General features: G+C 39.5%; 2 protein-coding genes across 6 annotated transcripts; one reads left to right on the top strand and one right to left on the bottom strand.

Annotated features, from left to right (window-relative positions):
• The first annotated feature begins 8,264 nt into the window (after positions 1-8,264).
• NNT (nicotinamide nucleotide transhydrogenase) lies at positions 8,265-103,553 on the top strand. 5 transcript variants are annotated; one of them, XM_019464306.2, is made up of 22 exons: positions 8,265-8,392; positions 14,005-14,208; positions 19,027-19,256; positions 21,558-21,775; positions 26,160-26,247; positions 32,704-32,792; positions 38,203-38,390; positions 56,941-57,074; positions 57,277-57,468; positions 58,118-58,271; positions 61,323-61,484; positions 62,736-62,846; positions 63,851-63,996; positions 65,256-65,451; positions 67,774-68,007; positions 69,161-69,321; positions 71,331-71,510; positions 79,333-79,492; positions 80,614-80,695; positions 98,781-98,899; positions 100,145-100,260; positions 101,951-103,553. In XM_019464306.2, the coding sequence occupies exons 2-22, from the start codon at positions 14,052-14,054 to the stop codon at positions 102,098-102,100; spliced, it is 3,267 nt and encodes a 1,088-aa protein (XP_019319851.1). In that variant the 5' UTR covers positions 8,265-8,392; positions 14,005-14,051; the 3' UTR covers positions 102,101-103,553. The 5 variants fall into 5 exon arrangements, with proteins under 5 accessions (XP_019319851.1, XP_019319853.1, XP_019319852.1 ...); XM_019464308.2 differs by lacking the exon at positions 8,265-8,392 and adding an exon at positions 8,509-8,533; XM_019464307.2 differs by lacking the exon at positions 8,265-8,392 and adding an exon at positions 8,544-8,647.
• Positions 55,177-55,804, bottom strand: LOC109275882 (ubiquitin-conjugating enzyme E2 N-like). The gene has a single exon (XM_019464311.2). It carries the CDS (start codon positions 55,749-55,751, stop codon positions 55,335-55,337), a length of 417 nt encoding a protein of 138 aa, XP_019319856.1. The 5' UTR covers positions 55,752-55,804; the 3' UTR covers positions 55,177-55,334.
• Positions 103,554-144,179: the final 40,626 nt, after the last annotated feature.

Raw genomic sequence — 144,179 nt, forward strand, 5'->3', positions numbered from 1 at the left:
ACAGAGAGAAAGCATATGAGTTGGGGAGAGGGGCAGAGGGAGAGACAGAGAATCTCAGGCAGGCTCCACACTGAGTGTGGAACTCAACGCAGGGCTCAATCCCATGACCCTGGGATCACGACATGAGCCGAAGTCAAGAGTCAAATGCCCAACCGACTGAGTCATCCAGGTGACTCTCTCTCTCTCTCTTTTAAAGTTTATTTAAGTAATCTCCGTCCCCAACATGGGGGTTGAACTCACGACCCCGAGATCAAGAGTCACATGCTCCTCCAACTGAGCCAACCAGGCACCCCTACCCATTTTCTATTTGGATTTTTAAAAACTGTTGAGTTTTGAGAGTTCCTTATACATCCTAAATATATGCCCTTTGTAGATAGGAGTTTTGCAAATATTTTCTCCCATTATGTAGCTCTTCTTTTTATTCTGTTAATCAGGTCTTTCACAGTGTCAAAGATTTTTATTTTTTTTTTAAATATTCATGTATTTTTGAGAGAGAGAGAGAGAGAGAGCGAGCATGTGCGCATATGGGTGAGTGGCAGAGAGAATCCCAAGCAGGCTCCGCACCCCCAGTGCCACCAGCGCAGAGCCTGATCTGGGGCTGGAACCCACAAACTGTGAGATCACGACCTGAGCTGAAACCAAGAGTCAGATGCCTTGGTTGAATGAACAAACACGAGTTCATTCCTTGGTGAGTCAGAAATTGCACCAGGTTGAGTTGTTGCCCAAAGAAACTTTCATCTGTAACAAATAAGGAGATCATCGGGAATGGTTTCCAAAGCTGTGAATACCCAAGAGAGGGTGAATGGGTTCTTTTTGTTTAGGGTTAGGATGAATATTTAGATAAGGAAGCTTCGTCATCCTACATAGAGGAGGGCATAAGGTCATGCATGTGCCTTAAGGAAACATACATATGTTGCATGTGAGGCTCCTCCTTAGGTAGAGACTTTAATGCTATGAAGTAAAGATAATTGTAGGTCATTCTAGAGGTCGCTCCATGGTCCATCTGCACAGGCACAAATCAGGTTTAGCTCAACTGGTCTTGGTGGTCTGGCCCAGCTGGGAGATTTTGCCCAGGCAGTTGCTATCATGGGAGGGTATGTGTGGGGGTGGGGTGGGGTGGGGGGGGATGGGGGGGTGGTTTCTGGTTTCATTTGCCTGAGTCTAGAGGAAAGCCAGAAAGAAGAGCTTACAGGAAAATGTAAGACAGAAGTTAGTAGATACAAGCAGGTGAGCAGTGAAGGCCCAGTTTTGGGGTCTAGCTGGGGACAATTTTACACTTAAGTCTGTATTCCATTCTGATCGAATGAATGTATAAACTGTGAGACTTAGATTTAGGCTAAGTGTTTGTTGCCTATGGATGTCCTGTTACTTCAACATCATTTCTTAAAAAGGCTATCTTTCCTCCGTTGAATTGCTCTTGCATTTTTGACAAAATTAAATTGGGCACACTTCTGAAAATCTTTATGCCAGACCCCGGGCTATCTTCTTTACACTAGTTTTTTCTCCTCTTTACAACAACCTGCAAAATAGTTATTTAGCATCTGTTCCATGCCAAGCACTGTGCTAGCTCAGAGAAAGAAGAGACAAACAAGTCTCCCTGGAATGCTTCACAGAGGAAGCGACAAGCCTGAGCACAAGTTTGCAAAGAATAGGGAGAACCGGAGAGCATTCCAGAGTGAAGAAAACGCATGCAAAATGGCTGGGGGGGTCGGGGGGGGGTGGTGTACAACAGCCTTGTACATTTAGGAAGCAGTAAGTATTTTGTTACAACTAAAAGGAGAGGAGCAAGAGGATTTTCTTACGTTGACTTTAAAATATCTGTGGCTAGGGGCGCCCGGGTGGCTCAGTCAATTGAGCGTCTGTCTTAGTCTCAGGGTCATGATCTCACGGTTCATGAGTTCAAGCCCTGCATTGGGAACAGAGCCTGCTTTGGATACTCTGTCCCTTTCTTTCTCTGCCTCTCCCTTGCTCTCTCTCTCAAAAATAAATAAACATTAAAAAAAAAATACCTGTGGATATCTCCTTGGAAATGACCCGAAGCAGTTGGCTGCATGAGTTTGGAGCTGAAAAGAGATTTGGGCTGGACATTAAGCTCAAAGTTGCCATAGCACAGTTGACATTCGACTGCCAGGAAGAAAGTATTCAAGTTAAAAGGAAAGAGAGCCAAGAGAACATTTGAAATGTTGGCACATTTAAGTGGCTAAAGAACTGAGAATGAATGGTACAGAAGTAGGAGGTCATAGGAGAGTGGTATATTGACAGCCAGCAAAGGTGAGAAATTCTGGTTTTAAATTTTTTTTTTTTAACGTTTATTTATTTTTGAGACAGAGACAGACAGAGCATGAACGGGGGAGGGTCAGAGAGAGCGGGAGACACAGAATCGGAAGCAGGCTCCAGGCTCTGAGCCATCAGCCCAGAGCCCGACACGGGGCTCGAACTCACGGACCGCGAGATCGTGACCTGAGCCGAAGTCGGCTGCTTAACCAACTGAGCCACCCAGGCGCCCCGAGAAATTCTGGTTTTTACAGGTAACATCTAGCATAAAAAAAAAAAAAAAATCTACAAAGAGACCATGTTTCACAAAGGTGTTAAAAAAGCTGTTTATTTGAACTAGAGTTTTCATCAAAATGCAATATTTTTTAAATTAAATATAAACAAGTTAACTGCTATTGTGGAGTTTTATAATCTAGTAGTTTGAGAGGACAATATATACTTATATGTATTTTAAAACTGAAGGAGGGGCACCTGGGTGGCTCAGTCAGTTAAATGTCTGAGTTGGGCTCAGGTCATGATCTCACGGTTTGTGAGTTTGAGCCCCGTGTCAGGCTCTGTGCTGACAGCTCAGAGCCTGGAGCCTGCTTTGGATTCTATGTCTTCCTCTCTCTCTATCCCTCCCTGACCAGTGGTCTGTCTCTCTCTATCTCTCAAAAATAAATAAATGTAAAAAAATTCTTTTTAAAAATTGAAGAAAAAATGTAGTTACATTGAATTTTCATTTAAGAAGGCAAAACATGGGGCACTTGGCTGGTTCAGTCAGAAGAGCATGTGACTCTTGATCTTGGGGTTGTGGGTTCAAGCCCCATGTTGGGTGTAGAGATTACCAAAAAATAAATAAATAAATTTTAAAAACTAAAAAAAAAAAAAAAAAAAAAAAAAAGCACATAGCAAGTATATGAGGAAATTCTTCTAATTATTAATACAGTACAACTTTCATTTGAATTTCCACCAAATAATTTGGATTTTCACTTTAAACTCAAGAACTGTTAAATCTATCTATGTTTAAAAAAAACAAAAAACAGGGGCTCCTGGGTGGCTCAGTCGGTTGAGCATCCGACTTTGCCTCAGGTCATGATCTCATGGTTTGTGTGTTGAGGTCTGTGCTGACAGCTCAGAGCCTGGAGCCTGCTTCGGATTCTGTGTCTCCCTCTCCCTGCCCCTCTCCCACTCATGCTGTATCTCTCTCTGTCTCAGAAATAAATAAACATTAAAAAAAATTAATAACGAAAACCAAAAAACAAAATATTACTCCTCTTTACATTGTAGCACCCTTAAAAACAGAATGCGGGGAGCCTGGGTGGCTCAGTCTGTTAAGCACCGACATCAGCTCAGGTCATGATCTTACAGTTCGTGGGTTCGCCCACGTCAGGCTCTGTGCTGACAGCTCAGAGCCTGGAGCCTGCTTCAGATTCTGTGTCTCCCTCTCTCTCTGCCCCTCCCCAACTTGTTCTCTCCCTCTCTCTCTCTCTCTCAAAAATAAATAAACATTGAAAAAATGTATTAAAAAAGACACAGAATGCCCCTTCAGTGGGTTGCATAGTGTCCCCCCACAACTTATCACCACCCTTATTTGGAAATACAGCTTTTGCAGACGTAATTAGTTAAGGCTCTTGAGATGGAATCATCTTGGATTTAGGGTGGACCTTAATTACATTTACTGGTGTCCTTTTTTTCTTTTTTTTCTTTTTTTTTTTTTGTAGGTGAGGGAAACACCCAAAGAAACTTGATTTGTTCTAATTTTTAATTTTTTTTCTTTTTTTTTTTTTAGAGAGAGAGAGAGCACGTGCCAGTGGGGGAGAGGAGCAGAAGGAGAGAAGCAGGCTCAACATGGGACTCAGTCCCATGACTCTGGGATCATGACCTGAGCCAAAATCATGAGTTGGATGCTCAACCAACTAAGCCACCCAGGCATAGCTGATTGGTGTCTGTAAGAGAAAGAACATGGAGATTTGGGCACAGAGAGACATGCAGAGAGGGTGGCAATGTAAAGAGGAGGCAGAGATTGGGAGTCATGTGTCATGTGTCTATAAGCCAAGGAGGACTGAAGGACTGCTGAAAATCAGAAGCTTTCTCCAGAAGATAGACACAGTTTCTGCCTCAGACCCTCTAGAGGAATCAACTCAGCTGACACCTTGATGTCAGACTTCTGGTCTCCAGAATTTTGAGATAATGCATGTCTGTTGCTTTAAGCCACTCAGTTTGTAGCAACTCGTTATAGCAGCCCTAAGATACTAATATAGCCCTATCTCTCACCATTTTCCTGGGCCCCCAAAGTTATCATTAGATAAATCATTTTTTATAAGATTTTATAAAAAAAAAGTTTATTTATTTTGAGAGAGAGAGAGAGAGAGAGCACATGCAAGCAAGCATGGGGAGGGGCAGAGAGAGAAGGAGAGAGAGAATCCCAAGCAGGCTCTGCACTGTCAGTCGGGAACTTATGAACCATGAGATTCTGACCTGAGCCAAAGTCAAGAGTCAGACACGTAACTGACTGAGCCACCCAGGCACCCCTAATTTCTTACATATTTTTAAAAAACATAGATTTTCATCATTGGCACTTACTATATGGGGAGAAGAATATCCACAAAGGTATGCTGAGTTAGTTCTAAACAATTCTAAATACAAACTGGTTTTACTTAAAGAAACTGCCAATTATTTAGCTTTGTCCTAGCTGTTTAAGGTCAGTTCTCCTTGATCTGTTTTCAATTAATGTGGAAGAGCATATGTTAATTTAATCAGTTGATGTTTGTTTCTTTTAATTTTTTTAAATGTTTTTATTTATTTTTGAGACAGAAAGAGACAGAGCATGAGCAGGGGAGGGGCAGAAAGAGGGGAGACACAGAATCTGAAGCAGGCTCCAGGCTCCGCGCTGTCAGCACAGAGACTGATGTGGGGCTCGAACTCACAAGCTGTAAGATCATGACCTGAGGCCAAGTTGGATGCTTAACCGACTGAGCCACCCAGGCGCCCCAATATTTGTTTCTTAAAATCAACATATCTTGATTGGTTTGCTGGGAGAAAAGGGCTGAGATTGGGGTTAGTGATGGTTTCCTTAAAATCAGTCAAGTGTCTGCATTATTCAAAATCCCTGAAGTCTAAGAATATGTTCTCTTTGGAGTTGTTCACTTTGCTAATATTTACTTGTAAAAGGGAAGCTTGAAACTATAAACTACTAATAACTGTTGAACATAATAATCACAATGAAAACACATTTAATTGATCCATTCTTTGGCCCGGTTTTAACTGGATGCAGGGTTTTGTTAACATGTCCTCTTTAGGATTCGGTTTTTGATCACAGATTTTCTCAGCCTCAGTCTACATTTTGATTTTTGACTATTGGGCACCTCTCTGGCTTGAGGCCTCAAAGCAGACCCTAATGGTGTGTTACACTCTTCTAAAGATGTAATCTTTTTTGATTTTGATAGATTAGGACTCTATCTATAGAGTCCCAGTAAATATTTACTAAAGATAGTATATACTATCTTTAAGCATTTGTGGGTACAACGTCTCCTAAATTTCAGGGGGTTTAAATTTGAATGTTCAAAATTGGATCCACCCAGGGAATCCTTGCTGGCTCAGTCAGTAGAGCATGCGACTCTTGGTCTCAGGATTGTGAGTTTGAGCCCCACGTTGGGTGTAGAGATTATGTAAAAATAAATCTTAAAAAAAAAATAAAATTGGATTGTCCAAGTTTAAGTTATTTATTTATTTATTTATTTATTTATTTATTTATTTATTTAGTGTGAGCAGGGGAGGGGCTGACGGAGAGGGAGAATCTTAAGCAGGCTCCCTGCCCAGCTTGGAGCCCCAACATAGGGGTTGATCTCAGGACCATGAGATCATGACCTGAGAGCCAAAATCAAGAGTTGGTGGCTTAATTGAGCCACCCAGGCACCCCTACATTAAGTATTTATTAAATATTTATCATTTAAGTTTTTATTAATTTAAATTAAGTGATTATTAAAGTATTAAAAGCATAGAACAATCTATAATGAAAATTTGCATATATGTGTATATATATACATATATATATGTATATATATACACATATATACTTTTCTGAATGAGGATTGGAGGTGGAGAAAGTCAAGGAGGAAGAAGCAGATATCGAAGTGGACAAAGCCCTTAAAACCTAACAGGGGATATAAAATCTTTGCAAAAATTTTATACAAGGCAGTTTCTAAGATTCAGAAGCAACTAACTTACAAACTTTTGGAACTTAATCCAATTTTCTTTGGGGACTCCTAGGAATATTTTGTAATTATTCTGTAGGAGATTGGGGCCTAGAACAGAACCTTCCAAATGACAAATGTTTTCGTCTGGAGCAATGGCACCCAAGTTTTGTTGGATAAATGAGAAGAATGAATTTTAAAAATTACCACATACTTACTATTTAATAGAAAAAGTGAGAAGTGGTATGTCCTCCTTGGATTTCTTCCAATGTGCTGTAATCATAAGAAGATGAAATTGATGTGCTATAATCATAAGAAGATGAAATTGAATAACACATTGAGCATTTATTTAAGCCAGGGTTTCCCAGTCTTAGCACTATTGATGTTTGGGGCCAGATAATTCTTTGTTGTAAGGGGCTGTCCTGTGTAATGAAGGGTGGTTAGCAGCATCCCTGGTCTCTACCCATTAGATGCCTCCCCTTTGCAGTTGTGACAATCAAAATGTCTCCAGACATGGTGGGATAAAATTGTACCCATCTGGGAACCACTGATTTTTAAGCCTTGAAAGAGAAAAGCAGCAAACCCCTGCCTCCAGTGCAAGCAAGGGAGAGGGAGTGAGGGATAGATGGAGCAAGAGACAATTCCAACCAGGTTTCACATTGTCAGCCTGGAGGCCAAGGCGGCTCCAACTCCCAAACCAAACTAGGAGATCATGACCTGAGCAGAAAACCAAGAGCAGGATTGGATTGAGCCACCAGGCACTCTGCCCTCAGGTTTTAAAGCAAGTGTTTTTTTTTTTTTCCCTCCAGTTTTAGTTTTTCCCCCCAGTTTTATTGAGATATAATTTTTTTTCTTTTTTCTTTTTTTTATGTTTATTTTATTTTTGAGACAGAGAGAGAGAGAGAGAGAGCAAGTGGTGGAGGGGCGGAGGGAGAGGGAGACACAGAATTCGAAGCAGGCTCCAGGCTCCGAGCTGTCAGCACGGAGCCTCACGTGGGGCTTGAACTCATGAACCATGAGATCATGACCTGAGCTGAAGTCGGACACTCAACTGACTGAGCCACCCGGGCGCCCCAAGATATAATTAACATACAGTACTGTATATATTTAAGGTGTATAGCATAATGATTTGACTTACATATATCGTGAAAGGGGCTTAGTTTTAATCCTTATCAGTTACTTCTGCCTCATTGAATCTACAGTATCTGGAACCTGTTTCTATGGTTGCATTTATCATAGTTCATTATAGTTTTTAAAACATGGGGCTTGTGTCGTTTCCTGTCTGTGAGCTCTTTCACGAGAGGGGCAGTGTTTTCCCTTGACATCCTCTGGATGTCAGTGAAAGTCCATTAGTTGAATGACCTTTTATGCTGGTTAAACACAAGAGATGTTCTTAAAGGAAGGGTTTCTCTGACATTTCTCTTTCTTTCTTTCTTTCTAAAGGAATATCTGTTTTGCCAATCTCAAATATTTCACTTAAAGTAAAATGCAGTGACCATGCTGACACTTAATGATGATTCAGCTTTGGGCAAGTGAACCATTTTATACTGTAAATCTTATTCTTCCCACTTTCAATCAGAAAACACCTGCAGGCTAACAGAACTATGCGCAAAGAACAAATAGGCTCATGTTTTGCTAAAATCAACCTAGGCCTTCTCAAGACACTTAAGGCCCACCAAAGACGCTCTCTAGCCGTTGGATATTAATACTACCAGCAGCACACGGCTTTCTCTGGGCCCATCGGGGGAAGACGAATACGTAGACGTGTGTTAATTTTCGGGCCTTGACTTCGTTTCCGAGGAATTTAACTCCACCTCTCCCGGCAAAAAGGAACAACAACGCCCTCATTCCCGCCCTTCACCACCCCTTGGCCTCCTCCCACTTTCCATTCGGTCCTCTTCTGTTACAGAAGTTCTGATTTTTCCTAGAGTGCTAGAGGAAAGGTACCAAAGTGGAATTATATTACCCTCTTACTTGCTCTGGTGGGACACTAGAGAGGAAATCACACTTGGGATTGTAACTGGCTCTCCAGGGGAGAGAGCAAATGTAGCCTTGAAAACTTCAGCGGCCGCGTTGGGCTCCAGGTTTGATTGACAAGGACGCGCCGAGGGAAGGCGCGGAGGCGGGGCAGGGGGCCTCGGGTCGAGCCTAAGACAAAGAGGTTTTGGTTGCCACCCAGGAGTGGAGGGCCCTTTGGGGTAACTAGCCTTGGCACGCTAAAAGGGCGTTTGGTGCGGTCGCTTTCTTGTCCGGAGGGAGGGCGGTAGGCTCTGGGGGCCCGGAGGGCAGAAGGGCCTGGTGGGGAGGGGGCTCCGGGCGGAGGAGGGGGCTTGGAGGTGGGGGTTGGGGGGCTGCGCCGCCGTCACGTGGCCTCCGCCGCCGCCGGGTTGGGGCTGTTCTTCCGGGTTGGAGGCGCAGCTCCTCGGGGCCCGAACCCAGGGCTGCCAGCGCGGCTTCCCTCGCGGCTCGCTGCCCGGCCGCCCTGCCTCCCAGCCAAGGTGAGCCGCGCGGCGCGGGCAGTCCGGGGCGCGTTTGGGGCACAGCTGGGGAGGGGGCGCGGGGCTGTTGGGGATGGTCCAGGCCCCCGCAGGGGAGGAGACCTGTCAGGGAGAAGGGGGCGGGGTCGGTAGGGACCTGGATGTGGGGTGCACCCGGGCGCCCGCAGGCCAGAGGCTGGGGTCCGGAAGGAGAACCGTGCCTTGAGGGCCCCATTCCTTGTCTTTTGCCGGGGCGACGTGGAAGGGAGCGGGCGGGTGGTTGGGAAACTGGGTCCTTGCAGAGGGCAGGGAACGAGGCGGCAGCTGTGTAGGTGCAGGTCTTGGAGCTTTGGGAGGACAGCGGGAGTCGTAAGGGGTCATTTCGACCGGCAAAATGGGAGGAGGGGGGAGGTCATAGAGGACTTTCCATAGAGGGTGCGCCCAGAGAGGTGGTAGCTGGACGCCCCGAAATTGTGCTTGAACCTTGAGGGAATTCAGGGTCAGCGATCGTTTGGAGACTTAGGAGGTGGCGAGCGAAAGTTGTGAGTGTGTATGTCTGTGAGGGTTGGTGGTCTGAGCAAACTTCATCCAGGCAGAGAGAGGGGCCCGGGCTGGCGACCGGGAGGAGACAGCAGTGGGGGCAGAGCTGATCTGAACCCCCGAGGAGGAATGACTGTAAAGCGACCGGGGCCAATAGGCTTCCAGGGAAGGTTATAAATAGCGGTCCCGCGCAGATGCCAGCCAAGCTGTAGTGTAGTTGCCCAAGGAGGGGCGGGACCGGTGGGTTTGGGCGAGGTCACGCTGCCTGCCAGTCTAAGCTTCTGTAGGGTATTGTGTCCTTGGTTGGTATGTTTCGCTTTAAAAACGTAACTTGTTTACGGTGGCAGGCGTCCTCTATTCGCCCTGTGGTGCAGGGCAGTCCTAAAGCGATCTCTTTATAAGGAGTCTTTTAGGACAGACTCTTCCCATGGTGTTTGCATGCTTTTATTAAAGCGCTTCCCTCTTTAAAAATGTTCATGTCTTCTGCCATTTTTTAAATGTTTATTTATTTATTTTGAGAGAGAGAGAGAGAGAGAGAGAGAGAGAATCCCAAACAGATCTCGTGCTGGGGCTCCAACTCATGACCTGAACGGAAACCAAGAGTCCCTCCCTTAGCCAACTGAGCCACCCGTGCGTCCCACTTCTGCCCATTTCTTAACTGGATTATTAACTATAGAGAACAAACTGAGGTTTGCTGGAGGGGGGATGGGTTAAATGGGTAATGGGGATTAAGGAGGGCACTTGTGGTGAGCACTGGGTGTTATATGTAAGTGATGAATCACTAAATTTTACTTCTGAAACTAATATTACACTATATGTTAACTAACGGGAATTTAAGTAAAAATCTGAAACTATAAAAAAATTAAAGAAGACAAAATATTCCCCTTTTCTCTGTTGCACACCTTTTATTTGCAAACCTGGCTTTAAAAATTTTTTTTATTAAATGGACAGTTTAGGACTACTTTTTTATCAGCAATGTGCTAAGCTGTTTACCTTTGCTGATGGAATCAATCTTCCACAAGGCTACACAGCATTTCGTTTTCGAAGGAAATTTCCTGAAACTCTGGAGAATGTGTTTTTGTAGATACGCAGGTTTCAGGTTACCTAGTCCTGGTTATTTATTCATTCAGTTAAAAAGTACTTGTTGTTTTCCTCCTTTGTGCAAAGCACCAGGCCAGAGGTAATACCAAAGTGAGTAGTAATAGCAATAGAGATATTGTGTCCTTTTACTCCTTACAACAACCCTATATAATACAGGTGCTATTATTTTAAAGATGAGAAAATCAGGTTCAGAGAAGGTAAGTGACTGACTTGCCAAGGACACAGCTAATAATTGCAGAATGAGGGCTTGCAACCCACAGTTCACCTTGTTAGCCTCTAGGCTGTCATCATTCTGACGTGCTTGCCCTCAAGAGTTTTAGTACCTATTAGGGGAGATAGTTGCCCAAATAACTTACATTACACTGCTGTATGAGTGGTATACTAAATTTTTTTTTCAGTTTTGAGTTGCAAAGCTTTCCCCCATTGCTTCAAAGCCATAGAAGCACATGAATAAAATAGCTTTAAAATAATGATAGGGGAAATTCAAATATTCTCTGAATATATTTCAGTGTCATTTCTATTTAATTTAGGCTTAGCCATAGGGACTGTTCTTGCCAATAAACTACTTTCTTAAACATTATTTGTTTATTTACTTTTTAATGTTTATTTATTTTTGAAGGAGAGAGAGACACACAGTGTGAGCAGGAGAGGGGCAAAGAAAGAGGGAAACAGAATCTGAAGCAGGCTCCAGGCTCTAAGCTGTCAGCGCAAAGCCTGACACCTGGCTTAAACTCATGAGCTGTGAGATCATGACCTGAGCCGAAGTCAGACACTTAACTGACTGAGCCACCCAGGTGCCTTTTTTAAATTTATTTTTAAGATAGAGTATGAGTGGGACAGGAGGGGGGGGGTGGACAGAGGATCTGAAGCATGCTCTGTGCTGATGGTAGAGAGCCCGATATGGGGTTTGAACTCAAGAAACGTGAGATCATGACCTAAGCTGAAGGCAGACACTTAACTGAGTCAATTGGTGCCTTACCAATAAAACTACTTTCTGTTCACTGTCTTACATGTTTATAACTTGAATAAATTGGAATTTTGGGGCGAAATTGGCCTGTGAAGTCCTCTGCCTTAATTGCCATCTGATGCCAGGGATCTATTCAACATCAAATTACCATTTTCCAAGTAGGCAGGGCTGTTTTTCCAGATGGCCTGAAACAGGACTTCTGCTTTAAAACATTGTAAAATCTTATCTATTCATAAATGTTTTAGAGCGTAATGGGGCCCGACAAACAAACTTTCTTGTGCTTTTATATATGAGCAGACTGAGGTGCAGAGAGATTCAGGTCAAACAGGGAGTGAGTGGCCAACTTAGACAATACACGGGCTCTATTATATCTAGCTTTGTTCTCTCCCTGATGAGGTCTGGGTAAACCTCATCAGCCCCATGAAAACAGTGGTTGTTGGGGAGCTGGGATGATCTAAGAAGAGAAACTAGAGTGAATGCGGAGGCGGAGATAAGACTAGGTCATTGGTAATGGTAGGACAAATCTCCCCCAAGGCAAGAACTACCTTTTATATATCTTTGTATCTCCCTTGGTTGTTGGCATAGATTCAGTGACTGTTTTGAATATGTGGCTGAATTTCGAACTTTTTGCTCTCTGTTTTCAGCCATGAACAACCCAGAAGTGACCCATGAATAAATGAGGAGCATATTTATGGGATTCAGGGGTGCTTGGGATTGAAATGAAATGACATATGTGGAAACACTGAAAATCTAAAAACCTGTTCAAGTGCAAAGCATTATTATACATTTTTGATTGCATGCCTGAACACATCTTGCATACTTCCTCTTCCTTAGCTTTTTTCATATTACTCTCTCTATCTCAAATGTGTTTTTTTTTTTCTTTTTCTGAGCTCTGTAGGAGGACATAATCTCCTTTGATCCCTCAAAGAACTTTGGACTTGCCTTACTCTGTAGTGTTATTACTTGTTGACTTTTCTTATCTCAGAGCGTGTGATCTGTTCCAGTTTGATTCCACAGATGCTTCTAATGACTGTGACTCTGAAACTCAGCCCTCTATGTGTGTTTGTTGAATTAAAGGTCATTTTAAGAATAAGCACCATCTGGATTAAGGATTTCCATCCCCCGTGTTGCTTTCTGGTATTTGTAAGAAGTTGCTTCAGGGAGTTGTGGCAGCAGTTCTGAGTGAACTAGACCCTTCTTCCTCTGGAGACTGGAAGAATGTTCATGGAACTGCTGGGATTGGGTGCTGGGCCCCCTGAGGGCCCACATGATGGGGCAGAGCCTAAACGTGTAGTTGGTGGAGTTAGCTGAATTTGACTGAGAGTTCCAAATCTTCTGCTTCCTGATTTTGAAGGAAAGAAAAGAAGGATGGGGGAACTCTGAGAATCAAGGGGATGGTGGGCCTTCCATGCCTTCCATGCACCCCTGGGGATCTGCCATGGAGAACAATGGAGGTTGCCACTGAAGCTTAGGTCAGTAACAGCAAAGGTCAGTGATCCTCCATCCAGCCCAGTTAGAGCTGGTGCAAAGTGGCCACTTGTGAGAACCACTGATGGAAGAGTTCCTAGTTACACCCATATCTACAAGCACAAACCTATGTGATATTGACATTCTTCTTTTTTAAAATTGGAGTCATATCCCACACATGCTTAATTTTCTTGAGATGAGCACTTGGCAGACACGAATCTCATGTTCACTCAGGCTCAATTCAGGGGGTCTTACAGGATAAGCATCTTGCTGCACTGAATAGGTTGCCAGTGTTTTCTGTACAACATTGGTAGCTAAACAAGTTGTTATTGTACTATACAGCATTATAGACAATTTAAGGGAAATCCAAGGGTGACTATGCAATTTTTGCTGTGCATGCAGACTTAGAAGATAACTTTCATGTAAGATGTGGTTGGACTCTATAGCAATTTTCTTTTTTAGCTTCCCTGCTACATTAAGGATCAATTAAGGTGACCAAGGCTTGGAATTGAATAGTGAGTTTTTAACCACAGTTTTAAGTGGGAGAATGGATTCCGAGTTTTAAATATATGAATTGGAAACAAACTTCTGAAGCATCTTCTCTAAGTAGAGGACTTGGCAAATAAAATTCACTGTAGATGCCCACATACAGCTGTTATATTCCAAGCTCTTTGAATTAGTATTTTTTTTTTTTTAATTTTTTTTTTAACGTTTGTTTTTTATTTTTGAGACAGAGAGAGACAGAGCATGAACGGGGGAGGGTCAGAGAGAGGGAGACACAGAATCTGAAACAGGCTCCAGGCTCCGAGCTGTCAGCACAGAGCCCGACGCGGGGCTTGAACTCACGGACCGCGAGATCATGACCCGAGCCGAAGTCGGCTGCTTAACCGACTGAGCCACCCAGGCGCCCCTGAATTAGTATTTTTTTAAAAAACTTTTTGATGCTCAAATGACAAAGTATGTTTTTCTTGGCATATAAATATTTTATTTTCTTTCTTCTTAGTGATTTACCCTCAAGGAAATTTGGGATTTAGGAAGTTGGGAGCTCATATGAACATGGCGAACCTACTGAAAACCGTGGTGACTGGCTGTTCGTGTCCTTTACGTAGCAATTTGGGGTCCTGTAAGATTATACCCAGGAAGAAGGATTTTTTACGAACATTTCATACTCATCAGGCACTGTGGTGTGAAGCCCCTGCCAAACCAGGTAAAGTCTCACTTCAGTGTATATAGATCAAACCTTCAAGTTGTAGGAGCTAACGGATCTCCTGATGATTGATAAAAGGAAAAGCGATGCAGTTTTATAGCCTGGTGTTGGTGAGTCATCATTTTTCGTTAAAACCCTAATGAGTGCTTTTAAAAATATTTTCCATGTATAGAAGTTTCTGACAGTGCTAATAGAGAAGAAAATAAAATAGAAGAAGAGAAATGATAAATCAGTTGAGTTGTATCCGGGAAACTATTGCTCATAGTAACCATTTGTCTTAGCAGCTCTTCCTTTTTCCTGGTCTTTTTTGACGAATTGTACTGTATATGGCTCATCTATGCTGAGGAACTAATAACTGAGTGTATCAATTAATTTGTAGTACTGCTTCTTGATTTACTGAATGACAGCTTCATCTCAGTTGCTCAGGTCAGAAACCCTGGAGTCATCTTGGTCTTCATAGTAGGTATGGGTTAGCTCTACCTTGTATCCAGGGTCCGTTCTCACCATCGCCACTGTTATCGTCCTGTTCCGAGCCACCATCATCTGTCCCCTGGACTGCTGTGCTAGTCTCCTAAGTGCTCTCTATGCTTTCTGCCTCTACCCCCACAACAGTCTGTTCTATACACAAAAGCATCATCTTTTTAAAATGAAAGATCATGGCACTCTTCTCAGAATTTGCCACCAGTGTCCTAGCTCATGCAGAGGAAGAGCTGAAGTCTTTGAGTAGCCTACAAGGTGTTCCCTGCTAGGGTCCCCACTCGCGTCTGTTCTTGTGCGCAGGTCAGAAGGAGAGGCTAAACAAGGGCTCCCTAAGCTGAGGGAGATCCCTTTATTATGCATTTTGTGCAAAGACCCTCATAGCACTCTGTACCTCATTGGCAAAAACTCAGACGGCTGCAATTATTTAGCTGTAAGGGAGACTTGGACACAAAAGAGGTCCTTTATTCCAGATGGGGACAAACTCAACTAAAATTGGCATTCTGTTATTCAGGTGGAAGACTAGGATAGATACCTGTCTTTGCCACATAGAATAATGCCCTTCTTTTTAATTTAAGTTTGCAGGACTCTGGGCAATCAGAATCCCTACACTGCTATGCTTTTTGAGTTCTTATGTTTGTCTTTAATAGATTTCACAGCCTCTTTTCTTCTCATGTGACAAGCGACTGTTGGCAGGGTACCTGTCCCTGAGAGCTCTCAACTTTATCTTCAGATTTATTTCTATTTATTTTTATTTTTTATTTTTTTATTTATATTTTTTATGTTTATTTAGTTTTTGAGAGAGAGAGAGAGACACACACAGAGAGACAGAGTGCAAGCGAGGGAAGGGCAAAGAGAGAGGGAGACACAGAATCCGAAGCAGGCTTCAGGCTCTGAGCTGTCAGCACAGAGCCTGATGCGGGACTTGAACTCAAGAACTGCGAGATCATGACCGGAGCCAAAGTTGGATCCTTAACCAACTGAGCCACCCAGGCATCCCTCTTCAGATTTTTATTTTAGGTGTTTTAGAAAGCCAGCTTATCCAAGCGTGATAAAATTGTGTCTAAGATAAAAGTAAGTAACTGCACTGAGGACATGAAAATTTCCCTTGTGAGTAAAGGCATGGACATCAAGATCTCTATATTGACTCTGCAGGAGACTTTTAATTTGTAGTTCTTGACTATTTCCCAGATAATTACTTTTTATCTCTAAAAGATAGGGATTCTATTTTAAAAAAATGCATAACCACAATTTCATTACTACATTGCAAAGCGTGAAAAGTAATTCCAGTCAGTATTCATTTTTTTTCAGTTTCTGTTTTTACAGTTGTCTTATCCAAATAATGATCCAAACAGGGTCCACATGTTGTATTTGCATACTGTATCTCTCAGGTCTTTTTTGATCTCTGTTCTCCTTTTTTTTTTTCTTTTTTCTTTTTTCTTTTTTCTTTTTTCTTTATTTCTTGAAGAATGTAGTTGTTGCCCTGCAGAATTTCTCACATTCTGGGTTTGGCTGAATGAATTCCCTTCATATTATTTAACTAGTTTCTCTGTTCCTTGTGTTTTCTGTACCATTTAGCTAGACCTAGAGGCAAACCTGGTTAGACTCAGGTTTGTTTTTGTTTGTTTCTGTTTTTGTTTTTTTTTTGACAAGAATACTTCATAGGTGGATGCTATGTACTATCTGTGGCGTTTTGTCAGGAAAATTAATCAGTGAGTTTAGATGTTGATATTCATCCATTATGGAGCTCCCATCAGTTTTTCACTCAAAGGCTATAACAGCCATTTAATGATCATCAACTGAATCCATGGTTTTATGGGGAGGGGGGTTGAAATGGTGGTACACTATCATTTTATCTTCATTTATTAGCTAGAATTTTTCTATAAAGAAAAACTTTCCCTCTGTTATTTAGTTACCCTGAGGTTGTAGTGGTAAGGTGGGATAAATGTTTGGTTCTGTTCCATTCTTTATAGTTTTGGTAATAATCTCTTGGTTTTCTTAAAGTATTAGTTTTCTATTCAGCTGTAACAAGGTAACACAACTTCATACATACACAAATTTATTATCTTACACTGCTGGAGGCCAAAGTCTAGAATGGCTCTCACTAGGTTCACATCAAGGTGTCGGTGGGGCTGTCTGTATTCCTTCTGGAGACTTTAAGGGTGGTCTGTTTCCTTCCCTTGTCCAGCTTTTGGAAACTGCTTATATTCTTTGGCTTGTGGCCCCTTCTTCCATCTTCAAAGCCAGCAGCATAGCATCTTCAGACTACTATTTGACTCTGGCTCTTCTGCCTTCTTCTCTCACACTTAAGGACCCTTGTGAGTACAGTCGGCCCACCCAGATAATCCAGGCTAATCCTTATTTCAAGGTCATTTGATTAGCAACTCTAATTCCATCTGCTACCTTAATTCTCCTTTGCTGTGTATCCTGACACATTCACAGGTTCTGAGGATTAGAAGTGTGTGGACACCTATGGGGTACCATTATTCTGCTTATCACACACCCGCTAAAGTTGGCCAATGAAGCTTTTAAAAAATATTTATTTTTTGAGTATCATAATGAACTCCTGCATTTTAACATCCTCGGATGTATTTTATTACATTGCAATTAATTATTCTTTTTCATGCTCAAATTGTTTCATATTTGGCCTTTCAAGTTGGCTCCCGAACCTGTTTGATGGGACTTCATTTGTCTTTGGTGGCTTCTTTGACTTACGGTATATAGGGCCTAGGTAATTTGACCTTGTCAGATAAGTGAACTCCAGATGTTTATGTGATTTAACTTTGCACATCAATCTGGAATATTTTCCAGCTTTCTATTATTTTCCTCCCTCTCCTTCAAACAGAGGTTAAGGTTCACCACATGTTTGCCTTTGGCTTACTTTTAGTTATTACTGCTAATGGAGTATGGGGTTTAAGACTCTGTTTGAATGCAGGTATTTTTAAGTTGACTTAATTTCTCTAAGGCCTCAATATTGTTACTCTGTAGAGATAATTTGTTTTTTTATTATGTATTTTCAGAGTTTAGGTTGCTAGAGTAGATTTCCTGAACTTTGGTACAACATACAGAAGCAGATTTTTTTTTAAAAGAAAAGTCTATTTGTGCCTGCACGTTGAATAAAACAACAAAAGCAACTTTAGCTAAAATTGTTCAGAGCCATATATAAATACTTTATTTTATACAGGCTCTTTTGGGTTACAAGGAACAGGATTGCATCAAGGTCCTATTTTGTGGTGAGGGTTTATTGGGTGTATTCTTGGGAAGTACAGAAGCCTGGGAAACCCCTCATCTACTTCTAGGAAAAGTGGAATGGTATTCTGGATTCCATAGCAATGGCTCATCTTCCCTCTTTGTATCGCCACTACTGATGTTTCTGCTACTGTTGCTGTAGACCTCCCTTTGTCTACCTTTAACCTCGTGGCTGCTTACAGATAGCTTTTGTACCCTTTACTCCCCCTGTCCTTTTCTGTGGGTCTCGCATTCAGACACTAAGAGTACCCGAATGGGTTGGGTCATCACTGGCCAACATAGAGTGTCCTTGGGCAGTTCCTATGTAAGTCATGTCAGGGACTCTCTGGCCTATAGACTATTATCTTTGACCCAGCTGTTGATCCTTGGTCTTATCCGCTGTGGCCAAGAACGTAGGGTCTCAGGATACAACACTTGGAAATCTGTGAGGAATTGCCTGTGGCCAAATTGCCAGGAAGGAAACTTTGAGTGTAGCCAACAATATGTCTAGTATAGGGTTGTTCTTCAAAACAGCTAATTAGTTCTGTCTTCCTTAAAGGTGAGGACAAGGAAACCATAAATCCCAGAGGATTAGTTTGAAGAGTGGAGTTAGCATTTTGATTGATCTCTCAACCCATTTTTTTCCTAAGAATAATCTAGTCATGTGCCTTGAAGAGAGCTATTTGGTTAAATGAAATATTTGGAATTTAAGAGAGTGGGCATAAATATTTCCCATTATTCAAAAAACTCAATTATGATTATGAATCAGGAACATTATTTTGAGCAGCAACTTGTATGTTCAGTATATTTTGAACAGACTGCCCATTTTCACTTTTTGAACTGTTATTAAAACATTGTTTTTATGTTTTTTACTGAATTAATTTTTCTTTTTCTTTCTTTTTCTCTCTCTCTTTCCCTCTCCCGTTCTTTTCTCCTTTTCTTTCTTCGTTTCTTTCTCTTTCTTTCTCTCTTTCTCCCTTTTTCTTTCTTTCTTTCTTTCTTTCTTTCTTTCTTTCTTTCTTTCTTTCCTTCTTTCCTTCCTTCCTTCCTTCCTTCCTTCCTTCCTTCCTTCCTTCCTTCCTTCCTTCCTTCTTTCTTCCCCTCACTTTGTAGGAATTCCATATAAGCAACTGACTGTTGGCGTCCCCAAGGAGATTTTCCAAAATGAGAAACGGGTGGCATTGTCTCCTGCTGGTGTTCAGGCCTTGGTCAAGCAGGGTTTTAGTGTTGTCGTGGAATCGGGTGCTGGCGAAGCTTCCAAGTTTTCTGATGATCACTACAGAGCAGCAGGTGCCCAGATCCAAGGGGCGAAGGAAGTGCTGGCTTCTGATTTGGTGGTCAAAGTAATTATTCCTTTCCACCCCTCATTTATAGCATGCTCGCTTTTTAAAAAGTGTTCATGGAAAAATCATATTGTTATAACTCTTCATATTTTCAAACACTGCCTTTTCTCAGAGAAATGGTTGCATGTTGTGAATATTCTTCATAGTCTGGTAGAACTTTTATCAGGCAGTGTGATCTCTGTTTAACCATGAGAGTAGAAAAAGTGATCTTCCTTTTTAGATTTTCATGTGGAAATGCCCTTCTTATTGGCTAGGGAGAATTTGCACTTCATGGTTCATACATATCCAGAATACCCACAGGTGAGTATTTAACTGCTACAAGATGGAAAAAGGGCATGGGACTCCTCCTAGGACTGAACGTACCCTGATCTTCTGATATGTAGAAGGAACAGTGATTTAACTGACCTCAGTGCTATTTCTAGAGAGGGCAGGGCTGCCTTGGAGAAAGCAGCACGGGGCTGAGTAGAGACAGCCTTACCTACTTTAATGAAAGGTCTTAATGTATAATAGAAATCTATGTGCTGAAGAGCTTCAGACATAAAATCTGAAGTAAAAAAAAATCATATGGAAAAAGGAAGGGACTATCACAAGTGTACCTTAGGTAATTATTAGGGAGCAGCATTAGCCTAAATCCTAAGCCTTCTGCAACCAAGACAAAGAGGGAGATAGGGATTGTAGTAGCATGATTATTAGGCAAAAAGAAGCTCCTCACTTGTTCAGGAAAGACCAGCTTTTTTTTGGTATGTGTGTTAATTTCTAAGGGGCATCAATCATGTAACTGTTTTTTTTGTTTGTTTGCTTTTTTTTTTTTTTTAACATAAATTCTACTGAATAACTTGGTAGAGTAGTGATCTTTGCAGAAGACAAAACAATTTTTTGGTGTGGAAATTAACAGTGAAATTTATGGTATGTGGGGAAGTTGCAATTCAGCCAAAACTTTTAAAGTGTTTAGGTGTACAGATACTTGGTGATATAACTTAGTATAGTAAAAGAGCTTAGGGCAAATAGAAAAATGAGTATGATCCATTCCAACATATGCTCTAGGGATCAAAACCTTTTGAGATACCCCACAATAAAGGGTTAGTAGGGTGTATATAAGTTGTGGAAGCACTTTGTGTTCCTTTAGATCCGCAGTGTGTATGAGCATGTTACAAGCACGGAGAAATCCTATGATATAGTAACTTAGATAACTTTATACTTGCATTAGTAAACTATTTTTGAGTCAAGCCTGTTAATATCCTGGGGAACTAGTGATCCAAAAAGCACTTTCAGGAAAACATTCTGTTGACTTAACTCACTCATATGCCAACAGTCTCAGCTGAGCATTTGATAAGGGCCAGTAGAATTAATTCAAAGTTGACCTCTAATTTTTATTAAATCTATATTTTAGATTCTCAATGAGGAAAAATAGACCTTGCCAGAGAGTCTTTTTAAGTTTATTTTAGAGAGAGAGAGAAGAGAGAGGGAGGGAGGGAGGGAATGAGTGGGGGAGGGGCAGAGAGAGAGAGAGAGGGAGACACAGAATCTGAAGCAGGCTCCAGGCTCTGAACTGTCAGCACAGAGCCTGATGTGGGGCTTGAACCCACAAATCGCAAGATCATGACCTGAGCTGAAGTCAGATGCTTAACCAACTGAGCCACCCAGGCGCCCCTAGAGAGTCTTAGAATCTAGAACCTTAATTAAAATCATATGTGTCACCAGATCAACAACTGAAATGGCAGTAACAAAGATGTTTCCTAGGTAAATGAGATGAAGTGCTATGAAATGAAAATATTTACCCAGTGTTTGTGTTTCTGTTTCCTTTAAAAATTTAAGTCCCTGAGCTATTGTTTTCTGGGCTTACTTGCCTAAAAGTGCTACTGCGAACTTAGAGCTAAGGACATGATACATGTTTTGAAGATCGATTTTAAACTTGGATATAAAACACACCTTAAAAGCCCACAAATGAATCTGCTTATCTGAATGTGTTTCTGCAGAAACTTAGGAAAAGCTGGTAATGGTAAAGCCATGTTATGAGCCTTACTTAAAAATAAAATTTTGGGGTGGGGGGGGAAACCTTCCAGAATGATAGCATGCTCTTTACTCAGATCAGTTCCTAGGTTGGTCATCAGTCAGAGGACAGATGGCAAAGATCTTGGTGCTCCTTACCTCGTTTAGGAATTTAGTCCAAAGTTTATTACTGAAAGATTACTTCTGGCCTATTATTTCAATCATGGCATGTCATTTAGGTTGTCCTGTTTACTTAAAAATATGATAAAGGTATTTACATTATTAATCAGTGACTTGACTTTTTTTCCTCAGGTGCGAGCTCCCATGGTTAATCCAACATTAGGTGTTCATGAGGCCGACCTTTTAAAGACATCGGGAACATTGATTAGCTTTATTTACCCAGCCCAAAATCCGGACTTGCTAAATAAACTTTCTAAAAGAAAAACTACAGTTTTGGCGATGGACCAGGTTCCAAGAGTCACGATTGCTCAGGGATATGACGCGCTAAGCTCCATGGCCAACATTGCTGGGTATGTTGATTCCTTTCCATTTTGGTTGAACAAAGCACAGTGCTACTCTAGAAACATGCTCATTGTGACTCTTCTCTCTTACAGTGCTTTTACTTGTAATAATTGTTGGGGATAAAAGCTTTTTGAGAGTGCCCTTATTTATTTATTTTTTTAATTAAAAAAAATTTTTTTTAATGATTATTTCTGAGAGAGAGAGAGAGAGAGATTGAGCACAAGTCGGGGAGGAGTAGAGAGAGAGGGGACACAGAATCCAAAGCAGGCTCCCGGCTCTGACCTGTCAGCACAGATCCTGATACAGGGCTTGAACTCACAAATGATGAGATCATGACCTGAGCTGAAGTTGGAGGCTTCACTGACTGAGCCACCCAGGTGCACCAAAAGTGCCCTTATTTTTTAAGGCTCAGTTTATTATTTCATAGTTAAAAGAAATGACTCTTCATATTCTACTCTTCATGGGTAGAAGTCTTCCACCAGAACAAATGATTGTGAAATTATTTGTATGAGGAATAGACTGTCTTGCATGTATGTGTGTATATGCGTGTATACACATGTATACATTAGGTAGAAATTGCTACTTTTTCTTAAAAAAATTTTTTTTAATGTTTATTTACTTTTGAGAGAGAGAGAGAGAGAGCACAAGTGGGGGAGGGACAGAGAGAGGGAGACACAGAATCCAAAGCAGGCTCTGGGCTCTGAGCTATCAGCACAGAGCCTGATGCGGGGCTTGAACCCACAAACCGTGAGATCATGACCTGAGCCAAAGTCGGATGCTTAACCGACTGAGCGACCCAGGCACCCTGCTACTTTTTTTCAGATTTTATTTGAGACAATTGACATATAGCATTGTGTAAATTTAAGGTATAAATATAATGATTTGATATATCAGTATATTGTGAAATGATTGCCACAGTAAGTTAGTTAACATAAATTGCTGTTTTTATAGGTCAAAAAAGGTCAGATATTGACAGTTTCATATTGTTCAACCTGACACATACATATTAGCATTTACCATTTTAATTATGTTTTGCTTAGGTAAATTCATAAAATATTTAGCAAATATGGAAAATGTCTGTATTTGGCAAAGTTCTACCTGGTGTCAAAACACGTATTAATAGGGGCACCTGGGTGGCTCAGTCGGCTAAGTGTCCAACTTCAGCTCAGGTCATGATCTCACTGTTCATGAATTTGAGCCCCACGTTGGGCTCTGTGCTGACAGCTCAGGGCCTGGAGCCTGCTTTGGATTCTGTGTCTCCCTCTCTCTGTGTACCCCCCTACCCCCACTTATACCCTGTCTCTCTCTCAAAAATAAATAAATGTTAAAAAAGTTTTAAAAAATTATTACCCCCCCCCCCCCCAACCCACATATTGATAACTGAGGGCTAACTACGTCCTCTTACCTTTGCCCGCCACTGCTGTGTTCCCACTTTACTGCCTGGAGAGCTGTGCGGAGAGGAGACTAAGGGCCCTCCTGCTCTGGGGAACAGGGCTCTGACTGAGCAATCACGCCTGCCCGGGGGGGATGGGGTGTATCGTGTTGCTGACTGCCTAGAGAGCGGAAAAAATCTGGAAATCGAAGATGCTTATGAAATCAACTCTTCAGGAGATAGTTGAATTAGATTTTAAGCATGCAAACTGCTGATAGTGACAGTTTGCTAATATGAATGAGGCACCAACAAATGAAAACGGTTAAAAAAAATCAAACAGCGCATGCAAGAGAGACTAATGTGAATAAAGCCTTTTATGGCCTGACACATGACCTGAAGGTTTTCTTAGGTTTTATAGCTTAGGTGTAGCATATCAGCTAGGCCAATAGATCAAATAGAGTCTACTTTGGGTTTCATTTTTGAAAGAAAAGCAGAAAACAAAAAGGACAAGCTAAAAACACATTTTGTTATCCTTACTATAATATAGCAAATGGTTGGTTTGAAGATATTTTTTGTGATATAAAGTATACACCAAAGGACAAAATAAATTTTTGCCATATTATTTTGTTTGTAGAAAAGTTACATTATGTATCATGGGACTTCAAAGATTTTCTTTTATTTTTTTAAAGTTTACTTATTTATTTTGAGAGAGTGCGTGAGTACAGGGTAGGGGCAGAGAGAATCCCCAGCAGGCTCTGCACCGTCAGCCAGGAGCCTGATGCGGGGCTCAAACTCACGAGCTGTGAGACCATGACCTGAGCCGAAACCAATAGTTGTATGCCTAACTGAATGAGCCACTCAAGTGCCCTGAGACTTAAATGTTTTCTATAGAAAACGTACAATGTGATCTTTGATTTTGTCTTGTGAAATGTAGAATATGAAAGGTTATCAAAGCCAGTGGTTCCAGCCCAGTGCTTTTTAGCCATAGAATCTTTTGGGCAAATGACATATTATGAGGCAATATAAACAAATGCAATAAGAGCAGAATGGCCTTAGTTGAACTGAGGGACGGAGGGGTGTCTAGAAACATGTTTGTTCTCTACCCCACCCATTATGGCCCCAGAGTTGGCTGGAATTTGAACCTTTGGGGATCCATGGGACACAGTTTGAAGAATCGCTATCTTACATCCTGAGCCGATATATGCAAAGGGCATAGTTTGAGGTGCATCTTCTAGGATACTTATCCACACAGTACGTGATAAATCATTATCTAAGTCACACACACAGCCATATTACGGTGAAGACACGCTCCTTCCAGTTCATTCATGTCCATTCTGAGCTTTTTTTGCTGTCATCAAAAAGAGGCAAACTGTTATCACTTTTCCCCACTATCAATGTTTTCTTGTACATTCCTGTGTAACTCATCTCATTTTTGTTATTTGTTTCAGAATAGCAGCTGAATCTTTTAAAACATTAATTCCAAAATTTCTTACAGTGGCCTTTGAATCTTTATCATGTTTGGTTTTTTGAAAGTTTCTGTCACTTGGATTCAGAAGTAAGACTAACAAGTAATGTGGTCTCTAAAATATTGCCTTTCTGCTATAATATGATTTAAAGTCGTAGTGGTTACCATTATATGCTTTTGCATCAATTATTATATCAATATTATTTTATAAAAAATATGGCCAGGAAAAAAATATGATCAGGGAAAGGTTTTATTGTCAGCAGGTAGATTTTAATAAATAGTTGCATCGTAATTTTAATTATAACGTGTTATAGTTAATGTGTAGAGGTGCCTTTTAAGGATAAAATGCTCTGAAAATGAAATTGGTATAATATGTTAACAGTATCCTCGTAAGAAAAGATGGTATAAGTGGTATATTTTACTTGTTTTTGCTGCACAGAATGTTTCTTTAGCCAAAAACACTAGTATTTACCAAACACTTATGATGGCAGGCTTTGTGCTAAGTGCTTTACCTGCATGGTCTCACTTAGTCCTCATAACAACACTGAGAGATGCTCTTTTTGTCCCCACTCTGTAGATGAGGAAACCAAGGATTAGGGACTTAGAGAAATTTACCCAAGGTCACAACGCCGGTTAGTGGTAGAACTGGGCCCTGCACAGAGGTCACTGTGTCTCAAAATTCCATACTTTCAAATCTTAGCAATCAAGGGAAGTTTTTTTGTTTTGTTTAATTTAATTTATTTATTTTGAGAGAGAGTGTGCACAAGTGGGGGAGGTGCAGAGAGACAGAATCTCAAGCAGGCTCTGCACCATCAGAGTGGGTCTCGAACTCATGAACCAAATGGTGACTCATAACCTGAGCTTAAGTTGGATGTTTAACCAACTGAGCCACCCAGCTGCCTCAGGGGAAGTTTTTTGTTTGTTTGTTTTTTGTTTTCTGTTTTTTTTTTTTGGTTTGGTTTGAGGTTAGAATTTTATTATGTACAAGCATATAGCTATATCTCGTTTCTTTTTCATTTTAAAGTTTTTCCCTATGACATAAATACTACATAATCATTAAAGAAAATTTGGACAATACAGTGAAGTAAAACAGAAAGTCTGAAGTGTCTGTAGTTTCAGCACTGGGAGAAAACCGTTGTTAGCATTTTTTTTGGTCTTTCCTTCATTTCTTTTTTTACACCAACTGATCTTCTGCAGTGTTCATTCTGAAAAGGCCAGGGAACATCGTGGGTAAGAGTGTGCTTGTGGAGGTAGGATGCCAGCCAGGGTTAGGCTTCTGGTTCTGCCATTTGCTAGCCGAGTGACAGCAAGTCTCTTCCACTCTCTGTGTGTCTGTTTACTCACCTATAAAATGAAGGTAAAAACTGTACCTGTCTGTAGGATTGTGGAGGAGGTTAAAGGAGTAGTTATACATGTAGCACTCAGCGGTTTTTGACACACAGTAGGTACAATTTAAATGTTAGTGATTATCTTTGACTATTAAAGCTTCATTGGTGGCTTACAATAATATATTAGTCTAATCTCTTTAATTTTATGGAAATATTTATTTTTTCAGCTACAAAGCTGTTGTACTAGCAGCAAATCATTTTGGACGGTTTTTTACTGGTCAGATCACAGCTGCTGGAAAAGTTCCTCCAGCTAAGGTAGGTAGAACTTTTAATGTTTCTTCAAATATGAGTTATTTATAATTTTTTTAATGTTTATTTATTATCAAGAGACAGACACAGAGCGTGAACAGGGGAGGGGCAGAGAGAGGGGGAGACACAGAATCTGAAGCAGGCTCCAGGCTCTGAGTTGGCAGCACAGGGCCCGACGTGGGGCTCGAACCCACGAACCGTGAGATCATGACCTGAGCCGAAGTCGGACACTCAACCGACTGAGCCACCTAGGAGCCCCCATAATATGAATTATTTAAAGGTAAGGGTATGTGTAGTACTAAAATACAGTTATTTTAAAAGTTTTGTCCTGTGTTAACTTCACAGTGTTAACCCTGTGTATATTTGGTACAAATATATGGTAGAGCCTCAAAGCTGTTTATGATTGCTTGACAAAAAAGAATTTTGACATTTCTAGAAGTTCTAGTTTTTTTTTTGTTTTTTTGTTTTTTTGTTTTTTTACTTACTAACTTGAATTCTTAAAGGGGTTTTAGATAACTTGTTCTGTGTATGTAGGGTGTTTATTACTGATGTTTGAAAAAGCTTCAAGATACCATTCAGTAGATTGTTGATTTCCCAATGTTGTGACACTTGGTTCATGGAAAAGATTGTCTTAGTTTTGTAGATTCTAGATTTCCCAATTGTGACATTTTGTTCATAGAAAAGATTGTTTTAGTTTTTTCACTGGGCAGAGAGAGAGAGGGAGAGAGAGAATCCCAAGCAGGCTCCCAGCTGATAGCGCAGAGCCTAACTTGGGGTTCCCTCCCACGAACCGTGAGATCACTATCTGAGCCAAGATCAAGAGTTGGACATTTAACCAACTGAGCCGCCCAAGCACCCCTTCACTTTTTTTCAAATATGGGTTAAGAGGACGGAAAAAGGGAGGTGGTGTATTTGGGTAATTGGCAAAGGGAATGGGTGTGGTTTCTTTAATGTAGATTGAAAGCAGAGAGGAGCAGTTGATGACAGGTTGGGATGGCTAGGTAAAAGAATAGATTATGTTATGACCCTTCAACATTACATATACTAATTGACCATATAAGCATGTTGTCTCGGTATAGAAAATAGGACTTTAAATGTTGTTCATCTATCTGAAGAGTATACTCTCTGCCTGTAGGCATAGGTTTACTCAGTGCTTCCTGCTCTTATGTACTTTGTTATATAAACCGAGAACTCACATGAAATAAATCTCCTAGAAAAAAATGAAAAAAAAAAAAAAAAAAAAGATACTGGCAGCTTTGAGAAATAAATTGCTTTAAGAACAGGCCAGGTAAAGAAAATGCAAGTGCTTCGAGTGGAGGCCAGAATACATAACAAGGAAGTTAGCAAACAACAACAGAGATGTGCTATGTGAAGTGACTATGTTTGTTTTTTTTTTTAAGTTTATTTATTTTATTTAAGTAATGTCTACACCCAAGTGGGGTTCAAACTCATAGCTCTGAGACCAAGAGTCACATGCTCTTCCAGCTGAGCCAGCCAGGTGCCCCTGAAGTGATGACGTTTTGACTCCTTTGTCAGGATCATGAGAATGGGTCTGGCACTTATGGTGGCCAGAAGTTGAATGCTGGTTTTATTTTATTTCATTATTTTTAAAGTTTATTTGAAAGAGAGATCGAGAGCACGTGCGAGTATGCTTGTGCAGGGGATGGGTAGGGGGAAGGGGGAGAATCCCAAGCACAGTGAGGAACTCGATGAGGGGCTGGAACTCACAAACTGTGAGATCATGACCTGAGCTGCAATCGAGTGGGACGCTTAACCAACTGAGGCACCCAGGTGTCCCTGAATGCTGTTTTCAAACTGGCCAAATGCTTTGATGCACAAATCTGCTACTCAGTTTTGGTTAGACTCTTTCTCAAACTATGTGGAAGCTGAGAGGAAAGCTGTGAATATATAAGAGATTAAAAAGTGAAACAAAAGACCAGAGGCTTAAAGGAAGGAGAATCAATCAGCCCTTAAGAGGTAGAAAAGTGACTGTCTTTCCTGCGAATTTAAATTGCAGCTTCAAGGACTTTGGTTACATGTCAGAAATAGTTACATATTGAAGAATTAGACATTAGGTGAGTTTATCAAGGTAGATTGAAGAATACTTTATTTGACTTTTCTTTAAACATGGAAGGTTCTTACTTGTCTACGGTGAGCTATCAGTTAGTTATTTGATGGCTTCCAATATGCCAGGCACTGCTCTAGGAGCTGGACTATGGGATGAATAAGGCAAAGGAGATCCCTGTCATATGAAACTTACACTCTAGTAGGGGCCACGGTGAGGTGATAAATACATAATCTAATCAATAGGTGAGATCATTTTAAATATAAAAGAAATGAACAGGATGATAGGATAGTGAGTCATGGGAGCAAGCTGCTTTTGCTAGGGTGATGGGAAGGCTTCCATTTGACATTAGAACCGAGGCCTAATGGATGGTGCGAAAGAAACCAGGTATTTAGGATATCAGAGGAGCAGCACGTAGGAAAAGGAGCTTCCAAAGGAGCAGCACGTATGAAGCCCTGGGATGGGAAAGAGCAGACTAAAGGCTGTTGGTCTGGAGTGTGGTGAGCGATTGGAGATGATGGTGGAAAGGTAGGTTGGGGCTGGATGACGTTGAGCTTCTCTTTACAGGTCTTGTTCACATTTTCTCACAGAGGAGGGAAGTGTCTGATTCAGGATTGTTTTGGAAAAACTCAGTTTTTTTTCAAATAGAACGCTTCACTTCTGACATTCTGGTCACCGAATATGTGGGGGTTTTCTCCACACAAAGCAATTCTGTGACACCAGCAGGGTGTGCTACAACTTAACTCTGTTCTAACACTGTCTACCTGGAGGTCGTGTTAGATCCCGCAGGTGAAGGGCTAGTCCCACGAGACTGCCTTCTCCCCGCTTCACGTGACATTCGCAAGCTCAGGTTGTTGCCTGTGCCTCTGACAGATTGACTATAAATCATTTGGAGGTTCCCACGACTCCCTCCTTAGGTTCGGTTAATTTGCTAGAACTCAGAGCTCAGGAAAATAGTTTCCTTACTGTTTACCAGTTTGTTATAGAAGGATATGATAAAGGATACAGGTGAACACCCATATGGAAGAAATGCATGAGGCAAGGGATGTGGGAAGGGGCATGGAGCCCTCCTTGGACACACTACTCTCCCTGCACCTCCGTGTGTTCACCACCCTGGAAGCTTTTAAACCCTGTACTTTGGGGATTTTTTATATGGAGGCTTCATCACGTGGGAACAATGGATGATTAACTCCTTTTCCAGCCCTTTCTCCTCTCTCTGGAGAATGGGAGGTGGAACTGAAAATTCTCAGCTGCTAACCATGGGCTTTCTGGTGGTCAGCTGTCATCCAGGAGCCAACCAGGAGTCAACTCATTAGAACAAAAGACACTGCTGTCACCCTCAAAATTCTAAGGGATTTAGGAACTCTGTCACTAACTGGGGTCAAAGACCAGATATTGGAACAAAAAATGTTCCTGATGCTCTTGGGTTTTAGGAGTTCTGTATCTTAATAGAATATATATATATATATATTCTATTATCTCACGAGGATTTAAAAAAGTCATCTGGAAGTTCCAAGGGCGAATGGATAGTAGGGGGAAGAGTGAAGGCAAGGCCTGCTCAGAATTGATTGCTGAAATAGTACCCTGGGAAGGTAGTGGCAGTAAAGATGTAGAGAAGGGGGTGGATTGGGAGATCTTTGGGGGTTAACTCCAAGAGTACTTGCTGAGGGATTGGAGGTAGAAATGTGCAAAGGGAGGGCACAAGATGGCCTCCCTGTTTTGGCTTGAATGGTTACGTTGCACAGTTAGTGCCCTTAACTGAGATGGGGAGGTCAGGCGGAAGAACAGGTTAACTGACTGGAAATTAAGAACATTCCTAAAGGTCATTCCTTTCCCATGGCCTTTCCCCTATTTTCTGAGTATATGTCTATGTTGTGCCAGTTAGCAGTCAGTGCTTTATATCCCATCATTTAATGTAACTGCCTTCTGGGAAGGTTTTTTAAGTGTGTTATTGCAGATACTAAGCAGCTTGCTCAAAGTTACCCAGAACTAGTTGGTAGCCGATTCGGGATTTCACTCCGATTCTTAACCTCTGTCTTTTCCTTCACCCCATCCTGGAGAGAAAGAGTAAATTCCTGTTGTCAGATCTACCTGGCTTTATTATTGTGCGATTCTGCCTTTTAAATTATGAGGTCTTTTGTTATTTCTGGATTCAGGGTAACTTGGTCTAGTCCTGTGATTTTTACTTATTTTATTTTTATTTCACATTTTCATTGTGTGGAGCAGGGTTGGTGCCTTGGAGCCCAGAGCCTGCTTGTTCTCTGTGCTCCTTCTTTGTCCCCTTCCCTGTAGCTTAACACCCTCCCCTGTGACCTTCACCATCTAGATCAATTCACATGATCTCGGAGACACTGCTTAGAGGTCACTGGAGTATGGTTTGACTAGCTTTTTTTTTTTTTTTTTTTTTTTTAAAGACATAAGTCTTTTTTTTTTTTTTTTTTTTTTTTGAGAGAGAGAGAGAGAGCATGCAAGTGAGAGCAGAGAGAGAGAGAGAATCCTGAAGTGGGGCCTCGAACTCATGAACTGTGAGACCATGTCCTGAGCTGAAGTCAGATGCTTAACTGACTGAGCTACCCAGGCACCCCTTGACTAGCCTTCTTCTTAAAGAGGTGGAAGGAGGGGCGCCTGGGTGGCTCAGTCGGTTAAGCGTCCGACTTCGGCTCAGGTCATGATCTCACGGTCTGTGAGTTTGAGCCCCGCGTCGGGCTCTGTGCTGACACCTCGGAGCCTGGAGCCTACTTCGGATTCTGTGTCTCCCTCTCTCTGACCCTCCGCTGTTCATTCTCTGATTCAAAAATAAATAAACATTAAAAAAAAATAATTAAAAAAAAAAGAGGTGGAAGGAGATGTGGGCATGATGGGTAGGTAGGAATTTATAAGCTTCACTGTTTTCTGTGGGTGGCTTTTTTCCTTTTCTTTCTTTTTTTAAATAGCAACAAGGAGTTGCCTCAATTGACTGGGAAGTATAATAGAACTTTTCTCTGAAAGGCCCATTCCAGACTGGAGAAAACATTGCTCTTATTGTGTTTCTTAGAAGGCCGGGAGACTCTTGTTTCTGAGAAATTCTTTGGTTTTCTTGGCTCTAACTGTTCAATGGTTAGGGAGATTAGTTATGTTGCTTTGGTCATTCAAATTGGTCCAAAATTAGATAGTTGGTCACCTGCTGTTCTTTCAGAAGCATTTGAACTCAAAATAGAAGGTAGACATTTTATCAAAGTTGTATCCATCTTTGAAACTTATTTTGATATTTTGTGAACATAGAGGAACCTTAAAATTTGTGAGGGGAGAGATAGCTAGAATGCTGTGCTAGGAGTTTATTTCAGTACAGGTAGCTTTTACACACTGAGAAAGACCTGTTAATCTATTTTTCTTTAACGGTTACCTTATTTCATTTTTTTTTTTTTTTAAATTTTAGAGAGGGAGAGAGCACATGTGTGAGCACAAAAAAGAGGGGCAGAGGGAGAGAGAGAATCTTAGGCTCCATGCTCAGTGTGGAGCCGGACATGGGGCTTGATCCCATGACCCTGGGATCATGACCTGAGCCAAAATCAAGAGTCTGATGCTTAACTGACTGAGCCACTCAGGCTCCTCAAGACCTGTTAATCTTTAACACATATAATCCCCATTGTGCTGTATGTGGCTTCCACACCGAGATGCTGGTTGTCAGACTTCTTTTTTTTTTTTTTTTTTTTTAATTTTTTTTTTTTTAACGTTTATTTATTTTTGAGACAGAGAGAGACAGAGAATGAACGGGGGAGGGGCAGAGAGAGAGGGAGACACAGAATCGGAAGCAGGCTCCAGGCTCTGAGCCATCAGCCCAGAGCCTGATGCGGGGCTCGAACCCACAGACCGCGAGATCGTGACCTGAGCTGAAGTCGGACGCTTAACCGACTGAGCCACCCAGGCGCCCCTGTCAGACTTCTTAGTGAAGGTTGTGGGCCTTTGCCAGCAGTCGTTCCTTTGATAAATTTTTAAAAACAGCGGAGGTTCAGATAAAGTGTTGTCTATCCACTCAGTATATTTATTGAGGGCTGATCACCACTGCCGGCACCACCTGGTGTATTATTGAATGCTGTGTACCAGGTGCTGATAGTTATGAGCTGATGATTTTTCATAGCCAGTTGATAATGAACTTTTTAAAAAACATACTGTTCTGGGGCACTTGGGTGGCTGAGTCGGTTAAATGTCCAACTTTGGCGCAAGTCATGACCTCACGGTTTGTGGGTTCAGCCCCGCAATGGGCTCTGTGCTGACAGCTCGGAGCCTGGAGCCTGCTTCTGTTTCTGTGTCTCCCTCTCTCTCTGCCCCTCCCCCTCTTGCACTCTGTTTCTCTCTCTTTCAAAAATGAGTAAACATTAAAAAAAAATGGAAACATACCGTTCTGCCTTTTCCCCTAGATTCTGATAGTTGGTGGTGGTGTTGCTGGGCTGGCTTCTGCAGGTGCAGCGAAGTCTATGGGTGCTATTGTTCGAGGATTTGACACCAGGTAAGTGCTCTATGAGTGACTGCTGTTAAGGTGAAAACATTTTGTTTCAGGTGGATATTATGCTGTCTTTGGAGTTTATAATGGAAGTTTCACATTGAAAACTGCTTTACAAACTCTTGACATTTCAAAATGTTTCTACTTCTTCCAAGTTAACTCAAAGTAGAAAAATATTATCTAGTGGGAAAAAATATCTAAGGACCCAGACTCCATACAGCAGAAATAATTTAAAAAGCAGAAGAATTGAAAACAAACAACTCGTATTCAGTTTTCTTTATGTGGATTAACAGTGGGACCAGAATTATTCCCATCCTGAGTTTGTAATCTGTTGCTCTGCAGATTGCATTTACAAGTCAGGGAGGACATGAACCAAGATGTCTGTGAGTTAGAAGAGAGTGGTATAGGAGATATTTTGGGGACACCTGGCTGGCTCAGTCACTAGAGCATGTGATTCTTGATCTTGGGGTCATGAGTTTGAGCCCCACGTTGGGCATTGGGTTTCCTTAAAAAAAAAAAAGTCAGCATAGGAGGTATTTTGGAAAACAGACTGGGGGGCAGAGGGCGGGGAGAGGTATGCTCTGCATTTTGATGGAAGCAAATAAAGCTGATTAGGCAATAGTGGAGCCCCTAGGAGAAAATACTCAATTATGTTCATTGCATAATACTTTAAAGCAGACATACCAACGTTTTCTAGAATTCTTTATTTTTTTTTAATTTTTTTTATTTTTTTCAACTTTTTTATTTATTTTTGGGACAGAGAGAGACAGAGCATGAACGGGGGAGGGGCAGAGAGAGGGAGACACAGAATCGGAAACAGGCTCCAGGCTCCGAGCCATCATCAGCCCAGAGCCTGACGCGGGGCTCGAACTCACGGACCGCGAGATCGTGACCTGGCTGAAGTCGGACGCTTAACTGACTGCGCCACCCAGGCGCCCCTAGAATTCTTTAAAGAAAAGTTTGATTAAAATTGTTCTTCATTTCAGAAGATATTAGATGCTGGATTTTATTAAATGCTTATTGAGAATTGCTGTTATTTTTATGTATGAATACTATTTCAAGGTTAAAATGCATAGTTTTTCATTATCAGCTGAGATCAGTAGAGGAATAATACTGCTGCTAATCTTGAATATAGAATGATCAAAAAAATGTGCAGCCATTCAAAGTTGGAAAGAATGTGACTTTCTGGAGTAAGGAATGTTCCATAGAATATGATTTATAGGGCTTACGTGGAGTTTAGAGAAGTGATGTACTGATAAAAAGCTGTCCTGCTGAAATGAGAAAAGGCTTTTCTGCAATAACGAGGATGCATGCCAAAGATAGCCAGTGTTAAGCATGTTATTTGTGCTTTTAATTTTTAATGTTTGTTGATGTGAAGTTTTTGAAGACACTCCTCCTGGAGAGAGGAGGTTGTGCAAGTTTTCAGTGTAGTGACAGTAGCATTAATGTGGAAATGTGCATATTTGACTTAGAGATGATTTGAAACTTGGTGTTGGGTCAGCTGCTGAGAATTTATTGTGTATTTTGATGTCATTGGTTTAGATAGTGTACAGATCTGATAGCTAGATGATGGCTGTTGCTTAACTCCATTTTTATTTACCATTTACTAGGATAGCTCAAGTACACAATGAAGAAAGATGTGGCTGAACTATATAATCCTTTTCTAAGGATTATACATACCTCAATCACTATTTTGAGACTAGGGGTTGGTATCATAAATATGAAATCCAAACACATTAGAAAACACACTTGATTATAAATTCTTGTTGGAAGACTGAACAGTATATATTTTCAGATAAACATCCTAAAAACTTAAGGACAACTCATTGCTCATCAATATTAAAGGAGTGTGATTTTTTTTTTTAAATGTTTATTTATTTTTGAGACAGAGAGAGACAGAGCATGAATGGGGGAGGGTCAGAGAGAGGGAGACACAGAATCCGAAGCAGGCTCCAGACTCCGAGCTGTCAGCACAGAGCCCGACGCGGGGCTCGAGCTCACAGACCGTGAGATCATGACCTGAGCCGAAGTCGGATGCTTAACCGACTGAGCCACCCAGGTGCCCCTAAAGGAGTGTGATTTTAAATTTTTTCAAACAATAGCTAAGAGATTCCCCTGGTAACAATAGTGAGCATCCTACCTAATGCCTGTGTCGCAAAGTTTAGAAATATAATAGCTTTACTTTATTTTTCTTTTTGTGTATGTGTGTGTTCCAATAAAGCTTTATTTACAAAAACAATTGGCAAGTCAGGAGCTATAGTTTTCAGACACCTGTACTAATGTTTACTCTCTTCCAGGCATTGTGCTATCTGCTTTGTTTTATTTGTTCTTTACAAACACTTAGGGCACCTGGGTGGCTCAGTTAGTTAAGTGTCTGACTCTTGTTTTTGGCTCAGGTCATGATCTCAAGGTTGTGAGACCAAGCCCTGCTTCTGGCTCTGCACTGGGCGTGGAGACTGCTTAAGATTCTCTCTCTCCCTCTGCCCCTCCACTGCTTGTCCTCTCGTTCTTTCTCAAAAATAACAACAAAAAAACCTATGATGTGGGGATGATTAGCCCTATTTTACATACTATAGACATATCAATTTTATAACATTCAGTTTCCTTTCTTACCATAAAACTAATACATGCTTATTCCCCCAATTCAAAAAAAACATTAAAAAGTACAAAAAGTGAAAATAAAATAGCCTATTCCCTGGAAAGAACTGTGAACGGTATATATTGTCTTTTCTACACATTAACTAAAAATGTAATTTTACTAACAGTACTATTTTAACTGGCTTTGTTTTTACTTAGCAGTTGATTGTGAAGATCTCGACTTACCTACAAACATATTTAATGGTTGCATAGGATTCCACTGTGTGGAAGTAGAGTGACTTCTTTAATTAGTCTTCTATAATGGGCATTTTCACTGTATATAAACAATACTGTATATATGTCTATGTAAGAACATATGTATTTGGAGATAGTTCATTATTTCCTTAGGATAAATTCCCAGAAATGAAATTTTGGGGTCAAAAATATTTACATCTTACTTACATTTTGATACATTATAATAGTTTTAAGTGATAATTATTTTGAGGGCAGAGATTCTAACATAGCATTTATGTTTCTGATTATTTATACATGTCCATTATTGAAAAATACAGAGAAACATCAGAAAATGAAAATACCTTTATAATTCTACCAGCTAGATCCAATTGCTAATGATTTTTTTGGTACATTTCTTATAGATATTTATGCAGATACCCTTTGAATGAAATTGTGATCACTCACACATACATATAGGTCATTTTAAATTCATCTTATTTCATTAAAACTAGTAAACATTTCTCAGACTTTGTAAACAGCAGTATCCTTTTGGCTGTAAGGAATAGAAAACACCAATTCAGACTGGCTTAAACTCTAAATAAATGTATTAGCTCTTTTAAATGAAAATCCACGGGAAGGAGTCCCTTTTCACATTCGAGTCAGCAGTTCATTGGTGCCGTCCAGGACCGGGTTCTTTCTGTCCTCTCGGCTGTCCTCAGCTTTGGCTAATTTCCCTGTGTCACAAGTTGGCCTTCCTGGGCAATCAGGACTACAAGCTTCCTTGTTCAAGCCAACAGAAAGGGTGAGCACCTCTTGCTGAATCATGTCCTACCCTTTGTGTCCTCTCTCTGACCATGACTGTTGCTTGGGACTGATGGCCTCAGACCACGGTTTCCCAAACTTCCCTGATGGCCAGAATTACCTGCAGCTCTTGCTAAAAATAAAGCTTCTGGCCTCTCCCCTGGAGATTGTAATTCAGTGGGTCTGGGAAGGGGTCGATGTCATTAGTGGGGTTTGGGATTCACTATCGTGGGATAGGGGTTGGTAAGTTAAACACACTTTCCACCACAGAACTGAGATCTTTGTTGGCTCTGGTTTTCCAACTAGTACACGGTGCATGGCTAGAGTTTATTTTTTTAAACTGAATGTATTTTTATATAGTTTGAATGTGTTGGCTGTTCACATTTTAACATACACTATTTATAGGTTGCTTTTTTCAAACACAATTTAATGAGGACTAGGAACAAAAATCACTTTATTAAAATATTTCTAAGAGTCCATTATATGAGAGAAGTCCCCATAAGTCAGAACATTTACAAATGAAAATCTCAACCTGAGTGATTGGAATGAAGTCATATCTTAACGTAGGTCAGAGCTCATGTCATCATTGACAATGGAGGCCCAAGAAACATAATTGATTATTGGAGTTATCAATAGTGAAATTCCTTTTGCAACTGAACTAAGTAGAAGTTGGAATTCCCTATAATTTTTATTTTTCCAGAAAAAAAAAGTTACAGAAGTGGTATGCACTTCTGGAGATAATTGAAATAGTCCAGTCAAAGATATCAAAAGAAAATCTCCAGTTTTGAAGATAGTTCATTCTTCTTAAAACTCAACACCCAAAAAATAAATAATCCAATTAAAAATTGGGCAGAAGACATGAACAGACATTTTTCCAAAGAAGACATCCAGATGGCCAACAGACACATGAAAAGAGGCTCAACAGCACTGATCATCAGGGAAATACAAATCAATACTACGGTGAGATACCACCTGACACCTGTCAGAATGGCTAAAATCAGTAACGCAAGAAACAACAGGTGTTGGTGAGGATGTGAAGAAAAAGGAACCTTCTTGCACTGTTGGTGGGAATGCAAACTAGCGCAGCCACTCTGGAAAACAGTATGGCGGTTCCTCAAAAAGTTAAAAATAGAAGTACCCTACGATCCAGCAATTGCACTACTAGGTATTTACCCAGAGAATATAAAAACACTAATTTAAAGGGATACATGCACCTGATGTTTATAGCAGCATTATTTACCATAGCTAAATTATGGAAATAGCCCAGTGCCCTTTGACTAATGAATGGATAAAGAAGATGTGGTATATGTGTACAATGGAATATTATTCAGCCATAAAAAGAATGAAATCTTGCCATTTGCAACAATATGGATAGAGCTGTATTAAGCTAAGTGAAATAAGTCAAAGAAAGACAAATACCATGTGATTTCACTCATATGTAGAATTTAAGGAACAAGCAAAGGGAAAAGAGAGAGAAGGAGGGGTAAACCAAGAAACAAACTGTTAACTATAGAGAACAAACTGATGGCTACCAGAGGGAAGGTAGGTGGCAGGGGGATGGGTGAAACAGGTAATGGGGATGAGGAAGTGCACCTTTTGTGATGAGCACAGGGTGTTCTATGGAAATGTTGGATCACTGTATTGTACACCTGTAGCTGATATTACACTGTTATGTTAGCTAACAGGAATTTGAATAAAAACTTAAAAAAAAAACCCAACCCCCCAAATATGTATGTAAATAATGATCTCGATTTCTGCATTAAGGGCCTGAGATAACCCCTGCTTTCCCTTCAATAATCACCAGAGCTGCAGCTTTGGAGCAGTTCAAGTCTCTTGGTGCTGAGCCCTTGGAGGTGGACTTGAAGGAATCTGGTGAAGGACAAGGAGGATATGCGAAAGAGATGTCCAAAGAGTTCATCGAAGCTGAAATGAAGCTCTTTGCTCAACAGTGCAAGGAGGTGGATATCCTCATCAGCACAGCCCTTATTCCAGGTGTGTCATTAAGCCCGGGGTCATCAAAAGCACTTTCACTGATGATATTTTAAAATGAGGGTGAGAGTTGTTCAACATGTGAATTGCTTTAAGTAAAGATTAATTTACTTTCTAGGAATTGAGAAAGCATATGAAAGGCAGAAAAGACCAAAATCACTGTAGCCTGTAGAGAAAAATGATCGTTAATAATGCGATATGTTTTTGTTCAGTCTTTTTTTCCCATGTATTTTTATCTAGCTGTGTTCATAGGTCATATTCTGTGTACAGAATTCTATTTGTAAGCAATTTCCTGTTTACACCTTTGATAAATTGGTTCTTAATTTATTTCTGTTCTCTTTGTTAAGATACAATGTTCTTATTGTAGGACATTCAAACAGGACTGAAAAATATGAAGAACAAAAGTACAGACCTAAAATTCCACCAGAGATGGCTGTTATTAATATTTTAGCCATTTTCCCATGCATGAGAGAGAAAGGGACTTTGCGTGTGTGTGTGTGTGTGTGTGTGTGTGTGTGTGTGTGTGTGTTGAATTTCCGGTATATATTTTTTACTAAAGGATATGGCACTTTATCACTTTTTAATTATTTCCTTTGGCACGTTTGGTCTTTGCAACCAAATTGTAAGCTTTTTGATGGCAGGAATTACTTTTCAGTCCTTTGCCACATCCTCTTCTAAAGAATATTCTTCATTCAGTAGATGATTGATGCCAAATCAGTAAGCTCTTATTAATCAGTAAAGAGTAACTTGACCTAGCAAGATTTGGGAGTGAAAAACATTCCACCTTTTTTCTTCCTTTCCTTCTGTTATTGAATGATGAATACCACGCCGACTCTAATATTTTCCTTTCTGAAAGGAAGTGGGCCAGATAATGAGAGTTTACAGGGCTAATGTTTACTTGTGTCAGATCTTACTAAAGGAGACTTGCTTTCTCTGGGGGACTGTGGAACATTAGAAGTTGCTTTGTCATGAGACCTTGGGAGAGGAGAAATTCTCTTCTGTCATCTTCCCCCAAACCCCCAGTGTGAATAATATACAAGCAAGGGCGGGAAGTTGATTGACATCATATCTATGAGCTTGTGGGGGAAAATATGTCCCTCAAGCTCTTCTTTCTGTCCTGTTTACCTGAGTGGTACCAGATAGGTAAGCTGGGCTCTCAAGACAACCAGCTTCCCACCAGAGCTGGCTACATGAAGCAGACTGGACAGGCTCGTGACATGGCTCAGCCCATAGAAGAATCGGTCGGTCACTGGAGGCGGAATGCAGATCAGTCAGGCAAGCCAGGGGCTCAGGGTGATATTTTGAAATCGGCCGGCTATGATAGGACTCATGAACAAGTAGTGGCAGGAGGGCATTGAAGGATTTCGTTCTTTCCTTTTGTGGCAGTGGCCTCTGGCCCAGCTGTTGCATGGGTGGCTTTGAGGGAGGGATGGGGTGGCCTTTACTGTAGCTACCATCTGACCTTTGGAAGTTAGCTCCATGGTGGAGAGTGGTTATGAGCTGACTAGATATAAGTGGCCAGTAGAGGGTGCTAAAACATTTCCTCATGGAGTAAATGATGCGGACATGAAGCTAGTTTTAGTCAAGTCATACTCTCATTGAACACGGGATACTTTGGGCATAGTATATAGAATTATTATTGATTATAAAGCCCAAAGTAAGCGATACAACTCAAGACTTCTTATGTAAAACACATAACTGACTTTTAGGGTCTACCCCTCCCTGATAATATATATATATTTTTTTTTTTTTTTTTAATAATTTCCTAATAGTGTATTTTGGTAAAAGGTCAAATAGTCTTAAAGAAGATTTGTTAAAAACATTTTGTTAATCTGTTCCACTGAAGCTTTACTGTTTTCCGTCTTTTCTGAAGCTGTGATCTGCTTGGAGCACATTTAAGTTAGACAAAGTCCTTGACCAGTGGACTGACCCAGAGCCGGTACTCAGAGGGCTGGTCTTTCTGTTATCCTTTTTTTTTGTTTGTTTTATTTGAAGAAAGAAAGAAAGAAAGAAAGAAAGAAAGAAAGAAAGAAAGAAAGAAAGAAAGTTAGTATTATAAGGAAGAAGATCTTTCTAAAGGTTTTTCATATTGCTTGGGGAACTGAGACCTGAAAGCATAAAGCATGAACATTAAAACAAAAAGAGGAAAAGATTCTATAAAGGCATAACACCCTTTGAAAAACCATCCTTGGCGTTAAACGTTTACTGGTTTATGTCCTGAGCCTTTGCATAGGTCACCTGATGGTGTGTTGAGCTCTTGAAAGACTCTTGGAACAGAAGTTGTTCTCAGGTTTTCCTTGAGTGGGTCCAGAGGAGATTAAGTCAAATGTCAAAAGTCCTTCAAGCTGAGATTGCTTGCTAGGATCCAGGTGCCTTGGAGGCTGCCCTGAAGACCTGACATGGATAAGAATGCCGAGAGCGGCACCTGGGCAGGTAGCTAGCTTCAGGTAGCAACCTCACAGAGTTGGTAAATTTTCATTCCTCCAAGTCCAGGGGCTTGAAACAAAAATAATGGTATACTTATGTTGATTGGATGTGGAATGAAATATTTCTGTAGCTCACTAATTATTTTGCTGCCTCGTGCCATCATCTGGACTCCCTAGATTGGGTTGGGTGAAGGGTTAAAGGCTGGAGTGTCATTTAACACAGGTCGCTTCAGGATAGAGTTGACAGTCCCATTTTGTGGTGCTGTGCACACAAGGGAAAGCTCTCAGCTTTCCTGTCCAGCTCTTTGCCCTTTGGGGCTATTGTTAAAGAGGAAGGCAGCCCCACCTTTGGTCATGTTCAGGCTGTGCTCACAATCTTTTCTGTTAAACTTTTTGCAACCAAAGAGATTTTTCAGCATCTTTATTGTTCTGGCACCCTTTTAGACTTTCCATAGACTTGGAATATTTCATCAGGAACAGACTGAATCAGGTTGAAAATGTGATGGGTAAGTTAGGGAGGGGTGGTGTGGGGTGAGGAGGAATCGTATGGTTTAGCACTACCTCTCTGTCAGGCATATTTCACCTAAATCCCAGTGTAAGAATGAGGAGTTCTGTGGTGCCCATGCTAAATCTCCTCTGACAGAAACAACCTTCTCCATATAAAACCTTCCTGATGACTGTCTCACTAAAAAAATTATAACCTCGTAAGCTCCTCCACCTTTCCTGCTCTCCTCTTTACCCCCTCCTTAGGTCTTGCCCTTATTTTGTAATTGAACCATAGCTACTGGAAAGCCTGGGTTTTTTGTTTAGTAATGATGGCAGTGACTTGGACCACTGGGGTTCTCACCATCACTGGACAAGGCACCTGGAGTGATCAGGATTGGCTTACGAGCCCCGCCCACCATGCCTTCAAGTTCATGCTCCTTGGTGAGGTATCTGTTGCCTTTTAATTTCTAGTCTCATTTCACCTTTGGGCCTCATGTTAAACTAATTTCTTACTCTCTGGGCCTAATTTCAGTCATGCTGGCTGCTATTTTCTTTTCAAATAGGCCAAGGACTTTCAGACCTTTGCGCATATTGTTCCTTCTCTTTGGAATGCTATCGCTGCCTTTCCCTGCCTTTTGAAATCCTGCTTAATCCAGTTACTGCTTCCTCCACGGTTCCTGCTCTCTTCTACTCATCCATAAACACTGTTCTTTCTGCACCCACAGCGCTCTCTGCCTGTGCCATGGATTCCCCATAGTTCCCAGTCTCATTGCCCCTAGTGACCCCATGCAGCATATGTTGGGCTTCTTAAGATCTGTCATGGTGGGTGCTTACCCCAGGGCCCTGTGTACAGCAGGGGTTCAGCAAAAGTTGTTGAGCTAATGTTCCTGGATGCCTTCCTTAGGTCTCCGTTGGTACAGTCTCTTATTTTTCCAGTGCTATCCAAGGAATGAGAGAGACAGCATTCTGTTGGCTCATTTTTGGATGGGAATAATGCAGAGGCTAACCTAAGACTGGGAACCTAGCTTTCTTAAACTGTCAAAACTAGGACACTTGCCAGGTTTGCAATTTAAGGTGGTTAGCTCCTCTTAGGAGATAGACTTAGGAAGTAGTAGAAGGTCTGTCCTGGAGTTAGAAAGTATCTACCAGCCAGGAGGGAAGATAGTCGTTGCTTGATTATAAATTATAATAGCTCAGTCCATATAAACTTGGACCTCTTTTTAGGCACAATCCAGATTATGGTAACAATACTTTTTATCTACACTAGATAGGGTCTGTAGAATATACCCCTCAAAGGATACTTGTGGTAATTTTACGTGACTCTAGAGAATTGGCAGGGCGGCGGGGGGTTGTTTTCCCCGAAATAAAGGCCTTACGCATATCACACCAAACCGGAGAAATTTTGCGGTCTCCTTGGAAAATCAACATTGGTTCTTTATCTGACATTACTTTTGTCTTTTTGAAATCTGTCTTTCATAAAGAGCAGAAATATAGTACAAAAAAATAATTTTTCACAGTAATGTTCACACTTGTTCTTTCAGCCAGGAGAATAACTGATATGGTGATAATATTTGCCATTTGTGAAATTCCACAAAGACAACACGGCTTTGACAACTCTACAACGTTTTTGCCTAAAGTAAAGGTTTAGTGTTCAGGTTGTTCTTTTCCTTCTCTGTAAGCATGATGATCTGACAGGACAAAGCTCATATAGATCAGCCATTTCTCACTTTTTCTGAATTATTTATTGTTTTGTTTACTGACTAACCTGATTCATCTGTCACCCTCCCCTCCCTCAAATGTATTGTATGACTGTATGGAATTTCTAATATTACTTCTACAAAGTTTCATTTGTTTTCAGAATTTTGAAGGACAGAGAGAAACACTTAAGTGTTGCAACATCAAAGATTGGTAACCACAGGCTGTCTACATACCTCTTGGTAGCTTTCAACACGGACAGGGCAACTTGTCATCAAGAGGAAGATGCCAAGACTGGGGAGTGTCCCATTACCATTTATCAGTCATGACTTCTTAGAGTGTGTTTGAGCACGCTTAGTGAGTTATTGGACCGAATTTAACAAATGTTTGTTAGGAAAATTTATGGCACAGAATTATATTCTGGTTTGGTCTATTATTTCTCCAAACATATGTTGCAAGATTGGAAGTTGTGTTTCCCTCCCTGGCAGTCCCTGAGTTGAAAAGGATTGGGAAGCTGAGGCCATCCCTGGGGAAGCAACACCCCATGGAGTTACTGCTAACAGCTAGTACTGCCCACCACATGTGTTTCTGTATTTCCTTCTTTCCACATTCCCTATACTTTCTTGTGGCTCAGTGTCAGTTAGGGTGGTCTGGCTGCTATAACAAATCAGCACAAAAGCCTGGACGTGATAGAAATTTACTTCTTGCTCAGTTAGCAGTAACGGATGGTTGACATGTTGGTGGGCATCTCTCCTTCACGTGGTCATCTGGGGATTCAGGTATGACAGTGTCGCCATCATCATGATGAGGCTCTGAAGATCACTGCGGGCACCGTGTCTCCTCCAGCCAGCCAGAGGGAAAGGGACATAGAGGAATGCACATAGGATGCCTACGAATGGCACATACCACTCGTCACATTTCTTTGGCTAAGACTTAGTCACATGGCCAACCCTAACTGTGAAGGAAGCTGGGAATTGTTTCCTAGCTGTGTGCCCAGGAATAATAGAACATTGCATTAGTTTGCTAAGGCTGCCGTAACAAAATCCCAGCTTAAACAACTGAAATTTCTTTTCTCACAGCTCTGGAGGCTGGAGGTCCCAGGCCACGGTGTAGGCAGGTTTGGTTTCTTCTGAGGCCTCTCTCTCTGGCTTGTAGATGGTCTTCTATGTAGATTTCTTTGTCTTCTATGTAGATGGTCTTCTTCTTGCTGCGTGCTCACGTGGTCTTGGTGTCTCTCTTTTTTTTAATCCACATTTCTTCGTATTTTAAGGATGTCGGTCAGATTGAATTAGGGCCTCATTTTGACTTAATCACCTTTCTTTAAAGGTGGTTAAAGAATTCACCAATTTCCCAGTATCGTGATATTTTAAGGTAGTAGGGGTTAGGGCTGCAACGTATGAATTTTCTGTGGACATAGTTCAGCTCATAACAAACATGGATTTTGGTGAACAGCTAATAGCTTTTTCCTTTTTCTTGCTTTGTAATTTTATCTGCTTATGTTTAATGTATTCACTGGGGATCAGATCTTGGATTTAGAGCCAGATAAAGTAGATTCAAATTCCAGTTCCTCTGCTTAAGAGCTGATGTGTCTCTCTGAACCTCAGATTCCTCATCTCTGAAAAGGAGGTAAACATTTTTATCTCCCAGAGCTGATTCATTGAATAGATGAAGAAAAAAATCCAGTGTAGGGATTAGGGCTTGGCCTAGAGAGAGCATTAGCATCATTCTCTTTCCTGCCACGGGTGATGTCTGGTCCTGCACACGGTACTCAGGACTGAAAACTTACTGACTTTGTGAACAGAAGGTCTAGACATTCTCAAGGATTACATGGAATGTCTAAGGCAGTCCCTGAAAAACTGAATTTTCTGAAGATATGCATTTCAGTAAGGCTCTTTTGTCAATTAATCTCATTCTGGCCTAAGTTGAATAACATGGGAAATAAATAACATGGTAAAAAAAGGTTTCTATTTTTAAAAAGAATCTTTTAATTATTTTATAAAACTAGTTAAATCAGATTGTGTAGTAAATATTCATTTTTTTATTTTAAGGCATTTTGGTAGCAAAATGCTAAACATGCATTGGAGAGAACACAAAGAATGTTATAATTTATATAAAAATATTATACATTTCCTGTTTGTGCTACCATTTAACTTTGGTAGACTGTTTTAGTGTTTTCAGAATTCCCATCATTTATGGAAACATGGTAACATCTTGACTAATTATGATTTTTATTTATACAAATTTATAGCTATGAGAGGTAAATGATTAAGATGATCCTTAAAAATTTTTATAAATGTGTTCTTTAATTATTAGGTAAAAACTTGTTTTTAGGTTTTTTTTCTTCAAACAGATCTTTAGGGATTTGTCCAATTGGCTAAAATATGCTGTTGACTAATCTATTTCGTAAATATTACATTTAGAAATATCTCACGGTATTCAGTTTGTAAAAGCCAAGGTTTTGCTGGCCTGAGTTTCTCTCTAGTTCCTTATACAAATAATTAATTGTGCAGAGAAAATTTGTCTCTAGTTCCATGGACAGAATTCACCAATAAAGTACTCTGCTGGGGTCAGAATCTCTTTTCATGAACATAGCTGTCTATAGCCTCGCCAGTGATAACATAGATGAAGGTGTTGGATCAGTATGTTGCTGTCTGTACCGTGAGGCTGCCTAAATCACAGACCCAGGGGCAGCTAGGTGGCTCAGTTGGTTAAGCGTCTGATTTCAGCTGAGGTCATGATCTCACAGTTCGTGGGTTTGAGCCCTGCATCAGACTCTGCGCTGACAGCTCAGAGCCTGGAGCCCGCTTCAGATTCTGTGTCTTCCCCTCTCTCTCTGCCCTTCCCCAACTTGTGCGCTCGCTCACTCTCTGTCTCTCTCTCTCTCTCAAAAATAAACAAACAAACTTAAAAAAATTTAAAAAATCACAGACCCATTAGATGATAGATCAGTGGATCAAATATTCAGCAGTTTCTTGCCACTTCCTGTCTATTACATAATCAGTTACCTCTGTGTGTGTGTGTGTGTGTGTATGTATATATATATATGTATAAGAAACTTTTTGTCCTTATCTGTAACATCTTTATAGCTTACAAACCATTGCTTTAACCCCATCTGTGATTTTGAAATTCCAAAATTTCGTGTGTATCAGTTAGCATACCTTTGGCTGTCAGAAGCAGAAATTCCAACACAATCTGCTTTAAATAAGAAAGGAAACTTCTTGGGTTGTGTATCCGAAGAAAGTCCCCTTGTAAGTGTGGATAGGTGTGCTGACATCAGGGGGACTTTGGCTGTGCTCCCTGTAGTCTGTCACCTTGCCCTGCTCTGAGGTGGTAGAAAGAAGGCAGCAGCGGTGTGGGGCCTCTAGTCTGCAGGACACGACATCTGGAAGGAAGGCCAGTTCTGATGGCTCCCTCTTGAAGAGCAAGGAAATGTCTTTTTCAGAAGCCTTTAGTAAACTTTTCCTTGTTCTTATTGGCCTTAATGGGGTTCGTGCTCATTCCTGAACCAGCTGGTGGAGGCAGGACAGTGCGATGCCCCTTGGCTTACATCTGGATTTCCAAACTGGTCACTAATAATATGATGAGATTATCCTTAGGCCAGCCTGCATCTGGAGCGGTGTCTGAGGTTATTTCTCCTGAAGTTCATGGACTGTGTGGAGAAAATGGAAATCAGAGTAGTGACAAGAGGAGGAGATGGGTGCTGGGTAAACAACAATGCTCAGTGCAAAACTGTGTTGTCTTCTAATGATATTTCTTTATATGTAAATGCTGTAGTTCACAATGTCTTTACATGCTGTATTTTCCACTGAGTCTGGATAGTATTGCATTCCATTAATAATTATCCTTGTTTTCTTAGTACTTATTCAGGAGAAATCTATTTTGGTTTGGATAAATGTATTCTTTAATTTGTATTTTTTCTTTTTCTTTTTTAAAGCTTATTTGAGAGAGAAAGAGTGTGCAATTGTGTGCGAGTGGGGGAGGGGCAGAGAAAGAGTCCCAAGCAGGCTCCACACTGTCAGCATGGAGCCCGATGTGGGGCTTGAACTCAGAACCCAGAGATTATGACCTGAGCCAAAATCAAGAGTCAGATGCTTAACTGACTGAGCCAGCCAGGCACCCCTATTATTTGTATTTTTATCTCTTTGCTACTATACTGTTGAATATACTATGATCTTGTTAAAGCAGAAGGTTTTTCTTGAGCCTGTCTAATCTGACACCTCACTGGCCAGGAGTTCAGGAAGTTAGAAATTTCCCCATCTGATTACATGCTATAGAGTAATCCCAGTAAATAATGCTAAATGCTGTTTGGAATCAAAATTTTGTGGTAAACCCATTTCATTTTGGTGTCTTGTTGTTCTTAATATTTTTAGTGGTTTCCTCTTAAAGGTTTTTTGTTTCATTTTGTTTTTGGGTTTTGCTGTTGTTGTTGTTGTTGTTGTTGTTGTTGTTGTTGTTGTTTTGGTGTGGTTAAAGTGGTCTGTGAGGGCTTAATTCTTTTCCCAGTAAGGTAGAATCTGAGAATTTATTGATTTCAGATGATTAGGTTAGCTCTGATTCATTTAATGAAGTATAATGTATTGTGAGACTTTCTGATAAATCTTTACCCATTGATATTTAGTTTAAGCTAAATCACTCTTTTTTGAAATTAGTGCTACAGAGAAGCCAATGATTCTTTTGCTACGTAGCCATAGTTGTTAAAGCTATTTTTTTCTTTTTCTTTTTTTTAAAATAATCTCGACACCCAACGTGGGGCTTGAACTCATGATCTTGTGACTGAGCCAGCCACATGCCCCTGAAGCTGTTTTTAGAGAGGAGCAATTTTTTCTAGAAGTTTCTAGCTTTAATACTTTTAAAACTTCATCTTAGTATTTGTTTAATGAGAAAATACAGGAGTATGGAAAGAATTCTGTGTATTCTGTGGCCATACATGCATACATCTAGAAACAGTGCACGTGTGAGGCATGTTTTCAGTCTATAGTCAGTTCTTGGTGTACACAGAGATTCAAGGATACCTTACAGTCATCTATGCCATCCCTGCTCTCCCTAAATAATGGCCAACCAATTGGGAAACCACACAGATTTTTAGATGACTGCTTTATTAAATACCTCAGCTATTTTGGATAATAAAACTGTTTACTGACCTTTGAATATAGCCTCTTTCAGTCCTAAAATATTAGTCTTCAGAGCTGTAAGGAAAATTTTCCTTCATATCCAGTCTGCACATGGTAAGCACTAAATATTACTTGAGTGGATAAATGGATGCGTATTTGAATGATGACTGGGATTGCATTTTGTCCTACCATTGTTTTGGCTACAGTATGAAAATAGATTCCCAGCTGGGAGGGGACCGAGGAATTTTCCCAGGGAACTTAATGTCCAAGAACGAGAAGGCACCAAGAAATTTTTCATGAGGTTGTACATCATGCCAAATCCTTCATCCACATTTTGCATTGTGCTAGGAAATATATTTAAAAAAATTCTCTCATTAATTTTTTCTGTCATATTGATTTTTGGTATTGTTTTGGGGGAAATTGGTTTGAGAAAGTGTAAAAATTTCAGTTTATTTGTATATCTCCTCTTTGGCAGATAAAATTATAAAATTAAAAGAAATGAGCAATCAAAAGGGGAAAGCCCAATTGTGCTTGCCTCAAAAACAAAAACAAACATAACTCTTATCTGCCACCTTCTTTTTTTTTTTTTCACGTTTATTTATTTATTTTGAGAGAGCGAGAGACAGCAAGAGTGGGGTAGGGTTAGAGGGCGAGGAAGAAAGAATCCCAAGCAGGCTCCCTGCTGTCAGCATAGAGCCTCATAAGGGACTCGAACCCTCTAACTGTGAGATCACGACCTGAGCCAAAATTGGGAGTCGGGATGCTGAACTGACTGAGCCACCCAGGTGCCTCTGCCTTCTTCTATTAATTCTTCTGACATCTTCTACAGTTATGTCTTGAAAGATCTGATATGATCACTTAGCCTTTTATTCTTGTGTCTAAAATCTATACCAGACTATCTCTGGGGTATATGGGACATCTCTTTATATTTGTAGGATTTGTATTAAACATTGGGTATATTCTTCTCTATGTTTTATATTGTAAAAATCTTCCTGTTTGTTATCCATCCTTAGTCTCTGACTCACTTTGTAAGTGTTTTAGAAGCACTCTTTGAAAGGCTGTCCTAACTGTATAGCTTCATTTGCTGTAGGGAGGGCACATAACGTTGAGTGAAGCCTTTCAGTTGGTAAGTAAATAGATTGGTCTGATGGCATTTTTAAGTTTTTTTAATTTTCTAGTACAACTCTGAACCTGTGTCTTCAACTTAAAGAAGAAACTGGTTGTGATTACACAGGAGTACTTTATTTTATTGTTTTTTATAAAAATAGTATGTGACTTTTGGAAATGTAGTACGAAGTAGAAAATACAAAGTAGAAAGTAAAGATCATCCATCATCTCTCTACTTAATGAAAAATACTAGTAACATTTTACCATTTCCTTTCATCCTTTTTTCCATGCATTTTTATCATGTTAGCTCAGGATACAGTGTCTTTCTCATTTTCTACATATAATATTATATCATAAATTTTCCCCTTGATATAATATGATGAGTCATTAAGAAATCTTTGTAAATGGGGCGCCTGGGTGGCTCAGTCAGTTAAGCATCCGACTTCAGCTCAGGTCATGATCTCACACTGCGTGAGTTTGAGCCCCATGTCGGGCTCTGTGCTGACAGCTCAGAACCTGGAGCCTGCTTCGGATTCTGTGTCTCCCACTCTCTCTGCCCCTCCCCTGCTCATGCTCTGTCTCTCTCTGTCTCAAAAATAAATAAAAAACATATAAAAAATAAAAAAAAAAGAAATTTTTGTAAATATATTTTAATGGTTTTATAGAATTTTCTTGTTTGTACCATATTTTATTTAATGGTTCCCTAAAGGTTGGGCTTTTCATTTAATTCCAGTTTTTGCCAATTAAAAATAATGCTCTAACCTTTTTTCTGTGTCATTCCAATGTGTGTATTTTCATTTATTTCCCCAGGATTAATCAAATCTTAGAACTAGAGTTACTGGATGAGTGAATATCAACATTTTTGGCCAGTTGATACATGTTTGTAAACTATGCTTTCCTGAAACTTGTGCAGTCCATAATCTCATAAATAGATCATCCTGCTACTTGTTTCATTTCAACATTATGATTTTTTTAAATTTTTTTTAACGTTTATTTATTTTTGAGACAGAGAGAGACAGAGCATGAACAGGGGAGGGGCAGAGAGAGAGGGAGACACAGAATCTGAAACAGGCTCCAGGCTCTGAGCTGTCAGCACAGAGCCCAACGCGGGGCTCGAACTCTCGGACCGAGAGATCATGACCTGAGCCTAAGTCGGACGCTTAACTGACCGAGCCTCCCAGGCACCCCTCAACATTATGATTTTTTAAAAAGATTTTATTTTTAAGTAATCTTTACACCTAACATGGGACTTGAACTTATAACCCCAAAATCCTGAGTTGCATATTCTGAGTGAGCCAGCCAGGTGCCCCTATTATTAATTTTTGACTCTTTCAGTTTTAGAGGCAAAGAAAAAAAAGTATCTCACTTTTTGTAACTCACATTTCTTTGATTCATTATGAAGGTGAACATTTTTTTTTAAGTTTATTTATTCATTTTGAGAGAGAGAGAGTGTGAAAGAGAGAGCATGCAAACAGGGGAGGGGCAGAAAGTGAGGACAGAGAGAGAATCCCAAGCAGGCTCCACATTGTCAGCGCTAAACTCAAGTGGAGCTTGAACTCACAAATGGCGAGATTGTGACCTGAGCCAAAACCAAGAATCGTTCACTCAACCGACTAAGCCACCCAGGCGCCTGGAGGAGGGTGAACATTTAAAAAAAAAATTTAGTTGTTACCATTTCTCTTAGAATTGAGTGTTTGTATTTGTTGTTCATTTATTAGGATCTTTCTGTTTTGTTTTTATTTAAATTTCTGTGAGCTTTTTAATATATTTTTTATCATATTTATTTTTGAGGACGATAATATGTACTTTTTTCATACTTAAATCTATTGTTTTCCCAATTGCTTTAGGAAATACTTTATTTTAAAGTTTATTTCTTTAGTTTGAGAGAGAGAGAGAGAGAACACAAGTAAGCACTTTGCATGCAGGCAGGGGAGGGGAAGAGAGAGGGAGAGAGAGAATCCCAAGTAGGCTCTGTACTATGGGCAGGGGAGCCTGATACGGGGCTTGATCCCACGATCTGAAAGATCATGACCTGAGCCAATATCAAGAGTCCGATGCTTAAGTGACTGAGTCACCAAGGCACCCAAGAAAATACTTTTTAATCCAAAGACTAGAGGGCTATTCACCAAGGTTCTCTTTCTTCTCTCTTCCTTTTTGGGTTGATTCTCTTTTTTAAAATTTTTATTTGTTTTGAGGGATCTCTATACCCAGTGTGGGGCTCAAACTCATGACCCCAAGATCAACAGTCTTATGCTCTTCCTACTGAGCCACCCAGGTACCCCAAGGGTTGATTTTTTTATAATTCATTCTGATGTATAGAGTTTAAAGTTTAATTTGAAGTCTGGTAGTAGATTCACCCCTCCATAACTAACTAATCATCTTATTCGTTTTGTTGCTTCCATTTTGTGATGCCACATTATCATGTATTACATTTTTGCCCTAGGAGGACATCAGGGTAAGATAGTATTTTGAAATTTCCTTCTCAGTCTTTCCTCCTCTTGAACTATTCTTTTGAGGATTTTCTCATTTGGAACTTTTATGTATTACCCTGCTCCTCTTTTGGCTCTATTTTTTCCCCTTCTGTTTTCAATTTTCATTTCTACACTTCCAGAATTAAAAAAAAATTAATCAATCCACATGTGAATGCTTAAAAGCCAGCTGTACTGTTCTATTCATCATTGTATTCCCTGTAGCCTTTATTGATTTTTTAAATTATAAAATTAAAACTAGCTCTTAAATTTGTTTTATTTATTTATTTTGAGAGAGAGCATGAGCAGGCGAGGAGCAGAAAGAGGGAAGAGAGAGAATCCCAAACAGGCTCTGTGCCATCAGCACAGAGCCCAGTCTGGGGCTCAAGCTTACTAACTGCAAGATCATGACCTGAGCCCAACTCAAGAGTTGGGCACTTAACCCACTGAGCCACCCAGGTGCCCAAATTAAAACTAGCTCTTATAGAAAATTTGTGAGATAAGGAAAAGCACAAAGAAGAAAATATTCTTAGCATTTAAAGATATCCTGGTATGGTTAAATGTTATACTATATAGAATTTACTAGAAACTATATAAGATATGTAGTATATTATAGTATATGTATATATAAAAATACATACGAAACACTCATAAATATGTATGTGAAATTTTTTTACCAAATGGCAGTAGTATATACATACTATTTTGTTGTGTGCTTTTTATCTGTAATAATTTATCGTATCTTAAATATTCCTCTGTGACTTAAATTTTAACTCATCCTCTAGTTATTTGACTGTACACTTAATAAATTATGTGAAAGAACATCCTATCCTTTCAAAAGTGATTGAATTTCAGAGTGACAATATGGACAGAATATTTATTATTTTTGTTAAGATGCCAGTGTGTATGTATGTGTGTGTGCATTAAAGTTGTGTCAGCCACTGCATAATTGTTTTGTGAAGGTTGAGTGAGTAAAATCAAAGACAAATAGGTAATATATAGGATTTTTTCTAGGGAGCCTAAATGGTTTTGGCCACTTGAGGTCTTGTAAAGTCAGTAGGGTTACAGTCCTGGAATTGATCCTTAAAAAGAAGGAATCCAGAATTTTTAAGGCAGGAGGAATTAATTAGATGCCAAATCAAACTTGTGAAGTTGATGGCTATACAGTTAGTGCAGTTAGAAGTCAAAGGGGGTGGGCCTGGGTCCAAATTGCAGTTAAAGGCACATCAATCTGAGACTGGAGGGTACAGGTAAGGTGTGAGGAAAAGCTGTAGCAAACAAGAGGCTGGTTAATGGAAAAGAGGCTCTGGACTAGAGAAGAGGAAGGGGGATGATGGTAAATACCTAGAAAGCACACATTAGCGCTTTAAATTTGCCACTTTATGTGGATGCACCTATATGATCTGTAGCTTTAAATTACTGCAGAGCTGAGCAGCATAACCTTTTTTGGGGGGGGGGGAGGAGTCCTCAAATGTATGTGGTTTGCATCCCCAGATTGTTATGTTTAATAAAGTTTAAATATTCAAGCTTTTGTTGGACTGTAGTGGGGAGAGTAGATGAAAGGAGTATTTCCAGAGAATTTTGAGAAATGATGAAACCACCAGGATGTCAGAGTATTGTCTTTGGGGAAAATATCTCCTTATTCTTGCTCTTTCTTGGAAACTCAAAAGATTATCCGACAAACTGTGTGGCAGCTAGCTACCCCTGTGTGGCTGGAGCAGGAGGTCCAGTGGGGCGGTAATGAGAGAGAATGTGAGAGTGATTAGACCCAGGGAGGAAGGCCTTCAGTAATAGGAGGCTTAGAATTTGGACTTTATCTTGGAAGTATAAAGTTGGCATTGAGAAAGAGGGAGGTACTATATAAATACCGATTTGTTATCTTTTCAGCTTTTTTCCCCCACATGTACCAAAAATATTTCTTTTTCTTTTTTCTTTTTTTTTTATGTCGAAAATGTAATTTTAATAGATAATTCTTCATCTTACATAGAAGCATAACAAAATACACCACATTCTGAAGAAACTCCAGACGTTATGAGAATAAAGAGTAGGGGAAACTCAGATGGGCTACAATATCCATTACCTTAAATTGCAAGACAAAGGTTCCAACACAGGTTAACATTTACATACTTAGGACTGGCTACACTGATGTCTTCAAAATAACAAGAATCAGAAATTAGATACGGAAACGGGTGGGAAAGAACAGTTTTTCTGAGGAGAGGAACTCTATCAATGCAGAAAAAATTACTGAATATCAAGCAATAGCTCTCAGAGCAAATACTGAAGGATGAAAATAAGAATCATGAACTGAGGATTTGATGTTCACAAAGGAAGAAACCTTTCGGATGACACTTATGAAGTTGGTTGCTTGAGGTCTGCTCGTGAGGTCTACAAGGAAGACTCATAAATGTCTCCGCAAACCCCAGATGGTTATCAGATTGGTGTTTCCTAATAGTATCATACACCAGTGGTCACACATGGAGTTTTCAGACAAAAACTAAGAAAGAGGTCATACCCGAAATGCCAGACAAACAAATGTGGCACAACATATGAGTCCTGCGCAAAGCCAGTCACAACGGCTGCTTTGCTGTGACTCTCCTGTACAGTAATTTTCAGACATCATGGCAAGACACTAATGATCATCTAACTAATCAGACAATACATATTTCAAATTTCTAGGAGGTAAAAAAAATATCAGATACCAATGCTTTATGCATGCTCAGGGACAGCTTATAAATACTCCATTCAGTGATATCTTAACACAAGTTTGCATCGGTGAAAAGAAATGGGCAAAATCCACCTCTTGTCATTCGACTTGTCAGATGGTGAAGACCAAAACAGAATGTTCCATCAGTTTTAATTTTTAAATACGATTGTCACATTGGGAAAATGAGACAGTAAAATAAACTGTACAAAGCAAAGTAGAATAACAAAAAATATTTTACTATAACATAAGATTTACAGAAGTTTCCAGATAAGCCATACAAAATGGTCACAAGTGTTTTTTGAAGGAAGGATTCTACACTTGACAGCAAAGTCACAATGTTATTAGAGCTGTGATGTCTGTTTAATGTTCCCATTTTGGTTCAAACAATCAAGCTTGTCCATCTACAGCATCTAAATAAACTTAGACTTGGCTAGAGAGCATATTCTGAAGAACTGGTTAGATGCTTTTATCCAATGCAATTAGATCACCATAAAAAGGGGGAAAGGAGCCCATAAAATTAAAACTACCTCTCCCCCCGCCACCAAAAAAAAGAGATAATAATCTCTAAAGAGAAAACACCCACACCCCTTGCAGCTAACCCTGACCACTACCTTCATTCACAGTGCTTTATACTTTAACCACTATTGGGGAAATGAATAAAAGCAGAGAGGGGCCACTGCTTTTAAACGTTTCACAACAATCCAGATGGTACTTCTAGCCTCTGCTCATGCTTTACAACAGTGATCAGGACAAGACATAGATTTGCTAATGTGCATTTAATCACCAAAGTACTGAAGATGTCTGGGCTTTTATTCTGTAATGTTTCTAAGACTGTGTCCATTAAATGCAAACAAAAAAGGAAGAAGTCTTGGCAGAACAGGAGAAGTGATGCACACTTGATGATCAGATCGATTTTAAATATTATTCATGGCATATAGCCTATCCATGCTCTAGCCGTTTCTGTTGCTTGGGCTTCGTTGGTCTTCCACTGCTCTATCATTTGCTAATGGATCATCTGGATTGGGAGCACTTAACAATGCCTGGATCGATAGCAGAACTGTGCGACTCTGCAGTGCTGGGGACCACTTATCTTTCAAAGTATCTAAACGTACTCTTCCCAACTTGTCTACATTAGCATGATAAATTTTGCTCATGAAACGTACTTTAGGGGCTGCCATTGGGTATTCTTCTGGAAGGAATAGTTGACGTTTAAAAGTCCCTCCCTCAAAGGGGGAATCCTGGGGGCCAGCAATGACCACATGAAAATAATGGGCGTTGCTTTTGGCAGGTTCTGCTTTAATGCCAGGAACTGGTTCCGCCAGCAAATGCTGGGTTTCCTTGATAATCCTGCGGGGCAGCCCGGCCATCTTGTCAGATCCCGAGTTCGGCTTCTGGTCTCGACACTGGCTCCGCTCGCCTCGCACACCTAGTTTTCTTTTTTTAAACCCATATGTGTTCCAATCAAGAAGATTGAAAAACAGATTATTATTATAATGGAAATTTCATTTGAAATTAATTTTCATTTATAAAATTGATAGTACTTTTACTAAAATTCTGTAAACACAGAGTTGAAAACTTACTAAAAGAGGAGAAGATAAAGATAATTAGGCTATTAACTCTCTACTTTCCTACTACCAATCTCACAAGTTTATGTCCTTTGTCTTTTGGCTTAGGTACTTATTGTTTTATGAAACTTGAACACGGTAATATACTGACATTGTGGGCCCCCTTTGAACATACTAATACGTTAGGTTGGTGCTTTATCTTCTATGTAAGAATTAGTGAATGAATTTAAAATGTGAACTGTCTCATAACTAGAGTGTTCATAAGAACAGGGATCTTTTCTGTTTATCTACAAGTATATTCTGAGCACCAGGTATAGGGCTTGACTCATCAGAGGCAGAATAGTGTTGGGGGAAATAAAAGTGTATGAGTGATTTCCAATCCCAATCCCAGGTTGGGATTTCCTATTGTTTTCATTTCATGGCATTTCTCTGTCTCTCCCTGAAGTTATCCTGTGTTAAATGAAGGTAGATTAATTTAACATGTTGGAAAATCTGGTGAGATTTGCTAAGATGTTTGAAAATATTCCATTTTTTAATTTGGTAAATTGCTAGTGAGTATTCCCCTTGACTTTTGTGATCTTTATGGATTGTCCAGTTCAGGTGCACATAGTTTCCTTAATAGCTTATTATGCATTTAAAAAAAAAAAAACAAAAAAAACCCCAGGCAAATGGTTGTGTCTTCATGAGTGGTGCTGAATGTAAATCAGTGGGGAAGAGCCATGCTGAGATTTCCATGCTGAGTAAGTAAACGGAAAGGCTGGCTTATTAGCCACACGTCTCCCTCCCGCATATCGGCTTTGCAGTTTGTACTAACCATATTTCTTCCTGAGGAGGATGACCATTTCCACCTGTGTATAGACTTTTGGGTCTCTTGAAAGAGTTAAATTTCAGATGTTACATTTTTGAGCCTCCAGAGACTACTGTAATAATTAGAAAATAGAGTTTAAAAAAGTATAATATAATTTGTTCTGTTTTCTTTCCATTTTATTAGGTAAAAAAGCCCCAGTTTTATTTAGTAAAGAAATGATTGAGTCAATGAAGGAAGGTTCAGTTGTTGTGGATTTAGCTGCTGAGGCTGGCGGAAACTTTGAAACCACGAAGCCAGGAGAACTTTACGTTCACAAGGTATAGGAAACAGCTGCTTCTCTCTGTGGACAATGTCCCATGGCTCACCATAGTGAAATATACTGTTTGTTTGTGAGATGTGTGCATATTTACAAAGATCATAATTTCACAGCTTAGCCTTGGCTATGACTGCAAATTGTCCTAGCAGGAAGGCGAACAGACCGGATTAGACCTTTCAGACTATATATTTTTGTTCACGTAGGGAGTTACTCACATCGGCTACACAGACCTTCCCAGCCGAATGGCCACTCAGGCCAGCACCCTCTATTCCAACAACATCACCAAGCTCCTGAAGGCCATCAGCCCTGACAAAGATAACTTTTATTTTGAAGTGAAAGACGACTTTGACTTTGGTACAATGGGTCATGTCATTAGAGGAACTGTAGTGATGAAGGTAAGAGACCCAATCCTTCCTGCATTTTCATTACAAATGTATGTGTTGTGTGTAGAGATAACTTAAAATAAAATCTTTAGGGGCACCTGGGCGGTTCAGGAAGTTGAGCATCTATCTGACTCTTGATTTTGGCACAGGTTGTGGTCCCAAGGATGCGGGATTGAGCCCTGAGTTGGGCTGCCCGCTGGGTGTGGAGCCTGCTTGGGATTCTCTCTCTTCCTCCCTCTGCCCCTCCCCTGCTCACACATGTGCTTGTGTTCTTTCTCTCTCTAAAATAAAAAAAAAAAATCTTAAAAGAAAAATGGTATTTAATTTTCTTTAATGTTTATTTATTTTTGAGAGAGACCAAGCACGAGCAAGGGAAGGGACAGAGAGAAGGACATAGAATCTGAAGAGGTCTCTAGGCTCTGAGCTGTCAGCACAGAGCCCGATGTGAGGCTCAAACCCGCGGACCATGAAATCATGACATGAGCTGAAGTCGGACACTTGGCCGACTGAGCCACCCAGGAGGCCCAGAAAAATTATATTTAAAAGAACAGCTGTTTCCCGCACCCCCACCCCCCCCCCCCCCCCCCCGCCAGCACTGTCATCTTCTGTGTTTTTGAAATGCTGGATTGACTTTTAACATTGTTTTTCTAATTTCTGTTAGGATGGAGAAGTGATTTTTCCCGCTCCCACCCCGAAAAATATTCCTCAAGGTGCCCCAGTAAAACCGAAGACAGTGGCTGAGCTGGAAGCTGAAAAAGCAGCTACGGTCACCCCCTTGAGGAAGACCATGACTACGGCTTCTGCGTATACAGCAGGTGAGGACCCCCTTCCTTAGGGTTGAGTCCTAATTATTTGGATCTTGTAAGAAATGTATCAGTTGTCAAAATTAGCGAACGAAATGCTGTTCTCCTTCGGATTCCATTAGGAAGTGGGCCTGTTAGAAGCGAGTTTTCATAAACGTGTTACTTGTCTCACCTCTGTGGCATTATACAGGTGCTCGCCAGATACTGGAATGAATGTGTGTGAAAGCATATACAGGCTGTTAATGCTTTTCTTTCATAGAAAACATTTAAAATATAGCTGTTAATAGCTTTATCTTCCATCAAATATATCGAGTAGTGATGTGTGTTGGATTGTGTTGGTGTTAAGTGCCCGTAAGTGTAGTTCCTTATTTATCTATCTTCGTGGGTTGTAAAACATCACTTGTGATCATCTGCACATCGGGGAAGCCTAGGGAACCAAACGTTTGCATTGAAGAATCAGCAGTACGATACAGATAGAGCCCTTGAATGTTTGTCTAACATCCTAGTTATTTACCTAGTAAAAAAATTCAGGTTTTAAATTTTCATTTCTTTCTTTACAATTGAACACAAATTCTCTGCTTTTCAGTTCATCTTAATGAAAACATTAAGCAGTCACTGTAAAAGAGTGATAAATATTCATTCTGGGTATGAATTATTTGAGTTTGAAATATGGTCATTTGGTTTTAAATTGGTTTCTCTCATAGAATGAATTAAAAATATTTAGATCTACTTAGAGCCAAAGCAAAAAGAAAAGCAAACTAGAAAGAATTAAGGACCAGCACCAGGCACACAATTCTTGTAGCCTCAGCATTCTCCAAATTCCCATGCGAGCCCAGATGTTTGAAAGCGAAATGTGTAACTCTCCTTGAATAAAGAGCAAGTCTCAGCAAAATGACTGAAGAGCCTCTAGTTCTGAACATGGTGAATAAATGGGGCCATGTCCCGACTTGCACTTACTTGTCAAAGAAAAAAAGAAACCAGCTTATTATATTGTACCTGCAGAGGATTTTTGGAAAGATTGTAAATTTCCATTTCTCTTTGAGATTTGTCAGGAAATAGAGTGAGGCATATATGATGGTTTGTTTTTCTAGGTTTGTTTTGTGTTAAGTCAAGGTTTATTGCATTTTAATAGATATGACAATAGCATATTCTAGTGAATAAAAGGATGGCCATATACTTGTTTTTCTTTACCTTAAACTTCCTCCGTAATAATAAAAACAAGTATTTTTCTTTTACATGTGTGTTAGGAATCTATTTGAATAGTATTCTTCAAAGAATATGATTTACTTTTTTTTCCTTTCTTTTTTTTCTCTTTCTCTTCTTTTTCCTCTGTTACAAAGACTATAGAAGTAGCATATTTGACATTATTAAATATGTTATAGAAAAGACCTTAGTTTGTTAAATAGTTGATTAAAAAAACCTTCAGATATGTGATTTTTATCTTAGGTGCCCAACAAAAGATGGATACTTTAGTGCTTCTCCATTAATGTAGTCCTTTAATGAGTGCTAAGCATTGCACTAAACACTTCATATGCCTTAACTTATTTACTTCTTACAAGACCTCAGTGAGGTGCACATATTATTTATTATTTTCTTTTTCCAGCTGAGGACAGAGAAGGTTAATAATTTTACAGATGAAGATACTATAGCACAGACAAGTTAAGTAACTTGCCTGAGATCACACAGCTAAGGAGCAGTAGACCCAGGATTTGAACGAGGCATTCTGGCTTATGAAACCATATATATATTTTTTAAGCTTATTTATTTATTTTGAGAGAGAGAGCTCAAGGGAGTGAGAGTGCATGTGAGTCAGGGAGGGGCAAAGAGAGAATCCCAAGTAGGCTTTTCACCCTGTCAGTGCAGAGCCCGAAGTGGGGCCCATCTCACCAACCATGAGATCATGACCTGAGCTGAACTCAAGAGTTAGATTGAGCCACCCAGGCGCCCCATGAAATGTATTCACCACAGCTCTATACAGCTTCTCTGATGTTTAGCTAGAACACAAAACAATATTCTAACTCTACCTCCAGATGGTTAATGGGCCATGCATTGGAACCCTGGAAATTTTATATGTGGGTAGGGAAATATAAATTAAAACTGCAGTCTTATTACATGATTTAAAGTAAACTTAATGTCAATTTCTAGATGTTCTAACTGTGCGACTTAGAAAGAAGTATTTCATAACAAGGAAAAAAAGTACCTTATTTCAGAAAGTTGAATTCCAGCTCCCTGGTCCCCCATTAGCATTATTTTTACTGACCACTAGGTAACCCTTCTGTTGCAGAACAGCCATCCACATGTTTGCTATTAAGAAAGGCAATAATTAAAGATGTATGTTCAGAGCTGACTTTGTATTCTGCACATTCTTAATTTAATTTGTTTTTTTGTTTTTTTTTTTTCCTTTTCTTTGTAAAATCCTGTTTGCTGACTTGGTGTTGAGGCTGGAGCTGACTGCCCTGGCCAGCAGTCCAGTCCAGATTCAGGAGCAATTGCAAAACTTCTGTCCCGGGTGGGTGGAAGCCATATGTTTTGGGGAGGTGCTGGAGTGAATGAAATCCTTCCTACTCTTTTAAAATCCCTCTTCCTTAGCCAAATCTGAGTGACAGGAAATTGGCTTCAAAAAAGTCCTGTCTTGTAAAGGTTGTGTCTTGCCCAAGTAGAAATGCTTTTTGGTAGATCTGTATAGGTCTGTAATTCTGGAACAGAAACACTCGTATAAACACATGTGGCATTGTCAATGGAAATTAAAACAGGGAAGAGGACAATGGGGAAACTGTTATTCAGGTGACTCATAAATTCTACTAGATCTTTATAGCTTGTTTTATTTTGAGAGGTGGCAGTCAGGAAGTTGAGTTTGTTCATAATACCTTTAACCCCCCCCCCCCCCCCCCACTCCCATCATGAAATGTGTAAAAAATCTCATTATTGGCAAATCTCATTATTGGGTGCAGAATTTAAAAGGATTGACTATTTCACATGCTTGTGTGTGTGTGCGTGCGTGTGTGTGCTTTTAATCTTGAGGCAATTAATTGGATGTCAGTTCACACTCTTCTCTTTCTGTAGGTCTCACTGGGATTCTGGGTTTGGGCCTTGCGGCGCCCAATTTAGCCTTTTCCCAGATGGTGACCACTTTTGGCTTGGCCGGCATCGTGGGCTACCACACTGTCTGGGGAGTGACCCCTGCTCTCCACTCACCACTGATGTCTGTGACTAATGCAATCTCAGGTTTGGTCCTCTCTTGATTTCCCTCATCTTAGGTTTTCATGGGCTGTTCAATTCTCCAGCCGCTTTCAGTGAGGTTTATAAAGTCTTTGTTTACAAATTGTATGGCTTGGCATCTGAGGCGGTGGTTGTGGTGATTTGGGCTCCCACAGGGGCAAGAGTGGGGCCAGAAGTAAGGGGCTGAGCAAGTAAGTGTCAGGCCTTCAGGCTGCTCCCATCTCAAGCAGTGCAGAACCATTGTTATTTCTTTCAATTATAATTTCCTTTATTTTTATTTATTTATTAAAAAAATTTTTTTAATGTTTATTTTTACTTTTGAGAGAGAGAGATACAGAGGACGAGTAGGGGAAGGGCAGAGAGAGAGAGAGACACAGAATCTACAGCAGGCTCCAGGCTCTGAGCTGTCAGCGCAGAGCCCGACGTGGGGTTTGAACTCACAAACCGTGAGATCTTGACCTGAGCTGAAGTCGGACGCTCAACCTACCGAGCCACCCAGGCGCCCCTACAACTGCCTTTAAAGAAGGGATTCCTGTGATATAATTTGGAAACCACTGTTTCACAGAATTATAGTTGCAACATCCGTTAGGAGCTCTTCTTAGATTCATCTAAACATTCAGCTCAGCAAGTCTGCGCGCAGCAAGCCATACCTATCCTCAGGTTCACCATGAAGGCTTTGGAACAGGAAGCCCAGCTGGCCAGCCAGAGTAGCATCAGGCATTTCTTTTTGGTGTGAGTCTTGTTGGTGGTCTGTGTGGCGGTCCACACAGTTGTCCAGGAGCTGGTCTCTTTGGCCCCCTGTGATGGCTCAGATCTAGGAATGAGACCCGCCCTGGACCTGCCCTGGCTTGGAAGTCTCATGGCACCAGTGCACAGCCCTGACAGCAGTGCTGGAGGCCCAGCGTCCGGGGTCTCTGCACGGAACATGTCTCATTCCCAGAGGCACTGTACTCTGGAAAGTTCAAAGTTACGGCTCCACCATCATGTATTTATAGTTCGTGCCAAGTTACTTCCAGTTCAGAAGCAGTTTATCCACTTTTTGATAACGTTATTGATTTATATCTTTATCGGGGGAACAGAGCTAGAAAGTTAAAGGAAGCCTGAATTTTTATGCAAGAGGAAAAACATTTGTTAGCTTTTGGCCCACAATAGTACTTGAGTGACAGTGTTGTGTCTATACATGTGAGATCCTGCAGCTATGAATTGGGTGTGGCTGTGTCACTATGCCTGTTCACCATCTTGATTCTTTCTTCTTAGGGTTGACTGCAGTTGGTGGGTTGGCACTGATGGGAGGACATTTGTATCCTTCCACAACTTCTCAGGGCCTTGCTGCTCTTGCTACATTTATTTCCTCAGTCAACATTGCAGGTACGATGGCAATGGTGGTAAAAGAACCCACGGTGCTGTTTGTGTATGTATGTATGTGATCTCTATACCCAACGTGGGACTTGAACTCACGACCCCAGGATCAAGAGTTGCATGTTCCATGCTCTTCTGAATGAATCAGCCAGGCGTGCCCCCCCCCTCCCACCCCCAGTGCTACTTTTAATGGAGACATGAGAAGCAAATATAAACCGATATAGACATTTGGAGTGTTAGACATTCTGATTTTAAGAATTTAATTGTGCCTTTAAAAATGGTCTCACTCAGATCATAAATGCTCTCTGTGAAGAAAAATTATTTTGCCCACTTGTAATTTTTAGAAACCGTTTGATAAAAGAACACCCTCTTCCGCTGTGCCCCGAAATAAACAAACAGAATGATTGTCTTGCTACAGGTTAACCAGAAAGTTATTGAATGCATAGTTTTGAATTCAGTTGACTTGTAGCTATCACCGTAACATCTCTAAATGAGTATACTTTTAGATGAAATTTTAGCCTTTTGCCTTATCCTGGCCTGTGTTCCTGAAAACTGAAAGCCTGGCCCATCACTTGTATAAACTCATTTGATGCTATTTTGTGTCAAAAAATCAGTTAATATGTCCAAGAAATCTGGTGCCTGTTAATATGACATTTTTTTTCTTTTATCACTTAATATAGGTTTAACAAACAGAATAACTTATTAGAAAAAATTACTAGCCTTTGATCTTTTGCGTCCCCAAGCTGTTTGAATGCCTGTTTACTTGTAGTCACGCAGAAAGAGTTGGTGCTTCACCCTGGTCGCAAATTTTGTTTTTGAATATAGGGTTCCCTGCATTCAGGGGAACTGGCTTGAGTAATAGCCTGACTTAATTTTGAGCTCCTAAAATGTTACTTAATATTATATTTATCCTTAGGTGATAAAGATGCGCTTAAAATAGGAAAAGTGTACCACTTTAAAAATCATGTTGCTAAATGAGATACCTCTTTCTGTTTTATATTTACTTTGATAAGGTGGCTTTCTGGTGACCCAGAGAATGCTGGACATGTTCAAGCGTCCCACGGACCCCCCAGAATACAACTACCTGTATCTGCTCCCTGCTGGCACCTTTGTTGGAGGATATTTAGCAGCTCTCTACAGTGGCTATAACATTGAACAAGTAAGAGGCTGTTTTGAGAATTTTTATTTTTGCCACTGTGTTTTCTTTCCAACTAGATTTCACATTATCGTTATCAAAATTCAGGCTCTAACAAGCAAATATAATAATAACTCTAGAAACATCTTGGTCAAATGGAGCATTCCTCTCCCCTAAGAATCCGTACCCCAGATTCTAGTGACAGATTTGCCTGCTAACTGAATGTGCTAACATGGGTTTCCCTGTCTGTCCCTCAGTTTTTCTACATGTAAAAAGAGTCAAGAAAGTTATTAGTATCCTCTTTATGTACCTGGCTGGATTGTTGTAGGGGTATGGTGAAATAATCAGTAAAAAATTTTGAAAATTTTCTGTTTCTCCCCCAACAAATTCAGTGCATTATCTTTTGTAAGCAGAAGATGTTATGTCAATTCATTTAAAAAAGACAGTTTAAAAATAAATGTTATGTAGAAAAGCAGAAATAATCAAGTTGAACTTTGAAAGTTCCATGTTTCAATATAATTATAATTGAGACTCAATTTCGTTCTGAACTCAGTATTTTTTTTTTTATCACTTTTCAATGACTGTCATGTGATTGCATCTACTCTGACAGCAGGAAAATCGTGTCTCCCTTGGTTTCCGCTGTTCCCAGCGTTTCTTACTTGTTGATTGAATAAAATCTTTTTTGAGAACAGTTGGAGTGGTACGTCAGGGAGACCCTTGTCTGAATCCCAGATTTGCTATTTTCTGATCATTTGACCTTGGAAGAATTATGTAATAACCTCTTTAAACTTTGGTTTCCTCTTGTAACATGAGGATGATGACTCTTTCAACTTTTGTGAATCTCATGGGACTGACTTACAACTTCAGTAAAGTATAGGGCATGGTCCCTGGCATTTACTACGTCAGGGATTGGCTCCTTTACAGCGTTTGGTCAGGTCTAGAGCCCATAACTGTGTTTAAACTTAGGTATTTAAACTCTGTTTAAACTTCTGTATGCATTTGTGCGTGCCATCCAATACAAAAGAAACCAATTTACCTAAATGGTATAACTGCAAGTAGAATTTCAGGTATTTAATTTGTTAATATCCCTAATGGATAGAAAGATATATTGAAATATTCAAAGAAGTAGTCATATTGGGCCCTCTATTATCTGAATTGAAAGTTGTTCTTAGGAAATCACGTTTCCTCAAGAGAAGTCCTCCCTATGCTAATAGACTGACAGTTTTGATAGTCTTTCTGTCTCTCTCTCTCTTTCTCTCTGCTCTTCTCTTTTGTTTGCAAAGATCATGTATCTGGGCTCAGGTCTGTGCTGTGTTGGTGCCCTGGCCGGCCTTTCCACCCAGGGAACAGCTCGTCTTGGCAATGCATTGGGCATGATTGGGGTGGCTGGAGGCCTGGCAGCCACTCTCGGAGGACTAAACCCATCCCCAGAATTGTTAGCCCAGATGTCTGGAGCAATGGCTTTGGGCGGTACCATTGGTAAGCACTTGGCAGGTTTCTACCTTTATGGGAACCCATGCCCATTTTTTAGCTCACTCTTTTGGTGCAGTTGATGTACTTACTCAATGTTAAATGTTTTAAAATGTTTGTATTTGAATGAGAATTATACCAACTATGATGACTTTTCACCAAAATAAAATACATTATATTAGAAACAAAGGTAATTATATTATTTATAACTCTCTAATTTATTCGAGCTTATTTTCTGTGCTCTTGAGATTACCCATGCTTATTATCTGTTTTTAGGAATACCGTGTAAAGGTGGGCTTCTGTCCATGGCTTCCCAGCTCCATAGTTAATGACATAACCTTGGTAGTTAGAAATTGATCATGATGGTTGCATTTACACGGTGGAAATCAACAAATACTAACATATCTGGGTTTCATTTATTGTTTTGTTGATTGTCCAGCCCTGAGAAAGTGGTGGAGAAAATATTAATAATGCAGCTTAAATTCAAAAGTGTGCTGTGTCTATAGCCGTTACGTGGTGAATATCACAAAAAACTGAGCAAATATTCTCATAGTGTTTGAAAACTATCATCCGATTTAGTGAAGCAGCTGCTCACATTGTTGATAATGAGTGAGGTTCTCACATGCATCTTTCAGTTTTGTCTTACTTGTTAATGCAGACAAAAATGTCAGCCAACATTCCCATGGGAACCACACTCATTCATCAGTTGCAACCACTAGGTTGGTGACAGACACAAGAGTTGGTAAAAGTCAACAAATGCATTCTGTGAAAGTCAATTGGCTACATGGAGTTTACAATAGAGAGTATTATATGTTTTGTTATTTGAAACTTGTGTGCTCTATACCTTTATATCAGCGAAAACTCATGTACATACTTATAACAGGCACAGGCACGTGTTTTTATCCCAAGGAGCTGGTGGTTATATATTTACCAGCATAACAGTAACTTTAGACCTCCTTTTGTACTTTCGCAGGAATGCTTTGTGTCCTTTCTCAATAGTCCCTGGAAAGGAACTGGAAGGAAAATGTGTTGTAGGTTCATGGCAGAAAAACTTTTAGACAGGATCTTAGCAAGTATTCTGAGAGGCACTCCTATACCACCTGCCTAGAACCAGGCAGGAGTTCAAGAGTCTCCTCATTTGCACGTTTACTCTACCCAGCTATTTGCATGTGTTCACCTTTGCTCCCACCCACCGCCCTGAAAACCCAAGCCTTCTTCAAATTCTAGCTGTTTCTTGTGTGCTCAGGAGCAAATATTGGCTTTTGGAGAAGAGAGCTGGAGTTATTCTTGCAGTAGGGAGATGTAAAGGCATGTGAAGAAGCGTTAGTCAGGGGAGTGTTTGCAGGTTGTGAGGGAAGAGGCAGGTGTCAGTGCTGTGTGTTGGGTTTTTGGAATTGGACTGAGTGTTGAGAAAGCCTGCTATTTTGAAAGGGTATACATAGCCAGCGTCCTTACCTTCTGTATAGTCCCTGTGAGAGAATATTTAGCCCATATGAGGAAGCAGATGAATACTTATTAGTGATAATAATGGGAAACGCTTAAATGTGTATACCCAAAAAATTGAGGTATAATCGGCATATATTATATTAGTTTCAGATGTATGAAATAATGAGTCAGTATTTGTGTATATTGCAAAATAATCACAGTAAGTGTAGCAAATATCTGTCACCATACATGGTTGCAGAATTTTTTTTTTCTTGTGCCGAGAACTTTTTCTTTTTTAAATTTTATTTTAGAGAGTGTGAGCAGGGGAGACTGGCAGGCAGGGGGGAGAGAGAGAATCTTAATTAGACTCTGTGCTTAGCACAGAGCTGGACGTGGGGCTTGATCCCATGACCCTGGGATCGTGACCTGAGCCGAAATCAAGAGTTGGATGCCCAACCGACTGAGTTATCCAGGGGCCCCTTGTGATGAGAACTTTTAAGATCTACTTTCTTAGCAACTTTCAAATACGCTATACAGTATTATTAGTTATAGTCACCATGCTGTACGTTACATCCCCACGACTTATTTTGAGCCTGGAAGCTTCACCCATTTTGCCCGTCCCCCTTCCCCTGCCTCTGGCAACCACCAGTCTGTTCTCTGTATCATGAGCTTGGTTGTTTTTTTGTTTTAGGTTTCATATACAAGTGAGATCATATGGTATTTGTCTTTCTCTGTCTGACTCATTTCACCTAGCGTGATACCCTCAAGGTTCATCAATATTTTCACAAACGGCAAGATTTCTATCTTTCTTTATGGCTGAATAATGTTCAGGCATGGTCTTTATCAGAGTTGCTTCTCAAAGCTGTGTTGAGTTTTAATATCTCTTTGACCTTCATTTCCCAACAGGACTGACAATTGCCAAACGCATCCAGATTTCTGATTTACCTCAGTTAGTTGCTGCTTTCCACAGTTTAGTGGGCTTGGCAGCGGTGCTTACTTGCATAGCTGAGTACATTGTAGAATACCCACATTTTGCTGTGGACGCAGCAGCAAATCTCACCAAGATCGTGGCCTACCTCGGTACTTACATCGGAGGCGTCACGTTCAGTGGCTCTCTTGTTGCCTATGGAAAACTGCAGGGTAAGTGATTTAGCACTTACCTATATTATTCAGTGTAAATATCTCTTGTTTAGGGGTCCATTTCAATGTTAGAAAATGGCTTAACTGTCAAAGCTGTTAGGTGAAGAATTCAGGTAGCGCTCAAATATATAAAAGACCCCCTCCTCCACATCACGGTTGCTTTCCTTTATTTGAGCCTTCCAGATTTCCTAAGGCTTTGAAGCTGTTCCTTCTGTAGACAGCCAACGGAGGAAACAAGTGCACAGAAATTTGTGTAGGGGGACTAGTTGACATTTGATGATAAATGTGAACAAAACAACATCTTCATAACCCTTAGAGATGCCTCTGTAGAGTTCACAAGAATGAACTTTATACATTTTCCAGAATAGAGAGAAGCTTATTGAATAAGCTGGTGTGGTCACTATACAGTACTTATTCTGAAAACAGATACACATTTTACAGCTGTAGCATGGCATCTTCTGCTACTGCCAAAGTCAGCCAGGAAAATAGAAGTGGGGGTAAAAAAAAAAAACAACAAAAAACAACAAACCTCACATAGGCTGTTTTCAGTGTTTTCATGAAAAAGTGAGTCTATATAGAAACTAGTTTATGATAGAAAAATCTGGTCTGGCCTCTCAGTAATCAAGTCATTAAAATTAAATAGGAAACTTCCATGGAACTTAAAATCCCAAAAGAACTTCAAGCCTACGATGTTCTTGTCTCATGCTTTGTTTTTAAAAACAAGTAGCAAACCAGGGCTCTGCTCCCTTGGGCTCAGTTGATAGAGTCAGAAATGCTAATGTGCTAGGACTCTGTTTTGAAGTTTTAAATAAATGAAACCACACTTAACAACTTGTGTGTCGGTCATACGGGAAAAAAGTAATTTTTTAAGATTTTGTGACAAAGAGTAAAGAAATTGTTGTGTGATCAAAGTAAAGAACAGTTAAGTTGAGCCATACTTTTCCTACTTCTGTTAACATTTGTTACATCTAAGAGCCCTAATTTGCTTTTATGTTTCAGGTCCTTTTTTTATGCTGATATAAATTTTGGTAGTTTAGGATTAAATGACACGTGTGTGTGTGTGTGTGTGTGTGTGTGTGTGTGTGTGTGTTGTTGTTGTTGTTTTAATTTAATGACACGTGCTAGGTTCTGACTGACATGCCCTTGGTCCTAGGTATCCTGAAATCTGCCCCTCTCCTGCTTCCTGGAAGGCACTTACTTAATGCAGGCCTGCTGGCTGCTAGTGTGGGTGGAATCGTCCCGTTCATGATGGACCCTAGCTTTACCACCGGCATCACCTGTCTGGGCTCTGTGTCGGCTCTCTCTGCTGTCATGGTAAGAAGTCAGAGATGGAAAGCATGCACTCAGTGAGGAACTGGCAGTATTTTGTTTGATTACAGTCTAATCATATTTCTATCTCTTCAAGACCGTTGATGGAATAAACGTGTTTCAAAATGATGTCACGTGTTCTGTTTAGAATTTGGAAAACACAGAAAAGTGTAAGAAGAAAAATCCACTCTTTCTTTCCACGTAATGGTTCCTTCCAAAGTTGTCATGTGACACATTTATTGTTCTGGGGTCTTTTCACTGGATCGGTGTGTTGGTGAATAGGGAATTTTAAAAAGCCAAGTGTTTTCAATACCATTCGTTAGGAACCTCCCTGTTGTGACAGGGCCCACAGAATAATGCTTTGGGTTTTATGCGATAAGTGGAAGGTATTCTCTGCCAATTAGTTGTGTTAACATTTATTGGAAACTAGGATACCAAGTTAAATAACCACAGTATATAAAATGGAATGCAGTTAATAAATCCTCTGGGCTCAGTGGGGGAGTTCAGCAAAGCCTTTCATGGTAGGTTTGGTCCTCCTCTTCCTCTCTAATTTTTGTATTTAGTATATTGATACATACAGCATTCTCTAGTTGGCCATGTGCTACAGTGTAGCATTTCATTATATCAGTGTAGGAAGCCTTTGCAAACAGCTGTTATTCACTGATTCCCTTATTTGTCTAGTCTGGAGTCAACCTTATAGACAAGGTTAATGTTTTAAGTTTTTAAAATAATTTGTAGTGCTTAGCACAAAATTAGACATATAGTAATTGCTTATCAAACACATATTGGCTGCTTGATTCATGATTTACAGTGTTAAAATAATACTTATTATTATGTAATCCTAAAAGGACTGATTTTGACCAAGAAACTTTAGAAGTCTGAGAAATAACTTAAAATTCTCTTTATGACTACTGACAATCCAATTTTTTTCAGGATTATATAGCACTGATTTTTGTTTTATTTTAAACCAATGAAAAGTAGTTTTGACATTTTTTTTATTCAGGAGAGCAAAAGAGGTAAAAAAATGTCTCAAAATAAAACCAATAGCATAGAAATAGAAAATTTTAAGAATTACTATTTTTGAGAAGGGATGAATTTGATATTTCAGAGCTACTTTATGCTTTTATAAGGATGTCTGAGTAAGATAAAATATTTTGTGGACTATTTTAATTGCTTTTGACTTAATTAAGTAGCCTGTGAATACATTCACATCTTAAACTCAACGTATGTGGGAGTATGTGGAATAAAAAGCAAAAATCTTCTTCCCCATCATGTTTTTCCTTTCCTGTGTTTAGTGATTTGGGGTTGCACTAGACAGACTTTGGATTCTGTTGTATTCCTCCAAAGAATATTGATCATTATTTTTTAATTTATTTTTGTAGGCAGCTAACTTGGCTGCCTTCAGATTTCAAATCTGGCTCACCTATAATTGCGGGGGTGGGGGGCGGTGGTTGCTGAAATCTGTTATTAGATCAATGCGTAATGCATAAAGAGTGAGCCAGAGATTTGGGCCGAGTTTATATATAGAGTTTGGGGCTCCCTCTCTTCAGCCCGCTCCTTTGCAGTTTGCCTTCTGCCTTTCTAGCTGCCTTAGTCACCCTAAATCCTGTCCTTGGATCTTCAAACTAGTGAGACTGTGGGCTTGTGATTTAGTTTCAGCTCTTTCTCCTGGCACGAGCAGGTGCCTGCCCTTAGACTAACCATAAAAACCATAAAATTCACTCAGTGCTCTCACCTTTTTCCAAGTGCAGACCCCTCTCTAGTTTTTGCCTGCTTTTCATCACTGCCTTTTAGGGACTTAGGGATATTTCGGGGCGGGGAGGTGGTTCAGTGTTCTCACTTGGTGCATCTGCGGGAGAGTTGACCCGATAGGAGGCACTTGGTTGTTACTGGCAGGAGAACTTCAAGGGAAGTAGGTTAACTGGAAACCAGAATGACTAAGAACCAAGATGTCCAGTGTCAGAGGTTTTATTTTTATCGTATTAATTTTGGTTCTGCTCTGGTTTTCATCGTAGGGTGTGACTTTGACAGCTGCCATCGGGGGTGCAGACATGCCCGTCGTCATCACCGTGCTGAACAGCTACTCAGGCTGGGCCCTGTGTGCGGAGGGCTTCCTGCTCAACAACAACCTGCTGACCATCGTGGGCGCACTCATAGGCTCCTCTGGTGCCATCCTGTCCTACATCATGTGTGTGGTAAGAAACGTGTGTGAACAAAAAAGACATGGTGTTCTCAAAATAAGGACGTGTTTGGTATTTCTGTTATTTGCAGTAGAAACGACTGTGTCCATTCCTATTTTCTTCAGTAGAAATCTCAGAGTGTTTCATCTGAATAAATTTGCAAGACTGCTTTTAAAGCACCCAAGTGTAGATAATTAGGAAAATTAAATATAAAGATAAAAAAATCTTCCGACTCCCTCCAGCTGGAGATAAGCATTTAAGATTTCGGTCTATCTCTTGTATTCTCTCTTTTTTTTCTCTTTTACATACCCGTGTATTTACTTGTTTGATCATATTGTATACTGTTTTACATTTTATTCTTTTCGTCTTACTATATTCTGGTCATTTTATTATTTTGAGTATTATTATTTTTTAAATAAATAATTTCTGTTTATTTTTGAGAGAGAGAGAGCACACGTGCGAGAGCAGGGGAGGGGCAGAGAGAGAGGGAGACACAGAATCCGAAGCAGGTTCCAGGCTCTGAGCTGTCAGCACAGAGCCTGACGTGGGGCTCGAACTCATGAACTGTGAGATTATGACCTGAGCCGAAGTCGGTTGGTTAACCAACTGAGCCATGCAAGCGCCCCTCTTGTCATTTCCTTATTAAAAGTGATTTTTAACTACTATTTTAATGGACTTCATATAAATCCATCATATGGATATATAAAATTTATTTAATACTTCCCTATAAAAATTATATTGTTTGAGTTTTAATTTTTCTTTGTAGAAAATACATCTTGGGCACCTCTGATTTTTGTCTTCGGATCGATTCTTCGAAGTGAAAGAGTATGCTCATTTTTATCAGTTCTTTCTACTTATTGCTGTGTTGTTTCCGGAAAGCTTGCTTCAATTAACACTCCCACTGGTCATCTGTGAGAGTGCCTATCTTGAAGTTTTGTGGTCAGCATGATCTTTTTTAAAAAAGCAAAAAAAATTAAGAAAACAAATACTTCTTAGCTTCCTTTTTGTTTCTAATTCTCTTCTGGATGGCAAGAAGATATCCTGCAAATAATTAAAGGTTTGACTAGAAAACGTTTTCAGATGATAGATACTATTCTCTAACAGTTCTGAATGACTGTGAAAGGGCAAGTGTGAAATGGAGTGACATCAGAATGTGGCTCTGCTGATTTATAATTCAGGCAGAAAAAGGACATTTATTCTGCCTCCATTCTTTTATTACAATATTTAAAAAAGACCCACCCTTATTTTATAACTCAGAATTTCTCAAATGTTTTCACTGAAAATCTCTTTGTAAATTGAATGCTGAGGTTATCTTTTTATAGTAAAAAAAATTAGTTTTCTTTGGCCATATTGTAAAACAAAGGATTTGATAGCCCAAGTTCAAAGAAAGGAAGAGGTTTTAAAATGAAATCTTCCAGGTTGTTCAGGGAATTTGGAAAGGTGGAAGCTTGTGTCTCCTGCTTGAAAGGTGTCAGGCTTTTGGGTTTAAAAAAAACAAATGTTTGGGGCATCTGGTTGGCTCAGTTGGTTAAGCATCCAACTGTTGATTTTGGCTCAGGTCATGATCTCACAGTCCATGAGTTTGAGCCCCAGGGAGGACACTGTGTTGGCAGCACAGAGCCTGCTTGGCATTCTCTCTCTCTCTCTCTCTCCCTCTCCCTCTCCCTCTCCCTCTCCCTCTCCCTCTCCCTCTCCCTCTCCCGCTCCCGCTCCCGCTCCCTCTCCCTCTCCCTCTCCCTCTCCCTCTCCCTCTCCCTCCTTCCCCTGCTTGCACTCTCTCTCCCTGTCTGTCAAAATAAGTAAACATTAAAAAAATTAAAAGACAAAAACCAAATGTTTGTGAACAAGGAAAAATGTATTCAATTGTATTAGAGATAGTTTTCTCAAAAAATGAACTTTTTTTAAATTAAGTTTTTTTGTTTGATTCCAGTATGATTATATACAGTGTTATATTAGTTTTGGGTGTATAGTATAGTGATTCAACAGTTCTGCACATTACTCAGTGCTCGTCATGATAAGTTTACTCTTCATCCCCTTCACCTATACACCCGTCCCCACCCACCTCCCCCCTGGTAACCATCAGTTTGTTCTCTGTAGTTAAGAGTCTGTTTCTTGGTTTGTGTCTCTTTTTTCCTTTGTTCATCTGTTTTGTTACTTATATTCCACATATGAATGAAATCATATGGTATTTGTCTTTCTCTCACTGACTTATTTCACTTAGCATTTAAAAATGAACTCTTGGTTTGACTTTGCTTCATTTGGTGAATTTGAATGACCAGGAGGGGGCAGCAGATTTTCATCATTACTTAAACTTGTTGGTCAAAACACTGATTTTAAAATTACACGGGAAGACTTAAATTTTAACAAAGCCAGTGGCATACTGATTTGGGGAGAGGTGAGGAGTACTTATGTCTAGTTCTTAGAGCATCATCATGGGTCTTTCTTGGCTTTATCATTTTTTTTTCCTTAAATGGTTTTATTTAGGTTCTTAAATCTTATCAGTAGTATTTCTCAAATTTCTGTGTGTCTTTTTTTAATTTCCTTCCCATTCCCTTCTTCATCTAGTTTCTTTTATTATTGTTGGTTATAGTAACTACAGAAACTTACAGTAGCCATTCTATGACAGTAACTAGAATAAGGTAGTAAGAGGCAGTTGTTGAAAATACTTTTTTCTATGTGTACTTCTGTGACTATCTCATCTTTGTCTTATGCTTTTCTCTTCTTTCATATTTCTTGATCTGGTATTTCTTTTTTTTTCTTTCTATTTCTACCACGTCAGGCATGTCATTTACTGTCAGCATTTCACAGATATTTTTTATTCCTGTACCGTATAAGGCTAACAGGGTATTCTTACAGCTGTCTGTGACCCTAAGTGTCACTCTGGATCAGACTGATACTCTGTTTATAATAGCAACTCAAATTAATTTGGATTCAAGGACAGCCGAAGCTTTAAATTTTTAGAAAATACTATTCAATTACAAAAATAAAAGATGCTTAATGTGGGAAATTTGGAAGAAAGTGGAAAAGGATAAATAAATAAAATCATTTGCAATGCCATTACCACTTAACTCTTAAAATTTAATATTCTAATTCCAGTATTTTCCCATAAACCTATGTTCAAATATATTCTGTGTTGTTTAATGTTCTCACCAATGATTTTCTAATAATTTTTGGTGTCTGCCTGTTGTATCACATAGATATACCATAATTTACCCAAGTCCATAGTATTGGTTTGTGGTTTTTTCTTCAGTATACCTCCTTGTGCATTTTGATTTTTTCCTTTAGCTGACCTTTTTGTAAGTACAATTACTTGGTCAAAGGGAGTAAGAGCTTTCTGTTGGCTCTCAATATCGATGAATTGATGTCCACAAAGGACCGTCCAGTCTTAGCAAATATCGATGAATTGATGTCCACAAAGGACCGTCCAGTCTTAGCTCTCAACGGTGATGCGTGGGGAGCTAGTTTTCTCACACTCTCTTCAGTCCTATGTCTTATTATAAAACAAACAAGGCAACGACAGAAACGACCCTGCTGTAGTTTTCAGTTTTGAAGATAGAAATTTTCTCTCCTTCCAGATTGCCCCGATTCCTGACTTTTCACATTAATCTTCATTGATTCTTGGCTTGTGCTTGTTTTATTATCAAAAAAATTGTTTCTTCATGGCCTATGCTTTAGCAGCTCAGAGTGGTTCCTAATAAAAATAAAAATGAAATAGCTGCTCGTGATTGGGCATTAAAGCTGGGTGCTTTACAAATGTTAGCTCGTTTAATCCCCACACTAATTCTGGAGGTAGGAGATACTATTCTCATTTTACAAGGAAGATATTTTAAGATGTCATTTACTGTTTGCCTTTGTGTTTATGGAGCCTGACCTAGCACCTGGCACCTCAGATGAGTATAATACTTGTTACGTGAACATTAGATAAATATTTGTCAGCTCATTTCATATTTTGGAATCTTCTCTGGATAGCATATGGTAACAGATGTACTATCATATATCGATATCTATTAATATTACTAGTATGTTGTAGCTTCATTATTTTATTATTTATTAAAGGAAACATGCAAGTCCAAACCAGAACAGAGTGCTTTTATTATGTGAGAGGGAATGAAATGCTCCCCGAGTGGCTAATCAGTAATACCGAAAATTGAATTTTTGTTTTGACAGTTCTTCTCTTGTGTGTCTTCTGAGCCGAGTGCTGTGGTTATACAATACCCAATGTTAAACTGAAAAATATCGATAGTGTCCAAAGAAGCAGCTCAAGTGAATAATTTGCTTTATGTCTATCAGTCATATAGACATTAACCTCTTCATGATTTTACAGTCCATGTACTTGAGATTGTGTCCAAACAGCCTGGGAGGTAGAGCGCTTGTAGAAGGGGAACAGCATTTTCCAACCGAATTTTCTGATTTTTGTACTTTGTTGCTTATTTCCAAATGAAAATAGAACAGAATGAAGTACATCAAAGCCAAACCAAAAATAATTTCTTTTTTTGCTTCGCAGTCAATTATTTGGCACCCACAAAGCACTGAAATGAGAAATGATAGTAAATGGACTGTATGTTGTTATTGTGTTAGTTTTGTCTATTTTATGACCTTTCTTTTGTTTTCAGATTTATTTCTTATAGTTTGCTTGGAATGATGTGAATTAAGGGTCTCTTTAATGTAGCATACAGTTTTCATTATAGGGCTTAGTAACTTGAAAGGAACAGTCTTGGATAGTGTTGCGAATACTTTGTCTTGGGAGCTGGGAACTCCTCAGTCTGCCCAGGATAGTCTCATTAATCACTTGAGCAAGCAAAAAAAAGAAAGAAACAAACAAACAAAAGAAAGCCCTACACCCTAAGCATTTGTTGAAAATATGATGTTGCAATGGTAAATTCAGGGATGAAAAATAATTTAGTTTTGAAGAGACCACATGGAATTAGCTTAATGGTGATATAATTGTGGATATGTGTTTAACAAGTTGACTTTGATTGTTAAACTACTGTGTGGTTCCCTTTCTTTCTCCTGAAGATGCCATTAGAAGTGGGTAAACATTAATTAAATGTCCTCAGAAATTCTTCTCCTCCATTCAGTTTTATAGGGAGAGAAGAATGGTTCCTTTTACACCAAGTTAGAGTAAAGTGGTCATATCCTTGTACATCTGTCCCTCTGCAGGACTGGGTGATGCAGGTGATGGAACCATTTTGTGTGTTTCACTTTTTAAAAATTATCTATGCGCTGGGGCACCTGGGTGCTCAGTCGGGTGAATGTCCGACTTTAGTTCAGGTCATGATCTCGTGGTTTGTGAGTTCGAACCCCGTGTCGGGCTCTGTGCTGACAGCTCCGAGCCTGGAGCTGCTTTGGATTCTGTGGATTCTCTCTCTCTGCCCCTCCCCTGCTCATGCTCATGCTCATGCTCATGCTCTGTCTCTCTCTCTCTCTCTCAAGAATAAATAAACATTTAAAAAAATTTAAAACAAGAAAAAAGTTATCTATGACAGAAATATCTCTATGTCTGAAATACTCCTTTGAATCAAATGTTTTTTAATCTTTCAAATTTTTATTTAAATTCTAGTTACTTAACATACAGTGTAGTATTGGTTTCAGGAGTAGAATTTAGTGATCATCACTTACATATAACACCCAGTGCTCAACACACATACCCTCTTTTATACCCATCACCTATTTAACCCACCCCTTACCCACCTTTCCTCCAGCAACCTGCAGTTTATCTTCTGTAGTTAAGAATCTCTTATGGTTTCTCTTTCTCTCTCTTTTTTCCCCTTCTTCTATGTCCATCTGTTTTGTTTCTTCAATTCTACATATGAGTGAAATCAGATGGTAGTTGTCTTTCTCTGAATGATTTATTCCGCGTAGCATAATACACTCTAGGTCTATCCACGTCGTTGAAAATGGCAAGATTTCATTCTTTTTGGTGGCTGAGTAATATCCCATTGTATGTATATACCACATCTTCTTTATCCATTCATCAGTCGATGCACATTCCTTTGATTTAGTTTTTAAGGCAAACATTTATTTGGTAGAACATATTTCTGTTAATTTCAGAATCTTCTAATTCAAAACTAGAAAGGATTAACAAAATCAACAAATGTTGAATGTTTGGAAGTCTCAGGCCTGGCTATTTGGATTTTCAATAAAACCTGGTTTTAAGTATAGGAGGTTGGGTTAAGAATTTAAATCTTTATGTCAGATTGGGACTCTATACCTAAATAAAACCATTATCAATTTTTCTCTGGCCCTCTTGTCTGTTCATAAATATATAAAGATATTCTGGACTTTATTTTGTATGTGATAATCTTAGACAAGTTTACCAGAGTTTGGGCTCTGTAAAATGCGAATGCTGTGTCTGATAAGTGAGCTTAGGTCAAAAAGGATAATTACAATTCTGGCAACATTTGGATCTATCCTCTTTATGTTATTGATATGCCGCCTTTAGTCAGGTATGGCTCTCTGTTCATTGTCTCTGCACCTTGTCCTCCCTGCCTCTACCTCTGTCCCACTTCAGACGTGTATGTTCACGTCTGCATGAAGGTGGTAGCAGGCTGGGCTGTCTTCGTGTGGGTTGTCATGTTTTTTTCTCCTAGTGTGTTTACTTGTCCCTGGAAATCCCAGGTGCTTTTCATTCTTTAAGAATACAGTATTGTCTTTTTTTTTTAAGTAATAGATTTCATTTATATAGCTTTTACATGGTATACACATTGGATCAATCATATGTTTATTATAGCCCTTTCAGAAGTGAGAAATCCAGTGCTGATCATGTAGAATGACTGCTTTGTTCATGTACAGTGATCTGCATTTTTTTTTTTAAGCTTATTTATTTATTTTGAGGGGGAGGGGAGGGACAGAGAGAGAGGTAGAGACAGAGAATCCTAAGCAGGCTCTGCATTGTCAGCACAGTGCCTGATGTGGGCGAGAACTCACGAACCGTGAGATCGTGACCTGAGCCAAAACCAAGAATTAGACGCCCAACCGACTGAGCCACTCAGGCATCCCTGCAGTGATTTGAATTCTTAAAAGGCATTTGCTTCTTGTCTTTTACCACCACAGCTCCAGAGGTCTACAAATGAACTATTGTAGAAACCAGACCTGTGATTTTTTCACATGATTCACTTGTGTGGCACATTGTTGGATGATTGTAAATGAGCATGCCTTCCTCTTATTTTTTTTCCCCAAGATTTTTTTTTTAGTTAAAAGGGTGGGTACAAGTTTTAATGAAATGGTGTATGAACTTACTCGTCTACCTTTTTGGAAGTAAAATATTTTAGGAACCTAATGATGAATCCAGTCACTTCTGTTACTGCTTCCTGGAGCTATACGTAGTTGGTTTGGGAAAGAAGAACGAATCAACTCCTGCATTTCTTTTTTTTCTTGACGACAGAGGGCAGCAGACTCCTAAATGATGTGAATTCCTATCCTTTGGATTCCTCCCTGTTGGAACTGGTAGCAGGATTCACCTGAGAGATCTATAGAGTCACCTTGTAAAATTTCTCATAGATACCGTTCTCTTTCACTCTGGTGAAATACATATGGAGGTAGAACTTGCTTAATCAGAACACAGACAGTAATAACTGGATCTGAATTTCATTAGTTTCTTAATGTTACTGGTAATTTTCCATTAAATTCTTTCTTAAAATTAACTTTTATTGAAAACATGTCAGTGTGCAGTTGACTTTATAGATGTGATCTATGTGATTTTTTTAGATGATCAAATAAAAAACCTCTTTAAGTGATTGTGAATATTGTATACATTGGATACAGTAAGTTACATAGATTAAAACTTTCAAAAAGTTATGTAGATTAAACTCTCACAGCTGCTTATTTTGTTCTCCAGGCAATGAATCGCTCCCTGGCTAATGTGATTCTTGGAGGCTACGGTACCACTTCAACAGCTGGTGGAAAACCCATGGAAATTTCTGGCACACATACAGAAATCAACCTTGACAATGCAATTGACATGATTCGTGAAGCTAATAGCATTATTATTACTCCAGGTAAAAAACCAAAAGCGAAAAGTAAACAACCTATAAGAGCTGCTGGAATTTATTGTATTAATACAGTTTCTTATAACAGGAAAAAAATTGAATTGGAACTTATTATTTTTTGAAAATGTAATGGAAACATAGAAACAACCCTCTGATTACCAAGTAAAAAATGGTGAGAATCCTTGGCTTAGGTTAATATTTTGGGAATCATATAGAGATTTTACAAACTGATGTAGAGGGTTCTCGCCATGTCTTTCTCTGATTCTGTACAAATGTTTTAGTCATCTTTGAGTCTTGGTTATTTTTTTCTCAATGATCATTTTTGGGATTACTGTGAGTATTAAATTAGAAATAGTGTATGAAAGTATCTAGCTCACTCATTAGACTCAATAAATGCTAATAAATGTTAATCTCTTATCAACAGTAAATATTTTAAAAAATCATTGAGAATCATGTGATTTCTAATAAAATGAGGTAACATGACCTAATAGAAAGAACCTGATCTGGGAGTCACAACACCTCATTTTTGTTCTTAATTTTACCTCCAACAATTGACATGACATTGACTAAGTCATTTAATCTCCTAGCCCCAATCCCTAATTTTTCTCAGGTTTAGTTTAGTTTTTCTTTAATCCTACCCCAGAATTCTGTGGTATTACAGGTAATATATTGGCTTCAGATTAGGATTTTAACTCTATCATGCTATCGTAAGAGTTTTCTAAAAAGGAAATCTATTGATTTGACAAGTCTAGAAGTTTTCTTTCATTTCTAGTCCTGTTAACAGATTGCCCCCCCCTTTTTTTTTTTTGGCCTAAAAATATGTTTTGAAGGGGCGCCTGGGTGGCTCAGTCAGTTAAGCGTCTGACTTCGGCTCAGGTCATGATCTTGAGGTCTGAGAGTTCGAGCCCCGCGTCGGGCTCTGTGCTGACAGCTCAGAGCCTGGAGCCTGCTTCAGATTCTCTGTCTCCCTCTCTCTGTGCTCCCCACTCACACTCTGTCTCTCTCTCTCTCTCAAAAATGAATAAACATGAAAAACAATTTTTAAATATGTTTTGATCAAGGGAGAAATTGTAGTTTATAAGATTTCAAAATAAAGTCACATTCTTCTGTGTCCTTCATGTTCTTTGCAGGCTATGGTCTCTGTGCAGCCAAAGCGCAGTACCCCATCGCAGACTTGGTGAAGATGCTCGCTGAACAGGGCAAGAAAGTCAGGTCAGTGCTTATAGTGCCTGGTTTGCAGCACGTGTGTGAGAGGAAAGGAAAATAGAGGACTCACGTTTAGATGACTTTCTTACAGTATGTAATCCCAGGTAAAGAAACTGAGTTGTCAAAACCCTATTCCAGCCTTAGTCTTGCTACCTAGTTGCACTGTCTCTAATACCACAGAACCTAAATACAGCTCCATTTTAGAAAGGGAAACTTTATTATACCGAATTCTGGGATTTTTGTTAAAGGGGTAAAACAGAAGTCCTGTTTCTGGTTGGATTTGGGGAAGGAGGTCACACAAAGCATTAGAACCACATCAGGTTGTACCTTTTGGTTTCTCTTGTTCCCACTGACTGAAGAAAAACATCTCAAATGAGAGGTCTTTGTAGAGTGAGTGGGACCCAGTGGTGATCCCGTGGGCTGATTAATGTTTGACTGCGTTCGCTCTCCTATTCTTATGGCAAAGACTATTGAAATTGTTTTTTTCCTAAAGCCATACGTTTTTTGAAATATGGATTAGGGCAGTAGCTGTCCCTGTTACTTGGCATTTGGGCACTAGACTCTGCCCTTGAGAGGATCTTGAACACAATGAGGAAGTTGAGGACTCTGCAATTCTAGATTATTCTCAGGACCTTGGATAAAGGGTTTGAGGGATGTAAAGGGGGGGCCAGTGGGTGACAAACCCTTGCAGTACTTTGTATCTGGCTTATGCACCTTTGGATCCCTATTTTGGAACTCTGCTGCCGGGAGTCAGTGAAGAGACTGTCTGGAGGACTGTCCTCCCAGGGGGGAGGGATACCTGTTTCCTCTTGAGTAGAGAAGCTGTTCTCTAGCAGTTTCATTGACATAGTATCATAAGTCAGAGAGACAAGCCAACTCTATTATCAAATAAAGTTAGTTTGTTCACCTGAAAGTTAATGTATGTTGACAAAACTGTTAATGTCTGTTCATGAAAATCCCTTTTAGATGTCTATCTTATACTTTTTCTGGGGAAGATGATAAGAATAAGCCTAACCACGTGCCTAGAACTAATCAGAGCTAGTCAGAGTGTCTACACAAGACTGAATCCTGAATGTCCCAGCTATTAATAGTGGTGAAGAGACTTAGCCGATGATACAAGGGGATCTAACATTTTAGCATCAGCTACATTTTTTTTCTTTCCTTCCTTCCTTCCTTCCTTCCTTCCTTCCTTCCTTCCTTCCTCCCTCCCTCCCTCCCTCCCTCCCTCCCTCCCTCCCTTCCTTCCTTCCTTCCTTCCTTCCTTCCTTCCTTCCTTCCCTCCTTCCCCACTCTCTGCCTTCCTGCAATCCATAGTTAGTCTGTGTTTTTCAAGTACAGAGAGTCAAAATACTATTTTGTGGTAGGACCAGCTTTTCTGTGATGTAGATGTTACCATGTTTAGTATAATCTTCGAGGAATTGAAGATTGAAGATGAGAAAAATCACTGGCTTTGTTTTTTGATTTTCACATATGAAGTCTCATTTTGGTCACTGATTCCCATCTTCTTATCCGGTATTGTACAGGGCCGCCCTTTCAGTCATACGTTTGCCACTTAAGGCATTTGCAGACCTACACAAGGAATGGATGTGTTAAAGAATCTTTTATGATTTTCCTAAAAAGAAATTGTTTCTCTTTTATTCAGTCCACATGTGAGAAGTCTAACGTATTAGTAATGCCTTCTATCACCACAAATGTTTAGGACGTGAGTGGCAATCTTAATGAAGTAGAGAAAGATAGCTTTCCTGTCTTAGTTCTCCTTTGGGAAGGGATGATTAATTTGACATACCTCCCTTATTACCCACGGACCAGCCTATATTAACCAGACAGCTTGGAAAATCAGTCCAGGGTGAGGTGGATGCAAAGTTGGGGAGCATCGTGACTATAGGGTAGTTTGACAGAAGCAGGATGTGAGGGGAGAGGACTAAGAGGGATGGAAAAAATGATAATAAAAGGGATGAGACAAATGAAATTTCGGTTTCTGACCTAATTAAAATGTGATTTTGATCCATGAGGACATAACAAAAATTGTTGTTTTAGGTTGATTTCTGTTAGACTGCATGGGAAAAATAATTACTTAAGATTTATGGGAGATATTTAATTAAACATATATGAATAGTTTCTCAGTTATAATTTGTGTTTTATTGAAGTAATTTTGTGAACAGAATATCAGACTTTATGTGAGAGAGAGTTCCGTCGTTTTACTGAGAACGTTTTACTGAGAGAGTTCAGTTTTTTACTGTGATCTGTTGAATTTTCACCATGAGCTTCATATGCAAATCTCATGTTTGAGTTAAATGGAAGCAAAGTGTTCTTGCTAACACAGTGACAGTGGATTATGCTATTTTTCCTTTCTAGTTTCTGAGTGGGTTTTTTTTTTTTTTTTAACTGAAAGGGAGCCATAGAAATTGTTGATTTTGTCTCATGTGTATTATCATCTTTTCCTGGGAGAAATGCAGATTTTTTTGATGAAGTTAGGAATATGTCTATCTGTAGATGCTGGCTTTCTTCTTCTTCTTCTTCTTTTTTTTTTTTTTAGGAGACAAATGTCTGTTTGCATGAGATGGCTGCAGCATTACCTCGTATTTTAATGAAATAAATCTGTATTTACAGTTAGCAGTAATTTTGTCCTTTCATCACTCTGTGGAGCTCCCACGGTGTTCATTGAGCACAGCTGCTGGGCCTCTGGTGTCAGTAGATCTTTGTGCCTCAGGACCCCAGCATGCCTAGCATCCAGATGTGGTGACATATTCGCACACATACCCCATGGAAATGTGCCAGTGAGGACATACGATTGTCATCAATTAGTTATGCCCAAGTGGTGCCAAGAAAAATTGCATCTGTCATACAGTCTGTCTGGCTTCATGGCCCATGATTGATTTAGAGACACTCCTGTTTTCCTTTCCTTTGGCTACAGTCATAACATACTCACCGGGAGCTGAGATTGCATAATGCAGCACATGACATTTCATGACAAGAGCTCCTTTCCGAACGGCATGAATGTTCACTGACTTAGACTTTCTCTAGTGGCCAGTACATTGTTGCTTCCCAGTTGGCCAGAACGCCTCTATAGCTTCCCTAACCTCTGCTTGATCTCTAAAAGCATTTTATTACCAAAATCTTACACTACAAAAATGCATTTTTTTTTCTCTTTATTTCCCAATCTTTGGATCAATACGATGGGCTTTTCATTATAAAGCAGAGATAGTGTTCCCAGTGAGTAATTCTTAGAAAGAGGTGTAATTTTTTTCTGTTTGCAATTAATCACTGCTGGATTTTCTTTTCAGAAAGCCATGTTGCTTGGCTCACCACAGAAGTCTTTTGAATTTGTGAAACCACCTTTCAGTTTCTCTGATTTACTGACTGATACTATGTATTGCTTTCCTATTAATGTTCAACTACATCTTTCTGTTAATAATTTGTTGGTAGAAATTTATACTAGGGATTGGGATTCAAGGGTGCATAAGCCCAATTCCCACTCTCAAATGTTTATAGTTATGAGAAAACAAATCTGTACACAAATGAATCCATGAATGAATTCCATTTAATGTGATAGTATGCTAGGAAAAGTAGAGTGGAAGGAAGATCAGAATGCAGAGGAGAGGAGTAGGTAATTAACCAGGGGACCTTTGAAACCTCTTGTGCTACTCAGAACATGAATTTTTTGCAGGTTTTTAAAAACATTTACTCTTTTTCATTCTCTGTCTAAACACATCCAGCTGCCATTGGTATTTGCGGTTTAATAGTGCTTTACAGTCTCGTGTGGCATGGCTATCGGTTTAAATATATGTGTTTTTTTGCTAAGGAATCCGTTCTTTGAAGATAGTTGAAGATGAAATATTTTGTCAGTCTAACTGGATTTTCTTGTTTTTCATGGATTACATATAATTCACGTAAACAGAGTTCAGCCTTCTTGGATTTGTTATGTATTGGGATGCAGGAAGAGATAGGACATTCAGATTTATAAGGTAATAAAGGCACATGCTTCTGAAGAGAATAGATATTAATTAGGCCTGATAAAATATTCCGAAATTTGAGTAACGAAAGAAGACATTTTATTTAGCATTTCAGCGACAACTTGCAATACATTCTTTTTAGACATGACTATTCATGTTCATGACCATTCACTGAACAGATAGTTATATAGTGTTTGGTGCCAGGCACCGTTCTAGGTCCTGAGAATAGGTCCTTGAGTACACGGATGAAAATTCTGCGTATTCACAGTGAAATGTACATTCACGGGGAGGTTATATCATAGGCTTGAAGATTCTGACTTGGAGACACTTACAGCCCCATTGTGTCTTCAGTTCAGATGCAGCTGAAATGATGACAAACAGCTGTAGCACAGAAAATTGTATCAGAATTTCAGAGTTACAGCTGGTACCACTGGGTGATGAATTAGCCAGGGCTTCAAGTTTTCTGAAAGAATGTGGTGTTATTTCTTTGCACTTTGCTCCGAGCCTGGCTTTTTGAAAAACATAGTGGCCAGGAAGGTGGGTGTGATGGGAGTTATTTGTGTAATTAGTCATATGAACGAAACTTTTGGTAGAAGGGAGGAAAACCAAAGAAAGTATGTACATTCACTCACGTCTATGTTCAGCCTATTGAATAGAATTGCCAGTAATTTCTCAGATCAGAGGTGTCAGTTGTGCTCCTAAAAAGCGACCCTGTTCCTCGGGGGTTGACTGTTGGCCAGACCACCTTTGGCCTTCTATTTGTATTGTTCACCAGCATATTGGTGTGGTGGAAAGAAAGCCTGTGATTTGGGTATTTTGTAAAGGCTCTGCCATACCCTTGTAGGACTCATTTCTTGGACATGTTTGTCACGGGCATTCTGGTGGTCTGAGGGAGAAACTTTTACTTCTCATGAAACTGGTGCCTCTGACCATCAGGATGGTTTTTGGCTTCTTGTTCTAGTATTAGTCATAATAAACTCTTTGAGCCAATGTTCTTCAATGAGGTTCATGTAAACATGGCGGAGTATAAATAACTAAAAGCCCTTTTCTCATTTCATGTTCCAGTTCTTCACTGTCTTGCTGACAATTTCCATTTTATGGTGCTCACTGGCTGTTGCCTTCCAACAGCCGTTCTGCAACATCATTACAGTTATTCAGACAGGAAGATAAAATTATGTATAATTCTTACCAAGTCTCTGTAATATGCTGGAATATAATATTTTAGAACATTAGTGAAAAATAGAATTTTGGTTTTTTCCTCTGATATCACTCTTCATAGTCTTGTTGGTTATTTTGAAATAGAAAGCGTGTCAGTAGTCATACTGTTTCTATTCTGGGCTTGGTTGCTGGATTTGGTTTAGTGATGGAAAAGCCAGATTTGGGCACAATCTATAAAAACATCCTCGGAGTGGAAAGGGTAGTGTGACGCAGTTCTGCAGAAGACTGCATTGATGTTTGCATTGTCGTCTGACCTGATCCTCTTTTTAAAAAAAATTTTTTTTTTAATGTTAATTTTTTTGAGAGAGAGAGAGAGACTGAGTACAAGCGGGGAAGGAGAAGAATGAGAGGGAGACACAGAATCCAAAGCAGGCTCCAGGCTCTGAGCTGTCAGCATAGAACCTGATGCGGGGCCGGAACCCCTCAACCACGAGATCATGATCTGAACCGAAGTCAGGCGCTTAACCAACTGAGCCATCCAGGCGCCCCTGACCTGATCCTCTTTAGACGACTTCTCATTCTCTGGCTGTACCTCAGCATCACCGGGCACTTGCACAAATGGAAAACGTGACCATAGCCTTCTGTCAAACATTTTCTCATTCACAGTCATAGGACAGGTTCTGTTATTCTGTCTTGGAAAAATTGTGCCCCTGAGACATTTTTGTAAGCTCTTTAACATTCATAATTTTTTTTCCTCCAGAAGGGAAGGCCATAGATGAACACCAGATTTCAGACCCGAGTAGCAGTTCAGCCCTTATTTGCCTTCAAAAAAAGAATGAAAGGTACATAATGTTCTCTAGTTCTGGCTATTGGAAAGTTCTAGGAAATTAAATGAACATTTTTTTTTCATTCAGAATTGTACAAGTGAGTTTGTCTGAAGCACTGCTTCGAAGGGCTTTCACAATTTTCGAGAGGCGGGTGTCTATCCTTTGGCCTAAGAAGCCTTGCCAGAAAGTTGATTCCACAGCTTTTCCCATCAGTCCGTTTTTGAGGGTGGCAAGGAAGATTTTGTCCCACTTCATTACTCTGTTTCTATTCAGATGGATAAGCTAACCTTGCCCAGCTGGTCCTAGCCTTTTCACCAGTAAGGACGGTGTGTGTTACGTTTACCCCACTTCATGTTTTAGAAGGTTTTATTCTCCACTGGATTTACTGCAGTTACTTTTTAAAACAAACAAACAAACAAAAAATGCCACTTTTCCTTGTGCTTCTCATCAGTGACTTGTAGCTGTCAGTCAGAAGTTCTGATCAGAATGTGATAAACCAAAGAAACCTGCCCTTTCAGGTTTTTTCACAGGTGAAATGCACATATTTTTCACAGGTGAAATGCACAATTATGCACATTATGTGCACATTATGCACATTATGTGCACAATTTCATCCACATTATGAAAGTAATTGAATGTAGTAACAGATCCTTCTGTTACCTTCATGGACCCTCCCCAGGATGGAGCACTGCCATGTGCAAACATAGAATACAAAAGTCCTTAAGGTGTATGTTGCCACCAGGGACTGTGTGTTGCACCTGCAGTGCAGCTCCCAGCCTGCTCTGTGACACAGTACAGTGCACACGTATTCGATGTAATTCTAGATAAAGGAGGCCTGCCTGAGGAAGTAGTTGGATTAGAGAATCTGTAAGGTTTATTTTAACTCTTTTTTTTTAATTTCTTTTTTAAGTTGTTATTTGAATTCCAGGTAACACAGTATTGTATTAGTTTCAGGTCTACAATTCCATACAACACCCAGTGCTTATCACAAGCATGCTCCTTAAGTCCCATCACCTATTTAACCCATCCCCCCACCCACCTCCCCTCTGGTAACCATCAATTTCCTATAGTTAAGAGACCATTTTGGTTAGTATCCAAAATATATAAAGAAATCATAAAGCTCACCACCCAAAAAATGAAATGATCCGGTTAAGGAATGGGCAGAAGACATGAATAGACATTTTTCCAAAGATATACGGATGGCCAACAGATGCATGAAAGCATGCTCAACATCACTCATCATCAGGGAAATACAAATCAAAATTATGATGAGATACCACCTTGCACCTGTCAGCTTGGCTAAAATCAACAATACAAACAACAGGTGTTGGTGATGATGTGGAGAAGGGGAGATCCCCCTTGTACTGTTGGTGGGAATGAACACTAGCAGCCACTCTGGAAAACAGGGGAGTCTCCTCAAAAAGTCAAAAGTAGAACTACCCTATGGTCCAGCAATTGCACCACTAGGCATTTACCCAAAGAACACAAAAATACTAACTCAGAGGTTTATATGCACCCCAGTGCTCATTGTAGCATTATCTACAATAGCCAACTTACGGAAACAGTCCAAATGGCCATCGACTGATGAATAGGTAAAGAAGATGTGGTATGTTTACACAACGGAATACTACTCAGCTATCAAAAAGAATGAAATCTTGCCATTTGCAACAACATGGATGGAGCTAGAGAGTATCATGCTAAGTGAAATAAGTCAGAGAGACCATATGAAACATATCTTTAAATTTTTTTAAGTTTTTTTTTTTTTTTTAATCATCCATTTTGAGAGAGAGAGCAAGCGTGGGGAAGGGGCCCAAGCAGGCTCCATGCTGTCAGCACAGAGCCCAACATGCAGCTTGATCTCAACTGTGAGATCATGACCTGAGCCAAAATCAAGAGTCGGAAGCTTAACTGTCTGAGCCACTCAGGCACCCTGAAACATATCTTTTAAAGGTTCTTTAGTGAGAGGTTAATGGTAGATTTTCTTTCATTTCGTATACCTTAAAATTCCATGATGACAGTTCTTTTCTCTCCAGTCTTTGAAGATTTTATCCCACTGCCTTAAGGCTTCCCTTGCTCAGAGATTATTACAGGTTCAGTTCCAGACCGCTGCAGAAATCTCTCAGCGCCTTGATCCCACATTTCTCAGCCTCCAGAACTCAGCCACCCGGTTTAAAGTATTTTGTTATAGCAGCCTAAACAGACCAAGACATTCTTGTTCAGGGAGTTGAATGGCATTCTCCCTGAGAAATATCATCATCATTAGCACCCTTGAAAAAATTCTTTTACTGGAGATCTTTGGATGATAAATGACAAATATTTGAGAAATCCCAAGGTAGGGGAATAAGGAAAAAAAATGGTGAACTGACTCCCAAAAATTGGTTCTGAGTGTGGAAATTGTGACTCCGTCTCACCTGCAACCCCAAGAGGGAGAAGTGGCCTCAGGACAGAGGGGTGAGGCCCACAGCTTGTCCCACAGCCCGGCCCCAGTGCTGACTAGCAGGCGACAGCCATCCACAGCCTGCTCCCCAGCCATCTATTTTAAGTCGAAAGGTTTTATTGATTTATAAATATTTATGGTTAAAAAAGAAGAAACAGGCTTTCAACAAATGAAACTTTAAAAAAATTTCCCCATGTTATGTCTTTTTTCTCATTTGTGAACTTCCTAGGAGCTTAGAATAACATATTTAGGAAAATTGTGGGATGATGGTATTGGGAAGGCAGAATTCCCAAATGCAGTCTATGTAATTTAAAAATATAAAACACAGTAAAAGAACTACAAAGCTGTAATCATCAAGACAGTATAGTATTGGCGCAAAAACAGACACATAGACAAATGGAATAGAATAGAGAACCTAGAATTGGACCGACAAATGTATGGCCAACTAATCTTTGACAACGCAGGAAAGAGTATCCAATGGAAAAAAAGACAGTCTCTTTAGCAAATGGTGCTGGGAGAACTGGACAGCAACATGTAAAAGACTGAAACTAGGACACTTTCTTACACCACACAAAACACTCAAAATGGATGAAAAACCTAAATGTGAGACAGGAAGCCATCAAAACCCTAGAGGAGAAACAGGCAACAACTTCTTTGGCCCCAGTCACAGCAATTTCTTACTCGACACATCTCCAAAGGCAAGGGAATTAAAAGCAAAAATGAACTGTTGGGACCTCATCAAGATAAAAAGTTTCTGCACTGCAAAGGAAACAATCAACAAAACTAAAAGGCAGCCAACGGAATGGGAAAAGTATTTGCAAATGACATATCAGGTAAAGGGTTAGTATCCAAAATCTATAAAGAACGTACCAAACTCAAACCCGGAAAACAAATAATCCAGTGAAGAATTGGGCAGAAGACACGAATAGACACTTTTCCAGAGAAGACGTCCGGATGGCAAACAGACACATGAAAAGATGTTCAGCATCACTCATCATCAGGGAAATACAAATCAAAACCACACTCAGATATCGCCTCACACCAGTCAGAGTGGCCGAAATGAACAAATCAGGAAACTACAGATGCTGGCGAGGATGTGGAGAAATGGGAACCCCCCTGCACTGTTGGTGGGAATGCAGACTGGTACAGCTGCTCTGGAAGCCAGTGTGGAGGTTCCTCAAAAAATTAAAAATAGAACTGTCCTACAACCCAGTAATAGCACTACTAGGAATTTATCCAAAAGATACAGGAGTGCTGATGCATAAGGGCACATGTACCCCAGTGCACTTCCAACAATAGCCAAATTATGGAAAGAGCCTAAATGTCCATCAACTGATGAATGGTTAAAGATGTGGTTTATATATGCAATGGAATACTACTTGCAAATGAGGAAGAGTGAAATCATGCTATTTGCAGCAATGTGGATGGAGCTGGGAGGTATTATGCTAAGTGAAATAAGTCAGTGAAAGACAGATATCATATGTTTTCACTCATGTGTAACTTGAGAAACTTAACAGAAGGTCATGGGGGAAGGAAAGGGGAAAAAATAGAGAGGGAGGGAGGCAAACCAGAAGAGACTCTTAAATACATAGAACAAATTGAGAGTTGATGGGGTGTGGGGGAGAGGCTAAAATGGGTACTAGGCATCGAGGAGGGCACTTGTTGGGATGAGCACTGGGTGTTGTATGTAAGTGATGAACCACGGGAATCTACCGCCAAAACCAAGAGCACACTGTACATACTGTATGTTAGCCAATTTGACAATAAATTATATTAAATAATAAAACACAAAGAAAGGAAATTAGCCATTTGAACATCTTGAGTATGAAAACATTTTGCACAGTGACTGGCAAAATGTATAACCAAATTGTTGCAAGTTGTAAAAAGATTTTTTTTTAAATCTGAAGAGATTTTGCAATATTTATAATAAATAGTAAGAGGTTGTAAAATGGGGAAAACACTCAATACTGTAGGATGAGGCCCAGTTGTCTCTGTAGTTTCTTTGTCTTATTGTTGAATTGGGATACTTGACTCTTCTTCATGTTTTATTGCTGAACTAAATCTGGATATTTTCATAATGCAAGAAGGAAAATGTAGTTAATTTGAACGGTTGTGGTAAGATCCATGTGGTGAATGTTTTATACTCTTTACTAGTCCCACATGTCCAAGAACCAACTGCTGTAACGCACCCTGGTCAGGACATATTGTCTCCATGACCCACAATCATGGGAGTAAACATTGTTGTGTCCCCTTTGGAACATGTGGTGTCTAAAATCTAACGTGAAGTTGCGAAAAGTGTAAGAATAGGCTTTATATCATCATGTACAATAAAAAAGGTTTAAGAAATAGGGTGTCTTTTGAATTGCATCTTTACCCAGTTCTATCCAGGTCACGCAATATTTACAAATAGCCTTTGTATACCCTCTTACTTGTTTTTATTCTTTCTTGGTTAGTTTAAAAGGCTCTGAAGATCAGGTTGATTTATTTGAGTAGATCATTTCGCTGGTTTTGAACTGTGCCTGGGTCTGTCTTTAATCAGGGACTGAGGCCTTAGTTTTTATTCTATAATGTTTCGCAAAAGGCTGTCATTTTCATATTTGAGAGAGGAAAACAGCAAGAAATGTTCAAATTTTTCTTGCTTCAAGATAATCGAAGAGATTATCCTGACTTAATAACATTTGTTGTATCTGTCAGTTGAGGAAACCATGCTTTTTTGCCTAATAGTATCGGTGGAAGGATTATGTATAGCCTTTTAAAATTTGACTTTATCAAATAAGTATGTATTTAAACATTAGTTATGACCAAGTTCCCAGTGAGTGCAGTATTCACAATTACTAGCCTTCGTCTATTTTGACTACATAATTTCTCTAGTCTTTTGATGTAGTTGTGAATACAAAGAACTTCTGGCTTTTATTGGACTATACTGATATTTACTAGAATTTCAAGGTAAAAATTAGAAAACCAACCAAAACATGTTGACATCAAACTAACATTTGTTTTAATGAAAAAAAATGTGTATTTTTATATAAGTGATCATTAAAATGTGTATTTGTGTGAAAAATACAGAGAGCATTTATATTACAGAAATGTATTGGAATAGAATTTTATAATTGCAGCTTAATTTATTAAAGGCTTATTGTGCTTGGCATTGGTCTAAAATACTTTGTATAAAAAACTCTTTATGTGAACTATCTCACTTAAATCTCACAATACTCCTCTGAAGAGGTTTTATTATCAATCCCATTGCACACAGAGGAGGCGTGAGGCATACAGACCAAACTGCCCAAATGCTGTGAATCCAGGCAGTGGCACTCTACAGCTTTTAACTGCTGTTTCTTGCCACTTCCCTAAATTCTTTCTCTAAAAAGAGACATAAAAATGTATGAGTCCGTGTACCTTACTGGGCACACTGTGTTTCTTAAAACCCTTTCCTTCCCTCCCTCTCTTGGAATCCCTATAAGGAGTGCCAGCTGCTGTGGGAACTGACAGATAAGACACGGTTCCTGTGCTCATGTTGTGCCCAGTTTGGAGAGCACAGTCGTGTCAACCAGTTACTATGATGCAGTGCATCGTAAGGAGGAGATGCATAAAGAAAAAGTTCTGGGAACATGGAATATCTTTTTTGTTTTTTTTTTTTTTAATGTTTATTTAGTTAGAGAGAGAGGGAGCAGAGGAGGGGGAGAGAGAGAGTCAGAGAGAGAATCTCAAGCAGACTTCACACTGCCAGTGCAGAGCCCAACACGGGGCTTGAACCCACGAACCACAAGATTATGACCCAAACTGAAATCAAGAGTCAAATGCTTAACCAACTGAGCCACTGAGGCACCTTGGCAGATCTTTGTGATCTCATTGTAGTATTTATTTTCCTTCTGTAGAATCTTGTAGACAGGCACAGCTAATTCTGCTTTAAGCATGTGTACAATAAAGATAATATTCATGGCTCAGAGGAAAGAACTAAAAGGCTAGTAGGCTTTGTATTTTGAAATTCTGGATATTCTTCGTATGATGATGGAACATTAATGAGCATTGTCCATCAGTTCCTGGAAATTGCTGGTTATGGCCAAACCATTGTCTGGTATAATTAACTTTAATACTGACTTTGGAGATTAGTCAGTTATATGGGCCAGAATTGTTATAAACTCACATTATCACACTTATCAGTGTGCACATATATATTTCTAAAAATTTAGCGTGTTCTGTTATTTCTCTCAAAACACTGGCATTTTCTTGTTAGAGCCTTGCATGTGTTTTTCTCCAACCTTAGAGTCTTAAGGTTTGGTATAATAAATTATTGTGCTAACACATATAAAATGATCTATCGTTTGGGATATTTAGCATAACATATTGATTAGCTTTGTGATTGTTTACCCTTCACAACTAGCTCAACAGAAATAATGTCTTTATGCAGTCTGTAGCTAATTAAAAATTACAATAACAACAAATACATTTAGAGGTCTTTGATTTCTAATCTGGCCCAAGACATGTCAGTTAAAGCATAAAGATGATAGCTAGATGGATTAATTTAAAGATAAGCAAGGGCAGTATTAAAAACAAATTAATTACTATTGTTTTATTAAAAACAATAAAATTACTAGAATAAAGGAAGGATACAGAATTGAAATCCAAAAGTAATTTACATACTGTATATATTGACTTTTCAGCTAAAATAGAAACCCTAGTTACTGGAATTTTAGGACTAGAAAGGAAGTTTGTGGTAGGCTGAATAAAGGCCCTAAAGATGTCCACTTGTTTTTTTTTTTTATTGTTTTAAGTTTTTAAAAAAATGTTTATTTATTTTTGAGAGAGAGACAGAGAGAGAGAAAATATGAGTCGGGGAGGGGCAGGGAGAGAGGGGTACAGAGGATCTGAAGCAGGCTCCATGATGACAGCAGAGAGCCAGTTGTGGGACTTGAACTCACGAACTGTGAGATCATGACCTGAGCTGAAGTCAGACGCTCAACGAACTGAGCCTCCCAGGTACCCCCAAAGATGTCCACTTTAATCCCCCAAACCTGTGAACATGTTACTTCACATGGCAAAAGGGACTTTGTAGATTTAAGGCAAGGATTTTAAGATGGGGAGACTATCTTGGATTATTCACGTGGGCCCATGTGATCCACTAGGGTTGTCATAATAGAGAGAAGAGGGTCAGAGTCAGGGAAGGAGATGTTATAATGGAAGCAGAAGTCAGAGGGATGCAGTGATAAGCCAGGGAATGGGAACAGCCTCCAGAAGCTGGAAAAGGCTATATTCATTCTTTCTTTCTTTCTCTTTCTTTCTTTCTTTCTCTTTCTTTCTTTCTTTCTTTCTTTCTTTCTTTCTTTCTTTCTTTCTTTCTTTTCTTTCTTTCTTTCTTTCTTTCTTTCTTTCTTTCTTTCTTTCTTTCTTTCTTTCTTTCTTTCTCTTCCTTCCTTTCCTCCCCTCCCCTCCCCTAGGGGGCTCCACACCCAACATGCAGCTCAAACTCATGACCCTGAGATCAAGATTACATGCTCTACTAACTGAGCCAACCAGCCACCCCTAAAATACTATATTGTTACTAAAGTACTAAAATGATATTTATGTTCATATTTGAGTCTTAGTAAGTCTCAATAATAAGTCCGATTTATTGAGCATATACTTTGGTTCCTGGAGATTTTTTTTTTTCAAATGTTTTATGTTATTGCCACTATAAAAAAACACTAAAATCTTAAAGAAGTTACCTTAACCAGAGAGTCCACTTACCCCTACAGAAGTGTTTTCTCTGAGGCAATTTGAAAACAGCTGCAGTGCTGAAGACAGCTTGCATTACCACATGAAGAGTGGGAGCCTAAATTGTCAGTATTTTGCCTTATTTCTTTTGTTTTCAGGAGTGATTGAAAACTTTGGTTTGATATAGACTGTGACATTAAGATAGCAATGTCTAGTTTAAAAAGAAAGCAATTGGGGCACCTGGGTGACTTAGTTCAGTGTCTGACTCTTGAATTAGGCTCAGGTAGTGACTTCACGGGGTCATGTGGGACTCCGTGCTCCCCATTGGGCTCTGTGCTGACAGTGTGGAGCCTGTGTGGGAGTCTCTCTCCCTCTCTCTCTGCCCCTCCCCTGCCCATGCACTCCCTCCCTCTCCCTCTCCCTCTCCCTCTCCCTCTCCCTCTCCCTCTCCCTCTCCCTCTCCCTCTCCCTCTCCCTCTCCCTCTCCCTCTCCCTCTCTCTCTCTCAATAAATAGAGAAACATTTTTTGAACCTAAAAAGAAAGCAATCTTGTTTTTAGAGAACATTTAAAATTTTTTCTCAGGTGTCGAACTGTTACAGTCCCCAAAACGACAGGAGAATTTGTGGTGGAAGAACTTAAAACCCTATGAGGTGGTGAGCATGGTCTGGAGTGAACTAATGACTGGAGTGAAACAATGACTGCCCTTAATTTTATTTTCGCTAGAACAAAACTACAGCTAGCCCACTGAGGGGAAAGGTGATGAAGTAGTTGAAATACATGAGACATATTTTTCTTCTGAGACATATTTTTCTTCTGTGTCTGTTCATGCCGATATTTAATTTTTTTTTTTTTTTTTCTATTTTATGGCTTGTAGCACTGTTGAAACTTTCTGGGCTCTCAATTATTCTCAAAGAACAGTGCGAATTGGATTTTTGGAACTCCTTTTTTTACCCATCCAAGCGGAGAATAATAAGTATTTCTCAAACCGTTTCTACACAGTTTTATATAGCCCTTGGCAGGATACGGGCTGATAGTAACAGCCGGTTACTACTCTGGGAAAACTGAGACAGCGAGAGTCCTTAAGTAACCTGCCTAGCAGCAACATAACTAGTAAAACCTGAGCTGTCAACTAAACAAAATACCTCTCAAATATATATCTCCCTTATAATGTATAGAGCTAAAAGTTCAGACTCTTGAGGCAGAAAGACCTGAGTTTGAATCCCAGCTGTAACTATTTACTAAAAAAGTTATACAAACTGCATAGCACATCAGGAAGAGCCAGCATTGGCCGTTGTGCCAGAATATATACCAGCAGCCCCCCTTACTACATTCTTGCTTCTTTCTGTTAGGTGTATGGGGAAAGCTCTGAAGCTCTGCTTATTTAACCAAGGACTGGGTTTGAATCACTTGCTCTTATGTTCTAATTCTTTTTGTTTTATTTTAATTCTTTTATTTTAGAGAGAGAGAAAGAGTGAGTACATGAGTTGGGGGGTGAGTGGGGGTGGGGGGAGAGAGAGAGAGAATCTTCAGCAGGTTCCACACTCAGCGTACAGCCCGATGCGGTGCTCGATCTCACGACCCTGGTGTCCTGATCTGAGCCAAAATCAAGAGTTGGGCACTCAACTGACTGAGCCATTCAGGCGCCCCAGTGTTCTAATTCTGGATGGAGAATTTTAAAGATGATTAGGGATAGAATGGAATAATATGTGAGAAATCATTTGTAAATGGTGTTACAATATAATAGCATGAAGTATTAAGTTATTTTAAATGAAGTTAATTTTTCCCACCATAAAAAGTGTACATTCTCCTCCTTTCAGCGACTGTGAAGCTGGGAAGATCCTGGCTGGGCCAGGGTCACTGATGTCACCGTCCTCCTAGCCCTTCGGGGTTTCCCCAAAGCCCCTTAATCACATGGTTTGATTGTCCCACAAAAGTGTACATTCTCATAGAAAATCGGGAAAATATATTTAAAAAAGAGGAGAAATAAAATGATTATCTGTTGTATAACTGCATAGGGGTAACTGTTTTGTTTCCTTTTAGCCTGGGGTTTCTGTTTTTTTAATAAACATAAATTATTATTTAGGGGCATTCGGTGATCTCCAAACGAAGATTAAAAGTAAATTTGATAAAAGAGAGTACCTGTCACTTGATGTCCCCCCCCAACTACAAGATCCCCCAGTAATTCAGACTCTTCATTATCACTTTAATTTTTTTTTTAAATGTTTATTTACTTTTGAAGGAGAGAATGACAGAGTGTGAGTTGGGGGGTGGGGAGCAGAGAGAGAGGGAGACACAGAATCCGAAGCAGGGTCCAGGCTCTGAGCTGTCAGCACAGAGCCTGACGCGGGGCTCGAACCCACAAACCGCGAGATCATGACCTGAGCCGAAGTCGGACGCTCAACCGACTGAGCCACCCGGGCGCCCCTTCATTATCACTTTTAAAGATGTGGGAAAATCCCTTATCATCTATTTGGGCAATTAAATGGCCATTTTAAAGCTCTTTTCAGGTCTGTGTTTTTGGGAGGGGTCAATTCCTGTGCTGCTTTAATCTGTTCCCAGCAGGACCTCTATTAACAGTGGGGACACCTGACTTGACAGCAGTTTCTGTGTCTTAAATGACATGATTTTTGTGTGAGCCAGCAGTGTATTGTGGCGGCCCTAAAAGCTAAGGCCGACTTAGGCATCATTGTCAATGAAAGGTCTAAGGATGGGATTTTCTTGCTGTGCCTTATGCATCTAGATTGCATCCAGCATACTGTATTCACTTTGGGGGACTGAGATTTGAGCTGGATATTGCATTGTGGAAATGGGACTCAGAGAGCAGCGGATCTGTCAGCATTGAGTAATTGAAAGAATTGAGGATGTTTTGCTTAGTGAGCATCGTAGGATAGCTCAGAGGAATCCACATATGAAAGAGGGAATAAACTCATTATGGCTCCAGAGCAAAACTACAGACCTTGGAAAGCAATGAGATAGGGGTTCCCTTCGGTTGAATATGAATGTGTGTGTGTGTGTGTGTGTGTGTGTGTGTGTGTGTGTGTGTGTTATATAATTTTTGAGATTGTCTAGTAATGGAATAGACCTTAGGAAGGAGTAAGTTTCTGGTTACTGAAAGTGTTTAAACTGAAGTCGGATAGATCCCTGCCAAGAACTACTATCAAATGCATTTCTTCGCTGGATTCATTCACTCATTCACTCACTCACTCACTCACTCACTCACTCACTCACTCACTTTATATTGAGCCCTTCCTGTGTGTCAAGCACTGTGCCCAGTGCTGAGGAGACAGAGATCAATACTGTGGGCAAGGGGCTGGATTAAATGACTCCAAAGATCCCATTATGGTTGTGGTTGAAAGAAATTGCTGGATGCTTCAGTTTCTTTTGCCTTAATAAAAGTGTGGAGCTCTGATTTGTGTATCACTCTGTCTTTGAAACACTCCAGCATGTTGCTATCACATTTCTTCTGGGATGCAGAGTAATGCTTCATATCGTTTTCTGAAAGATTGTAGGCTGTTAACTCCTGTCCATGACACTGTTTTATTTCTCCAGCTTTGAACATAGAGGTTAAAGTTGAATGTGAAGTCAGCTTTTGATGGAATAATGTTGATTTTTCATGGCAAGTGTTTAATTCCAGGCTGACTTACATAAGTTTTTAAAGATTCAAGATTTATCAGAAAGTATCATGAGAGAACATAATGCTTATTAAATGTAAGGTGATCTTATTTATTAATGTTGTTGGAAATTCTTTGTACTTAAAACATATGGAAGAGTCAGGTTCTAAGGTTACACTTATTTTTTGAGAGGAGTTATCATTTGTGTATACTGAGATATTAAACCTCCAACTTCAATATTTGTAGATTGATCATATATCTGGACTAGTTCTAGTCCCGCCTGTAGAGATCAGATAGTACCAGGAAAAGTAGAGGTGCCAAGAACAAAGTGTGCAGATTTGGAGGTGATGTTGGGGTCTCTGTACATTTTGGCCCATCAAGTAAGGCCAGCTGTTCATTTGTTTCATGTCTAGGTTTGGAATTCACCCAGTTGCAGGCCGGATGCCTGGTCAGCTTAATGTGCTGCTGGCTGAGGCTGGGGTGCCATATGATATTGTGCTGGAAATGGACGAGATCAACCATGATTTCCCAGGTAAGTGGTAGAGGCGATGCTGAAGTCTAAATATTCTTAGTCTGAATAAAGCAACGCCCGTCTTAGGATGTAAATTGTGGGATTTCTGAACACCCACTAGTCCAATGAAGAGTAACCTACCCCTAGTAGGTGTGCAGTTGAAATGAAAGCAGTGAAAGACGGTACTGAATAAGGCACAACAGATTTGTGAGTAGCATGGGTACTTTTGTGCCTTTGAGGGGTGGTGAAAATCTTGAGAGATAGTGGAGCTCATTGCAGAGGGACTCGGAAGAGATCTGGCTTTGGGATCTAGGTCACAATTCTCGCTTGTTTGCACTAGATCCCAGCCTCAGGTTTCTCATTTATAAAATTGCTTCTGTTGCTAATTTAATGTATAATGCTAGCCAGTGTCTGAGATTTTCCTGGCTTCTAATTGTACTGATTCATAATCAATAAAGTAGTTTTCTATTTTCTTTTAAAGTACTAGGATTTCAGTAGATAAGGTGCTGTACTTTATGGCTGTCATTGGGTAGATGTTGAATGTTAATGACATTTGGCCCAAGATCATGTTTGTTAAAGTTAAACCAGTTCCCCCTGGCAAGTGTCCACTGTAAACTTAAAAAATACTGTTTATTAGAGAAAAATAATGAAGTTATATGTGTATCTACATTCACATGGCATTTTTGGCAAAGTTCTAAGGTAATTTATATTATAGTCCTTAAAGAGGGAGTTTGGACCATTTTAATTTTATGCCCCCTTTGAGATTTCACTGTTGCAAAATTTTGTGTGAAACCTGCCAGTTCCAGGAATTATGGGCACAGCTTTAATACAGTACAGACTCTTAGACCATTTTCTTTGAGACATCAAATAGCATCATATGTGGTCATTTTAAAAGTTGAAAATGGAATGCCAGTCTTCTAAAAAATAATATAACCAACAAGATCATTTTGAGATAATAAAAAAAACCGCAAAGTTAGATCAGGTAGATGCATCTGGGGGGAGGGAAAGCACAATAATGTAAGCTCCAGTCAGCATGCTCAGGTTCACATGCAGGACCTACTGCTTTTAGCTGTGTGGCATTGGCTAAGTTACCGACCCTCTCTGATAAAGCTCTTTGTACAGTGCCTGGCACAAGTGTGCATCCTATAAATGTTGGCTTTTGTTACTATTGTTACAAAGTGCAGATCACTATAATTTGCCTGAAAAAAAATGAAAGTAGCCTATTTGAGACTTATATTTTCTCTTTTTTTTTCCTTTATTACGTAGACACCGATCTGGTCCTTGTAATTGGAGCTAATGACACTGTTAATTCAGCAGCTCAGGAAGACCCCAACTCTATTATTGCAGGCATGCCAGTCCTCGAGGTCTGGAAATCAAAGCAGGTAAAGTTTCAGACTTGTGTTTCATTCTCATAGTCAAATGTCTCTTCAGACATGCGCACAGAGCCATCCTGGTTCACTCGGGGAGGAGCGCTGATGCCTTTTAAAAGCCACGGGAGCTTGAGTGGGTGTAGGGCCTAGCTCTCTATATCCAGCTTCTGTCTGTTCGGTGGCCAATAGAGAACCCGAGTGAATGCCCTGGTCACCATTAGAACCAAACGATATTATGTGGATGGATTAACAAAATCTGTAGCCACAGCTGAAAAAAGATCTGTGAGCTTTTGGAATGAGTCTGGCTGACTTCCAGATAGAGTCCAGTGAAGCAGATGGCTTCCCTCTGGGACAGTGAGTCATATCATTGCCTTCATATACGAAGATGAGCATGTTTTTTCATTTAATTTTTTTAAAGGGAATTTGTTGTTGTTATGGGGTGTCTGGAAGAAAGGTGATTTAGAAATCCAAACTATAACGTGGCATAAGGAAGCAAGGCCTGCTCGCACACATCACCTCTGTGGAGGCTCACCGCTGGGTCATAGAGACTCAAAGGCTTATACCTTTCCCCTGCCTCATTCGAGGGACATGTCTTTACTACCCTTAGGTCAGATCTGCATTTTAACAGTCATAATTATGTAATTATGTAAGTACATTTCCCTTTAATTTTGTTTCTCTTCATTGAAAATATGGGAGTGTGATACGCACTTACTCATGTGTAGATAAAAAATTACTGCATTTGTCATCAAACTGGAGAATTTGAAGAAGACTATACTAAGGCTGAGTGAAGTGTGAATAAATTTAGACTGCTTTCATTTTTGGATAAACTACCTAGACAACCACAGAAAGGCTTTTATTTTCCTGAGACCTGACTTGCTATTTAACAGGATAGCACCATCCATAATCCATGTAGGTGTCAATGACTATACTACATCAATATTAGAGACAGGTTTGCTTCTTCCATTTTGCTTTGTAGGACTGTAATATTAGTTATTACCTCTGTCATGTGATGGGCTAGATTGCTCTTTGGGCTTTTGTCTTGGCACCTTCTTTTTCTTTTTAATGTTTATTTATTTATTTTGAGAAAGAGAGAGTGCGAGTGAGCCAGGGTGGGTCAGAGAGAGAGAGAACACCAAGCAGGCTCTGTACTGTCAGCACGGAGCCCAACCTGGTGCTTGAACCCACCACTGTGAGATCATGATCTGAGCGGAAATCAAGATTCAGACACTTTACTGACTGAGCCACCCAGGCGCGCCTGGAACCTTCTGATGTACTTTAAAGTGGTGGAATAGGAATCATGCCATTTTCCCATTAGAAGCTTATGCACTAAGTTTGCTCTCTTTAACACATTAGAGAAAGATGCTTATTTTTCTGAGTAGAAAATGTTACAGGGTCTTTATAGAGAAAAGCTCTGAGAAGAAAATCACTTGTAATCTTATGTTTCATAGATAAACTATTTATTGTTAACAAGATTTTTCTCTCTTGGATGTGAGTATGGGCACATTTAAAAAATTAAAGTTAATACAATGTGTGCCTGCATTAAAAAAACAACTCCTTGTGCATTTTAGAAAACTGTGTACTCAGGAGTTAGTAGTGGTGATGCTTCATTTAAAGCTAGGGCAGGGCAGTGTGGGCATACCTATCACATCCCAGCCCAGTCTGTTAAATACACTCATTTTGTCCCTTAATCTTTGCTCCTTAGGTCATCGTTATGAAGAGGTCACTGGGTGTTGGCTATGCTGCAGTGGACAATCCAATCTTCTACAAACCCAACACGGCCATGCTTCTAGGCGATGCCAAGAAGACATGTGATGCGCTGCAGGCAAAAGTGAGAGAATCCTACCAGAAGTAAATTTTCAAGACCAAGCTGTTGTCCGACAAAGCCACCTCTTCTGTTGTGGGAACAGGCAAATAAAGTATCACTCTATACAGCTGATAGACATCTGTAGCAAAGCTCTTGGAAGAGAAGGAAGACTGAAGAATGCAAAGCAAACAGGGATATTTTTCAAGATCCCTTGATTTTTTTTTAAAAGATTGAAAATTCTGAATGTATTTCTGTGCATATTTTTTGTGTTATGAATTCCAAAAGTATTTTATAAAAGGAGAAAGAACAGCCTCATTTTAGATGTAATCCATTTGGATTTTTTTATTCTTCCTCAATGGTCAACGATATTTTAAGAGATTAAGTTTTTAGGATCTTAGGACTTACATACATGGATCTGAACACTCTGACCTTGTAAACATTACAGGTACCTTCGTTTATGTTTTTTCAACAAAGATTACTAATTTGAGACTTGTGTCAACTCCTGAGCTATCCTCTTACCATTTAACCATGATCTGAATTAACCATATCAAATTGGCTTCAACTTTTCAAACTGTACTACCAATTCTAGATTTCAGGGATGTATTCTCTCACTTCTATTTTAATACCTTAAGGGACTAGGTAATCTTTCAGAGATGCTGGAAAACAATGACATCATTTGCTTTGTATGTTTCATCAGGACACCAGTGAAACGTATAATTTGAAATCAGTATTGTATTCTTAAGAATCCCATTTCCAATCAGAGGTGTTTTTAATTTCAATCAATTTATAAAGTGTATTACTGTATTAAGTGCACTTGAATGGAATTCAGCTATTTGACTAATAAATTGAGTTCATCATGTTTGCGTAGAGATGTAGCAATGGTCTCTGGTGACAAAAGGCTCAAGTGAATAGTTTTGCTGGTTACTACCATCCGGGGAAGACTTGCCACTGGGAAATAGATGAAATTACTCGCTCTCTTAATTGTTGGCAAGAATTTTTTTTTCCAAATCAGAATGTGTTTTGAGGTCTTATGTAATTGATGACATTTGAGAAAAATGGTGGCCCTTTTTTTTATTAGCTACCTCTTTGTTTATCTAAACATCAGTAAAGACCATGTCTTTTTGCAGTAAAAGTGTAGATTTTCTTTGTGACTTTGCTACTGTGCCAAAAGCTATGTATAGGTGAATGAATGAGTGAATACTTGGAATATCTGTCTCTCTCTGTAACTAATTTGGTACTAAGTTTCTTGAAATAATTATAAGCACATATAAACTATCTCTAAAGCAGAAAAAGAATTAACTGTTGTGAAATTTTTTACTGTAATGCTCATGTTTACTCAGTTTATAACTCACGATATCTATTGGTTTGGTAATCAACTTCTGTTTTGCTGTGCTTGAGATTAAGATCTGTTTGTGTGTGTTTGTGTGGGTGTGTACATGTGTTTTAAAGCAGGAAAGGCTCCTTTTTAATTTTTAAGTAATAAATGCAATTTGCTAATGGATCTCAGGTCATTAGTAACCTCAAGTCTGAATTACATCATGAAAGTTCTACTAGGAAAACAATAAATCGTATCTTTATGCCCTTTTCCTTTTCCCAAAGTACTTGTGGGTATATCTGGAAAGCAGCAACTTGGATTTTTTTTTTTTTTAATGAGATAATTCCTGGATTCAGCTTAAACTAAAAATAATGATACTTGGATTTATTTATTTTTGTTATTGTAGTAAATCTTTTTCTATATTTTCAGAATTTAGGACCTCATTCTTTGCTGCTGACTAATCCTTTGTCATCTAGTTGTATTACTTGAGTTAAAAACTATGCTTCAGTTGGTTTTATTTTACTTTATTGCTTAGGATATTTAAATGATTTTTTGGATACAAAATTTCTTAAATTAATACTCCCAAAGGTTGGTGACCTTGGATTATTTATGGTGAAGTCTAAAATCAACAGAAATAATTTTCATCCATCCTATTTTATTGTTCTTTTTTTTCTAAGGCATACAACTGGAAGATATGACTTATTTTTTATTCTTGTATTGTTACACTATGTATAGATATTCAACTGGAAATAAGTTTTTTAAAAGTCCATTGTACCCCACAGTGTGTTACCAAAAAAAAAGAATTACGCGTAGGCAGTGAAGTGCTAATGTTGATGTGTCTTTTAGGCCTTTTTGACCGTCCGTTATTTTCTCGTTTGTCTTAAATTGGAAGTTTGTGTTTAAATTACTCATCTAAGTAAAGAATATATATAAGTAAATGGATAAATTTTAATACATTATATGTATGTTTCTGTCTAACTCTGGACAGTTTTTCAGCATATAAATCTTTTTATCATTCTCTCTGTATTTTTTTCCTAGGGATTGGAATAGGACGGAGAGAGAGGACTAATCTTTTTCTGCAGTGGGCGTTCAGGCCTTGATGGAGTCAGGGAATAACAGTTAGGTATTTTGTAATGAATCTGGATAGTGGGCCTTGGCCTTTCTGATTCTATCCAAGTCATGGCCCTAACTTTTAGATTTTGCTGTTTTCTCATCCAACACAAATATGGGATATATTATCTGTCAGTCAGGTTTAGGGTTTAGTTCAATTTATCCTATCCCAAAGCCTTATTATGTATAATTAATAACTCATAACCCATGTGTTCATCTGACTTAGAGGCAAATTTTCAAGTCCCTTAAGGCATACGTCTTGTGAATTAAAGCATTTTAGTACTGGAAAGTTGGACAGCTCATTTGTATAGCTAGGGGAGAATAGTTCAAATATCTAATTTATAGCTCCTGCCAGTTTTTGAGAGTCTTTGCCAATAAATATTGGGTCAGAATGGTAAGAGGAGAAAAACAAACAACCAAAATTCTACACGTCAGTGGCAGCAACTTGCATGTTCCAGCTGCTCTTTAGATTCCCAAAGGAAAGATAAATTAGTGTAATTAACAAGGAGGAAAAAAAACACTTTTAAGTGAGACTTTTCTTTTTTTTTTTTTTTAATTTGAGAGAGAGGACAGGAGTAGGGAGAGGGGCAGAGGGAGAGAACTTGAGAATCTTAAGCAGGCTCCATGCTCAGCACGGAGTCCAAAGTGGGGCTCCATCTCATGACTCTGGGACCATGACCTAAGCTGAAATTAAGAGTTGGACACTCAACCGACTGAACCACCCACACGCCCCTAAAGTGAAACTTTTAAAGTGTTAGTTAAGTAAAGCAGTAGAAATGGTAACATTTGAATTTTGAAGCACTCAAGATTGCTGTTCTTTTTTTTAAAATGTTTATTTTGAGAGAGACCGAGAGAGGGAGGGAGGGAGGGAGGGAGAGGGAAGGATGTGAGCAGGGGACAGGCAGAGAGAGAGAGAGAGAGAGAGAGAGAGAGAGAGAACCCTAAGTAGGCTCCCTGCTGTCAGCGCAGAGCCTGATGTGAGGCTCCATCCCACAAATCGCGAGATCATGACCTGCCAAAATCAAGAGCCAGACGCTTAACCATCTGAGCCACCCAACACCCCAAGATTGCTGTTTTTAAGCTTATCTCTTAGAAGTTACATATTGGGCTAAGGAATTGAACTGTTCACTATTTAAGTGGTTATATAGACATTTAGCATGGTATATACTGTAATTCTGGAGGGAAATCTTTTGGATAAAGTGGGTATAATGAGATAATGAGACAGTAATTAGATAATGAGAGACAGTAATTGAGATAATTAGACAGTAATTAGAATGAGACAGTAGATAGTCTTGTGCAAAAGGAAGGAGATAATGAGACAGCAATTAGAATGTTGACTATTTCAAACTCTTGACTTACGATGGTTAAGATAGTGGGAGGAAGGGGCGCCTGGGTGGCGCAGTCGGTTAAGCGTCCGACTTCAGCCAGGTCACGATCTCGCGGTCTGTGGGTTCGAGCCCCGCGTCAGGCTCTGGGCTGATGGCTCGGAGCCTGGAGCCTGTTTCCGATTCTGTGTCTCCCTCTCTCTCTCTGCCCCTCCCCCGTTCATGCTCTGTCTCTCTCTGTCCCAAAAATAAATAAAAAACGTTGAAAAAAAAATTAAAAAAAAAGATAGTGGGAGGAAAAGATAGGGTCTTGGTAGATAATTTATTTGGGGGAGGAGTGGAAAATTATATTGAATAGGTAGAGAACATCTAGTTTATGATTATGAAGAACTTTAAAGGCTTGGACTCTAAATAGTGGGGAGATATTACATCTCTGTCACGTTGATTGTGAAAGCATATGACTACCTCATTCTACGTAAAATATTTGTACTTCATATTCTTGTCAAAGATCACAACTTTAAACTCTGCTTTCCAATTCTTTTAAAAAGCCTATTTCTGAAGTATAATACCAATGAAAAAGTAGTCTAAAAGTTAGAGAGTCCAGTTTGCCCCTGGATATTTCAAATTTCACCCGTAGACCAAAACAGCCCTCAGAGATCTGGGTACTTGGACTTTTGTTGTGTGGAGTTACTGGGGATAACAAAGGCAGAGAGGTAATGGAATGGGGAGGAGAGTTATCCAGCTCACCTAAGGTCACTGTGAGTTTGGGGGCACATACAAGTGGCAGCAATAGAATGGCGGGGAGTCAAAGTGGTTGTTACAGACTTTGAGAAGAACTGAAGTGATGTGGATTTGGGGTATGCAGGTGACACGTGGAGTGATGGTGGCTAGTTCCTTCCCCCAACAATGGAGAGACATGAAAAAGGAAGTGAGAACTCAGGGCAAGGGATTGCAGGTGTTCCTGTTTCCTCTACCATAAAGAGAGAATAGGAAGATCCAAGAACCTTCTCCTTCTCCTTCCTTTTGCACTTGGGAAGATGAAAAACACAGCAGCAATGTGATTTGATGTAGGGCACAGTCAAAACACACGGAAATGGACCATTCAGAAATTGAAATAAGGCCACTTTTTTTTTTAATCCCCCCCATCCACCTACGTTGTTTCTGGCTTACTCTAGGAAAAGCAAAACTTGGAAACTTCTCTAGTAATGTGTAGAACTGGAGTTAGCCAGTGAACTTTTATCTAAATGAGCTCTTTTCTGGACCTGATTTTCCAAAAGCCAGTGAGTTGCTATCAGCCAGCCTTGCCTTTGCCCCTTCTTTCTCCCATTTGGGGAATGCACTTTCCACAAGAGTACAGGGCTTACACTAATGTGGCAGGGTCTGTGCCTGGTTAATTCTATCCAGACCTTGTGATTCTAGTTCTCTGCTACACATACACAAACACTGGTTTGAACTGAAATGTCACATTTAAACGTCTATAGAGAAATAGGATAAAGTGTGACTGACTAACCACCTTGTGTTATGTCAGTAGGGAGATAGCTTCTTCCCCAGATGGATGAAACAGAATGTCATGGCTTTATTTGTAATCTTTTTTTCCTTTAATGTTCATTCATTTTTGAGAGACAGAGATTGAGCATAAGTGGGGTAGGGGCAGAGGGAGAGGGAGACACAGAATCTGAAGCAGGCTCCAGGCTCTGAGGTGTCAGCACAGAGCCTGACCGGGGGCTTGAACTCACGAACTGTGAGATTGTGACCTGAGAGGAAGTCTGACACTTAAACAACTAGGCCACCTGAGTGCCCCACATGGCTTTATTTTTGAATGTTTGTCACTACTCTCCGAGTTTACTGGAACAGTTTGCTTCAGAAATCACTCCCTCTAGAAAAGTGCCTTTAAAACTTTCAGGCTTCTACTGATTCATGGAAAATTTTGTTCTTGCAAATTATAGCCAGCTCTGTGGTTTTGTCCCATTGGGGTATGTATGAGCATGGAAGCTTGGACAGGACATACTTTAGGTCCACACCCTTGTGTCTGATTGGGGATCACTGCTTCATTAGTGTTGGGTATAATTATAGTAACCTGGAAACATGGTCACATAAAGATTAGAATCATGGTTGTAAGTGAGACCAATAGAGCATTCGAAGACTATAATAGGAAATCTTATGAAAATCTTAACTCTATATGTAAGAACTTTAGAGTACTTGTACTGGATTTGGTCCTTGCTGTAATGCATCTCACCCAGAATACGGTCTGTGTAAGCACCAATGGTTGGATTTTAATGATGAACACAGGACAAGTAGTTGGATGATGGCATTGCCAGGAAAAGGGTTACTGTTTTCTCTAATGAAAACATTCATTCACTTTTGGTCATGCATACATTCCTGGAATGTTTCACCTTTTGCTAAATTAAATATAAAGGCATTTTATTAATAAGTATATTAGTATGCAGCTTGGATGGAGGGAGGGGAGTGCATTTTTGTGTGTGTCCCACATGGATTTATGTTTAGGACTCATTATCTGGAAGCTTATCTTAACTTTTTTTTTTTTTTTTAATTCCAGATAGACAGACTTTGTCCCCTTATTCAATTTAGTATCTCAGCTGGTAATAGTAACAGTAGCTACTAGTTAACGAGTACTCATTTTGTGCTAGGCAACATCCTGTCCACATCCTGTGGGTTTTCAGTGCCTTCTACAATAGAAAATGGCAACCTAGATCTGACGAGGTTCCACTTAACTGGGTCCACTTAACCACTCTGTTGATGTTTCTTAAACAAAAATAGCTAAAGGAAAGATGGCACTCAAGAAAGGGAGGAACCATATCTTTCTAAACTGTTTAAGTATATTTTTAAAAAACCCAATTGAGATTTCAGCAAGAAGATCCCAACCACTGACAAAATGATATGAAGAAATGTGAACCTTGTAGAAGAAACAAGCGACAGCTGTTTTTACATGACAAAAGTTGCTGGTTATCCAGTAGTGATTTGTCCTGCCCTTTCTCCCAGCAGCTGCTGCCATTTGCCGCATACACAAAAGTTTAAGTCCTGGGGTCGCTTCTTACTTAGGAGAAGAATAAAGGAGACTTTGGAGCAGATTTTCCAAAATGCTTTCTATGTTATGCTTTCCAGAATCATACCTACTGCACTTCCATGCCTACTTGGACCTCCAACAACTGCCCACCTGACAACCAGTCTGGCCAAAGCTTTTTGCTATGAATTTTCATCTCCCAGGGCACAAACTAAGACGTCCCAAAATATGACTTTATTTTCTATAACTGAACTGACTTCCATTTTATTTTAATTTCTTATTTCTTATTTTATTTTTTTTAACTTCAGCATAATTTACTAAAAAGTGCTCTCGGCACGAGTTGTTGGTTGTGGGGTTTTTGTTTTGTTTTGTTTTCCTTTTTATTTGTTTATTTTAAAATTTACATCCAAGTTAGTTAGCATGTAGTGCAACAATGAATTCAGGAGTAAATTCCTTAATGCCCCTTACCCATTTAGCCCATCGCCCCACAACCCCTCCAGCAACCCTCTGTTTGTTCTCTATATTTAAGAGTCTCATGTTTTGCCACCCTCCTGTTTTTATATTATTTTTTGCTTCCCTTTACTTATGTTCATCTGTTTTGTATCTTAAATTCCTCATATAAGTGAAGTCATATGATCTTTGTCTTTCTGACTAATTTTGCTTAGCATAATACCTTCCAGGTCCATCCACATAGTTGCAAATGGCAAGATTTCATTCTTTTTGATTGCCAAGTAATACTCCATTGTGTATATATACTATGTCTTCTTTATCCATTCATCCATCAATGGACATTTGGGCTTTTTCCGTACTTTGGCTATTGTTGATAGTCCTGCTATAAACATTGGGGTGCATGTGCCCCTTCGAAACAGCACACCTGTATCCCTTGGATAGATACCTAGTAGTGCAATTGCTGGGTCGTAGGGTAGTTCTATTTTTAATTTTTTGAGGAACCCCCGTACTGTTTTCCAGAGTGGCTGTACCAGTTTGCATTCTCACCAGCAGTGCAAAAGAGATCCTCTTTCTCCACATTCTCACCAACATCTGTTGTTGCCTGAGTTGTTAATGTAAGCCATTCTGACAGGTGTGAGGTGGTATCTCATCGTGGTTTTGATTTGTATTTCTCTGATGCTGAGTGCGGTTAAGCAGTCAGTTGGCCATCTGGCTGTCTTCCTTGGAAAAGTGTCTATTCATGTCTTTTGCCCATTTCTTCACTGGATTATTTGTTTTTTGGGTGTGGAGTTTGATAAGTTCTTTATAGACTTTGGATACTACCCCTTTATCTGATATGTCATTTGCAAATATCTTCTCCCATTCTGTTGGTTGCCTTTTAGTTTTGCTGATTGTTTCCTTTGCTGTGCAGAAACTTTTTATTTTGATGAGGTCCCAATACTTCATTTTTGCTTTTATTTCCCTTGCCTCTGGAGATGTGTTGGGTAAGAGTTGCTGCGGCCAAGATCAAAGAGGTTTTTGCCTGCTTTCTCCTTGAGGATTTTGATGGCTTACTGTCTTATGTTTATTTATTTATTTTTAATTTTTTTAACGTTTATTTATTATTGAGAGACAGAGCATGAGCATGGGAGGGGCAGAGAGAGGAAGAGACACAGAATCTGAAGGAGGCTCCAGGCTCTGAGCTGTTAACACAGAGCCCGACGTGGGGCTCAAACTCACAAACCCAGTGAGATCATGACCTGAGCCAAAGTCAGATGCTTAACCGACTGAGCCACCCAGGTGCCCCTTACTGTCTTATGTTTAGGTCTTTCATCCATTTTGAGTTTATTTTTGTGTATGGTGTAAGAAAGTGGTCCAGGTTCATTTTTCTGCATGTCGCTGTCCATTTTTCCCAGTACCACTTGCTGAAGAGACTGTCTTTATTCCATTGGACATTCTTTCCTGCTTTGTCAAAGATTAGTTGGCCATACATTTGTGGGTCCAATTCTGGGTTCTCTATTTTGTTTTATCGATCTGAGTGTCTGTTCTTGTGCCAGTACCATACTGTCATGATGATTATAGCTTTGTAATACAGCTTGAAGTCTGGGATTGTGATGCCTCCAGCTTTGGTTTTCTTTTTCAAGATTGCTTTGGCTATTCGGGGGTCTCTTCAGGTTCCATACAAATTTTAGGATTGTGTGTGCTAGCTCTGTGAAGAATGCTGGTGTTATTTGGATAGGGGTTGCATTGAATATGTAGATTGCTTTGGGTAGTATCGACATTTTAACAATATTTGTTCTTCCTATCCAGGAACATGGAATCTTTTTCCATTTTTTTGTTTCTTCAGTTTCTTTCATAAGCTCTCTATAGTTTTCAATGTATAGATTTCTCACCTCTTTGGTTAGATTTATTCCTAGGTATTTTATGGTGCAACTGTAAATGGGATTGATTCCTTGATTTCTCTTTCTGTCACTTCATTATTGGTGTATAGGAATGCAACCAATTTCTGTGCATTGATTTTATATCCTGCCAGTTTGCTGAATTCATGGATCAGTTCTAGTAGTTTTTTGGTGGGATCTTTTGGGTTTTCCATATAGAGATGTCATCTGTGAAGAGTGAAAGTTTCACCTCCTCTTGGCCGATTTTGATGCCTTTTATTCCTTTGTGTTGTATGATTGCTGAGGTTAAGACTTCCAATACTATGTTGAATATTGGAACATAGAGTGGACATCCCTGTCTTGTTCTTGACCTTAGGGGGAAAGCTCTCAGTTTTTCCCCATTGAGGGTGATATTAGAGGTGGGTCTTTCATATATGGCTTTTATGATCTTGAGGAATGATCCTTCTATCCCTACTTTCTCTAGGGTTTCTATCAAGAAAGGTGGCTGTATTTTGTCAGATGTTTTCTCTGCATCTATTGAGAGGATCATGTAGTTCTTGTCCTTTCTTTTATTGATGTGATGTATCTGATTGATTGTTTTGTGGATATTGAACCAGCCTTGCATCCCAGGTATAAATCCCACATGGTCGCAGTGAATAATTTTTTTAATGTATTGTTAGATCTGGTTGGCTAATATGTTAAGGATTTTTGCATCCATGTTCATCAGGAAAATTGTCCCATAGTTCTCCTTTTTTAGTGGGGTCTTTGGTTTTGCAATCAAGGTAATGCTGGCTTCATAGAAAGGGTTTGGAAGTTTTTCTTCCATTTCTATTTTTTGGAACAGCTTCAAGAGAATAGATGTTAACTCTTCCTTAAATGTTTGGTAGAATTCCCCTGGAAAGCCATCTGACCCTGGACTCTTGTTTTTTGGGAGATTGTTGATTACTAATTCGATTTCCTTACTGGTTATGGGTCTGTTGAAATTTCGTATTTCTTCCTGTTTCAGGAATTTGTCCATTTCTTTCAGATTGCCCATTTTATTGGCATATAATTGCTTATAATCTCTTGTTATTGTTCTTACTTCTGCTGTGTTGGTTGTGATCTTTCCTCTTTCATTCTTGATTTTATTTATTTGGGTCCTTTCCTTTTTCTTTTTGATCAAACTGGCTAGTGGTTTATCAATTTTGTTAATTCTTTCAAAGAACCAGCTTCTGGTTTCATTGATCTGTTTTGTTTTGTTTTTTGTTTTGTTGTTGTTGTTGTTTTGATAACATTGATTTCTGCTCTAACGTTTATTATTTCCTGTCTTCTGCTGGCTTTGGGTTTTATTTGCTGTTCTTTTTCCAGCTCCTTAAGGTCTAAGTTTAGGTTGTGTATCTGAGACCTTTCTTCCTTCTTTAGGAAGGCCTAGATTGCTATATACTTCCCTCTTATGACTGCCTTTGCTATGTGCCAGAGGTTTGGGGCTGTGGTATTATCATTTTCATTGACTTCCATGTACTTTTTAATGTCCTCTTTAACTTTTTGGTTAGCCCATCCATCTTTAGTAGGATGGTCTTTAGTCTCCAAGTATTTATTATCTTTCCACATTTTTTCTTGTGGTTGATTTAGAATTTCATAGCGTTGTGATCTGAAAATATGCACAGTATGATCTCGATCTTTTTGTACTTGTTGAGGGATGATTTGTGTCCCGTATGTGATCTATTCTGGAGAATGTTCTAGTGCACTTGAGAAGAATGTGTATTCTACTGCGTTAGGATGAAATGTTCTGAATATATCTGTTAAGTCTGTCTGGCACAGTGTGTCATTCAAAGCCATTCCTTCCTTTTTGATTTTCTGTTTAGATGATCTGTCCATTGTTGTAAGTGTGGTTTTGAAGTTCCCTACTATTATGGTTTTATTGTCAATGAGTTTCTTTATGTTTGTGATTAATGATTTATATATTTGGGTATTACCATGTTTGGAGCATAAATGTGTATAATTGTTATATCTTCTTGGTGGATAGACCCCTTAATTATGATATAATGCCCTTCTTCATCTCTTGTTACAGTCTTTACATTAAAGTCTAGATTGTCTGATATTAGTATGGCTACTCTAGCTTTCTTTTGGCCACCATTAGCATGATAGATTGTTCTCCATCCCCTTCCTTTCAATCTGAAGGTGTCTTTAGGTCTAAAGTGGGTCTCTTGTAAACAGCATATAGATGGATCTTGTTTTCTTTTCCATTCTGTTACTCTATATCTTTTGATTGGAGCACTTAGTCCGTTGACATTTAGAGTGGGTACTGAATGATGTGAATATATTGCCATTATGTTGCCTGTAGATTTGGAGTTTCTGGTTGGTGTTCTCTGGTCCTTTCTAGTCTTTGTTGCTTTTGGTCTTTTAAAATACGTTTTATTTATTTTATTTTATTTTTGTTGTCTTTTCTCCCCTCAGAGAGTTCTCCTTAAAATTTCTTGCTGGGCTGGTTTAGTGGTCAAGAACTCCTTTAATTTTTGTTTGTCTGGGAAACTTTTTATCTCTCCTTCTATTTTGAATGACAGCCTTGCTTGGTAAAGAATTTTTGGCTACATATTTTTCTGATTCAGCACATTGAATATATCCTGCCACTTCTTTCTGGCCTGCCAAGTTTCTGTGGATATGTCTGCTGTGAATCTGAGCTGTCTTTCCTTGTCAGTTAAGGAGTTTTTTCCCTTGTTGCTTTCATAATTCTTTCCTTGTCTGAGTATTTTGGAATTTGACTATGATATACCTTGTTGGTGGTCAGTTTTTGTTGAATCTAATTGGAGTCCTCTGTGCTTCCTGGATTTTGATGTCTGTGTCTTTCCCCAGGTAGGAAAGTTTTCCGCTATGATTTGCTCACATAAAACTTATACCCGTTTTTCTCTCTCTTCATTTTCTGGGGCCCCTATGATTCTGATGTTATTCCTTTTCAATGAGTCACTGAGTTCTCTAATTCTTTTTTTTTTTTTTTTTAATTTTTTTTTTAACGTTTATTTATTTTTGAGACAGAGAGAGACAGAGCATGAACGGGGGAGGGGCAGAGAGAGAGGGAGACACAGAATGGGAAGCAGGCTCCAGGCTCTGAGCCATCAGCCCAGAGCCCGACGCGGGGCTCGAACTCGCAGACCGCGAGATCGTGACCTGAGCTGAAGTCGGACGCTTAACCGACTGAGCCACCCAGGCGCCCCGCGAGTTCTCTAATTCTTAAATCATGCTCTTTTGCCTTAGTCTCCCTCTTTTTTTCTGCTTCATTGTTCTCCATAAGTTTGTCCTCTTTATCTCTGATTTGCTGCTCTGCCTCTTCCATCCTTGCTGCCATGACATCCATTTGAGATTGCAGCTCAGTTATAGCATTTTTTATTTCATCCTGACTAGCTTTGACTTCTTTTATCTCTGCAGAAAGGATTTCTAACCTATTTTCAATGCCAGTATTCTTATTATCGTGATTCTAAATTTTGGTTTAGGCATCTTGCTGTATCTGTGGTGATTAATGCCCTGGCTGTAATTTCTTCCTGTTCTTTCTTTTGGGGTGAATTCCTTCATTTCATCATTTTGAAGGAAGAAAAGGAATTAGTAAAGTAAAAAAAAGAAAAATTAAAAAATTAAAAACAACACAAAAAAATTAAAGGATGCTAGATCCTAGGTGTGTTTTGGTCTGGTTGTTGAAAGGAGCTTGATAGATTAGAGAAAAAAGGGAAAGATAAGAAAAGAGAAAAAAGGAAAACGTTTGAAAATTTGAAAACATGAATATAATAGAATAGAATAAAATGAAATGATGGAAGTGAAATGAATTTTAAAAATTTACAAAATAAAAAATAGAGTGGGAAAAATTAAAAATATTTTAAATAAAAATGGAAAATAAATATAATTTTTTTCTCTTTCTGTATTCAAGAATAAGAAAAGAAAAAAAATCGAATAGATGGACCTGTGAACAGACTGAAATATGATTGAAATTACATCGATTTCTCCTAGAAGTCAAACTACGAAGCACGTTATAGTCAGTAAACTAAGCAGATGGAATGACTTGTGGTGTTCCTAAAGTGCACAGTTGGCCCAATTGGATGGGGCTTAGTGTAATGGCTCCATTCTCCACTAGATGGCGCTGCTTAGCTTGCTGGGGGTGGATTGTTGTGGCGCTTATAGGTATGTATGCACATGCACGGGAGGGGTGAAAATAGTGTCACCCAGCTACCCAATCCCTAGTACCAGAACTCTATGCTTTCCCAGACAGACCATCAAGCACCCCACCTTTGTCTCTGGCTTATGTCCACTCCTTGCTTTTACACTGTAAACAAGCCATCAGGCTGCCTGGCGACATCTCCCTCCTGAGTTTTATCTCAGATGCAGCTGTGTTTCCCAACCCTTCGCTTCTGAAGATTGGGGCTTTGGCCTGTTCTGACCCTCTGGGTGAGGGTCTCACCAAGCAATTGCCTGGTGCCAGCTATCCCCAGGGATGTTCAGGAGACTGCACTGCTGCCGATTCCCTGAGACTGGGTGGGTGCCAGCCCACCCCAGAAAAATTTCACGTGGTCATGTAGCAGCAGCATCCAGGGATCATGGAAAAATCACAACACTCATCTGTCATCAGGCTTCCCACTTAACGTCCTTGTTCCAGTATCAGTGAGTGTGGTTGTTTGCCAGGGTCTGCTGGGACCTTTGCCTGTGGGATGGCTGCACAGCCTCTACCAGATGTCCTCCCAGCAGGGGAACTGCCTCTACTGTGTGACCCGAGGACCCCTCAGACCTTGCTCTCTGTTCCTAAGGATTCGCCCTTCCCACCAGAGCACCACCAGGTATTGAGCTGTGGCATTTCAGACTCTATGCTTCCCTGTTTATGGAGTCTTAATGGAATTTAAACCCTCTCCTTTCTCCTTTCTCCCTTTTTTGTTCAGTCTCTCGCGTATTCTTTCTTTTCTCTCCAGATGCTTTCGAGTGGGGGTATGCTATCTGCACTCTACCCGCCCCCCCCACCATGTCCATCCTCTCTCCACAAGCAAAAACAGCTCTTGCCCCCCCCCCCATGGCTTCTCTCTCCCTCAGTTCATCTCTCCACACCATGTACCTCCTGAGTTCTGTGTTTCAGGTTGTATAGATTGTTGTGTTGATCCTCAAATCAGTTTTCTAGGTGTGCAAGATGGTTTAGTGTTGATCTGGCTTCATTTCAGGGAGGAGAGACGCAAAAAACAATTTCCATGCTGTTCCACCATCTTGGCCCATCCTGTTTATTTTTTTTAAGAGAGAGAGAGAGACAGACAGACAGGAAGAGCACAAGCAGGGGAGGGGCAGAGAGAGAGGGAGACACAGAGTCAGAGGAAGGCTCCAGGCTCTGAGCTTTCAGCACAGAGTCTGACATGGGGCTTGAACTCACTAATCGTGAGATCATGACCTGAGCCAAAGTAGCATGCTTAACCAACTGAGCCACCCAGGTGCCCCCTGAATTCCTTTATTAAACTCCCATTTTCCTTGATGATGGAAACTTGACCTTAATTCAGGGTGTTTCTGTCTCCTTCTACTCCTGGGGGCACATCTTCCTTCAGAGGCAAAGTGGGGTGGAGAGCAAGGTGAGTTACAATGACGTTTGAATGGAGTGGGTTGGGTCCTTGGTCTTCATCCATCCAGTCTGGCATCCTCTGAAGTGTTATTCCTCCTACCCAGTCTTGGTTACTAATATCTTTACACATTGACATTCTGTAATTTCCTCTTTGGTCTAAATGAAATAAAAGAGGTTATAAGAATGTTTAAAGCAATATGGAATGGGAGGGAAGAAATACACAAGCGTGGATGATATGATCATCTCAACATATTTTGGCAACTTTCTCCTACTATGATTTATATTTGGGGTGCAACTTGTAGCCTTTGAATGAGGAAAGAATATTAATTTTATTTTCACAAAGAAAGTAGTAGGTGCTCTATTTAAGTACTTTAAAATGAATTGATTCAAATACTTCAAGCAAAGAAATTCTGAGGAGCCATTTAATTATTCTCACGAGACTAACTGAATGTGAACTTCAGAGACCTTATTTTTAAAAATTTAGACATTGAGTTGTTTGGAGGAAGGTTTTTCATATGTTCCTCTGCCCCATGGGGAATTTAAAGTGCTCTATCATCTAATCTCTTATTTTATGAGCAGTACTTTGGTACTAAATCTATAGCTAAAAGTTGAACCACTCATTCACAGTTGGAGCACATCTGAAACAAAGATAGGTCAAAAATAGCTCTGTGATAATTATCATCTTTTTGAAGAACACAGGTTAGCATTTATAACCCATCTAATTCTTTTGTACTGATGAAATATATTTTTAAAAAAATAACGATTTCTGTGTATGTTATTAATTGTAATTTTCACTGGGGAAATTGGAGCACAAAACATCACAATGTTCCCCTAATTACACTGTGGCAGATGGAACAAGAACTGTATCTTCTGCCAATTAACTGTGTTTTTTTTCTTAAATTACAAGTGCATGGTCATTTCAATAAATGTCATGTTTCCTATTTTATGCATAAGCTTTATGCTCCTCTGGAATATTTTCTTGCCCCCCACGGAAATAAAGGAAATTGAGCAAAATGGAACAAAGAAGATAACAAATACATTCAAAAGTGCCATTATTTAATATTTTCATGCCACCACTTGAGAATGAAATTAGACTGCAAGGTACAACATGGGCAATTGGGCAGACCTTTGCATAATAGGTGTTCCCATTGTACAAGAATCTGGGGGATTAGAGCGTTTATCCAGGTGGAATAGAGGGTGAGAGGAAGTGAATTGGCCACTGCTCAGCCTGGGGGAGATGAGGTGGAAAAGCCTCTGAGAAGAGAGACCAAGGGAGCATTTACAAGATAGGTGAAACCCAAATTTTGCTAGTTCTTTTAGATTCCAAGTGGAGGGAGCGGATGTCAAAGGAAGGAAGAATCAGAGATCATCGGCATGAGATTTTTAGAAGGGATGTGGAGTAAGGAGTTGGAATTCAAACTGGAAGAAACCACAAAAAGAGTTAATGGTATGGGGCACCTGTGTGGCTCAGTCGGTTAAGCATCTGACTTCAGCTCAGGTCCCGATCTCACAGTCCGTGGGTTCTAGCCCCACATCAGGCTCTGTGATGATAATTCAGAGCCTGGAGGCTGCTTCAGATTCTGTGTCTCCCTCTCTCTCTGCCCGTCCCCCACTCTCTCTCTCTCTCTCAAAAATGAATAAACGTTAAGAAAAAACAGTTAATGGTAGCACTAATGACATTTTCTGTTACAAGGTGATATTAGAAATTGCTTATGCTTGAAATGTTTTTATTTCTGTTCCTTCCACCATTGATTTGGTTGGGTTTCCTATCTATAAAATATATGATCAAGGGGCGATGACAAGCCTATTATTTATTGTGTGCCATGTGCTGTGCCAATTAGCAGAAGCATGTAGCATGGTCCCTTGCAGTGAAGTATGGGATGCATAGAAGAATGATAAAATTATAATTTGGTGGAATTGCAAAAATTAAATGATTTGAAAGTTATGGAGGTAGCTCATAGAAGAGAATGATTGTTGCCTGGGTTTGAGTAGGGAATTCTGGGTAGCTTTTGCAGAGAAGTGTTCTAGAAGATAAATAAGAGATGGTTAGGTACATAAGGAAGGAACAGCATTTTAAAGTTTGTTTATTTATTTTGAGAGAGACAGAGACAGTGCAAGTCGGGGGTGGGGTGGAGAGAGACAGAGATAGAGAATCCTAAGCAGGCTCCGTGTTGCCAGCCCAGAGCTGGATGTGGGGCTCGAACTCACAAAACTTTGAGATCATGACCTGAGCCAAAACCAAGAGTTAGATGCTTAACCGACTGAGCCACCCAGGAGCCCCAGAACAAGTATTTTAAATGGAGGATATAGCATGTGAAAATTCACTGAATCAAGACATTTCAAAGGAAGTAATTCTCTTCAAATATTTAACATAATACAGATTTTAATTCATAGTTATTAATGTTTTAAATAAAACTCTTGTGCTAGAGAACTGTCATTTTCCCGGTCATTTTGGGGGGAATTATTATTATTATTTTTTATTTTTCTACTGCCAATAGACATTTGCCAATTTTGGTACTGACTAATGTCTCTTTCCCCATGCTGCTCTCAAAAAAAACCCAAAAAATAAAAAAAAAACACATTGCTTGTATTTTTCACAATCTGTTCCTTACTCCATCTTTGTCAGAGCACCAGTGAAGGAGGAACTCGATTCTTTGCATTAGAGAAGGCTCAAGTTACCAAGAAATGATTGAGTCAGTTGCAACTGGGCAGTGGTAATTCAGTAGTACTAATACTAGGAGCTTTTCCCAAGGTCTTGGGCTTTCTTTGCCTTCTGGGTGGATCTCAGAAGATGAGTCTATCAGGCAAGAAGCAAGCCTGTTTCTGATGGGTGGCGGCCACAATTAATGTGGTTTTGTGTCAATTTAGCTAATCTGGAAGTGCAGTGCCTAGAATTTCCTTCCTTGTCTGATTCTAGGTTAGTCCCAAGAGAAATTTTGTGAGATTCGGAAGATGAGGCCAGGCAACGGCCGTATCACTACAAAGGCTTGTTTGGCTGGGTACTACTGCGGCATTGCGTGACTGCTGCTCCAGGTCCGCTTGTTGACCTTGTACACTAGCTGGGACCCCAGCTTCTCTCACTCCTTTTGGATCCCTTTCTTCAGCTTCTCAACTTTCTGGGCAAAGCCCATGTATGTGGTCTTGGCCGAGCGCACTGGCTTCTGCAGGTCACTCGTGTTAGGTGTGAGACAGACAAGGGTTCAAGTTTGTCCTCACTCTCCCCCACTTCACGTTGGCTGTCAACTCTGCTCACTGAGAGTCACTTCAGGCCTGTGGCCAGAAACAGAGCCAATGGCATCCACAATTGTGTAAAGTTGCATTCGTAGTAAGTCTCTTCTTTCCTGCGGTGGTTCTGCTTCCCTGATTGAAACTTCACTGGTACAGTTCCCTCACCACATGTCATGATGCTCATATAACTAATTTGTAATTATTAATTGTGTTAAGGAATTTGAATGGCATATGTAATTGAAATTACAGGTGATCAAAGGTCTCATTTAATAATTTCAATGATTTTGGGGCGCCTGGGTGGCTCAGTCGGTTAAGCCTCAGACTTCGGCTCAGGTCATGATCTCGTGGTTTACAGGTTCGAGCCCCACGTCGGGCTCTGTGCTGACAGCTTGGAGCCTGGGGCCTGCTTCAGATTCTGTGTCTCCCTCTCTCTCTGCCCCTCCCCCCTCACGCTCTGTTTCTCTCTCCTTCAAAAATAAACATCAAAAAATAAATATATAATTTCAACCATTTCTCCTAATAAATATTAAAATTAGATGACTCACATTTCACCACCTTTACAAATGGATTGAATGATGAATTCAGTTAATGATTTTTTCATCTAAATTAATGCTCTTTCCAAAGAGCACAACTTAGTGCTAGGGGGGATTAAAACCGTTATAAAACCTATCCTCTTTTTGGCATACAGTGGGGGTGTATGGACAGAATGTTTACAGGTAGGATAAAAGGAGAAGGCTAAAAATTTAAATGATGATTTGGTTATAGTATAGGTACACATACAAATATTGACACCATTTTTAGAAATTCCAAGAGCTCTTGTTCTTGCATATGTGAATCAATCCTTATTGACTCTGGGCTTGACCATGCGATTTTCTTTGGCTAACAGGCATTAGCAACTGAAGTGCAGACAGAGGCTTGATAAGAGCTTGTGCACTGGGGCTTGGCCTTTTGGAAAGTTCCTTCTTTAGAGCTTGTTGCCATACTATAAGGAACCTTGGGCTGAGTCATGAGAAGCAATCTGGAGAGAGGCTTGGAGGATTAGGGGCTGTCTGGGACTTATCAACTGAAGGCAACTGCATGAGCAATATCCATGGAACAGGAGAATCACCAGCTGAACCTTGCCAGAATTCCTAATAAACAGAATTCTGTGGAATAACAGATTGTTGTTTAGGGGTGGTTGGTTATACAACAATGGAAGATTGAAATAGCCATGACAAAGCATTAATAATAAACTTGTTCCTTCTTTTTTCTTTTCTTATAAAAAACTGTGCATTGACTTAGTTCTGACTATGCCTCCTTTTACTCCTTCCTTAAATTCCTTATTACTTGTCATGGTCTCCACTTCTCCTTTTCTCATCAGAGCATGGGTGGTCGTTCTTCTAGGTAGCATGAGTTGGGAGACACTTAGAAACCCCATATACCCCAGAATATCTTCCTTCTCAGTCTGTCCTGGTACTTGAGACTTCAACATTATTTAAAGAATGATTTTTTTCTTCTAAGCTACGAATTCCCTTCTCCAAGGACGAACTATGCCTGGACGCATAATATTATCCTCTGTCAATCACCATGGAGCCAGGATTAGTTTGTTCGTTTGCTCTCCTTGGAAGAGGTAGGGAGGAACTGACTCTAGCTTGCCAGGGGGCCCTGCCCACACATGTACATCTGCCTGCAAGTCTTCCCCCTTATTCTGTCAGCCAGTTAACTACTTCTCTTCCTTCAGCTCTGGACTCCATTAACAGTTTCTTAGGGAAGTGTCCCTGAACCCCCTGATTAAATCTATTCTCCGATTACAGGTGCTCATAGAACCAACTGCCTCTTGTTCAGAGCAATTTCAATAAACCTTTTAAATATGTAATTATGTTATATTTACATCACCTGGGACTATAAGCTCTAAGGAGATAGAGATCATGATTATTTTTGCCCACTGTGGTATTCTCGATACTTAGAATATACTCTGACACATGGAGTGTATTTAATACATATTTGTTAAAGAAACAAATGAATGACTGGGTGAACTGAGATTCTGAGCAATTGAATTCTCTTTTCCTTTCTTACTTTAGACCCTTTTGTGCCTGGACTGGATGTATTAATACCATTTTAGGCAAGAAAGAAGGCACGTGGCATTCTAAAAACTCTGAGATGTTTCAAGAAGGGAAATTATTAAAATATCAATACTACCCAAAACAATCTACACATTCAATGCAATCCCAATCAAAATTGTACCAGCATTCTTCTCAAAGCTAGAACAAACAATCCTAAAATTTGTATGGAACCACAAAAGACCCCGAATAGGCAAAGTAATATTGAAGAAGAAAACCAAAGTGGAAGGCATCACAATCCCAGATTTTAGCCTCTATTACAAAGCTGTAATCACCAAGACAGTACGGTATTGGCACAAAAACAGACACATAGACCAATGGAATACAATAGAGAACCCAGAACTAGACCCACAAATGTATGGCCACCTAATCTTTGACAATGCAGGAAAGAGCATCCAATGGAAAAAAGAGAGTCTCTTTAGCAAATGGTGCTGGGAGAACTGGACAGCAACATGCAGAAGAATGAAACTAGACCACCTTCTTACACCATACACAAAAATAAACTCAAAATGGATGAAAGACCTAACTGTGAGACAGGAAACCATCAAAACCCTAGAGGAGAAAACAGGCAACAACCTCTTTGACCTCAGTCACAGCAATTTCTTACTCGACACATCTCCAAAGGCAAGGGAATTAAAAGCAAAAATGAACTATTGGGACTTCATCAAGATAAAAAGTTTCTGCACTGCAAAGGAAACAATCAACAAAGCTAAAAGGCAACTGATGGAATGGGAAAAGATATTTGCAAATTAAAGGGCTAGTGTCCAAAATCTATAAAGAACTCACCAAACTCCACACCCGAAAAATAAATAATCCAGTGAAGAAATGGGCAGAAGACACGAATAGACACTTTTCCAAAGAAGACATCCAGATCGCCAACAGACACATAAAAAGATGCTCAACGTCACTCATCATCAGGGAAATACACATCAAAACCACAGAGATACCACCTCACGCCGGTCAGAGTGGCTAAACTGAACAAATCAGGAAACTACAGATGCTGCTGAGGATGTGGAGAAACGGGAACCCTCTTGAACTGTTGGTGGGAATGCAAACTGGTGCAGTCGCTCTGGAAACCAGTGTGGAGGTTCCTCAAAAAATTGAAAATAGAGCTACCCTATGACCCAGCAATAGCACTACTAGGAATTTACCCAAGGGATACAGGAGTGCTGATGCATAGGGGCACTTGTGCCCCCAATGTTTACAGCAGCACTTTCAACAGTAGCCAGATTGTGAAAAAAGCCTAAGTGTCCATCGACTGATGAGTGGATAAAGAAGACGTGGTTTATATATTCAGTGGAATACTACTTGGCAATGAGAAAGAATGAAATCATGCCATTTGCAGCAGAGTGGATGGAACTGAAAGGTATTATGCTGAGTGAAATAAGTCAGTCAGAGAAGGACAGGTATCATATGTTTTCACTCATATGTGGATCCTGAGAAACTGAACAGAAGGCCATGGGGAAAGGGAAGGGGACAAAAATAGATACAAACAGAGAAGGAGGGAGGCAAACCACAAGAGACTCTTAAATACAGAGAACAAGCTAAGGGTGGATGGGGTGTGGGGGAGAGGGAAGATGGGTGATGGGCATTGAGGAGGGCACTTGTTGGGATGAGCACTGGGTGTTGTATGTAAGCCAATTTGACAATAAATTGTATTCATAAAAAATAAAATAACACGAAACAAAATTTAAAAAGGGGAATTAAAAATTAAGGGTGCTATGCTGAAGCTAAGACTTACTAGAACATTGTGGACTCCCTTACAATGCCTTATCTATTTAAATTCTTACCCCTGGATAGAAAAATTCCCAGAAATAAGAAAACTAGTAAGAGTTAACATGAGTACTAGCATGTATTGTAAAAACATTACGGGGCTGCCATAAATAGTATTTCTCTTTTTCCATGCAGTAATAGTTAAAAGCTTCCCTTTATAATTAAACAATTTTGGATTATTGAGGAAGAACTGTAATGCTTTATTTTAATTGAGGTATAAGTGATGTATAATATTATATTATTTTCAGGTGTACAATATCGTGATTTAATATTTGTGAACACTGCAAAATGATCACCATAATAAGTCAGAACTACAATGCTTCAATACACTTTGTAGTTCTCGCATTTATCTTCATTAAAGTATGTAATAATTAAACAGTCATTTATAGTAGGTTTACTAACATGAGAAGAAAAAAAGAAGTGTTGGAGCTTTACATTTTATTTTAATATTACTATTCTCACTTTGAACAGGTTGAGCAAGAATGGCAATCATGATTTAGCCAGTATTTAATTTATGAAGAGTGTTTTTGTAATCCTCATAGCGTTGTGAAATCAAAACCTTCCACTTTTATTTCCTTAGGGATAATTGCTGTTTATTCTCCAATTTAGAATATCTGGGAAAATAATTGACCTGGAGAAGCATCTCTCAAAAATGTGGTGATAATGGCAGGTAAGAGGAGAATGGTTTCTATGGTTACAAAAGTTTAGGCAATGCTGGATTAAACAAAATTCAATGGTATTTTTCTCTTTTTAATCACAGGGACTGATGACACTCTCTGTAAAGCTCCAAGAAGAAAGGATATACAGCATTTCCCACTGTCTTCTGGTGACTGAATTTTAAAATGTAATTCAGCATTTTAATTAATTAATTAATTTTTATTTTCTTTGTGTGCTGTTTGGAATTTAAATGTGCTCTGCTAACCACCTAGAGAGAAGTCTTCTCTTAAAAATTTTTTTTTTAACATTCATTCATTTTTGAGAGACAGAGATAGAGCATGAATGGGGGGGGGGGTGCAGAGAGAGACGAAGACACAGAATCTGAAGCAGGCTCCAGGCTCTGAGCTGTCAGCACAGAGCCCAATGCGGGGCTGAACCCACGAACCATGAGATCATGACCTGAGCTGAAGTTGGACACCTAACCTACTAAGCCACCCACGTGCCCCTAGAGAAGTCTTCTCTTACGCATTTAGAGAGGTATGTCTATACATTTACCAAATCCCTGGTGACCTGTTTCTCTCCTGGCCTTTTCTATAACCTATGATCCTCTTGTTCTAGGAAATACTTACTGTGTTCCTATTTCTATCAGCATGCTAATTATAATAATAGTTACCATTTTGAATATTCACTATGTGCCAGGCATGACTGTAAAAACTTTCAATGTGATAACTCATTAATCACAAAAGAATAATCCTTTGAGTAGGTATCCCATTTTACAGATGTAGAGGCTCAGAGTCCAGTGAATTAAATAGGTGGTGGGATCAGGATTTGAACTGGGAAGTCTGGCTCTACTCTGAGCCACAATACTATGCTGTCATACAACTGATTTGCCAACTAACTTTAAGAAAACAACATCTTGGTAAGTTGAGAACTACTTGTAAATTGTGAGCTCTTCGAGATGCTAAACAAGCAAGGCAGTGCAGTTTAATGTACCAATTTGACATTTGCTTAACTTCATGCATGTGTTTGGCAGTCGATTTTTCCAGAAGACTTCTTCACCTTTTAGAAATACAGAATCTGTTGTTTTGGTGTGGTGCCATGAGAAGGATCCTGTGCTTTGCTGCTAGGATATGGACTACTTGTTTCTAAGTGCAGGCTGCTCTTGAGTTTTCCTTTTCTTCCTTTTTTTCTTTTTTTAATGGTGTAGCTGTAGACCTTATGTTAAATTTAAACAAATATATCCACACTATAAGCTACAAATAATTCAACTACAAAACCCATCGTGCTTCTGGTATTAACTACCACTCCTTTCTTTCTAGAAAGTTATGAAGCTTGTAGTCTAGACTGGTCCTCCTCTTTGCTATTACCTGAGACCTTTCTTGACTTCTGTTGCTCCATGTTTCCTACAGAGGTTGCTTCTTTAGAGCAGAGCTTATTCGGCTTCTGCAGAAAATTGTCTCATTCTGCAGTTGCCCAAGTTTAGAGTCCTCTCTTCTTTTTACAGCCTAAGAATTCTGATGAACCACATTCTACTCTCTGTATTACCCCAAAGTTAGTCTTTCTATACTTGTTTATATAATAAATGTAAAATCAAAATAAAAGATAAAAGTTTATTGATTATTAGAGGCAGAGCACAGCTGAAGCTGTATAATCTAAGGAGACTCAGGAGACTCTTCAGCTTTCGTTACAGTTTTGTTTTTTTGCTCGAAATTGTGTAAAATTATCAAGGTTTTCTAAAACAAGAGAACTTAACTTTAATCCCAACATTAGTTTATCTTCTCTATTTGAAAGCTATTTTCTTTATCAACCAAAGCTCTCAGATGGGTAGTTGACTTTTGCTCACACTCTCTTCACTTGTCAGAACCCTTTGTTTTTGGCTCCTACCCTAATTATTTAGCTGAAATCACTCTCTTGAAAATCAACCTCCTTATCACTCAATGTAAATCTCAGGACTCATTTTCTTGGACATCTCTCTAATATTTGACAGCATGGACCAGGCACTGCAGAAAATGGCTCCTCACTGGTATACTACTGCTGTAATTAACATAGTCTATGAGCACATGACCTCCTTGACACTTCTTTTTCCTATATTGAAAAAGATCTTATATTAACTAAGATCCTTGACAATTCTTCCACACATGCTCCTGATAATTCATTTCTCTCCCATTTGTACTCTGTATTTTTTTTTTCTAACTTGGTTCATTTGGGCCCATTTCCTTTCCTTTGCGATAAAGATCCAGAAGCCTGCCATCCAGTGGGTTGACTGTTGCTTCTAACTTTGTGTTACCTACAAGTATGGCATCAATTTTTTCATCGAATTCACTGAGGGAAATAATTCCCTTATTTCACAGAGCGTAGGATGAAACTGAATGATACAGGCTACAGACTCTTCTCCAAGTCTGACATCAATCTGTTAATCAGGACAATTTAGGTACAAATAGCAATAAATCTATTGCATCCACATTTCTTCACTTTTTGTCCAGGAGGGTATCTTTAAAAGCTTTGTCAAATTTCTTCTGAAAATACACAGAAATAAGGAACTGACTAACCTAATAAACATACAAAAACAGAAATGAATTAGTTCTGGTAGGACTTGTTTCCTATGACATAATCATGATTCACATTACATACTGTTCCCTTTTAAAATGTTCATAGCCTGAGATTTTAATAATTTGTTCTAGAATGTAGTTGAGGATGATCAGTATATTTCCAGTCCATCGTTTATAGTATCTACGTGTTGCCATGTTTGGAACGTCAGGGATATATCTGCCCTCTATCAGTCTTACAGCATTTCTCTTAATTTCTCAAAGATGGCTGACCACACATTTAGCAGTCTCAAGGCATATTCTGAAATTATACTTGGAAAAAGCATATACAGATCTTATTTGGACACATTTTAGAAGAGTAAGAGGTTCTTTGTAAAGTCTGCTCTTCTGCCTTTCCCAACTAGAGTTCACTCTACTTTTCAAAGAAGAAAGGAAACTAGCATTTGAAGAAACCAACCCTCTGTATGTTCCTTATTACCAAGGTCTGAAAACTTGTGTCTCTCATGTTCACATTTTTTTCAAAATACAACATAAAGAGCCCAGTTTATTGTTCTATTTTTCCACAATCTTGAGTTCACTTTGTACTTTTGCTTGCTTTGGCATTATTCTTATACCTCTATGACACTTTTTATTATTGTCCTTGGTAATGAATCCTTTTATCATCTTTTGTTCACTCCGTTTTAATTTTTTTTAATGTTTATTTATTTTTGAGAGAGAGAGAGAGAGAGCAAGCATGTGTGATCTCGTTAGCAGGGGAGGGGCCAAGAGAGAGGGAGACACAGAATCCAAAGCAGGCTCCAGGCTCTGAGCTGTCAGCACAGAGCCTGACTTGGGGCTTGAATCCATGAACCATGAGATCATGACCTGAGCTGAAGTCAGACACTTAACCGACTGAGCCACCCATGTGCCCTGTTCACTCCCTTTAAAAAAATTTTTTTTTTAATGTTTTTATTTATTTTTGAGAGAGAGAGAGAGAGAGAGAGAGAGAGAAAGGGGCAGAGAGAGAGGGAGACACAGAATCCTAAGCAGGCTCCAGGTTCTAGGCTCTGAGCTGTCAGCACAGAGGAACTTGAACTCATGAACCACCAGATCATGACCTGAGCTAAAGTCAGACGCTTAACTGAATGAAGCACCCAGGCACCCTGTGTTCACTCCCTTTTAAAGTTTGAAATCCTAGAAATGCTGCGTATTGTCTTTCTTGCATAAAACATATTCATAAGCATCACCTAAGACTTCCAGGTTTAAAGAAAAATTAGAACAAGAATCTAAAAATACCTTCAAACCAGTTTGAATGCAGAATCATTCTAGATTTTTATGGTTTCTCCTTAATCTTCTATATTTGTCTCACTTCCACCTGATTCCACCCCAGTTTTTGAACTTATATTTGATAAATTGATGTAGTATTTACTGAAATTGTGTAATTAATATTGTATAACCACAACTAAATCTGGCATAGATGTATTTGGGACAAAATCTAATTGCCTCTTGTTGAGCATTCAACTCAGCTGGTAGGAACAGAAGTTTCATGAACGTTTTAGGGTAGCTTTCTAGCCTAAGCATCAGTAAGCAGTAGGTGTAAATCAATACATTTTATAGACATAATAGAGAGCTTTGGTTAATCTGGTGAGTTGGTTAAATGGAGGTTGACCAAGAGAGCTCCTACTGTAAAGATGTACACCTTGCCATCTGATGAAATTGCAAAATAGTATCAGTTCTATTTCACCATTCTGATTGGAACTAATTCTACTCTACACTATACTCTATCATAACACCTGTAATACTTTGTCCCTAATGTCTATATCTGCTGGATAGTGAATTTCTTGAGGGCAGAGATTGTTCTCGATAAATGGTTAGGTGAATATATTAAAAAAAATCATTTTAGTGTGATAATGAAAAGGGGAGGAAGAAAAGAAATGCATGGACAGATACAGAAAACAAAATGTCAAAGCCATTCTGGGATATTGCTACGGTGAAATGTGCCACTTTATGCTGTCTGAGGACCCATAGTCATTGGTTGTAGAAAGGCCAGTGGGAGTTGGAAATAGAAAGCAAGCTAATTCTCAATTTCTGAAAGTTCAAAAGAACAACAAAACTTGAAATACATAGTTTTTTTTAAAGTTTATTTATTTATTGAGAGAGAGAGAGAGTGAGCGCACAAGCAGGGGGAGGGGCAGAGTGAGAGGGAAAGAGAGAGAACCCCACACACTGTGTGGAGCCAGATGCAGGGGCTCGAATTCATGAACCGGGAGATCATGATCTGAGCCAAAACCAAGAGTCTGAGCTTAACCAACTGAGCCACCCAGGCATCCCAAAATACATAACATTTTTAACCTTAGCCATAATATTTGCATTTAACAAATCTCATTCTGTTTTAGAACAATGGTAAAATGGTGCTCATTTAGGCTTAATTAGTACAGATTAAATTGTGATCATCTGCAGGAACTGTTCTGTAATTATTCTGCTTCTTCACTAGATGGTGCTTGTGAGCCAATTAGAAAGAAGATTTTATTTATGGTTTATTCACTGAAGGGGAAGCAAGGGGAAATTTGTGAATTAAATAGAATAAGGCTATGAAAAATTAGAAAAATCTAAGACAGCCCTTTATAGTTGTTAGAGTACTTGGAGAAAATCTCATCTTCCTTTTTGGTAAAAATATTAAACTCTTGAATGAAAAAAAAAAACCCATTAAGAAAAATCACCAAATTCTGAATGTTTTATGGGCTAACTGTCCAAATTTAGTGAATTAAAAATTTCTCTTTCCTCTGCTTAAAATACAGCATTAATCTTTGGCTGGAAGCAAAACCATTTAAATTGTTACATTATGAGAGTAATAGTTTCATTTCATAACGTTTCTTTGTGAAAGGGGTTATTGTCTAGATTTTACATGGTGTGCGATCGGCAATATCCCTTTACTTTAATTTAGAGGCATTAAAGTGTAGGAGCTGAAAGAGAGGGCTCTGGATTCATACCACTTGGACTTTACCCCTTCCTAGCTGTGCAATCTTGGTACTTACCCTCTGCCCCTTCCTAGCTGTGCAATCTTGGTACTTACCCTCTATAAACTTCCTTTCCTTCATCTTGCAAGATGAGGGTGCCATAGTCTCCATCTTACGTATAAAATAATATGTGTATTAAAGACTTAAAACGGTGCCTGGCACATAGTAAGCCCTCAGGAAATGTCAACATTCTTGACATTTCTCATCATGTTTCATTTAATAATAAAGACTGATATCTTCCCAGTGACAAGACAATCGTGGAAAATGTCAATTTAATTAAGTTCGCACTTCTTTCCTCCTTTTTTTTCTCATTCCAGTATTCTAACCTATTACTACTCTGCCTTTATCTTATATTTTACCAAGTATTTGTTTCAGGAACAAATTACGTTCTTGCACAGGGGAATTCTTATCTCTGCGTCGTTCCGATTCTAGTCTAAGTGCTGCGGAAGCGAGCACCAGGCATTTATGTCCTAACGTGCGGTAGCTGCGATCGCTTAGCCTCTTTTGAATTTCAGGAAAAGATGGTTTTGTTTTCTCATTATAGTTCCTGAGATCGAATGATTGCGGTGACTGACGGCAAACATCCCCCGGGGGAGTTTCTGTTGCTGACACTACCTGACGGTTGCTAGGATGCTTGGCAAGTATCACAGCAAAGAAAGAAAAGTGTGTGGGGAAGAAATTATTCAAGAGAAATATTTTTTCTTCCCCAAATGATGGCAATATGAATGTGAAAAAGAAAAGGATAACCGTTTGAATAGATAGATCAAAACTGAAGAAAGGCTATGTCCACATCTGAGAAGTATTATGAACAGATTCCCCAATCGCAATTTTTGTTTACACTTCTATTTTTAGTGTATGTGGACCCCCAGCCCCCACCTTAACAGTTGTCATCATATGATATGATTGGCGGGACCTGTGTCCTTTGTGCTGAAATATAGGAGATGATATATGAAGAAAAGGTAAGTGGACCATGATGGCCACAAGACAGCTTGTATTTACTAGAGAGTTACTCTGCTAGGGGGGATGGTAGAAATTCTACCTGAAGGGTTACATTTAATGCTCACCACAACTCCACAACGTTGCCTTTATTATCATCCCCCGTTGCCATTACTGCCATTATCACCACTGAGGAAATGGGTATTTGGAGACATTAAATGGCTTTTCCTAGATTGCATAGTCAGCAAATGATGGAGCTAGTATTCAAGTCCAGTTCCGTCTGACTCCAGAGTCGCAGCATTTATCCATCATCCTCGAATGTCAGTTCAAACAAAGACATTGTTTGAATTGATGCTGGAAGTAGGCTGTACTCTAAATGACACATTTCTTAATTGGCCTACCCTGCTGAGACATTAATTTGTCAATGTAGGGCAGTATCCTTCATTGGTTTCTTGCATGCCTGGGTAGTCATGAATCAAACTGTCCTTCATAGTTTGAAGATGATACCACCGCACGTGTGTTGTGGCTGAGAAAAACCAACATCCGACAAGCAGTTCTTTCCACATCATGTATACATGCAGATTGCTCTCTGGTTTGTGGCTCTGGCCTCTGTCGGCAGAACCTTGCTTCTGTATTTTGTTCCGCCAAAGCGTGGTTAGCTGAAGCTTCGTTTGCAAAAGGCTTCGCTCTCAGTGAGACTATACGCTCATCAGGGCATCTTCTGTTCCTGTCTCCAGCCATTCTTCGCTTGGCCACACCATCGTCTGGATTGAAGGATCGTCGGAAGTCTTTTGGCTTCCCAGGTTTTATGTGCAAGACCCATTAAAATAGTGTGCTGAGGTCCCTTTTAAATACACACCTGGTCTATTAGAACTGAGTTGGGATGATTCACCATTTCAAGGCTAGCGGACAGACTGAACTGCCGACCTTGGTTACTGAGTCTTGCCGTTTGTTGTCCTGAGATAGTCGCTCATTGGACGGAAGATGCTGGCCATGTGTCACAGTCGTAGGGAGGATTGGTCACCCTCCCTGTTTTATAAAACTTCATTGTGATCAGGTGCTTGAGTATACTTCCAGGGCCCACCAGTCTATAACTCTTATTAGTTACCCTCTAACTACTTGTCTAGGTAGAAAGACAGCTGGTGGCTGGGACTGGGGGTGCATTTGATGACAGTGGGTCATGATGGCTCGGCATTCAGCTAACAAGAAAGCAGCTGCAGTGAACTCATCTTTGTACAACTGTATCCCTTCTCCTCTTCCTCCTTCTCCTCCTTCTGGGCCATATTTATTGACTGCACATTGTAAGCATGAGCCAGGGCATGAGCCAATGTGTAAGCGCATTGAGCCAGGGTTTCTCAGCCTCAGCATCTTTAATATATTATGAGTCCAAATAAACCTTTGTTGTGGGAGGCTGTCCTGTGTGTTGTAGGATACTAAGCAGTGTTTTTGATCTTTATCTACTAAATGTCAGTAGCGGTCTCTCATCCTTTCCTCGTCGTGATAATCAAAAATATCTTTAGACATTACTAAATGTCTCAAAGCGGGGCAAAATTACCCCGAGTTGAAAACCACTGGTCTAGGGATATTGTTTCATTTAATCCTCATAATAATTCTATGAAATAGGTAGAAGTATTATTTCCCAGTTTACAGGTGAGGAAATGGAGGCTTATAATGTTAAGAATTTGCCGAGGGTCATACAAAGAGTAATTTTTTGTGCTGACATAGCACAAATCTGACCTCAAATCCTGGTGTCTTCTACCTATATGCCATAGTAATTACTACTACATGAATTTTGGGTTCTCTTATTGATGCTGTGTCCTCTGATAGTCCACTCCCGGGCCATATTTAACTACTTTCAATCCCTGTATGTATTTTATTTTTTCATTATTCTGTGCCTTTGCACATGCTGTTCTTTCTGCCTAAGATTAACTTTGCTCCCTCTTTCGATCTAAAGAAAACAAATTAATCTTTGTAGCCTGAGCCCTAATGCCATCCCTTCTATAACACTAGACCTTGTCACTATACCTATACCTACCCATTGCCACTTCAACAAGTTGCCTGGGTATTTTGTACTTACAGGTAGGACACTGATATAATATTACGTGAGCTTCTAAAAACATAAAATGTAAAGAAATAAGATTGTATTTTAAGAGTTAAAACACATAATAAACACATAATAGGTTAGAGATGGACAAAGTGACTTTAAAGAGACCAAACTGTCCCTGGCTTAAAAGCTTTGGATATTTCCCTTTTTAAAAAATATATTTTATTTTTAAGTAATCTCTACACCCAACATGGTGCTTGAACTCACGACCCTGAGATCAAGAGTCGCATGTTCTGCCAACTGAGCCAATCAGGCAACCCAACTTTGGCTACTTCCTGATAAAAGGATTGCTGTATTCAAAGAAGAAAGTTTGTCCATGAGAATAGGGCTGGGAATCATAGAAATAAAGTCAGAAGCACCTGGTGATGATGTCCATCCCAGCACCATCTAGGGTAAAGGGTGTTATGTCAGGCCAATGTAAGCACCTAGTTTGTCTGTTGGTTACATCTACTGTGGATATTGAGACAGCAGAGTGGTAGAGCCTGATTTTGTTATGTGTTTGACTATCCACTACACCATTGTTTCCTCAAGGCATAGACAAAATGATGTAGGTAATACATGCACGTTCTTACGCGACATAGACTCATATGGTGAAAAAGATATCCGCTTACACTTACCCTTACAGTTTTCTATGAGACATTCTGACACTTTAAGCAGAAAGTTTAGTTTTGGGGCCAGTATGCCTTTAATGCCTTTAACACCAATCTCCCTTTTAAGCATAGAGAGAACAAGACTTGCACTCAGGTCCCTTTGCAAATAATAACTTCTAGTTAACTTGAATATTATTGCTTAGTTTCCATTTATTTTTGTTTCTATATTATGTTTGGTTGAACCAATTAAAGGCAAGTTATTTCGTTTTCCATTTAAGGGAGTGATTTAAAGTTTGTTTTGAAAGTAATAAGTAAAAAAATGAACATATTTCAAGAAAAAAAATTAAATAAATAGCCATAAAGGTGTGGCAAACAGATATGTCAAAGTCAGGTAGGATTAGAGTGACCAACTCATCCTGATAGAAAAACAGAAAATCCTAAATCCCACCTCAGTCCTGTGCAAGCTGGAATGATTGATCACCCTAAGTAGAATATGAAAATGTTTGGTGTTTCACACACACTGTGTTACTCATTAAAATTGCAGGACAATTCAGCCCGAATGATTCGAATGAAGAGATTTACAGAGGTGTGGTTAGGTTGAGGGAACAAACAGTGGATACTGAGGTGGTCCACAGAGACTAGCAACAACTGGAAACTATTACCTATCTGGAGGCAGAAGACACAAGGGGGAGGAAGTAGTATTTCTAGGCTCAGGGCCCAGTCAGTGGAGTTGGAGCGTAGATGATGAGAATCCCAGTGGTCTTGAGAGATGAGGGTCCTGCCAAGAGAAGTGGAACCAAGCAAGGAGAGAGCAAGGAAGGAACATCCCAACTTTTCTCTTTTCCCACCCTCTAATTTCCTGCTGGTGCCTCTCAATAGCTGAACCCATACTGAAGCCTCTGGCAAGGAGGGTAGGGGCATGTATGAAGGCCACTGGGGCTAGTCTCTCTGGACACAGTGCAAGGCAAAGAAGGGCAGAAAATGAAGATAGAGGGAAGGAAGCAGAGGAAAACCACATGCTTCCAAGTTCGTTAGATCATCTTCTGGGACGGCTTATAATGTAGGTACAGGGAGACAATAGGCTGGTCAGCGTGACCTGTGTTTGTTTTTGTTTCTTTCTTATTAGATATTAATGAATCAGCATGTTGGTTTTATAAACCAGGATTTTGGGAGCTTTGTCAGAGTAATTTTTCCTGAGTCTGATAAACTCTGGGATACTGTTTCTGAGAAACAAATAGATTCTGGGTTTGGTGAATTTACCAAGCGAATGTCACCTTGTGCTAGATTTCATGAATAGTCAACTGGCCTCCCCCAGACAAAAAATAGACCCTAACTTCACAGTTGTATGAGCTGTACTCCTTTCATTAAAGTGTTACCGTTATTATCTCAATTTAGCATTCTTGGAGTTACCCAATTGCCATAGTGACTGAATTTCTCACCCACGAACCAGTCTTGCTCATGAACTAGATTGCATCTCTTACTACCCAACCCATCATGGTGCTTAGATCCAGAGTCCTTAGTGTGTCATATTAAATTGTTCAGAATTTGGCTCTTGATTTCCTCTTTAGTTTTGCATGATATATCTTTTTTGATACTTTTACTTTCAACTTTTCTATGTCCTTATGTGTTGTTGTTTTTAAATTTAAATCCAAGTTAGTTAACACATAGTATAGTAATGATTTCAGGAATAGAATTGAGTGATTCATCACTTACATATGATGCCCAGTGCTCATCCCAATAAGTGCCCTCCTTAATGCCCCTCACCCATTTAGCCCATGCCCCCACCCAACACCCTGCCAGCAACTGTCAGTTTGTTTTCTGTATTTAAGAGTCTCTTATGGTTTGTCTCCCTCTCTGTTTTTATCTTTTTTTTTCCTCTCTGTTTTTATCTTATCTTTGCTTCCCTCTCCCTATGTTCATCTGTTTTGTTTCTTAAGTTCCACATATGAGTGAAATCATCTGATATCTGTCTTTCTCTAACTAACTTATTTCACTTAGTTCCATCCACGTTGTTGCCAATGGCAAGATTTCATTCTTTTTGATCGCTGAATAGTATTCCATCCTATATCTATATGACATCTTTATCCATTCATCTGTTGATGGACATTTGGGCTCTTTCCATAATTCGGCTATTGTCGATAGCACTGCTATAAACATTGAGGTGCATGTGCCCATTTGAATCAGCATTTTTGTATCCTTTGGATAAATACCTACTAGTGCAATTGCTAGGTTGTAGGGTAGTTCTATTTTTAATTTTTTGAGGAAACTCCATACTGTTTTCCAGAGTGGCTGTACCAGTTCTATGCCCTTATGTTTTTGACCTGTTCCTTGTAAAAAGTTTATTATTTAATTTTTAAAAATCTAGGTACATACACATAGATACACACGACCACATACATATCTATTTAAAATTATATTTATTTCTCTTTATATATTGGAAACCATGAGTTCACATCAATATTTATTAATTCCTATCTGATTCTATTTTTTTTCTCTTTCTGTATTTGTAACTCAAAAGTGAAAGCATTTGCTCCCATTACCCTAAATATATTTCCTTGTTTGACCAGCTCCCCTGTTGATTTTCAGATTCCTAATGCTGCTGTTGTACCCTCCCTGGTGGATGCTCTTGTTATTTCCTTGGAGGTCCAATATGTCATGCCTACCTGCCCCTCTTATGTAGATCCTGGTCCTGCTTGGGCTTTGACACCCACATTCAGCTGCTTCTCTGCATGGAAACATCTTCTGCTCAGACTCTTATTTCCCCTTGTTGGGCTGCCTTTGTACTTGGACATCCTCTTCATCTTGCTTAGGTCTTGACTTCTGTAATTTGGTCACTTACCTGTATAGACACATTCTAGTGTCCAGATGGTAATAGTGGTATGGATATCCTTCTTACCTCACTTGGATTCTGATAAGCCCGGCCACACTCCCTTGTGAAGGTCTTCTCCCTGTTTGGGATCCTGAGTCTAATGTCTCATGCCTGTCTGTTCCCCACACCCATGTGGACTCCTTCATCTTTCACAGGACATCCCTCCATTGGACACCCCACATCAGACTGCCATATTGCATGGATGTCCTTATTACCCTGTTTGGGTTCTGACATCCCATGCTGGACTCTTCTTTCATGCTGGTCCTTTCTGTACTCTGCTTGGGCTGTGATTCCCTATCCTGGGTCACCATTTTCTATGGATGCCCTCCTCACCCTATTTTTCCTCCCCTCAAGGCTCTGACTCCCTGTGACAGGAAGCCCTCCTCATGGACACTCTACTTAATCCACTCAAGGCTATGGTGCTTCACTCTGGGCCACCACCACTACCCTAATCCAGGGGATGCCTACCTTGCTCTGCTTCTCCTAGTGGCTTTAGAACCCAATTTTTAGGGAAGAGGTAAGGAAGGAAAAGAAAGGGAAAGCAAAGAGGAAGGGATGACTTACATTTTTAAAAAGATCACTCTGCCATTCTGTTGAGAACAGACTAAAAGTGAGCAAGGGTAAAAGCAGGGATACCAGTTGGGAAGCTAATAATCTCTAGGTAAAATGTCAGTGGTTCCACTTAGTATGTGAGCAGTGGAGGGGAGCAGTCATCATATTCTATACTTGTTGTTGAGATGAGATAGCGCCAACAGATAGTGCCAACTCATTGCTGACAGAATGAGTGGATGTGGAATGAAAAGAGTCAAGGTTCACTCCAAGATTTTTGTCCTGAACAAGAAGAAAGATGGAGTTGCCATTCATCAGAATGAATGGAGACAACTTGGAAAGGAGTAGGTTTTGGGATTGGAAATCAAGAGTTCAATTTTGGACATATTAAATTTTAGATGCCTTTACTCATCCAAGTGGACATGTTATGTATAAAAGACAAGAGTTCAGGGGAGAGATTGGGGTTGGGGGTCATGAAGTTATATATGGAATTCATAGACTTGAGCTCACCTAGGAATGAGTACAGGTAGAGAACAGATGAGGACTTAGTACTTGAGCATTTAACATTTTGAAAGATAAAAAAGAATAATCATCAAAGGAGACTGAATAATAACATTCCCTAAAGTTAGGAAAAGAACCAAGAGGGAGTGATGTCTCATAAACCAAGGGAAGAAAGTGTTTCAAGAAGAAGAAAACAATGATGCTGATCCAGTAGAGTAAAACTGGTGATTCAGAAGAGAGTAGGAGCAACCCTAGAAGCCATGGCCTTGGTTTAAGTGAAAGCAGATGGGAATCATGTACAAGTGGAGGAGTTGGCCCCCCCATGAGACCATGGGCAGTTCACTGTTTCTAACAGGCAAGAAGACAGGGTGATAGAATAGTAGAAGTGATGGGAGTAACATGTGGAAGGTACTCTTTTTTTTTTTTTTTTTTTTTTTGACAGCGAAAATGAGGGTGCAAGTCAACAAGGAGCAGAGAGAGAGAGAGAGAGAAGTGGGACTCACCTGAAGTGGGGCTTATGTTTTTACCCAAGTGGGGCTTGAGCTCACCCAATGTGGGACTCGAACTCATGAACCATGAAATCATGACCTGAGCCAAAGTCAAATGCTTAATTGAGCCACCCAGGTACCCGGAAGGTACTCTTCTGATGGTTTCTATTTTCTTAGTGAAGTTGGAAGTAAGGCCTATGATGTTACTCATATGTGGAATTTAACAAACAAAACAAACAAGCAAAGAGGAAAAAAAGAGAGAGAGAGAGGCAAACCAAGAAACAGACTCTTAACTATACAGAACAAAGTGAGGGTTACCAGAGGGGGAGGTGGGTGGAGGGATGGGTTATATAGGTGATGGGGATTAAGGACTGCACTTGTGATAAGTACCAGGTGTTGATTGAAATGCTGAATCACCATATTGTATACCTAAAACCAATATTACATGTATGTTAACTACCTGGAACTCAAATAAAAAACTAAAAAAAGACAGAGGTTAGAGCTTACAGTAAAAACAAAACAAAACAAAACAAACAACAAAAAAAGAAAATCTAACAACTTTACTAAAATTTTACATTTTTGTGTGAAATCAATTGATTTATTCATTCATCAAATGTTGTCTATATATGTGCCAGGGTTCAGGTTAAAGCACTGGGGACACACAGATGAATGAGACTCGATCTTCACTGGTTTGGGACTTGTGTTTTTTTTATTTGAAAAATAATAGTAAGAGCTTATACAGTAACTACAGGACGGAATCCTAAATACAAGTAGGTGAAAGGAGTAATAGGAAGGATTCTAGATTCTGACTTACTGAGCTCTTATTTCGGTTCCTCCATGTACTATTTATGTGAACTCCAGAAAGTGATGAACTTTTCTAAGTTTCAGTTTCCATGTTATACAATGGACATAATAATAGCACCTTCTTTATACAGGTGTTACTAGGATTATGCTATTTAATGCATTTTAGACACTTAGTGTTATTAGCACATGGTGGGTGCTCAGTAAATATTAGCTATTATTGTTATTATCACTACAAACTTACACAAAGTGTTTGGTGAATGCCAGAGCTAACTGAAGGCATGATTACACAAGGAGTTTGTTCCTTAAATGGTAGGTTTGCAAAGCTATAAGTAAAAGTCTACTCAAATTATCACACATTAGAAATGACCTTACTAATAAATTTATGGAGTTATATTATAGAAAATGGACAATACAGTATTTACATGACACAAATTTTAGAGGTGAGATAATGGATGAGCACCCAAGGTGAGCATAGCCATGGGAACTGCACACCAGACCAGGCAGGAATTGAGAAGCAATCAATGTGATGAGGCACATGGACCAAAGGGAACTTCATGAGTGACAGTAGGAAACGGAGAACTCAAATTTCCTCAGACCAACAGTTCTTTTCCCCCAAGGTATTTTCAGTAATACAATTTTGGCTTTTGTAAGTTGAGTTAGAGATCTGTTTCTACCACATCAGAGGAGGCATGTATTCAGTTTTGATACATGATCCATAACGTGTTCATGTCTTGTTATGCATCTGAAATAGTCTTTAAATGGTTTGTTGAATTCTCTTTTTCTAGTGTTGTAACAAGGTCGTTTTAGAGCCTCCCTTCTAAAATGGCTAGAACATTTCATCAATCCAACTCAGGTAACTGTAATAGCTATAATTTATTTAGTCCTTATTATGTGTTTTACTAAACCCTCATGTGTGTGTGTAAAGTTATCTTTAATCCTTGCCATAGCTTTGTTAAAAAGGCATTTTCATATCCGCTTGACAAATGAAGAAAGTAAGGCCTAGGCAGTTAAACAGTCTGCCCATGGGACAGACACCTGGGTAAGTGATGAAAACAGAATTTGAATGCATGTTGGCCTGACTCCAAAATCTGGGTGCCTTCTATGACTCAGAAGAATTTTTCAAGAGTTTAGTTTTTATCAGTTGAAATGGCATAACAGAGTCTTTACAATGGACTTTTGTGTCACAATTTTCTTTTCTCAATGGTACGAAATATTTCAAAAAGGGATTTAAGATGTTGTTCGGGGATCATTTGATAGTGTTGTTGTTTGCACATCCAGCCTGCTAGCCCTGAAGCATCAGAGGATTGCAAAATCGTCACATACCCTCTCTGTGTATTCTATTTCTAATCAGATCCTTCTGTGATGTGGTCCATAGAGAAAGCAGTGGTGCCAGAGAAGGGTTGTAAATCCAGTTTATGAATCTTGGGAATGTCTCATTTTTCATTCAGCTTTGATATCTAAATATTGTCATTGTTCTGGAACATCCGCATGAAGAGTCCTGACAAACACACTTCTCAATCTGATATAAGTTAACCCATATTACGGTAACCCAGGCTGGCCCTCAGTCAAATGCTTTTATGATGTCACTAGCTTGGGAACCAGCTGACGCACGTTGTCTATTAATTTTTAGGGCTTTAGCCAATCATTTATTTCCTTGGCCTTGAGGCAGTGTAGAATTGGGATACTCAGTGAGTAAGGAGGAGGGAAGATGAGCAGAGCATCATGTGAGTGTATCAAGTACAGGACATATATACTTCTTAAACATACCAGGCAAGATCAGGTAGACAGGTTCTGGGTAGAGCTGTTGATAATTGACGATGTCACACCTGAATTTGACCAAGAGTCTTAAAAAATCTTTTTATTAGGAAATTTTCAAAAATCCATAAAAGCAAAGGTAACTAGTACTAAACTCCAATATATTCATCACTCAGCTTCAACAATTGTCAGCAGTTTCCCAATTTGATCTCTGCCCCCAGGCCCCCATGCCCCCAGGCCCCCGGGCCCCCAGACCCCCATGCCTTGACTTGCTTCCCTTTCCCACCAAGGACTGGGAGCAGATTCCAGACTTCATCATCATTTGATCTATAAATACTTCAGTACATATTACTAACAATTAAGGGCTTAAAAATATCATCACAACACTATTGTCATAATCTAATACAAATAACATCAATTGCTTAATATCATCTAAAATTTAAGATCATTTAAAAATTTGCCAGTTTTCTCAAAAATGTCTTTTCTAGTTGGCTTGCTAGAAGGAAAATACAAATAAAGCCTAATTTAGATTTAGTTACAATGTCTGTTGAATTTTCTTTAGTCTGTAACAGGTTCTCTTCCTTTTCATCCCCTTTTTCTTTGATGACATTATTTTGTTGAAGAAACCAAGTCATGGGTGCTACTTGAATGTGCCTCACTCTGGATTTGGCTGACTGCATCTTCGTGGCATCATTTAGTTTGTTCCTAATTGTCTCACATACTTCCTGTGAATTGGTTGTTCAATTTAGAGACCATAATATTCAAGTTAAAACAATTTTTGAGCTACTTCATACGAGGTGCTGTGTACTTCTTATTACATCACGCGAGGAGGCACACAATGTCAAGTTCTCTCACTATTAAGGATGCTGACATGGTGTTTAGGTGTTTTCAGCCTGATTCCTATCTCAGAGGTTCCCAGCAACCTTTACCTAACGGTCTTAGCAGCCATCAATGACTGCATAGTTTTATTACTCTTCCTGCAGTAGCATTGGTGTTCTTGTTCCCAACCACAGTTTAGTTGCCCTCAGGTAGAGTTTGTGCCAAAGAGACAGGATAAATAGTTAATTATTTCCCTATAGTATCAGTTTATTATTTTTGCGTAGTGAGTTGGTGCCCTTAGAGATTCAGTGGTGACTGAAGAGGTGATTGTTGTAGTTTTTTCTTTCGGTATTGATAAACTCATAGATTTTTATATATTTGATGTTTTTTTAAAATTCCAGTATAATAACATACAGTGTTATAGTAGTTTTGGCTGTACAGTATAGTGATTCAACAATTCTATACAGTACTCAGTGCTTATCATGGTAAGTGTCCTCTTAATCCCCCATCCACTTCCCTTCTGGTAACCACCAGTTTGTTCTCTACAGTTACGAATCTTGGGGCACCTGCGTGGCTCAGTCACTCAAGTGTCCAACTCTTGGTTTCAGCTCAGGTCATGATCTCATGGTTCGTGAGTTTGAGCCCCACATCGGGCTCTGTGCTGATGGTGCAGAGCCTGCTTGGGATTCTCTCTCCCTCCCCTTCTCTCTGCCTCTCCTGCTCTCTCTCTCTCAAAATAAATAAACTTAAAAATATCTTTAAAAAGGGTCTGTTTTTTGTTTGTCTCTTTTTTTCTTTGTTTTTTCCTTATATTCCTCATATGAGTGAAATGAAATGTATTTGTCTTTCTCTGACTGACTTATTTCACTTAGCATTATATGTTCTAGCTCCATCTATGTTTTTGCAAATGGGGAGATCTCATTCTTTTTATAGCTGAATTATATTCCAGTATATATATCAATCTTCTTTACTCAATTATCTATCAGTGGATACTTGGATTGCTTCTATAATTTGTCTATTGTAAATAATGCTGCAATAAACACAGGGGCACATATATCTTTTTTGAATTAGTGTTTTTATATTCTTTATGTAAATAGCCAGTGGTAGAATTACTGAATTATATGATAATTTTATTTTAATGTTTTGAGTCTCTATACTGTTTTCCATAGGGCTGCACCAGCCTACATTCCTACCTACAGTGCAGGAGGGTTTCTTTTCCTGTACATCCTCGCCAACACTTGTTGTTTATGTTTTTGTTTTTGTTTGTTTGATGCTAAAAATGTCTTCGCTTTGTGAGAGCCCTCTTTAGCCAGTGGGCTCATTTGAGTTCATTTCTATGTCCTTATTGCACGACCCTGGTATTCTCTGACTTCTTGCTTCTGGCATGACAAGTTCTCAGGCTCATCTTGTATATTACTTGTGCAACCTAGAACATGGTGTTTTGAGGTCTGAGTGCTAGATGTGCTTATTACTACTGAGTTGTCATTTTTCCCAGGCCCTTAATAAATATTTGTTTTTTAGAAAGAGAAAAGTGAATTATGAATTCATTGTGATATTTCATATTCAAACGTAAGATACAAGGTTTTTATTTAATCATTTTGACTTTACACGTACACCTCTGTTCTCTTATAATTGAAGCTTCATTTCTAATCACATTAACGTATTACTTATTTACTTTATCCAAATATATATAATATTGGAGTTATATATGATAGTTTCAAAATAACAGTCATATTAGGGGTACCTGGGTGACTCAGTCAGTTGAACATCTGACTTCAGCTCAGGTCATGATCTCAAGGTTCATGGGTTGGAGCCCCACATCAGCTCTGCGCTGACAGATTAGAGCCTAGAGCCTGCTTCCAATCCTGTGTCCTCTCTCTCTCTCTGCCCCCCCCCCCTCTGGTTCTCGTTCTCAAAACCAAATAAACATTAAAAACCAAAGAATTATCACTACTAACAACAGACATTTAAATGTTGTTTAAGATGTTTTTTGTGGTTCTTTGTATCATTAGGATGTATCCCACTATTAATGTGTAATACAAATAGTGTATTTTGAAATACTTGAAACAATCCTTCTCTATGTGGTTATGCTGTCAACTTTATATTCAGTTAGGCTTGCTTGCTTATTTAGTTATTTATTTAAAGTTTATTTTGAGAGAGAGAGAGATAGCATGAGTGGGGGAGGGGCAGAGGGAGAGAGAATCCCAAACAGGCTCCACACTGTCAGAGCAGAGCCCCAGGTGGGACTCGATCTCACCAACCATGAGATCATGACCTGACCGGAAATCAAGAGTCTGACGCTTAACCAACCGAGCCACCCAGGCACCTCTACGCTTATTTATTTTTAAATTTTGGGGATTGCCTCTGCGATTGGGGAAGCATACATTGAGATGGTGCCCCCACAAGTTTGGGTCCCTGAGGCCACATAATTACAGAGCTCCCTGCTGATCTACCCTGGACATGCAGCGTGAGTGAGAAGTAACATTTTCTGTCTTTGAGATTTTTCAGGTTGTTTGTTACTACAGCAAATCTAACCTATTTTGATGGATATGATCTTTTCATAGTAAGGATATTATTAACCCTTTGTGATACAAATTGCAAATACTCTTCTTAGCTTGTCATTTGTGTTTTTACTTTGCTTGTGGAGTTTTTTTGCCTTGTAAAAAGTTGTTATTTTTAAATTCGTAAGAAATGTAGTCAAATATATCAGTCTTTTCCCTTATTGCTTCTTGGTTTTGAGTCATGATTAGGAAAGTTTTCCCCAAGCTCAGATTATTAAGA

This window comes from Panthera pardus, unplaced genomic scaffold (assembly GCF_024362965.1).
Source record: "Panthera pardus isolate Hobbes unplaced genomic scaffold, ASM2436296v1 HiC_scaffold_2, whole genome shotgun sequence".
Classification (NCBI taxonomy): domain Eukaryota; kingdom Metazoa; phylum Chordata; class Mammalia; order Carnivora; family Felidae; genus Panthera; species Panthera pardus.

Bases quoted from the DNA above. Each gene is read 5' to 3' on its own strand.
- LOC109275882 (XM_019464311.2), bottom strand. From the start codon at position 55,751: ATGGCCGGGCTGCCCCGCAGGATTATCAAGGAAACCCAGCATTTGCTG.
- NNT (XM_019464306.2), top strand. From the start codon at position 14,052: ATGAACATGGCGAACCTACTGAAAACCGTGGTGACTGGCTGTTCGTGT. The intron at 26,248-32,703 runs GTAGGTAGAACT...CTTTTCCCCTAG, and splicing joins GAAAAGTTCCTCCAGCTAAG to ATTCTGATAGTTGGTGGTGG. The intron at 62,847-63,850 runs GTACGATGGCAA...TACTTTGATAAG, and splicing joins TTCCTCAGTCAACATTGCAG to GTGGCTTTCTGGTGACCCAG.